Source organism: Ovis aries, chromosome 11, assembly GCF_016772045.2.
Source record: "Ovis aries strain OAR_USU_Benz2616 breed Rambouillet chromosome 11, ARS-UI_Ramb_v3.0, whole genome shotgun sequence".
In the NCBI taxonomy this organism is placed as follows: domain Eukaryota; kingdom Metazoa; phylum Chordata; class Mammalia; order Artiodactyla; family Bovidae; genus Ovis; species Ovis aries.
In genome coordinates, this window is record NC_056064.1 from 37,227,300 (window position 1) to 37,368,807 (window position 141,508).

Sequence of the window (141,508 nt, forward strand, 5' to 3'; positions counted from 1 at the left end):
CTCCCAGGGAAGTTTCTACTCTTCAGTCTGAACTGTAAGGCTTTGTGAAGTGAAAGAAACAAAGTGCCCGGGTGCAGGGGCTCTTCCCTCTCAGCACGGTTGGCTTTGGCCCAGGGGAGCTTGCAGACACTCTTGCAGGAGAGAGGGGCCTAATAGACAGCTGTCTGGACAGTTTCTGGACCCTCCTTCCAAGCCATGCCTTGAGATGGTGAAATTTTTGACTTCAAACAATTCACAAACCAGCCACAAAAGCCATTTCAGCAAGGAAGAGACGTGAGATAGGTGTTTGTAGCTTAATGTATGATTTCATCTCCAGATGATGTCCAGAAACCAAGGACCCTCTGAGCAAAACCCTTATTCCTGGAGAGTGAAAATACTATTGAACTCATTCTGGGTCCCTTCTCTTTCCTCCCTTCTCTGGATTAGGTTTCCAGCCTTGACCAGTTTTCTAGCCGGTCTTTTCCCCCCATCTCAACTGCCTCCAAATAAGGAAAATATCACCTTATTTTCCCTTCCTGGATGGCATCACCGACTTGATGGACATGAGTTTGCACAAGCTCTGGGAGTTGGTGATGGACAGGGAGGCCTGACATGCTGCTGCCCATGGGGTTGCAAAGAGTTGCACATGACTGAGTGACTGAACTGACTGACTAAACTGAGGTTGACTTTGCCCTCAGTGACTTGGTAGATTCGTCTCTGCCCTGGAAACCATTGCCACTGCAAACATTACCACTTCCTTGTTCTTCCCAGTCTCCTGCAGGAACACCTGCTCACAGCTCCCTGCCTCAACCACCCTGTCCTTGCTGAACTCTTGGGACATTATTCCCAGGCTCTCCTCACCCTGCCTTCTCCCTTCAGAGTGGGACAGAGGTAGGGCTGTCCACGTTGGTCAAGAGAGGAAAGACAAAGTTCAACTTGGGATAAATACTGCAGCTCCTGGAATCACACACCTGCATCAGTTAGGCTACCAGATGGGAAGATGGGAGGTAGAATCTGCACTTAGGGACCTTCTCTCTCCTTGCTGAGAGAGCAGCAAGACCCAATTATAAATAATTGGGAGGCCTACCCAGCCTCACGAGTTGCTGTCCCAGGGCTTACATCTCTGCCTTGTCGTACTGCCTGATTGAACCTCATCTGCTGGCCTCTTCAGGTCTAAGGTCGTTTCTCTTACCGACCCAGGTTCTTCCTCTCCTTCCACATCCATGTGATTGTATGACGAGCCTCTGCAGGGATCATTCCACCCTTTGTCCTGTCTTGCCTGCATCACACACTCAACTTCATCCCTAGGTGGCTCAGCAGTTTCTTTCTTATACACTTTGTCCCATCCTAGACCATCTCCTGCCTACTGTGTGCATGTCATGCCACTGTGATATATGCCAGGGCCAGCTGCATAGATCACAGAGTTGTCATTTGTATTCTTAACCATTATCTTCATTCAGCGTCCATAACTGCCCAAATCCAGCAAGCATGGGTAGGGGTGAGGGCAGGCGGCAAAAGAATCACTGGGTTGGTGTTGCCAAACTCCCTCCCCGGATCTTCCTTAGCACTCTCAAATTCCAGTGGTCCAGTCTCCTAGGCATAGATGGGGAAAGGGAAAAGGTGAAGTGAGAAGGCTTCATCATGTGGTTTGGGTCTCTTATAGCCATTCTAGATCTCTTCACCTCATCCCTAACCTTGTAATTAAGCAATTTATTTAAATGGGAGGCATCTTCTAGAAAATTTGGAGAAGGAAATGGCAACCCACTCCAATATTCTTGCCTGGAGAAGCCCATGGATGGAGGAGCCGGGTAGGCTACAGTCCACGGGGTTGCAAAGAGTCGGACACGGCTGAGCGACTTCACTTCCACTTTACTTCACTTTCTAGAAAATTACCATATTCAGAGACCTAATTGCCATTCTTCAGTGTGCTTTGGTGGAAGCTGAACATCAGTTGTCTGGTTAGTTGTCTTTTCCAGTTTTTCCTTTGAGTCCATACTAGGGGTCAATGACACCTGCTGCCTGGGGATGATACAGGGCATGAAAGATCCAGCAAATGTTCCAAGTGTTTCCCACTGCTGGGTACTTTTTGCTGCAAAGGCAATGCCACTCTCTGATTGCATGTGCTCAGGGAATCCAAAGACATGACCCAGTCCATCTGAGAGTTCTTGGATAGTATGATAGCACTCATCTCCTGTGCTACTCCCAAGAACATATTCATGGACCCCAAAGGTAACCACACTCTAACTGTATGTGGAAACTGTGAACATATGATACCTGGGAAGAGGAATTAAGAGTTGCAGGTGGAATTAAGGTTGCTTAGTTTGAGATGATGTGGGTTTGATCCTTGGTTCGGGAAGATACCCTACAGAAACAAATGGCAACCCATTCCAGTACTCTTGCCTGGAAATTCCATGGACACAGAAGACTGGCAGGCTACAGTCCATGGGGTTGCAAAGAGTCAGATACAATTGAGCACACATGGACACGGTTTGAAATGAGATTATCCTGGACTTTCCAGGTGGCCCTAATGTAATTGCAAAGATTCCTATAAGTGAAAGAGGGAGCCTGGAGCATCAGCATCAGAACCATGTGTGTGAGAAAGACTGGATCGGCCACTGCTGGCTTTGAAGATGGAAGAGGCTAGGAGTCAAGAGTGGGAGCAGCCTCTAGAAACTAGAGAAGGCAGAGAAAAGGGTTCTCCTTCAGAGCCTCCAGGAAGGAACACAGTCCTGCCAATAACTTGATGTCAGCCCAGCAAGACATACTTTGAATTTTCAAACTACAAATCTAAGATAGTAACTGTCTGTTGACTTAAGCCTCTAAATATGTGGCAATTTATTACAGCAGCAATAGAGAAAGAACACTTGTCTCCTGTAGCCAGTGCCCTGCAGTGCCCTCAAGAGACAGTAGGGGCCAACACAGTCTACTTGCTAGGCCCAGGCTGGTCTGGTAGCCCTAACTGTACACTCTAAAGTTCCCTTTGCTACTTCACTATGAAGCTGGCAGTCTGGGCACATTTTCCAGGCTTCCTTAGCCTCCTAGGCTGGAATCATTAAGCCTAGTTTTAGGGCTCAGTTCTGAAGATCAGCCCTGGGATTTCTTTGGAAGGAATGATGCTAAAGCTGAAACTCCAGTACTTTGGCCACCTCATGTGAAGAGTTGACTCACTGGAAAAGACTCTGATGCTGGGAGGGATTGGGGGCAGGAGGAGAAGGGGACAACAGAGGATGAGATGGCTGGATGGCCATGTGAGTCTGAGTGAACTCCGGGAGTTGGTGGACAGGGAGGCCTGGCATGCTGCAATTCATGGGGTTGCAAAGAGATGGACACGACTGAGCGACTGAACTCAACTCAACTCTGAACTGTTGGAGAAGGAGATGGCAACCCACTCCAGTATTCTTGCCTGGAGAATCCCATGGACGGAGGAGCCTGGTGGGCTACAGTCCATGGGGTCACAAAGAGTCAGACACAACTGAGTGACTTCACTTTCACTTTCTGAACTGTATATGGATGACCACGCCCTGTGTGACACTGTATCCATGGAGTTGTAGTCTTCACTTGGGCAGTGTAGATCAGCTTATTGATTCCACTGATGTTTATCTTTGGAGGGTCTCTACACGGGTTGTGAACAGGAGGTGTGGGTCTTGTACAATTTGCTGCCATAGTGTTAATCCCCACAGAGCCTGAGACTTGATGATCCGGTCGCCTCCGGCCAGGCACTAGACCACACCGTCAGTCCCATGCATTAATAAACAGACCTCAAGGTCCATTTGGGGGAGTGTTTTCAGGACAAGCACCACAGCCTGCACTCTAACCACTGAGCACAGTTCCTCTGCCCATGCAGTCTGAAACCATCTTCTAGGGATGGACAACAAAACAGCATACACTGGGTGGCTTAAACAACAGAAATTTATTTTCCCACAGTTCTAGAGGCTAAAGTCCAAGATCAAGTGTCAGTGAGTTTGGTTTCTTCTGAGGCCTCTGTCCTTGGCGTGCAGATGGCCTCCTTCCCATTGTGTCCTCATATGGCCTGTGTTGCACTTTCCTGGTGTTCCTGTGTGTCCAAATTTCCTCTTCTATTTTTTTTTAAATTTTTAATTTTTGAAGTTTTTATTTTATATTGAACTATAGTTGATTTACAATGCTGTGGTAGTTTCTCATGTACAACAAAGCGATTAAGTTATATATACGTATATATAACTCGTTGTATATATATATATTCTTTTTCTCATTTAAGTTATTGCAGACTATGGAGCAGAGTTCCTCGTGTTATACAGCAGGTCCTTGTTGGTTATCTACAATTTTCTCTTCTTATAAGGATACTAGGCAGACTGGATAAGGACCTACTCTAACAGCCTCACTTTAACTTAACCACGTCTTTAAAGCCCCTCTCTCCAAACACAATCTAATTCTGAGGTACTGGGGCTTAGGGGTTTCTGTTTTGTTTCGGCTGCACTGGATGGTTTGCAGGATCTTAGTGCTCTGACCAGGGATTGAACCTGGCCTTCAGCAATGAAAGCACAGAATCCTAACCACTGAACTGCCAGGGAATTCTGGGGGTTAGGGTTTTGATAGATGAATTTTAAGGGGACACAGTTCAGACCATAACAGTTTCCAAGAACGTTGGTTAGGTTACTGGTCCCAATTCACGCTGAGGTTAATATTTCCTCCCTGTGCACTCAAAACTGAACCATCTTACCTAAGGCAGTGTGCTGCCTTAGCCCTTACTGTCAGAATAACGTCTCCAGGTAATGGTACTGGACCCTGCTGGAGAGAGGTCAGCCTCTTCAGGTCTCGGTCCGCCCACCAGAGACAAGTTATGGGAGAGATTAGGTTGCCTAGCAGCAGCCCAGTGACACATTCTAATCTAAGTCACATGAAGGCAAATCGTCTCTGATCACCTGGATGCAGAGAGATGCTGGAGCCAGGGTTAGTGAGGTCTCCAGTGTATGAAGCTGCTCCAGTCTGCATAACAGGGCACTGGGCCACATTCAGTTTGTAGGGATCCACAGGAAGATATCAGTTACTAATGACTTTTTCACTAGCCACACAGGGTTATTATAAGGTGATAACACTTTTTAAACATCTCTGCCTCCATTAGCTTCTTGGTCTAGTGACATCCTGTCCTTCCCTGCCCCTCATCCCCCGGCCCCCAGCATCCTGTGTTGGTTCAGTCCTAAGAGTAGGCTGGGAAGCCTGCTGGAAACAAGACTGTGGACGTGTCCCACTACCACTTTTCCAGCCGTGGCACTTCCCCATTGGGAACCTCCTTTGTGGTCAGCAGCAGTATCAGTGACAGCCACTCAAGTGTGTATTATCCCAAAGGGCCCATTCGAGTTACAGTAGTCCACTGTCTAAGCTGAGAGTCTGTCCCAAATTCAATGGCAGTAGTTTTCCAGCCATGTCCCTGGGTATTTCCTGGCATCATAGACTTGTACTTCTGGGCCCAAAAGGATTGAAAAGATCTGGTGACCTTGGTTGCCATCAAGTCCCCAGCATACCTTGACCAGCACCAACAGCCCTCCTTAGGGAAGAGAGGAACTTGGCTTGTGCCCTAGTCTCATTTGTTCTTGAAGGGGTGACGTCTGGTCAGACAGGTGGTGTGAAGGCGTCAGACCAGCACCAGTGTGCACAGCGCAGGCCTCCGCAGGGTCTCTCAGCCCTCCTGGCCCTCCTGTTTGTCCACAGTAAACAGCACAGCTGGCCTGGCATCTTCACCTGCCACAGCCCAGATCTTTACATTTGTGGCCTTCTACTGGCCTGAGAGTGGGGATTTCCCTCACGGGCAAGTCCTCAATCTCCTGTCTGGGAACTCCCTGGTGTGAATGCTATGCCCACACTGTCCTACCGTCTGAATCTTCAACCCGTTTATCTCCTCTTTAGTCTGAAGGGCATTTACTTTGCCCTGTGTCAGGCATCTATTCTGCGGAGTTGGTTGCCCAGTTGTTAAAAGAGTTTTCTGGACTTAATTGTCTCTGATAATTGGTGCCAACTGAACAATCCAGTCAGACCCTGAGTGACTATCTCATCACCTGGGTTCTCATGGTTTCCATATAAATACAGTTACCTTAAGGAAATGTATAGGTTCCCCTTCTGTCACCACGGATGCTCATTAGACAAGGTAAGCTCGGGAGAGGGAGGCCACTGTTTCACTGTGGAGGTAAAGACCCACTGAGTGCACTAAACCATTCCATGTTCGTCCAAGGTCTTCCTCCGTGTTCACGTCATCAGCCAGGCAGGCTTCCACATCAGTCATCAGGCAACCACACGTTTTCTGCTTTTTCTCATTCCAACACAACTGGTATAGCTTCTTCCTTCACTACAGCTAAAGCACCAATCCCTCTAGTTTCACTGGGGGCTAGAGATTGAATGTTTGTGTCCCCCAAATCCATATATTGAAACCTAATTCCCAAGTGATGTATTTGGAGGAGGAATCTTTAGGCAGTGATTAGGTCATGGAGTGAAGTCCTCATAAATGCGATTAGTATCATTATAAAAGAAATCCTTTCATCTGACGGGAGGACACAGTGGAAGACATCCATCTATGAACCAGAAAGCAGGTCCTCACCAGACACAAAATCTCTAGGCAACTTGATCTTGGACTTCCCAGCCACAGAAAATTTCTATGGTTTACAAGGCATGCACTCTATGGTACTGAACTGTTATAGTAGCCCCAGCTAAGACACTGGGCTTTTGTCCAAACCTCATGTTCCTCCTCTTCCACTCTTTGTAAGAGCAGACCACAGGACCGTTCTGCAAAACTGACTGCACATGGCCACCAGGGAGTATTTTATATCAGGGTACCCCTATAGGTGGGAGGAAGCACTTTTGCTTTCCCAGGGAGCGGATGGGTGAACAGCAACTATACTATATTTTTCTTAGTGTTATAGGATCCTCTAACCATGGGCAACAGTCAAGTGCCACTTTTCTCCTGTCATCAAATGCTTCAGTAACCAGGGTGCCACCATCTGAGAATCCTGATCCACAGCTGCCTTCTTCCAAAAGGGCACTGTGGTCTTATCAACCTCCAGGGGAAGAAGGATTAAAAAATTCCAGGCAGCCAGCCTGTCACTGGCTACAATGACAAGATGGGCCCAAGCCCCATGTGGTATGGCTTCTATAGTGAGTTGCATCGTGTCCCCACAAAAGATATGCCCACCCCAAACCTTAGAATGTGATCTTAACTGAAATAAGGATCTTTGAAGAGGATCACAAGATCATCCTAGATGAGGGGGTCCCTAAATCCAGGGAGGATTATCTTTATTAGACACAAGGACAGAGACGCAGAGAAGACCATGTTGGCAGAGATTGGAGGGATCTGTCTTCAAGCCAAGGAGGGCCAATGATTGCTACTAACCACCAGAAGCTAGAAGAGAGACATGAGATACATGTTCCTAAGGGCCTCTGGAAGAAATAGACCTGGTGACAGCCTGATCTGACTTCTTGTTCTAAGGCATCAGTTCTGGGGTAACTTGTTACAGGAAACTAATATGGCCTCATTTACAGCAAGATGAATAGGCCAGGACTTCTCTGGCGTACCAGTGGTTAAGAATTCACCTGCAAAAGCACAGGACACAAGTTGGATCCCTGGTCCAGGAGGATCCCACAGGCTGTAGGGAAACTAAGCCCGTGCGCCACAACTACCGAGACCACGTTCTAGAAACCAGGAGCCGCAACTGCTGAAGCCCGCACGCCCTCAGTCAGTTCCCTCAGTCATGTCTGACTTTGCGACCCCATGGACTACAGCACGCCAGGCCTCCCTGTCCATCACCAACTCACAGAGCTTGCTCAAACTCAGGTCCATCAAGTCGGTGATGCCATCCAACCATCTCATCCTCTGTCGTCCCCTTCTCCTCCTGCCTTCAATCTTTCCCAGCATCAGGGTCTTTTACAATGAGTCCGTTCTTCATATCAGGTGGCCAAAGTATTGGAGCTTCAGCTTCAGCATCAGTCCTTCCAATGAATATTCAGGACTGATTTCCTTTAGGATGGACTGGTTGGCTCTCCTTGCAGTCCCAGGGACTCTCAAGAGCCTTCTCCAACACCACAGTTCAAAAGCATCAATTCTTTGATGCTCAGCTTTCTTTATGGTCCACCTCTCACATCCATACATGACTACTGGAAAAACTATAGTTTTGACTAGAGGACTTTTGTTGGCAAAATGATGTCTCTGTTTTTTAATATGCTCTCTAGGTTGGTTATAGCTTTTCTTCCAAGGAGCAAGCGTCTTTTAATTTAATGGCTGCAGTCACTATCTGCAGTGATTTTGGAGCCCAAGAAAAGAGTCTGTCACTGTTTCCATTGTTTCCCCACCTATTTGCGACGAAGTAATGGGACCAGATGCCATGATCTTTGTTTTTTGAATGTTGAGTTTTAACCCAGCTTTTTCCCTCTCCTCTTTCTCTTTCATCAAGAGGCTCTTTAGTTCCTCTTCACTTTCTGCCGTAACGGTGGTGTCATCTGCATATCTGAGGTTATTGATATTTCTCCCAGCTCATGATTGATATTTATTCCAGCTCATGATTCATCCAGTCCAGTGTTTCACATGATGTACTCTGCATATAAGTTAAATAAGCAATGTGACAGGATACAGCCTTGACGAACTCCCTTCCCAATTTGGAACCAAATTGTTGTTCCATGTTGCATTGTTCCATGTCCATTTCTAACTGTTGCTTCTTGACCTGCATACAGATTTCTCACGAGACAGATAAGGTAGTCTGGTACTCCCATCTCTTGAAGAATTTTCCACAGCTCGTTGTGATCCACCCACATAGTCAGTGAAACAGAAGTAGATGCTTTTCTGGAATTGTCTTACTTTTTCTATGATCCAGTGGACGTTGGCAATTTGATCTCTGGTTCTTTTGCCTTTTCTAAATCCAGCTTGAGAGTCTCGGGGCGGCGGCAGCGGCGGGAGCTGTGGGATCGGTAGGAGGGCTGCTGGGCACGCTCACTGGGCTTCCTCCGCCTACAGGTCGGGAAAGGGCGTTTCAGCTGCTGCTGGAGAGCGTGTTTCCAAGGAAGGCGAGGAAACCCGTCCGGAACCGAAAATGCCGAAACCGATCAATGTCCGAGTGACCACCATGGATGCGGAGCTGGAGTTCGCCATCCAGCCAAACACCACAGGAAAGCAGCTTTTTGATCAGGTGGTTAAGACCATCGGCCTTAGGGAAGTGTGGTACTTTGGCCTCCAGTATGTGGATAACAAAGGATTTCCTACGTGGTTGAAACTTGATAAAAAGGTGTCTGCCCAGGAGGTCAGGAAGGAGAGCTCGCTGCAGTTCAAGTTCCGGGCCAAGTTCTACCCCGAGGACGTGGCTGAGGAGCTCATCCAGGACATCACGCAGAAGCTCTTCTTCCTGCAAGTGAAGGAGGGCATCCTCAGCGACGAGATCTACTGCCCGCCTGAGACCGCCGTGCTCCTGGGCTCCTACACTGTGCAGGCCAAGTTCGGCGACTACAACAAGGAGCTGCACAAGGCCGGGTACCTCGGCTCCGAGCGGCTCATCCCCCAGAGAGTCATGGACCAGCACAAGCTCACCAGGGACCAGTGGGAGGACCGCATCCAGGTGTGGCACGCCGAGCACCGCGGGATGCTCAAAGACAGCGCCATGCTGGAATACCTGAAGATCGCCCAGGACCTGGAAATGTACGGGATCAACTATTTTGAGATAAAAAATAAGGAACAGACCTTTGGCTCGGCGTTGATGCCCTTGGACTAAATATCTATGAGAAAGACGATAAGTTGACCCCGAAGATCGGCTTCCCCTGGAGCGAGATCAGGAACATCTCTTTCAATGACAAGAAGTTTGTCATCAAGCCCATCGACAAGAAGGCTCCCGACTTCGTGTTCTATGCCCCCCCGCCTGCGGATCAACAAGCGGATCCTGCAGCTCTGCATGGGGAACCATGAGCTGTACATGCGCGGCCGGAAGCCTGACACCATTGAGGTGCAGCAGATGAAGGCCCAGGCCCGGGAGGAGAAGCACCAGAAGCAGCTGGAGCGGCAGCAGTTGGAAACCGAGAAAAAGAGGGGAGAAACCGTGGAGAGAGAAAAAGAGCAGATGATGCGTGAGAAGGAGGAGCTGATGCTCAGGCAGGCTTCAGGACTACGAGGAAAAAACCAGGAAGGCTGAGAAAGAGCTCTCTGACCAGATCCAGAGAGCGCTGAAGCTGGAGGAGGAGAGGAAGCGGGCCCAGGAGGAGGCGGGGCGCCTGGAGGCTGACCGCCTGGCCGCGCTGCGCGCCAAGGAGGAGCTGGAGAGGCAGGCAGCGGACCAGATCAAGAGCCAGGAGCAGCTGGCCACGGAGCTCGCCGAGTATACTGCCAAGATCGCCTTCCTGGGGGAGGCGCGGCGGCGCAAGGAGAACCAGGTGGAGGAGTGGCAGCTCCGGGCCAAGGAAGCCCAGGATGACCTGGTGAAGACCCGGGAGGAGCTGCACCTGGTGATGACCGCGCCGCCGCCACCGCCGGTGTACGAGCCGGTGAACTACCACGTGCATGAGGGCCGGCAGGAGGAGGGCACGGAGCTGAGTGCCGAGCTGTCCAGCGAGGGCATCCTGGACGACCGCAACGAGAAGCGCATCACCGAGGCCGAGAAGAACGAGCGGGTGCAGCGGCAGCTGATGACTCTGACCAATGAGCTGCCCAGGCCAGAGACAAGAACGAGCGTACCCACAACGACATCATCCACAACGAGAACATGAGGCAAGGCCGGGACAAGAACAAGACGCTGCGACAGATCCGGCAAGGCAACACCAAGCAGCGCATCGATGAGTTCGAGGCCATGTGAGCGGCCGATCCTCGGCTCTGCGCAGCGGCCGGCCCACACCGCCCTGCGCCGCCCCCAGCCCTCCGGCCGCCACTCTCTCCCTGCTCCGGGTGCTTCACCAAGAGAGCAGTTGCTTCAGTGGGAATGTTCTGGGGCTGGGACTGGCAGCAGTTTCCCTGGTTTATTTTTCCCAATTGTATCATAGTGCCAAACAGGCCTGATTTCTTTTTATTTTTATTGAATCACTTCCGTTTTTGTTTTGTTTTTTGCTTGGAGCAGGACGAAATCAATTAAGGAAAGATGCCTGTAAAGTTTGAAATAACTAACTCCTCCATGCTGGCATGTGTGATACGAGATTCAGTATAATTAAAACCACATCGTGGCTTATATTCTGTGCCATACTTTTTTTCTATCTGAAATTAGCCGAAATTGATTTTCCTCTTGATTTCTATGAAGGATCCACCTCTGTATATTTGTTTTTTGAAGTGTGAGAAGTTTGACGCACTCCCTTACGCTCGCGCACCATTTCCTTCCTCCAGGCCTTCAGTTCAGTTGACGAAATCCTGTGATCATTCGATCCCTCAGGATAAACAATGCTGGATACTGTACTCTGGATAATTCTTTTTTTTTTTTTGCTTAACAGATAGAGGGCTACATTGTTGGACTCACACACCTAAATAATGATCAGCTCTAGAGCATAGTATTTATATGTAAGCGATAACATGGGTTTGTAACATTAGTTTAAAAAAGGGAAAGTTTCATTCTGTATATTTTGTTACCTTTTACAGAATAATAAAAGATTACATATTAAAAACCAAAAAAATAAAAAATAAATCCAGCTTGAAAATCTGGAACTTCTCGGTTCATGTACTATTGAAACCTAGTTTGAAGAATTTTGAGCACTACTTTGCTAACGTGTGTTCAGTTCAGTTCAGTCGCTCAGTCATGTCTGACTCTTTGTGACCCCATGAATTGCAGCATGCCAGGCCTCCCTGTCCATCACCATCTCCCGGAGTTCACTCAGACTCACGTCCATCGAGTCCGTGATGCCATCCAGCCATCTCATCCTGGGTCGTCCCCTTCTCCTCCTGCCCCCAATCTCTCAGCATCAGAGTCTCTTCCAATGAGTCAACTCTTCGCATGAGGTGGCCAAAGTACTGGAGTTTCAGCTTTAGCATCATTCCTTCCAAAGAAATCCCAGCGCTGATCTCCTTCAGAATGGACTGGTTGGATCTCCTTGCAGTCCAAGGGACCCTCAAGAGTCTTCTCCAACACCACAGTTCAAACACATCAATTCTTCGGCGCTCAGCCTTCTTCATAGTCCAACTCTCACATCCACACATGACTACTGGAAAAACCATAGCCTTTACTAGATGGACCTTAGTTGGCAAAGTAATGTCTCTGCTTTTGAATATGCTATCTAGGTTGGTCATAACTTTCCTTCCAAGGAGTAAGCATCTTTTAATTTCATGGCTGCAGTCACCATCTGCAGTGATTTTGGAGCCCAAAAAAATAAAGTCTGACACTGTTTCCACTGTTTCCCATCTATTTCCCATGAAGTGATGGGACCAGATGCCATGATCTTCGTTTTCTGAATGTTGAGCTTTAAGCCAACTTTTTCGTGTGAGATGAGTGCAATTGTGTGCTAGTTTGAACATTCTTTGGCAATGCCTTTCTTTGGGATTTGAATGAAAACTGACCTTTTCCAGTCCTTTGCCCATTGCTGAGTGCTCCAAATTTGCTGACATATTAAGTGCAGTACTTTAACAGCAAAGGGTTTGAAATACCTCAGCTGGAATTCCATCATCTCTACTAGCTTTGTTCGTAGTGATGCTTCCTCAGGCCCACTTGACTTCACACTCCAGGAGGTCTGGCTCTAGGTGAGTGATCACACCATTAGAGCTTCATAATAAGAAGCTTATACACTGTGACTAGAGAAAACCCTGCATGCAGCAATGAAGACCCAGAGCAACTGCCCCTACCCCTGTGAACAGGCCAACTCTGACCAACTTTTAACAAGAGTTACGTTTAGAATTAGGAACATAGAGTTTTCTTGTTAAAAAAAAAAAGTTTTTTCTTGACTATCAGAGAAAATCATTGTTTCAAGACACATGACTTGGTAAGCATGAGGCTTACCAAGAGGCTTACCTCTCAATGAGGCTCACAGGTTGTGGTTGCCACCACTGGCAGGAATCCAAGGCCACTCAGGAGGAGACATTTAACTTGCCAAACAAGACATCAGTATTGAGTGAAAATTTTGGACACCAGAGGAATTTTCTAATACTTCATGCAGTCACAATTCAAACAGGTGACACATTTCCATACCAGCTACACATTTATACAATGAATGGGTTGGACCCTTCATCTGCAAAGTTACTTTTTTTTTTTCCCCTCTCTTCACTTTTTTGCCCAAACTCTAGTAGATGTTTTTCTCAAGGAAACAAAAGTGAAAAAATTATTCCTGAAACAAAAGTGAAGCAGTAGCTGAAAGCTGAGTGAGCAACTTGCACCAATAAGCAGCTCTGCACTTACTTAAGTAAGTGCCATTTAAGTGGCCATTAATTCAGCCTCAAACTTACTTTTAACACCCGAAAGCACCAATCTTACCTCTAGCTGCTTGACCTCCAACATTTATCAAGTGGCAATAGCTATCAGACCCCTGGAAGCCCTGTCCCATGAAGCATGCAGCCCCTGAATAGAAGGACCTCTACCCTCTTGCCCACCACTGAATTACCAGATCTTGGGACACATATATTATTCTCTATCCTGTCCACACATACTCCAGCCTTTTTTTTAACTGGAAGATAATTGCTTTACAATGTTATGTTGGTTTCTGCCATACAACGTCAGTCAGCCCTAAGTATACATATTGCCCCTCCCTCTTGAACCTCCCTCCAACCCCACTCCAGCCTTCTTTCAAGGGCACTTTATGAGCCCCATGCTGGGCACCAAATCTGTCACACTCGTGTACCCATGACAAAGCAGGGCCAAGGCCAAGGTCTGACTGATTTGACCAGCAAAGATAGAAAGAAATTTATAGTTTATTGCTTACATGGATGGTGAAAAGAAGAAAAAGGTTTTCCAGTAAAACTTTCATCTTGTCTTATATTCACCAATGAAGACTTCTCTTGCAGAGGTGCCAGTCAGCCTTATGAAAGATAGTTTCTAGAATTAAATGTCTATGTGACTCTAGTAACATAACCTCTCTAAACTTCAATTACTTCATTTATAAGATAAGGAATAACATTCACTTTGGGACTGCCGTCAGGGTTAAATAAATAATACCTCATATAGACTTTAATGCCTTAACAAGCACAATATTTATCATAACAAATATTAGCCCCCATTAGGAAATATCCACAGGGTTCCATTCTCATGTTAAACCACCCTAATTATTCCTTTTGGGGGGAGGGGATGGGGGTGGGTGGGCTGTTCTACATGTGGCTTGTAGAATCTTTGTTCCACAACCAAGGATTGAACCTGGGTCTGGGCAATGAAAGCACCAAGTCCTAGCCACTCGACTGCCAAGGAATTCCCTAAAGCCTTTTCTTTTTTCCTTTCCTACCTTAATTATTCCTGAAACAAGTCAGGGAACAAATAAGTACTACTCTCCTTGGGCTTCCCTCATAGCTCAATTGGTAAAGAATCCGCCTGCAATGCAGGAGACCCCGGTTCGAATCCTGGTTCAGGAAGATCCCCTGGAGAAAGGATAGGCTACCCACTCCAGTATCCTGGCCTAGAGAATTCCAAGGACTATACAGTCCATGGGGTCATAAAGAGTTAGACATAACTGAGTGACTTTCAGTCACTTTCACTGCTATATAAAGCTTCCCCTAAGGCTTGAGAATCATGCCCCAACATCTACCCAATTATTTGGGAAGGCATCGTAACAGCAACACTAAAACTAACCCAATGACTTCATCCCATCCCATCCAGAGTCACTGCGCAGAGGACGAGAGTAGGTGTGGCGTCAGTATACTTAGTAATTATTCCCCACTGTCCCCTGTGGAAGTCAAGGTTTCACTGATCTGCTCAGTATCTGGGGCTGCTTAGAAAAGTGGGAGGGACAGTTCTTAGTGTGTTCATTCTACTCCACACTTCTGTCCACTCAAAACATAACCTGGGTGTGTGCTTAGTCGCTCAGTAATGTCCAACTCTGCAACCCCGTGGACTGTTGTGCACCGAGGTCCTCCATCTATGGTATTCTCCAGGCAGGAATACTGGAATGAGTAGCCATTCCCTTCTGCAAGGGATCTTTCCAACCCTGGGATGGAACCCGTCTCCTGCACCGCAGGCAGATTCTTTACCTTCTGTGCCACCAGGGAAGCCCAAGATAACCTGGAATGACATGACACTTTAAATGGGGAGTTGTTTCTCTTTTAAGGAAAAGGCTGGACCAAGAATCAGGAGAGCCAAGTCAGGGTCCAGGTTGTTTCACACAAGGCTGTCCCTCCACCCATCTAGTCTTCAGAAAGGAAAAACAGAGAGGGCAAGGTCACAGTAGATGGTGACCGAGCTCCCTTCCACCAACCCTCCCCGCGCAAGGCCATTGGCATCGTTTTTCTTACGGTAGGTATCAGGAAGAATAGCTGCAACTCCTCTGCAGCCATTACCCAACATTTTTAATAGTGAAGGCCTTATACCAATATGCCAAGGGAATTAAGAGCAAGGCACCATTTAAAAGCCACTCTTGTTTTACTATTCTGTAAATTTTAGAAAAATGCCTACTTCGAACCTGAGTGGCTCTGGTCCCTGGAAAGCAAGACTCCACCCCCAGAGGTCTGACCATCTCAGCAACCAGATCCCCCAAACCCTCCCTGAGACACAGACTCTCTCACAGCTTTCAATATAAGTTTCCTTTTATTTTGAAATTGAAACAGCGGAATCAAGTGATTTGTAGCAGAAACAACTTTCATGGGAAAGAAAACTGGAGTGCTCATCCAGCAAAAGAACAAACTCCAAAAAGTCTGAGCCAGCCGCCCCATCTTCCCAGACCAAACACAGGGCAGATTAAAGGGTGGGAGAAAGGGTACAATCAAAATTTGGTGGTGACGGCTGGCCGATCCCCAGCGAAGTACAATTTTCAAAGTGGCCGCAGTTACAGAACAGGGTCACACAATCACAGGCACAAGTCCCCCCTCCAGTCCCCACCAGGTTTTGCATTCATAATAATTTTCCACTTTCCTGAGTGATGTCTCAGGACTGAACATGATTCACTTTGCCTCAGGAGAAGGGACTCTCTTATTCTGGTTCCTGGGATTAGAATCAACATGTTGGAGGAAGGGGAGGATTCAAGTGGTGGTAGAGAATGCTTATTCCTCCTAACTCATTATCTGCTGAAATTCATTCTGAACACCTTTACACTGCAGGTGGTTACGGAGACCTGACACAAAAGGGTTACAAGCGCCCCCCGCCCCCCGCCCCCGCCCTCCACAGGTTGAAATGGTGAGTCCAGACTTCAGCACCGCAGCAACACACACAAAGCCTAGCCTTTGCTCCGTGGGGCTGAGTGAAGTCAGCTGGCTGAGAAGCAACAGGGAGAGTACAGACAGGAACTCACTGACAGGAATGAGGTGCGGGGTGGGAAAAGCCAGGGGGGCAGACTGCGAAAGCTGTACCTGTTAGAATAGCACAGTATCTTAGACCAGGTGCAGAAAATTGCCAAAGAGTGAAACTTATTTGTGGGGGAAAAAAAAGAGAAAAGTTTAGGGAATTAAAACAATCCAGCGGTCACTGGAAAATGTCTCCCTCTTAAGAACTTTTTTTTGGCTTTTTTTTTTTTTTTTTAATTTTTTGGAAAGTATTTTTAAGGTAATATTTTTTTTTTTCCTTTGGAAAAAGAAATCTTTTTCCCCCCCTAATCTAAGCAAGTGGAGTTGCCACTACCTAATTTCTCTCTATTGTCTTGCTAAGAGGTAGATAAAACAAAAGTGAAATGGGGCTTCTATGAGGAGGTCCATTAGAGGGTGGGGAGGGGCTGGGATCGCCCAGTGGAACTCCCCGACTACAAAGGCTCCTGACGACCAGAGGACAGGCCCTCGGCCTCTCAGGATAAGGGATCCTGCTCCACCTCCAGAGCCCACCGTCCCTGTGAACACTGGGAAGGGGTAGAGGTGGAGAATCTCAGAGAAACCCTGTTGAAGACGTCTTAACTTCGGCTTCCCCAGGCTTCCTGGCTGTGGGGCCGAGTGGCAGGTTCCAGGCCAGGCCCCACATCTCACCTCCTGGCAGCCTCCTCTGGTAGAAGACAGGAGGCTGCCCCCCTCTGGTAGAAGACAGGAGGCCCGTCCTCTCCCCCTCTGGTCCAACAAGATATGGCAGGTGAGGGCAGGGCAGGCTGCAGGGAAGAGGTGAAGCAAGGGTCCCCAGGCCGAGGAAGGCAGAAAGGGGGGGGCCTCATGACCAGTCCTCTCAACCCAACCAATGAGTACCTAGCAGGCATGCCTACTCCTCAAGAACAAACCTTCTGTGGCACAAGCCTCAGCTCACTCCTCCTGGCTGGGATCCACCCCCTCATTCTCCAGTCCCAGCCCTCGGTTCTAATCTCACTGTGAGGATTGAGGTAGTTAATCCATTTATACTCGTAGCATCCATCATCTGTGGTTACTCAAAACACATGCCCCGAGGAGCTTCCTGCTATTTCATTTAAGAAAAAAATTCTTTTGTCTCGTCCATCCAGATTCAACCAGACAAGGCACCAGTAATGGTGCCATCCGACTGTGCCCCCAAGGAGGTGCACAGGGCTGAGGGTCAGGGCTGGGGCTCCGGCCCTCACCCTCTGAATCCACCTTCAGTCATGAGGCCTCCTCCCTGTCCTGTACCCCAATAGAGAAGCCTTATGTATCCAAAAGAAAGAAACTGCAGTTTTCAGCTGGTGTTGCCCTAAGTCTGAATACAAGAGAAAAGCCCTGCCTCTAAATCACCAAGAGTTTGGAAGGGAAATGGCTTTATGTCCCCTGGCACCGAGGATCCCTCTTCCATCTTCCTGCAGTTACAGGGGCAGGCTGTGCTGTTTTCCTCCTACCGGTTTTCAACAAATAGGCGAAAGTTGGCATGTTTTGAACATCAAAGCCTCTAGGACCTCCGCATCAACACTTCAGGGGGGAGGGGGACCCCCACCCTTGAGTGAGAGGAAGGAGGGAAGGGGGACTAGAGGCAGAAGCTCGGGCGGTCCCCGGGGGCTCTGTGAGGTAGTTACACAGCACCGCTGTTCCCAGTGCGGCAGAGAGTATGTCTGGGGTGGGAGGAGGGGAAGGCACCCTGGAGAGTTAACTGAGGCCCCTCCTCGCTGCCAGTCTGCCGGGCCTGAAGAGAACTCGCGGTGCTGTCTCTGCAGTGGGGGCGGGGGACGGAGCGCAGCCTCCCAGGGAGCAGCCCCACAGCCCCTCCTTCCCCAAAGTGCAACCGGAGCCACTGGACCCCTTCTCAGCTCCCCGTGCCCTGGCACGTGCCGCCCCCACATCCCCCGGGAGCCTCAGAAGGGAAGGGCCGGGTCTCTTAGCCCTTACAGTTCCCGGGACCGCTCCCCCTCTCAGACAGCCCAGGTACGGGTTCAAAGGATGGTTATTGCTTTGATTCAGAGATGGCGTCTCTCACAGCCTGTCTTTGGCACAGGGGAAAACGGACACACAGAACCAACTGGAGGCTTCCCCTCCAGTGTCCTCTGGATTTTATATGGGGTCTCTTCTGCCAATCGTGAGGCATAACTTAACAGAACAGCCCCCACCGGTCCCAGAAGTGGAGAGCTCAGGGTAAAGGAAAAAAAGACTGAGAAAGGACAGAGAGGAGCGCAGGAAAGAGCAGAAGGTGATGAAACTCCCTGTCCCTAACAACGGCTTTCTCCTCCCCAGGCCCCTCCGAGGAGCCAAGTCCACGACCCAAACCGAAAAAGGCAACCAGGCCCTCAAGGGCCATTGGGTGTCACTGTCAGACGCAGCTTCAAAGTCAGGGAATCAAACCATTTTGGTTTTTTCACATGTTCCACAGAATTAAAAAATACATCCTAAAAGTGATGGTCTTTTCTTAAAAATATATATGTAGCTCACACACATATCAGAGCACAGAAGTTGTTTTTTTAAAAGTCACTGTTTTCAGATCATCCAAATCTCTCAAGTGCATTTCACATTAACTTGTTATCTCACCAAGGATGGGGAAATGGAGGTGATGTGCAGGGGGCGGAGTTGCCCCAAGACCTTGCCCAGAGGTCAAAGGTGGAACCACCAAGACAAGCCCTTTATCCTGCTAGACTTTAACCACCAAACCATATTCCTTTGCTTTCCGGTAGTGTAACTTGCACAATTTTCCTTCTGGGCAAATATCAGCCATGCCGAATCCAGGTTTGACAGTCCCTTGCCACACTCCTGGTCTCTTCTGGGAGCTGAACCAGCCAGAGGGAAAGGATGTGGGCTGCAGGTGTGATGGGAGCAGGATCCCAAGGAAACTGAACACTGCAACAATCACATTTCAGGTACTGTGGGGGGTTTTATTCTGATGGCAGTTTGAACCAGATATCAAAGCATGCTTGCTGCTGGAAATTCACCTTAAATCACTAAATGGCCGATGTCTGAAGTTATCTGCTTCATTTTGGAATAAAGCATATAGAGCCAGAAACACAAGTTGGGAGACCCTTTTCTGTGGTTTGGACAGATGGGAAGCTTAAATAAACTGGCCTGGTATCATCTCTAGAGGCTTTCCTGCTTCCTCCTCTTTGGGGCAGACAGTTCTGGGAGTCTACAGAGGATCGTCATGGGAAGAAAGTGACAAGACACCAACGAGGCAGGAACCCGTCCCCAGTTACATTCCCAAATCCCTTGCCCCTCCTTGCCACCCACCACCCTAAATCAAGGATTTGTAAGTGTGGGTCCACTGTTAGAATCAATCATATCAATCGAAAGAAGATGAGGAGACAGAAGGGCCAGTTATCTGTTTGTCCCTTGGTCTACTGATAAAGACCAAAAATGGCAAGATGGGACTGAAATGAAATAACAGTCACAATAAATGGAAAAGCACTGCAACGACAAACCAGATGGACCTCTCTGAGGCTGAGAGGGTGGCTTTGTCTCATCCACCAATGGAATCTTGGCTCCCATATTTTCAGAGAAGTATACATTTTTTTAAGGGTATGTTTTTTAGTTATTATTTCTCTCCTCGATAAAACGGAGGCAATACTTTAAAATATCTCAACAGCACCACTGGTGGGAAAAAACAACCGGGGTGCCCTTTAACCAAAGCGGGGAGGGGAGACCACAGGCCAGCTGTTGGAGGCTGTTGCTTCGCCCTTGGGGCCACAGCTCTGCTGGGCCTGTCAATCTCATCAGGCAAGATTTTCCTGGGAGAGGTGGGTGGCTTAGAGATCAGAGCCTGGCCCTGGGCTCTCTCACACTTGGGCCTTCCCTCCGGGCCCGGCCTCCCTCCAAGGGGCAGCGCCGGCTGCCTTTCCCACAGGGCCTGTTCTCCATAGAGACTTCCTAAAGAGTTGCACTGGCTCATGTTGTAAGAAATTATGAAACATAACTTTCTCATTTTTTTCTTTTCATTAAAAAAATAAAATATTCAAGACTATCAGCTTCTCTTTTGCTTTGCTTTTCTTTTTTATATAAAATATCAGCAAGCCGCAAAGAAAAAAAAGATTTAAAAAAAAAAAGAGAGGTGGGGGGGAACAAAAAGGAAAGTAATTGCTGAGGTAACTTCATACCTTGAGGTAGTTTACTTTGCGCACAGCATTACCTGACTGACTCCGCCCACATGTCACGGTTGTCTGGTTGTTACTGTTGTTGCAATGTTGCAAGGAGGGGAGTCCCGAGCATGGGCTCTTCCACACGCAGAGGCCTTCCTCCCTTCCCAGCACACTGGATAGCATTGTCCAAGGCAGCTAAAGTGCACCACCTGGCTAATATGCACTGACGATCAGCACATGAGGAGGGGAGGCCAAACCTCATTTAACTGATGCCTGCTGTCTTCCACGAGGGCTGAACTTAAAATGGGACCTTACTGAGCCTGGAAAAAATTAATAAATTAAGCTTGTTTACCCTTTTGTGCATAATGCTGCTGGTATTTTGAATTTTGTTTCTTTTAGGCACACATAACATCACGCCAATGACTCGTGGAGGCAGAAACCATCAGTTAAACATGCCTCTAGGATAAACACAGAAGCAAATACTCTCCGATTTACTAAATATTCATAACAGATGCCAAATGATGGACTTCAGCTTTTTCAGGAGCTCAGGGTCGGGTTGCACATCCCACCACCACCAAGGGAACAGTGCCGTGGTGGGGGAGTGCCCCGCAACCCCCGCTTCTGGGAACCAGCCCTTATGAGAGCACACGGGCCGGGGTGAGGGCACAGTGGCAGCCTTTGGGGCCACTCAAGTCCTCCATGGAACTGAGACTTTATCAAGGGGAGTGAGGGTCCCCTTCCCAGTGCTCGTATCCAATCATTAAAATAGACTTTAAAAAAATATAAAATCTGCCTGAGAATGGCAGGAATCAGGGACAGTACAGCGGTCAGCCCCTGTCCCGCTGAGCAGTCAGTACCACCCATGCGCTCCTGGACATGACGTGGGACTTTCATGGTTAGAGGGACATGAACAGGGCAGGAATCTTGGTGGGGAAGCCCCGACCGTGCGGGCAATTTGAACTGCACCAGTTTCTCAAGGTGGTGATCTGGAATCCATCAGCCACAAGGGCACTCCTTTTAAACGTGGATTACTATATATTTTAATCATCTGTCTCTCCCATTCTTTATTACTCGCTGTTCCTATAGGTTGGTTAGGAAGGGATTGGAATTAATCTACAGATGCCGATGTGTCTTCTCCCTTCAAGTCAATAATATACACAAAGCAATGCATTGGTTCCCACTTTTGCCAGTAGCAGAAAGATGAGCTAACCAGTGTGAATACAGGAAGAGGTTATGTCAGGGCACGAGAATGGAGGTATTTTAATCAATAAACCAAGGAGGAGAAGGCTGGAAGGGCTTTAGGGTCAAGAAGTAAATCATCCTTTGAGATTGACTAAAACACCCCTCTGCATGCTTTAAAAACCTGAAGGAAATTTTATTTCTCTTCCCACTGGGGTCTGACCAACCCTCTCGATGGGACCTGGAGAACTGAAAACAATCCACGTTTAAAAGCACCCTGAGCTAGAATTTCCAAGGTGACACCCTCAGGGGTGGGCAGTGTTGGGCCAATTGGTTGGGTGTTTGGGGCTGAGAGATCAGGGTTCCTCACTGGAACAACTTTCTCAAGCACGTGGGCAAACCTGATCTACATCCCGGCCCAAGTGTCCCTGATTCCCGCTCATTCTCAGGCCTGCGGGGGAGATCATGCTCTCGATTTCGGCCTGTTGTCCTTCAGCCGACACGATGGGGGTCGACGTGAAGGCGCTGGTCACTTCCTCCGGGCCTGGGCCTGGTTACTCTGTCCCTTTTGGTGCAGCTGTTTGACCTGGGCCAAGATGTCTCGTATCTTCCGCTGAGCCATCTGCAGAGAGAACACGTTTGAGAGTGAGGATCTTCAAAGGTGGGGAGAGACAGCCCTACTGGGGAGACAGGCCACCAGGGTCTGGATCCCGGCAACAAATAGATCACATGGGACTTAGAAGAAAGGTAAGAGAAGGCTGAGGGTTAGAGTGACAGAAAGTTTCTTTGCCTCTGAGTAGACCCTGAGCACCCACTGGATTCATACAGGGGAATGGAGGAGAAAAGCAGTATAAAGTCATTCATCAGAATTTAAAACACAACCAAGCTGACCCACATTTCTGAACTCAAGGGGGAACTCCCTAAGTTTCCAGGGGTATGTGTTGTCAGAAGGTCAAAAATCAGGAGGCCTTGTCACCAGTCACAACTCCACTATGCACATAAATATCCCCGGAAAGGGGATGAAATGGAATAACCAAAAGGTAGTGAAGTAAGCTCCACCGTGAAAGTGGAGAAGACAAAGGACCAGTATCTTTAACTCTTTCCTTCTTAAAAATATCTTCCCTATGAACAAAAGTTTGGTGAGCGAAACCAACTGTCAACTGTGATTCACTTGACAGAAAAATATCAGAATGTCCGCTTTCCATAAGCTGAGTGACTGATTTTCTTGGTTAAAGAGAAAAGTTGGTCTACGTTGGAGAACGAACGTGCAGTCGATATTTTTATATGTTAATGCCTCCTGTCAGCACTGTGCGTAACGGTTTACAAAGTTTTCATTTAGTTCTCATCCTAACCAACAAAAAATACCCCCCTTCAGTATTTAATACATCCTGGCTCCTCTGCATCCCTGAATACATCATTTCCTCTCTTAACCTCATGCTCCTCATTTGTACCATGAGGTTGTTATGAGGATGACGTGAGTTAACAGAGACCACGTAGAATGGTGCTCGGGGTAGCAGGAGCACCCACAAATCTTAAGATAGTTTTAGTGGCTATTCAGCTCAGTTCAGTCGCTCAGTCATGTCCGAATCTTTGCGACCCCAAGAGTCGCAGCACACCAGGCCTCCCTGTCCATCACCATCTCCCAGAGTTCACTCACACTCACGTCCATTGAGTCCATGATGCCATCCAGCCATCTCATCCTCTGTCGTCCCCTTCTCCTCCTGCCCCCAATCCCTCCCAGCATCAGGGTCTTTCCAATGAGTCAACTCTTTGCATCAGGTGGCCAAAGTACTGGAGCTTCAGCTTTAGCATCATTCCTTCCAATAAACACCCAGGACTGATCTCTTTTAGGATGGACTGGTTGGAACTCCTTGCAATTCAAGGGACTCTCTAGAGTCTTCTCCAACACCACAGTTCAAAAGCATCAATTCTTTGGCACTCAGCTTTCTTCACAGTCCAACTCTCACATCCATACATGACCACTGGAAAAACCACAGCCCTGACTAGACGGACCTTTGTTGGCAAAGTAATATCTCTGCTTTTCAATATACTATCTAGGTTGGTCATAATTTTCCTTCCAAGGAGTAAGCGTCTTATAATTTCATGGCTGCAATCACCATCTGCAGTGATTCTGGAGCCCAAAAAAATAAAGTCTGACACTGTTTCCACTGTTTCCTCATCTACTTCCCATGAAGTGATGGGACCAGATGCCATAATCTTCGTTTTCTGAATGTTGAGCTTTAAGCCAACTTTTTCACTTTCCTCTTTCACTTTCATCAAAAGGCTTTTTAGCTCCTCTTCACTTTCTGCAATAAGGGTGGTGTCATCTGCATATCTGAGGTTATTGATATTTCTCCCAGCAATCTTAATTCCAGCTTGTGCTTCTTCCAGCCCAGCATTTCTCATGATGTACTCTGCATATAAGTTAAATAAGCAGGGTGACAAGACAGCCTTGACGTACTCCTTTTCCTATTTGGAACCAGTCTGTTGTTCCATGTCTAGTTCTAACTGTTGCTTCCTGACCTGAATATAGGTTTCTATTAATGGCTCCCAAAGGACTGTCAGAGAAAGTTACCACACCACGCTGGGGTCTGGGTTCCTGTTTGGCCCTTGATTTCATGAGCAGCCTCAGGTGGGCCACAAACCTGTTAACAAGCTTATCCTCTGGGAATGAAAGGGGTGGTATCCAATAGCCTTCACAGCCTTCTAGCTCCAACAATCGGGGGTCTTAGGAAAACCCCACTAGTTTCAGTCATCCTGTAATGTGAATCTGATACCTGCCCTCCTTTCTAGACTCTGGGGTCACAACGCTGGGCACTGCTGCCGGGCTCACTGGAAGCAGCACAGAAACGGATGGTGGGTGCCAGGACGAGACCAGGAAGCTGGAAGGACTGGAAGCAAGGATGGAGCAGTGGTTCTGGGAAAGGTGAAGGAAATGCCCTGGAAAAGGGCAACCCATGGTGTCACCCCACAAACCAGACTGGGCAGCGCTAAGACCCATCTCTCTTCTCCAGTGCAAAAGAGAAGGACCACGTGGTTAGACGACAGCAAAGACTATCAACATATAACATACGACATGTAACATTAATAGTTACTGTACATAACATACCTACGAAAACAGTCAAATCACTGTTCCTACAGTCTTAAGAGGGAATAAGACATCTACACATCACACCCTACACCTGGAAGAGAAGAGTGACCCAGGCCAGAGGCAGGCAGAGTCCCGCTCCTCTGATCCCCAGGTTCCTGCCACCCTCCTGTGACGGGGGAGTGCCACATGTACCTGGCTGGCATAGAAATGCCCAATGATCTTGACGATGACCTGGTCGTTCTCATCAGGGGTCTGGTCTCTTGGCACCACCACCTCAGCTGCTGTCAAATTTTGCAGCTCGTTCACCTGGGGGCAGGGGTGAGGGCAGAGGACAGGTCAGAGAGGCGCTTGAGTGCTGACAGTGTCAAACGTGGATGGCAGTGGAGGAAGGGGCAAGAAGTTTAGTCACTAGCTGGTAGAAACTGGAGGATTCAGGAGCTGAGCTTGGAGAGCAGAATCAAGTAAAGGGGCAAAGTGCAAGAACTAAGGCTGAGCAGACCTGGAAGAGCCCCTGGAGAAGGGGATGGCCGCCCACGCCAGCATGCTTGCCTGGAGAATCTCACGGACAGAGGAGCCCGGCAGGCTACAGTCCATGTTGCAAAGAGTCAGACACAACCAAGTGACTCACACTCAGAGGTCACTCAGCCTGGGGAAGTGGGGGCCAGGGCAGAGCTGTCAGGCTCAGGGACTAACATCCAGAGCTTCCGACCTGACCCTCATGGCTCACCGTCTTGCCACCTTTGCCAATGACCCGGCCGGCTGCTGACGCTGGCACCCGGATATGGGTCTCCAGCTTTACTTCTTCCTTGGGACCAAAGAAGTTCTCCTCCTTGAGTTTTCCATAAATTCTTCCCTGAGCCTGAGAAAAGGAGGTCACTGTTATGTTGGCAATACAGGTATACATGACAGACGGAAGCGCCCCACGCCCCACTCCCTCGTGAGGGGCAGATCACCGCCTCGGACAGGCAGCGCGAAGGGTCCACAGCACTGACCTGTCAACACTCCTGCTCACTTCTAACACTGGGAGGCCTGGGCAAAGTAACTGAATATGAATACGTAACTCCCCAGACGAATACAGTACCTAAACCACAAACCAGACCTGAGGGGTCTGGGAGGCTTGCGTGGACTCGGACAAGCAGTGAATGGCAAGTCAAGCCCTGAGTGGCAAGTGGAGGAGTCACTCAGTGGCAGGCTGCTGGTCACTGTACACAGCCTAGGGCTGTCCCCATTCTCCATCCCTCCCTAGATCAGAGCAAGTGACTTTCTTAGCTCTTTGGCTGGCTGTCAGAAGTCCGAGAACCTAGGAACGCAGCAAGGACATAAAGGAGAGAAGAGCCTTCCTTAGTCACTACAGCAGAGGGCAAGGAGAGGGCCTTTTTTCCTGTGTGCCTATCCACTCTCAGGAAGCAGAGAGGGAAGGCAAAAGAATGCAAGTTGGATGTCAGTCTGAAAGCAGCTGTGCAGCCCCGAATTTACAGGGAAGCTTAAAATCTGATGCAGATTTGCACTCCCACGCAAACTTGGTTCCCCTGGGTGGGTCCTACTCGAAAAAACAATAAAGATCAGAACCTTGAATTGGGCTTCTGGGGGTCCAGTGATGATGACCATACGAACTTTGGAGTCTGGAGTTTCAGGAGGAGCAATCTACAAAGCAAACAGTGGTCACAGATAAGCACTCTATCGCCCTCTCCTCCAGAACCCTACCAACACCCTGCTTCGACTTCCCACTTCTGATGGCCTAGAGAGTGAAGAACAAACACCCCAGACCCAAGGCTATTGGCCCTGTGTCAAAACTCTTACGAGGGCACAAGCGCATTTGTTTCTTGACGTTTTCTAAGTAGGACCTCCCTGCTCACCGCCCAGAGGGGTTCAGTTGAGTCCTGCCAAGAAGGACCACTGGTGGTGGGGGCAGTAGAAGGGAACGGACTGATCTCCTAGAGAATCTCTGGGAGCCCTTATTCACCAGAGAACATAGACTCCATCTGACCAAAACCTTGCAGACCACTAAAACCAATGGCTTTAGACTTGTGAAATTTAACAAAGTATTCGTTCACTGTGACAGGTTCTCCCTGACCAGGGAAGGTGGAAACAGCTAAAATTTACCAAGCAACCACTGTGCACCAAGCACTGAGCTGGGGGCTTTGGCTGCATCATCTCAGATTATTCTCATCACTACTATACTGACGGGGAAATGAAGGCTCAGGTACTACAGCTCAAAAACTGGGATTGAACCCAGTCAGTCTTGCCTGAACTGAAGCTCTCCTGTGCTACGATACCACTTCCTCCCTTAGTCTGAAAGTGAAGTCGAAAGCAAAAGGAACTGGGAGCCCACAGGAGAGAGCCCTAACGCTAGGCAGATGGGGTGTCTGAGAACCAAAGGAGAGGGAGATGGGAGCAGAGAGCCGCCACCCCCACCCCGGGAACCAGAAGAGAACAGAGCTGGTCACCTTGATGGAGGCGCTGGCGAAGCGGGAGAGCTGTTTAATGTGCTGCCCCTTCTTGCCGATGATGGCGCCCACCGCCTGGGCAGGAATGAACACCTGCACCATCTCCTGCTCTGGAGCCTGCTGCCAAGACAGGACATGTCATTAGTGCAGCTCGCATCAAGGGGCACAGCCCGGAAGCCCCTCCATGGCCCTGCCCTGCACTGTCAAGAAGGGGTGCAGCACCCAGACACCAGCCTGGGCGACCTGCTCTGCAGCTCTCCCAAGGCCCCACAGGGACAAACAAAAGAAGCTGGACCAGAAGAAGACGAAGAGTGCTCCCAGCATCCAAGGCTGCTGTCTACAGGGCTGATGCTCCGGACAGCTAGCGCTAGTGGCTGGGAGCCCTTCCCGTTCCCTGTAAATTACCAAGTATCAGGCTCCCACAAGGAGCTGGGCCCTAAGTGATCTCACGGACAGCCCAGGGTCCCCTGCACCTACCATAAAGGAGCTGTAAGGTGCAGCTCCAGTGACGCTGCTGGGAGGTGGTGGGACTGCACTGGAGGAGGCTGGAAAAAGACCCACAGCTGCCAAGTTCAGTCCAGGGATGAGATGTGACTGCAGCTGGGGAAAAGAAGGCGAAGAGAAAGAGGTTGGCTCATTCGGATGGGGCCTGGTAGCTCTTGTACATGGTGCTGGCTGAACAGGAGGGTGAATAGGCCAAAACAGGAGAACGGCATGCTTTTGCCCCAAACCTGCCTGCCCCTCTGGTATTCACAACACTCACATGCACACGAGCGTTCCCACCTCGGAGGGGAAGGGACACTGTGTTAGACCCTCGGACGCTCTTCTGCTCCAGCAGCCCCTCCCCTCTGACGGAGGCAGACCTCGGACTCACAGCCCGTGACCAGGTCGGGGAGACGGGTCTCTGACTTCTGCTGCTGCCGCTGAGTCGCTTCAGTCGTGTCCGACTCTGTGCGACCCCCGAGACAGCAGCCCACCAGGCTCCCCCATCCCTGGGATTCTCTAGGCAAGAACACTGGAGTGGGCTGCCACTTCCTTCTCCACTCTGACTTCTAGGACTCACATTTTTGGTCATGTGACCCACATCCTCACTCACCCTTAAAAACCAGATGAAAACTAGGAACCCTCTCCCCCACTAAAGTGCACATAAACACGAAGCTTACAGGGGAACCACAGACCTCCAAGCCCAAGACTGGATCCCCACTTGCACCCAGGAATCAAATGAAGAACCCCTATTAATTCAGTGTTAAAAGGACTGATCAATCTTGAGGTCCAAAAGCAAAGTCAATGTTCCCAGGACTGCAGCATGTGAACGCCCACCCATTTAGAGACCCACTTCTGTTGTGGCTCCGGCTCAAGAGGCCTCCGACACTCACGCTCATGGCAGCCACGTCATTCTCATAGGCTTCCCGCACTTTCTTCATGATCTCCTGCTCGGCCCTGCAGCAGTTCTCGATGGCGCCCTTCACAGTGATGGTCCTCTCGGGGTTATAGAGGGTGAGATCCTGCAGCCTGGGGCAGGGAGCAGAGCAGCGTCAAGCTTCCAACTGACAGGCCCGGACCAGGAAAAGAGCCTGGCTGAGGACAGCTCAGCCACGCCGTTTCCACAGGCTGTTTAGTTTGGGGCAAATATGAATAGCTGTCTCTGGCTTTTAGCTCATCCCCAGAGCAAGGTTTCCCTACAGGGAGGTGAGGACATTGGGCACAGACTGTAAGCAAGGAGGGGGCTCCTGGCTGGAAATTCCCCAGTGGGGCCAACAATCCATGTTCTGAGCCCTTCTGAAGCAGAGCAGGTAATCTGCCCACAGGTAAGTCTCTCGATACAGTCAAGAGACACAGTGTTCACAGAGGGGCTAATGGATTCCTCCTGAGAAGCAGGCCACCACACGGAGCACCTGCTCAAGCCTCAGGAAAGGATCTGGGTCCGTCCTCTCCCTGTGGCCTGGCAGTGCGCCGGGAGACCCCCCGTCCTGGCCCCTGGCTGCAGGCTCTCTCCCCCAGATGCAGAGCAAGAGAGACAGCATGCGGCAGCCGAGGACTGAAGAGGCAGCACCCTAACCACAGCGGTGATGGAAGGCCTCCAGCCCTTACAGAAAAATGCTCTTCATTGCTGCTTTAACTATTCTTCGATAAGCAAAAACTGTATCCGACTTAGTGGGCAGGTGTTAAGGATGGATAATGAAATATGCCACCGTGGGGGCCCAGGCATCCCACTCGCAGAGGGAAAGGAAAGTGCCTTACGAGGAAATGGTGATTTTTGTCTCCGTGTCCTGCTCCACCTTCTTCAGGTTGCGCCCTTCCTTGCCAATGAGTCGCCCCACAAAGTTATTATGGGCCAGGATCTTCAGGGGAACCTCGTCAGCCCTTGGGAAGAGGTGAGGGACAAAAGCTCCTTAGATGGTAGGCCGCTGCAGATGAGGGTTTCCGAGACAAACACCAGAACCAAATCGTGTTTTCAAACAGAACCATGAAGATCAGTGGAAGAGAAATGGGAAGTAGGAACAGATGGCAGAGGCACACGGTCACTATGGCTGATGGGTATGTTCCTTGTCTTAACTGCGGCGATGGTTTTTGTAAATATACTAGTATTAAAAACTCATCCAAGTGTAGACTCTCAAATGGGCGTACTATACAATTTAGCTCAGCTGGTAAAGAACGCACCTGCAATGCAGGAGACCCCAGTTTGATTCCTAGGTCAGGAAGATCCGCTGGAGAAGGGAAAGGCTACGCACTCCAGTATTCTGGCCTAGAGAATTCCACGGACTGTACAGTCCATGGGGTCACAAACAGTTGGGCATGACTGAGCAACTTTCGCTTTCACAGAATTCTATGTACCTTTGGGTTAGTGGCTCAGTTGGTAAAGAATCCACCTGCAATGCAGGAGGATCTGGCTTCAATCCCAGGGTCGGGAAGAGTCCTTAGAGAAAGGAATGGCAACCCACTCCAGTATTCTTGCCTGGAATCCCAAGAACAGAGGAGCCTGGCGGGCTACAGTCCATGGGACTGCCAAGAGTCGGACACAACTGTGCAACTTTCTTTCACAGAGTTCTATGCAGCTAATAAAGAACAAGGTGAGCCTACGTACTGATGCACAGCAATGGAAAAAACAGACTGTACAACAGTCTGTTCACGATGATCCTATTTGTGCTAAACATGCACACGCATATACATACATGTGCTCACGCCTACGAAGGCACAGCACTGCTAGGATACACAGGCCCTTATTTACAAGGAGGAGGATTCGTTCTTCAGCTTTTACCCTGCTGTACAATTTCTGTGTCCCCTATTTGTCTGTGTTCAAAGTTGAGGAGGCGGCAGTGCCCAAAGACGCTAACGCCTTACGTTTTGGTGTCCTTGGCCTCTTTGTGCATAATCTCCAGGATCATCTTACAAGCAGAAGAGCAGCCCTCAGGGGTGGAGTGGACACTGATGGCCTTCTCGGCAGCACCTGCGTTCTCCTTCCTGTGTACGTCGATCCTAACAAGCACATGGATGGTTAGCTGTCCCTGGTGAAGCTCCTCAAAACAAACTACAGGCCTGCTCTTCTTGGAACAAGGCCAAGTGTGGAACTGAGACAGGCAAGGAAAGGGCAGCCTGTTGCTATGGATTCTGTCTCAGTCAGGAGGCGGCAGCCGAGAACGATGGCATCTTTCATGGGAATCCAGGGCTGGGGATCAACAGCCCTCAGCTCTGAAGCTGCATCCCCCTTGAAACAACTATAAAGGGAAGGTACACTGTGTCAAATTAAAAGCAAATAATAAAGGGGTGCATTATGAATCAGAACACAAAATGACCTGTTCTGTTCCCCAGATCGGCTATAAAGCTTAAAGGAGAGCGGTGGCTATGTGCAATGGGAGACAGCTCAGAACCACGCCCTCTCACTGAGGTCCCTGACTGGCCTGTCCTGCTGCCACCGATAATCAGTCTTGAGGTCACAGAGCACTAAGGAGGGGCTTTCTCCCAAGACTAGTTTTGCTCCATGAGAAGCTCTACCAAGAAACCCTTCTTACAACTACAGTGTGTGGCCCAGCCACTGCCACCAAATGGCACATCCCAGGCTTATTCTATCTCCCAACATTTCCTAAGAGGTAAAGTCGAGTTGAAACCCCTCCATGCGTTTCCAGGAGGGGCCTCGCCTCCTGGCCCCACCTCTACTTCCCCTGCGGCCAAGACTCACTTGGACTGGGTCTGTTTTGTGATGTTGCGGATGGTGGCACCCTCCTTGCCAATGATGGCACCCACATATTGGGTGGGCACCAGGAGCCGCAGGGGGATGTCCACTTGCTGCTGTTTGGCTGGGGCCCCAGCTGCCACAGGGGAGCCCTGGCGGGGCTGACCCCGAGAGCCAAAGCCTCCTCGGCGCCCGTTCTCAGGACCCTGTGTGATCTGCTCATCAGGAATGTAAGAGACCTTCAAGGCATGGTTCTCTAGCTGGTGGCCGTTCAGCTTCAAGATGGCTCTGAGGACAGACAGAAAATCTACTGGTCACTCCAATCCATGCCAATCACACCAAATGCTCTCCAGGTATAAAGCACTCAGCTGGGTTACAACATGGAACATTCCAGAAGGAAGGGAGATGACCACCTGCCCACACTCCCACCTCTACCTTAGAGACACCTCCAGTCTAAATAAGACATCAAATAAGGTAGCATAGCAAAAATAAGCTATTTCCATTGAATTTGGGGATTGGCTTGTTAATTTCAAGTTTCCAAGTAAACTCCATGGAAACAGAAGAAGTGGAAACAGAGTGGCTTGCAGAAGTTTGAATCTATCTGGAATGTCTGCAAACCAAGACTAGTGAACACTGAAGGGAGAGGGCATGTGCCATCCATTCCCTGGGCTGACGCTGGTTAGAAATGTTAACAAAGCAACAATATGCAGTAAGACGCAAGCAAGTGTGGACTTAAAGCCAAGTTAAGGCCCATAGATTGGCCACAGGGACCTCCAGAAAATTCTCAGCCCAGCGGACACCTGAAAGAAAACTGAAGGTCTGAGAAAGTGGTACAGTTTTAAACTAGGTTGGAGGAAACAAATGGGGAGAGGCAACATGTTGAAGGAACGAGAAAGCCATCAAAAGCAAAATGTGGCAAAAGGCCTATAAATGAAGTCTATCAGTACCAATGGGGTGGGGCAGGGTGACTCAACCAAATGGCTAGAGAGCCAGAAATTGTGGATGTAATGAGACTCAAGGTGATTCCGGAGATATTATTAATAAAATGTCTGCTTCTGCCACATCACAAATCTTTTAGGTCTCAGTTCCTCCTCATCACCACTAGATGGCACCATCAACACAGCAAAGGACCCTATGGTTCCGCAACCAGAGACCTATCAAAAGCCAGCATCTTCTAAAAAGGATTTCCCACTTTCTCTGGGGAAGTCTTTGGGTCTCTCCGTTCAAAGTCTATCCTATCAATCCCAGGAAGGTTTCTGAACCTTTGAGATTCCTGCACCAAAAGACAAGAGTCTGGCATTGGTTGCAACAAAATGAGAGGTTAGGCGGGGACTGGTGCCCACACACACCCTATCCTCGTCAAAGCAGGGGCACCTGGCTCCCAACAACCACAAAGACCCTCCCGATCCCACTTTAGGGTCCACTCACTGCCTGGTCTGTTCCCGGTTGGAATAGGTGACATTGACTACTGCCGTCTCACTCTCCGTGTTCACTGGGGGAGCAAAAACAGAGATCAGGGTTAGAGCAGTGAGTCCTGGGGATGGCACCAATGACGTTCTTAAAAGGCTCATCTTTGAGGGCCATGCACTCAAGAAGGAAATACTTCAGTGACAAAGCAGAGCATTTCCCCTACAAGCCCCTTTCATCACGACTCCTGGAAAATTCAAATTAACTTATCATTTTCCTTTAACTTTAATATGCCTTCCTTAGATTTCCCTGCCAGCCCTCAAGAGAGCAGGCATACACACGGATGTGCAGTCAACAGTGCATATCAGCAGTTATGCAGCAGAGAGCACACACATACACATATACCCCGATCTGGAAATAAATTTATTCTTAGAAAGAAATTTATACTAGTTAAAAATCACACACTGAAATCAGACAAAAAAAAGGTCTGTAAGGACACCCCTGAAGAGATCTGAGAAAACACCTAAATCCATTTTAGAGTACCCTCAAGTATTCATTGATCAGATCTAAGTGTATCATCACCTAGCTGAATAAGTTGACAAGAGTGGCTGCCATGGAGTCCAGGGGGCAGGATTTGGGAATGGACTTGGGTTGGATGTTAAGAGTTCCGTGTGATCTGGCCACATACTCTTGCCCCATTTTGAATTAATAAAATTAACCTCTGCTTTATGCATCACTGTCTTGTGATTTCGGGTCCCCTAGACCTGCTCAAGAAAGCAGGGCTCTTTCTTAGGCTCAAAATTCACTGCAGATGGTGACTGCAGCCATGAAATTCAAAGATGTTTGCCCCTTGGGAAAAAAGCTATGACCAACCTAGATAGCGTATTAAAAAGCAGAGACCTTACTTTGCTAACAAAGGTCCGTCTAGTCAGAGCTATGGTTTTTCCAGGAGTCATGTATGGATGTGAGAGGTGGACCATAAAGAAAGCTAAGCACCGAAGAATTGATGCTTTTGAACTGTGGTGTTGGAGAAGACTCTTGAGAATCCCTTGGACTTCAAGGAGATCCAACCAGTCCATCCTAAAGGAAATCAGTTCTAAATATTCACTGGAAGGACTGATGCTGAAGCTGAAGCTCCAATACTTGGCCCACCTGATATACAGAACTGACTCACTGGAAAAGACCCTGATACTGGGAAAGACTGAAGGCAGGAGGAGAAGGGGACGATAGAGGATGAGATGGTTGGATGGCATTACTGATTCAATGGACATGAGTTTGAGCAAGCTCTGGGAGTTGGTGATGGACAGGGAAGCCTGGCATGCTTCAGGCCACAGGGTCACAAAGAGTCGGACTCAACTGAGCAACTGAACTGAACTGAGACTGCCCAGCCCTGGAGTGGGGGACTTGAATAACAACAACAACAAAATCCACCCCTCCCCCTACAATACCAAAGCCACTTATTACCACAAAACTGCAGTGCAGACCACTCTCAGCCTCTCTGGCCTGTCAGTAGAGATCTCCCATCTCAATGGAGAGGAAGATTCTGCAAGAATCTTCTACCAGATAAGTGGAAATACAGGAGTGAATCAAACAAACAAAACCTCTGCTCTCGTGGAGCTTAAACATACTAGTAAGAAGAGAAAGCAAAAAATATAATAAGCAAAGATGGTGAAAAGATGGTATGATAATGGACTATTACTCAACCATAAAAAAAGTATTAAATCTTGCCATTTTCAGAGATGTGGATGGACCAAGAGCATATTACGCTTAGTGAAATGTCAAAGACAGACAAATACTGTGTGATATCACCCATGAGAAATCTAAAAAATACAGATGAATATACGTGCAAAACAGAAACACAGATACAGAAGAGAAACTAGTGATTACTAAAAAGGAGGGGGGCATCAAGGGTATGGGGGTATGGACTGACAGATACAAACTACTATGTATAAAGTAAAATGATAGGAACTCTCTGGCAATCCTGAGGCTGGGACCCAGCGCTTTCACTGCCAAGGTTGGATCTCTGGTCAGGGAACTAAGATCCCACAAGCCAATAAATAAATAAGTAAACGAAACAGTCAAAGGACAAAAATATATTGCACAGCACAGGGAGTTATAGACATTATCTTGTAATGACATTCAATGGAGTAGAATCTTAAAAAATGCTGAATCACTATGGTGTGTAATTGAAACTAATATATTATAATCAACAATACTTCAATTAAAAAAAATAATAAATTCATGTTCTCCCTGAAAAAAAGTAGAAGGGGTTGAGTGCTATGGAGAAATACAAACCAGGGAAAAGGAAGTGGTGGTTAGGGGTATAATTTCACATAGGGTGGACAGAAAGGGCATTGCTTAGTAAGCTGCATTTGAGCAGATGAAGAGTTTATTGTTACAAAAGCAAACACTTCCCATTCTGTTTTTTCCAGGGAGCAGGCATCGCCCCCAGATTAGGTGTGTTATGGTTCTCTGGTGAGCCTTTGAACTAGCAGTGACCCCTGCCGGGCACCCCTCGTGAAGCTCTCCAACGTGCTCCCAAGCCACTGCTGTCTGTCCAGGAGTAACTGAGTCATCAGTCTAACATGTAAGCAGGCCTGGACAATGGATATCAAGGACTGAGCAATGGCTATCAGTGCTTCCAGTTATGCCCTGGTGCTTACAGTAAAAGCAAGCTCCAGGGTCAGAGCAGAAGAGAACCTGTTCCACTGATTCAGCACCTCAGATCTTTGTGCAGGCGAGTATGTGATTTACAGCTTGGCCCTTTAGAATTTGGAGATGAATATTTTGTCTTGTCTAGGTTTCTTAAAGATCTGCAAACTCAAACCATTTTGTCTGCCTAACGACCAAGCTCTACTTTATGTCCAGGCCAAATCACTTCAAATTTTCATTCATTCACTCATTCGCTTTTGGCTGAGCTGGGTCTTCACTGCTGCACATGGGCTTTTTTCTAGTTGCATCGAGCAGGGACTACTCTCCATTACAGTAGGCGGGCTTCTCATTGCTCTGGCTCCTCTTGCTGCAGAGCGTGGGCCAGAGGCGCAAGGGCTTCAGCAGCTGCAGCTCAAGGGCTCTAGACAGCCAGCTTCAGGAGTTGTGGCACCCGGAGCTTTGTTGTACCATGCCCCATGGCATGTGGAATCTTCCCTCTTCCCAGACCAGATGAAACCCACATTCCCTGCATTGGCAGGTAGACTTCTAACCACTGGACCACCAGGGAAGTCCTCCAAATTTTATTTTAGCTCATATCCTCTGAAAATAATATATAATCCTAAGCAATTTGAGAAGAACTTAAGTTTTTGGAGAAACTTCAAAAATCATAGCAAACGTTTTATGATCTAGAATTCCCTTCTATTATTTCTCCTTCTGCAAGGAGATCCAACCAGTCTATCCTAAAGGTAATCAGTCCTGGGTGTTCATTGGAAGGACTGATATTGAAGCTGAAACTCCAATATTTTGGCCACCTGCTGCAAAGAGCTGACTCATTTGAAAAGACCTTGATGTTGGGAAAAATTGAAGGCAGGAGGAGGAGGGGATGACAGAGGATGAGATGGTTGGATGGCATCACCAACTCAATGGACATGAGTCTGGATAAACTCCAGGAGTTGGTGATGGACAGGGAAGCCTGGCGTACTGCAGTTCATGAGGTTGCAAAGAGTCGGACATGACTGAGTGACTGAACTGAACTGTGGGCCTACTGTTTTTTCTTGGCTGCGCCAGGTCTTAGCTGTGGTATGTGGGATCTAGTTCCCTGACTAGGGATCAAACCCAAGCCCCCTGCATTGGGAGATGGAGTCTTAGCCACTAGACCAGCAGGGAAGTTCCCATGGGCCCAGACTTGAGAAACATTTTGCCTGCCCATCAATATGTGCAAAAGTTTTCTGCTTTTTTTTTTTTAATTAACCAAAGACATGTAGCTGACAATCAGTTTCTATCCCCTCCGCCCACCCCCACCCAAAAAAGACAACCTGTTGATTATTTCAGACAAAAACCAAGAGTCACGAAGCTTTTAAAATAAAAGGGCTACAGATTTACTTTGCGCACAGCTTGCATTCTTAACCTATTTCTAAAATCTTGGGAACCTGTTTCTACCTTGGCTGGCTCATGCAGACTCCATGCTGGGAATGAGTGGTTTTGTTGATTCTCTTATTAATCAGAGGAGAAGCCAGTTCCAGAGAAGTAGCAGAGCCAGCGCTGGGACACTCCACTCTACCTCCCTCCACGGTACCCTCTGGCTGTCTTTGTTTGGTGTTCCAGAGAGATGTGGCACCAGAAAAGGAAGCAGAGCAGATTTCCGCCCATCCGCCCCCCACAACTCCTCCAACAGCCATCTACCCCTACCCCACTACCGCCGCCTCTATCCACTCTTACCTTGCTCGCAGTTCTCCACTGTACCATACTGAGCCAGCAAGCTGTCCAGTACCTGAGAGCAGGGGAAGGGAGTACGGCTAACCTGAGTACCCCAGGAACTCACCAAGTCATCACTGCGCACACCCCTCACCCCAAGGCACTGGGAAAGCCTTTGGTGGGGACTGAACATGTTACCTGCTTGGTTTGCCCTTTCTCAGGTACTAATGCTGGTGGTAATCCATCAGAATTTCTTCACAGAATGTACTTGAGCTCAAAAAGGAACTTAAGGTCCTTTGGGGAAGCAGACCTGCAGCACCTGGGTCTCCAGCCGGTCCTCTGTCATCTCTAAGCTTGGGGTTCAGGAATACCCCTCCCACCTCCCTGATGCCTCTCACCAGAGGGAATGCCCAAGAACTCATGCTGGAAGTCTTAGGCTGAGGATGCAATCCAACTGTCCACCCCGCCACCCCCTCCCTCAGAACCTCTGGCCTAGAACCAAGCCCCCAGGACACCTCCCAGTCATCTCTGCCACCTCAGGCTAACCAAGACTTCCCTCCCAGTCTCCACGACCCCACTAACAGTTTCCCCTAATCACTTACTTCCCATCGAAGCTGGGGTGGAATATTTCGGATCTGTATTTTTCGACTCCTGAAATCAGAGAGAAAACATCAGTGACAGCTCTGGATACTTTAGGGGCCTGTGACCTTGTAGGTTTTAGTCCTCGTTCCAGTCTATCTTCCTACCTTCTATTCAACACCAAAGCCTTAAGAGTCTAAGAATGATAACCTTTGGGAATGGAAACCTGGCCTCTTTAGAGAGCGAAATACAGTTCGCCCACAGCTAGGAAAGCCAAAACCAGGTGCCCTAAGCGCTAGGATAACTAATTCCCCCCAGTCATACCTGCTTTGTTCATCTCTCTTAGGTTCCTCACTAGTTATATCTTACTCAGTAACCATCCGTTACCACCCACCGGGTTTCAGCCTCTAGGAATACAGAGCTAGCTATGTGAATTATTGTATGAATCATTCACCTGATACCTTTTTAAATCGGGGTCTACTCCATGCTGGATCACTTTGTTCTACATTGCTGGGGACACAACTGATAAACAAAACAAAGTGCCTGGCCTCAAGCTGCTCACAGTTTATTAGGGGAAACATATATGCAAACAAATTGCAGCAGGATAGTTGGCAGTAGCTAAGCTCTTTCTTTGATACAGATTTAAACTTACGCTTCACTTAGCACTGATCTTTAAAAGGTTATTTAACTTGAGGCTCAGTTTTCTCCTTTGTAAAACAGGGATAATACCTATTCACAGGGAGGTATAAAGTGATGTTAGATAATATTATCAAGAGCTTAGCAAAGGGTTTCGAGTAAGCATCGTACTTAAAATGTAATAATAGACACACGTGTGGATACTAAAGTGGAGTGATTAACACACACAATCCAGCATCATGACCACCCCCTTCCCTCCTCCCAGTTTATTATAGTTCCTCCTTCCCATCTTTCAAACCCCTCTTAAAAATGTAATTTTCCCTGAGGAAGGCTTTCAGGTTCGAGGTTGATTCCCAGGGCAATTAATTGCTCACCACCCAAATCAATGCCCTAATCCCTGGGCTTAAAACATTTCAATTGACTTGATCTGCATTGGTCAACTGTCACTTGTCTTTGTGTATCCTTGATTACAAAACTCTCAGTTTCGGGACATGGTCCAATGAAATTCCAGTGGCACGAGGGAAAAATGAGAGCAGGAAGCAAGAAAGTCCAGTTCCAGCCCTTCAACTGCCCCCGACTGGCTGTCCTGACTAAGCCACTCAAGCTTTAGGCCCCGTGTTCCTGGCTGACATGCAACAGGGCCAAGTCAGCTCTTGCCAAGTTAGGGGAAAATCATGCTCAAAACACATGAGAGTGAGACTTCCTTGGTGGTCCAGACTCCATGCTTCCAATGCAAGGGGCATGGGTTCCATCCCTGGTAGGGGAACTAAGATCCCATATGCCACGTGGCGTGGACAAGAAAATATATAAAACAAAACCCTACACACACATGAGGGCAAGGGAAGGGATGCTAAACTCTTAACTGTAAATGTTTTGATCTTGGCTCTCTGCCCTCGGCCAGCTCACTCATTTCACCCGTGACCAAGCCTTTCTTTAGATGTAGAACGGAAACAGAAGGGTCTTTAAGACCCCTTCTAGCTCTGCAGTTTTGGGGGTAGAGAGTCTTTATCAATGAAATACACTAACGAAATCTCTTCTGGGGTTGAAACAACTTAAGAGAAATGTGGCATAATGGTTCTTTACTTTGGTTTGGTTCGTGAACCTGATCTAAGGAGGATAGATCATAGCAGGACAAAAGAACAAGCATCAGAAACAAGCCCCATTCCAGGGCCTCATGTCCCACACCCCGCCAGCTTCCCGGGATCCAATTCAATGGCCAAGAGTGAGCTTCATGGTATCTGCATCACATGCTATATGGGATTTCCCATAAACAACTCATTTTGTGATGAAATGGGCAAAGAAAACACAGGAGCTCTCGCAGGAGGAAAGTCAAACTCTTGGCGAACTAAAGAGGTGATTTAGAAGACTGAGAACACTGATCTACCTTAATGCTAGTGACAGGGGTCACCAAGGTGAGTGAGGACCTCTCTCAGGCAAATGCTTCTGAGGACCACAAGGGGATGGGCAGCTGACAGCCTGGAGTTCAAACCAGTAAGGGCTTAAAGCAACCCCCTGCGGAAGTTTAGTTTGAAGAGCACTCTTTCAGGACGGTCCCTTACTACAATCTCAGGTCAAGGGTCAAAAATACCCTCTTCAAAAAATATATATATCCTCTTCTTACTTCAAACTCCCTCTTTTAGGGGCTTTCTTTTAGGGTAGGGAAGAGTTGGGAACGGATGGGGAGGTGAAATCAAATCTCAGTTTGGGATGTTAATCCATATCCTGAAAGCAATGGCAGTCTGGAATGTCTGGAATGTTCCAAGAGAAGGAGGGGGGAGGAGGGCAGGGACACCCAACCAATGAAAGAAAAGACCTCCTGCAGCCCTCCCCCACCCCCAAAAGGCACGGCTCACCCACCTCTCCAGGGCACACACACCCAATCCTGGGAACCCACACAAGGCCACTACAGGCCTCCAAACCTGGCCAGCAAGGCAAACCCTGACAAAAACACAGAGACCACGAGCTTTTGTCTTTTAAGCCCTTGGCCTGGTTTGTATTAAGTATTGCTATTGCTAAGTCGCTTCAGTCGTGTCTGACTCTGTGTGACCCCATAGACGGCAGCCCACCAGGCTCTACAGTCCCTGGGATTCTCCAGGCAAGAACACTGGAGTGGGTTGCCATTTCCTTCTCCAATGCATGAAAGTGAAAAGTGAAAGTGAAGTTGCTCAGTCATGTCCGACTTAGCGACCCCATGGACTGAAGCCTTCCAGGCTCCTCCATCCATGGGATTTTCCAGGCAAGAGTACTGGAGTGGGGTGCCATTGCCTTCTCCATGTATTAAGTATGGTGCTACCTAATTTCTTTCAGGCCCAAGGCACATGGGGCCATGTTGAGAACTGGACCCAGTACTCAAGTCCCTTCCAGGAACCCACGGCTAACTCATTCACCCTACAGGCATTTCCGGTTGCCCAGTACAAGCTGGGCCAGGGCAGGGTGCTGAGGGCTTGGAGGGTCAGGATGGAAGTTAAGAATCCCTGACTTCTTTACTCGGTACCTTAGTTTCCTCCTGTGGAAAACTGATAGGGCTTTTGTGAGGACTTAGAACAGGCAGGAGGCCTGCTAAGTCATGGTCCCAGTCCCAATTCCAGTCAGTCCCCAGGACACTGGCACGGGAAGAGGCTACACGTCTGACAAGGAGTGGCTACCTGTGATTGTAAAATGGTTAGGCTTCTGCACTGATGGGGAAATAGCGGGAAATACCACAGCCCACACCTCCACCTCCTGTGACAACCAAAGGGTCCCAATCCAGCACTCGACTGATAGACAGGCTTCCACTAGATTAGAGTGGAGCCTCTGCACTACAGGCACACAGGGCACTGCACACTGAGCAGGACCCTACATGCCAATACCTACTGTTCGGAAAAGCAAGAGAACTCCCAGAGGTTCAGGAGCCACCACCCATCCTGGAGCTGATAAACTCGCGAAGGGAAAGAGTAAAGCCTCCAGCCCCTGGCAATGAAGGCAATGGTTGCACAAGTCAAATTATTGCCCTGGATGCCAACACCCTGAGGCTTCTGACCCCCTCTGCCTGCCCTAACCAGCAGGCCCTGGGGCAGCTCCCCAGACACAGAGCAATCATAGGGGACGCTCCCTTCTGATGTGGTTGGGGGCAAGCAGGAGACACGAGGGCCACAGGGACCAAGTGACTTCCTTCAAGCCCAGGGGAGATTTCAGGAGAGACCAGAGGGAGAGAGCATCTGAGCAACAGCTAAGGAGATAAGTAGGAAAACAAGAGATTCAGGAAGAACAGGAGCTGGACCCTGAAAGTATGACTGGAAGCTCCCCGGGGCAGGGACCTCTGATCCTTTTTACTTTTTGAGAGACATGTCATTGACCTTGAATGGGAAGGAAAACAGTTCATTAAGGAAGACACTAACATGTCAGGAGTGCTTACCAGACGCCAGGTGCAGATTCTACACCTCCAAGAAGCCTCCCACTATCCATGCCCATGGTAACTGCAGCTCCACTTTACAGACTGAGGCCCTGAGATTGAGGGCTTGATTATCTGCCAAGTCAGATACCCAGAGTCAGAGTCAGTACTGAAACACAGAGGCTGTCTGGTTCCAGGCTCTTCCAGGCTTGTCCCCTTGTGCTGCCTTTTCGATGACAGAAAGGAAACAAAAGTCTTTGCCAAAATACAGGAAAGGTTTGGCTTGAGGACAAATTTAAAACACTCATAGAGTTCAACCATCAGAGTGAAGAGCAGACGTGCTGAGTGGGTACTGCTCTCCAGGAAGTCAAAACACCCCACCTATAACTTCTCAAGACATATATCTCCATAGTTAGTTGAAAAGGGATTCATGGGTTTTGAACATTGACTAGGTATTTGATAATATTAGAACAGGCTTTGGTAACCGTATGTTTGTTTTCGATATCTGTGAGTCTATTTGTTTTGTATATAGGTTCATTCGTACCATTTTTTTTAAAATTAATATTCTTAAAAAAAAAGTCAGGGGATTCCCTGGCAGTCCAGTGGTTAGAGGGTTTCCAGGTGGCAAAGTGGTAAAGATTCCATCTGCCAATGCAGGAGATGCAAGAGACACGGGTTCGATCCCTGGGTTGGGAAGATCCCCTGGAGTAGGAAATAGCAACCCACTCCAGTATTCTTGCCTGGAAAATCCCATGGACAGGGGAGCCTGGCGGCTACAGCCTATGGGGTGGCAGAGTCAGATACCCCTGAGAGACTGAGCGCACGGGCACTCACAGCGGCAGTTAGGACTCTGAGCAGCTCTCACCATCAGAGGTTAAGAGCTCAATCCCTGGCAGGGGAGCTAAGATTCCATAAGCCTCAAGGCATGGCCAAAAAGATAAAATGCTGATTTTTAGAAATACATACTGAAACAGTTACAGATAAAATGTCATGTCTAGGTTTAAAGTAACCAGGGGTAAAATTAATACAGATCAAATATGATTTGGTAATTTTTGGTGATGGGTACATGGGGGAATTATTTAATTATCCTTTCTACTTTTCAAAAATTTTTTTTCCATAACAAAAACATTTTTTTAAAAGATAATTCTAGCTCACCCAATTTTAATGTCATCACAGATTCAAAATTAATGAGTCTAAGCCAATGAAGTTTTTTCTTATTTTATTTTTATTATTTTTGTTAGCAAGAATCCAGGCCCTGGTGAGGAGCCTCATGGGGGCAGGGAGGATGGGTCTGAGGTCCAGTGGGGAGACAAGCAGATACACAGGCCCCCTTTCAGAAGGGGGCCTCCCCAGACGACAGAACACACACCTGGACAGAACACACCCTGGGAGGTCTTTAGGTCTTCGGAAGGACAGCTAAAAACTGCCTGCCCTAGAAGTGTTCTTTTTCTAACCCCTGCAGACAAACCACCTCCCTCCTCCTTCCACCCCCATGTCCAGAGGGTAGGATGCGACCTTCAATTATGCTAGCGACCTCATCTTGCTCTAGTGGGAAGACTCCCTTTACATCAAGGTGGAGCAAGCCAGGTGTGGAGAGAGGCAACAGCAGGTTTTGGAAAACTGTTCAGGCTTGGGGCCCCAACCCCCAGAGCCCCCTATCAGAATCAAATTAAGGCTTTCATCTCTCCAGAGAACTAGGATTAAGTCAGATTCTCCAGATTAGACCCTCATCTCCACCTCTCCCCCAGGTCACGGTTCTGACTAGCAGGCTGCATGCTCTTGAGCAAGTCAGGCCTCCAACTCTACAGACCTGAGTTTCTCACATCACAGAAACAAAGGATTAGGATTAGCCCATTTTACTGGATCTTGTATTCCCAGATAGAGATCAACCCTATCCACCTATAATGATACACTTTCTTTTTTTTTTTTTAATGTCTTTGGCTGTGCCAAATATTTATTTAGTTGTGGCATGCAGGATCTTCACTGTGGCATCTTTGCTGTGGAATTCGGGATCTTAGTTCCCTGATCAGGGATCAAACCCAGGCCACTCTGCATTGGGAGCATGCAGTTCTAACCACTGGACCACTAATTTTAAAAGTTCCTACACCTTTTTAATTAGAGTGACTTTCTGTGTCTTAATGGTCTACAGAAGTGGTTGTGAACCAATTTTTCCCCTGGAGATTCTCATTAGGAAATATGATAAAAGGTAAGAACACTCTTCACCAGAAAGATGCAAACATTCTGCACACAATTTAAAGATCTCATGGGTTAATGAAAGCTTTGGAATCCATCCATAGCCCAAAGTTAAGATACTCACTCACACATCCACACTAACTTCATCCCCAGTGATACCCAAATTCACTCCAGCCTCCAGGCATCTCCTCGAAAATGTGGGAAGAAACAGCCCACGGCAATCAGAAAACTAAGCTTGCCTGGTGATGGGGTTGGGGTTATTACTTGGCCATTTTAAAAGAGTGAGCAACTAATTAAGATTTTTCAAACTTGCAATGACACCATGTTCTTTTCATTCTAATCAGCAGTCAAGGTCATTACCACTTTCTTAAGGTTTCTGGTGTCCAGCTGCTGGAGTCATTCATTCCAGACTTTCTTGGCACCTGCTAGGCACTGAACCTTCGTTATCCACACTGCAGTAGCCATTAGTCTAGTCACGTGTGGCTACTGAGCACTTCAAATCAGCGACTGAATTTTTTCTTTAAAGGTTTCACATAATTTAACTTTTTCGTCTCTAAATTTTATGAACTCTAAATACAGATCAAATGCGTCCAATGAAAATTTATCATATGAATTGGAACAGGCTCTAACAGTAAAATAAAATACACATTGGGTTCCTAAGACTTCATGCTCATCATGATCAGTTATTCAGTTATGTCCGATTCTTTCTGAACCTGCAACCCAGCAGGCTGCTCCGTCCATGGGATTTCCCAGGCAAAGAATACTGGAGTGGATTGCCACTTCCTTCTCCAGGGAATCTTCCTGACCCAGGGACCAAACCTGGGTCTGCTGCATTATAGGCGGATTCTTTACTGCCAAGCCACCAGGGAAGGTAGTATCCCACAGATTGCATGCTGACAATAATCTCTGAATAAATTTAAAAAATAATTTGAGTTAACCTTCTACATTACTTTCACTTTTTTTGAACTTCCCTGGTGGTCCAGTGGTTAAGAATCCACCTGCCAATGCAGGGGACATGACTTCGATCCCTGTCCAGGAAGATTCCTCATGCCTCAGAGCAACTAAGCCCGGGAACCACAACTAGTGAGGCCATGTTACGCACAAGAGAAGAAACCAAAATAAGAAAGCCCTCGAAAAGCAACGAAGACCCGGCACAGCCAAAAATAAATTTAATTTTTTTCCACTTTTTCCTCAATGTGGCTATTAGAAAATTTACACTTAGATGTGTGCCTTGCCTCACATTTCTATTGGACTGTGCGAGGCACTGTGCCGCAGTACAGAGCATGGAGTGATGAGGAAGCTAGGCAAGCCTCCTGCTTTCAGTTTACAGGACACCCTAGCTTGGTTAGGGACGGGAGAAGGGAACAGAAAAGGTTAACTGCATTGAGGAGGTGGGCTGGGCACAGTAACCCTTCAGAAGTGGGTGATACTGTCGACTCCTCAACAAGAGAGTCCCATGCAGCTGACACCAGAGAAGAGGCACCGACCCCCCCCCCCAAAGCTGGCTCCCATCCCAGTTGCTTTGCCCAACTGAAAAATCACACATAAAAGATGTCCTAATGTGCCAACCTCTGCCCTTCCCATAAGATCACCATTGACCTAGTCCTTCCTCCCCACCCTGCCTCCTTATCCCTGTAGAGTGGAGAGGTGGAGAAAAAAATAATTGTGGAGGAAAGCTTCTGAAGGGGGCGGACCTGGCACGCTCCAAGCATGGCAGTAGCTGAGAAAGGGGGCGGGGCTGGGGAGGGGAGGAGAAGCTGGCACAATGCCCAGGGCTCTGTGCCAGGCTGATCCAGAGGTAGGGCAGCCAGACAGGCAGGCAGCCGGGTGGGTTGACGGGCAGGGTAGGGGCTGGAAAGGAAAACACAGACCTGCTGGAAGATGCAGGACCAGGCAGAGCAGATGCCACCACCAAGGGGTCAAAGTATTGGGCAAACAGGACAGCAGGGACACCGCTGGAATGTATCTCTGGTCCCTCAAACATGGTCTTTTAAAGGTATGCAGCACACACACCGTCCGTGTGCTCCTGAACTAATGCTGAGGACAGGAAGCAAATTCCGGGGAGAAACTCTGGGACAAATCATAGCCCCTCTTTGGAAGGCTCTTGTACTGTGTTTAAAGTGCTCCTGGCCCGCCTGGAATCAGGGAAGAAGACGGGGATTCATTAGGCTTCTCAGATGACCAAGGACACACACACATCATTAACCCAGCAATTGCAAGTTCCAGTTGAAGAAAATCAGATTCCAACACCGAGGAAATCAGATGTAGACACTGAGGTCTAACAGAGTCCAAAATAGTCCGTCTCATTTTATAGGAGAAACCGAGGCACAGGAAAAGGAAAGAGACTTGGAAACTGAGGTAGGACTAGAACTCAGCTCTCCTCCCAGGCTGGTTTCTGCTCATCTCACCAAACTTCGGTTCTTTCTCTCTGACAAGAAGTGTTAACACAGCAGAAGCTTGTATAGCCCCAATGTCAGCAGCAGGAAAAATGCCCATATTCTGTATGGCTAAGTGCGTGCCAACTGGCTTTTATTGCATGCGGCTCCAATTTGGGCACAGGATTTAACTTGCAGAAGAGCTAACTACACTATAATACGGCTGGATGATTGTCAGATTTGTTAGCAGGGAAAAAGTATAGTCACCAAATATTGTCTTGCAAAATTTCATCTTGGTTTGGGATAGGCAGGAGTGCAGAGGTTGACAGGCAGTTGGGAAGGCGCTACCTGGTGTTGGAGAGCAAGCAAAGGAGGAATAAATCTTTTGCTCAATTTACTCATCTCGGAAATACATGGTTTGACTAGAGAGCCCACTTTTTTTTTTCCTTGCCCATCTGGGCAGCGCCAGAGGAAGCCAAAACAGAAGCTAAGGCAGCGTAGCTCTTTCGAGACAAATTCCAAGTCAGCCTGGGCCAATTGCCACTCCCTGCCTCCACAGTGCTCTCTCTGCCTAGAATCCATGCGCTTTCACCTGAGGGCTGCCTAGAGCCCGAGATGGCCTCCTGAGCTCAACAGATGAAGTGCGAGGTGTGAAGGAGCCATGCGTTAAACTGGATGCATGGAGACAAACAGGAGAGGTGCCCACTGTGAACAGCACAACCCTGCTGGTGGAGGGAGCAACGCTGTGGGTAAGAAATGAACCATTGGGGACACCGCTCACCTTCATTCTCTGGCCGGTAATGGGAAGCGTTCCCAGGATCTTCCCTCAGAGCAGGGGAGGCTAATACACTCTGACGGAAAGGTAGAGGGGGCTAGAAAGACCTCACAGAGAGACGGATTTAGCTTTCATCCCCTCAGTGGAGATATCAGCATCTCTTGAAGAAGCTTTAGAGCCAAAAGGTCTGGCCTCAGGGGCCAGAGACCTGGCTGAGGATGGAGCGGACACTCAGGGGAAAGCACTACCAAGGTGTGCCTCAGAAATGAAGCAAGGGGGCGGCAGGGTGGGGGGGTCCCTCCCCTCATGAGGGACCAGCAAGCTCTGAAGCACAGCTCCAGGCTAAGATTTTGAGGCAGAGAAGCAAAGAAATGAAAACTAGATCAGTCTTAACAGAAATCTTCTTCTCTTCTTCTGCAACTCAAAATTTGCACTGAGAAAGACCTTGGTGTCACTTGGGCGCTTCTTGGAATTGCTGGTTTTCCTGTGAAAGGATGGGGATGTATGCCAGTAGACGTTGAAAAATACAATTCACCCTGTTGGTGGGAAGGCGCTCTGGTTGTGTTCCTCCAACAGGAGGTTAACAATCTCAAGGAATTCTCTCCTCCAGCTGCCAACGCAGACCTGTTGGTGGTGGAAAACTTCAGGAACTGATGTTTCTTTCTTTCTAGTGGGTAGTGCATCAAAACAATTCTCCCCTGCCACGGACGTGCAGCCCTGAGTTCTGCCCCGGCTTGGGCGGGAGCGACATGCCCTCTCTGTTAAAGGCCTTTCTCCCCAGCCCCAGATTCTGCCAGGACGTCCCATCAGCGTCATGCGAGATGGTTCTCACCATCCTGGGCCAGGAGCAGGAGCAAGGGCTCGAAGAGCCCAAGGGACCCAGGGCGGCGAGGACAACGGGGAGCAGGCGCGGCAAGGCAAAGGAGAAAGAGGTGCCTGGGAAGGGCGGCAGCAGCTGAGGGTGGGGGAGGGCTGGCAGCAGCTGGGGGGGAGGAGGGGAGTCCTCATGAACGGGCAATTGAGAAGGGCCGAGCAGCTGAGCGGCCGGGCTGGCGTCGCCGGGCCTGTGCCCCACGTGGGCCGGCCCCTTCCCCCAGCCCCTCTCACCTCAGCCGGCAGAAGCCGAGCGCTCAGCCCCCCAACCCGGCTGCTGGGTGGGCCGAGTTGGCAGAGCACAAGGAGGGGGACCGAGGGTGTGCCCGGGGCCCGCGGGGGCCCGGCGGTCTAGAACGTTCTGCCGCCAGAACCCCCTCGGCTTCCCGACTCGCCACAGCCGGTCCCACCCGGCCCAGGGGGCCCCGGGCTACCCGCGCAGGGCCCGGAGGGGGAGGGGACGGCCGCCGGGGGCTGCCGGGTGGGGGTGGGGACCAGGACTTTGCCCTTTGTCTCTCTCTCCAGAGCCACCGGCCGAAACCCGACCCCATCAGCGAGCCAGGCAGCCAGCGAGGGGCAGGCTCCCCCTCTGGGGTCCTTTAGTAAATCCAGACCCGACCTCCCTGTGGTCAGGGCTGTGACTGAGGTGGTCCTGTGGGGGAGGGGGCTTCCCGCCTGCAAACAGGCCTGCAAGCATTTAAGTGGGAACCGGTTGGGGGTAGGGGGCTGGAAGTGGGGCCGCAGAAGCAGGAGGGGAGAAAATGGCCCGGGAGGCGGCATTCCTTAGAGACCTCGGCTGGGCTGTGGGAGGAGGCAGGACCGGGCCCGGAGGCCTCCCACTGAGAAGGCAGGAACCGAGGCCTGGGAGTGGGGTGGGCTGGGGGCGCGGAACCAAGAGGCCTTCCGGGCCTCGTGAAAAAAGACCCTCCTCCCTGGGCGTTCTGGGAGCCACTATAGAAAATTTATAATCAAAGAGTCACACCTCCACGCAGAGTAGGGCATTTGTCTGGGGGTGCAAATGACATTCTTTTGTCCGCCCTCTTGGGGTGTCATCAGTTAGTCTTATTAATAAACTCACGTTTACACAGTACTTCAGCAAAGAGGCGGACACAACAGCCTCTTTGGGTTTACAACCCACACTCTCCTATGAGCCTAGAACACAAGAGGTTGATTTGAGCCTCTAAACCACAGAATATTGAGAATATTTTAACTTTCATTCTGCAGCTCAAAAACAGGCTCAGGGGTTAAGTGCCTAGTCCCAAGTTGACACTAGCCCGCCAAGTGTCACCACACCATGAAGCCTGCTCCTGCTCACCAGGAAAGGTAACTGAGTTCTCGCTCCTCAAAAACATGTATGAGCTATGAATTATGATTCTGTAGGCTTGTAACAAAGGTTAACTCTTTGTCCTTTCCTGCTAGGAGGAGGCAGGGTGGGAGGGGAAGCCACTTGGGCCCTGCCCTTCCCCCCAGCCTCCCATTTTCCCCAGGTTTGAACCTAAACAAAAGGAAAAGGGAAAGAAAAAAAAAAAAAAAAATCAACCTAAAGCTCCAGCCCTGGCACATCCAAGAATGCCAAAGGATGGAAGCTCTTAGAACTCAAAATACATACATACCCAGTTTATTTTCCGGGTTTAGGAGATGGGGAGGTTTCAGATGGCAGGAGGCCCAAGAAGATACTGACCCCAGATCCCAAAGTGTACCCACATCTGGCCAAAGGGCAAGCTGAGATGGACATCTGAATCCTAAACCACTCAAGTCCTTCTCCAATTCATTCAACTCCCTTTCCGTAGGTTTTTCATTAAGAGAATTCCCATTTCCTATCACAGCTGCCCAGACACAGGGAGAACACTCTTAGTTTTCTTCAGTCAAGATTGCCTGAAAATTCCAATGATGAGAAGAAAATACAATGCAAGGCAGGTATAAAACATCTAGAGTCAGGAGACTCAGAACACAGGAAAAATTAATGCCAAGCATGTTTTTATTTGCTAACCTTATGCCCTCCCCCAAAAAAACATTCAACTTCTCTTAAAGGATCACCTGCTCCCACCTTCTAAGAGAGCTCAGCCTTGAAGGTACAAAGGTCTGAGTTTGAATCTCAGCACTCCTTATTCAAGGTACAATCTTGGCTAAGCTACCATAACCACTTAGAGGTTCAGCTTCTTCTGTGGAATGAAGACTAATGCCTGCAGGGTTCTTAGAAGTCAAAACAGGAACAATGCCTACATCTGAGTAGGTACTCAATAAATGCTTAGCATTGCAAAAGGCACTCATCTTTTGACCTACAGCACAAAAAAGATGCTCAATAGGGGAAATAACAGTGACTATTCAGTGTCTACCTGGAGGGGGGCTCTGCTCTCCCCACTAGGATACCACCACTCTCTTCCAGAAGAGTTATCACCCCACAAACATCTCGCTGCCTGCCCCCAGTTTTCTCCCGAATCCACTCCTATTTTTTCTGCCCATCCTTCGAAACACAGCTCACACTCACTCAAAGCCTACCTCCTGCTAGTTCCTGAGGTTGTGTGCCTTGCATTGCAGCCTCTTGGTTTCTGTGGTCCCACAGCTTTTCTTGGATCTAAAGTGAAAATGCTGAGGGGCAGGAATGTTATCTTGCACCTTTTTTGTGCAGCTCCTTCTCCCTATGTCTCCATTCCCTGCCCTGAAAAAGACCAAATAATGCTAGATAAAAAAACCAATGAATAATCAAATGTTTAATTCAGGAGAAGGGTCAGGCAAAGACTCCCATTTTATATAAAATGGGGAGGCAACCACCATGTAAGAAAATCAAAACCGATGATGCAAATACGGCTGGAGGGAGGTAGGAATGGGGTGTTACTGTTTATGGGGTACAGTTTCAATCTTGCGAGATGAAAGGATTTCTAGAGATAAGTGGAGAGGATAGCTGCACCCCAATGTGAATATTCTTAGTACACCTGAACTGTATACTTAAAAATGGTCAATTTTATGCTCTATATATTTTACTTCATAAAATTATTAATTATTGCTTACTAATCTTAATATAAAATTTAATTTTTAATTTAAAGTTAATTTTTTTACTATGCCACAGCTTACACCAAAAAAAAAAAAAGGATAGAGGAGGAAACCTAAAATCTCCAGGAGAAAAATGATCTGATAAAAGTGTACTTCCTTGCATCTCCACACTAAAGACTAAGGTCTGTCTTTGTATTACATCTTGTCCTTTGTATTTGGTACCTGGCAGAGGGGATGTCAATAGCAGACTCTGAACAGATAAAAATAAGTGCATGCATGCATACATGCATGAATAGAGGTACCAAGCTTTGGCGCAATATGCAAAATATCAGATGTCTAATTAAATATTTTCTTACATGATTTAGTTGTAAATATGTATTTTTAAAATTATGCCCCACTTCATCCCCTAAAATGGCTGATGACTGAATGGCAAGACCCCCACACACTCAGACTAAAGTGGCTGACTGTGTGGTGTTTTAGAGGAGAAGAGAGGTACTTGGGCCTAGACAGGCACTATTCTTCTAGTTAGAAGTTCAGGGAATTCCCTAGGGGTCCAGTGGCTAAGACTCTACACTTTCAATGTACAGGGCAGGTGTTCCATCCCTGGTTAAGGAACTAAGATCCCACACACCATGGGGCACAGCCAAAAAAAAGAAGTTTAAAGGAACTACCCAAGATGGTCGGGGCAAGGGTGGGAAAGTGAAATAAAGATGATCTGAGAGATCTGCGAGGTTGTGAGGTTTGTGAAATCATTTTATTCCCCCTCCTGCCTCCCACAGCTTATTATTCTGGACTTATATCATTCCAACCTATTCTAAAAAGTCAGCAGAAGCAGCTTTGAACCAAATGGTAATAAACATTGGGAGGAAACCCCTCTATATAAAATGAAACTTCAGCCAGCTAGATTTTCCCTTCTTCCACATTAAATAAAAAGTTGCTGGAGTGGACATGAAAAGATTATTCTTCTGAACCCTGCTGTCTCCCCAGCCAACATCTTATTTACATCCAGTCCTCGCTCAGAACAAACTGGCTGCAGCCACCAACAGCCACGTCTGTGAAGGATCGTCTTTGCCCTTTAATTTAGGGTTCCGTCTCCAAATCCTGCCAAGGCAACTGCTCTCTATTACAGTTGGACTTCTCCTCCCAAGCAACTTAGAGACCTGGAGGAGGAAGTGGCATAAATGTCTAATTCTGAATAGATAGCCCCAACAAGTTTACTCCACCCAACAGCCCCCACTTGAGTTCCTGTCTCCCCTCATTTTCTCCTCCTCAAGAGTACCTAATGGAAAGTTGACAAGCCCCAAGCAATCCCAAATGCCACTCCAGAAAAGAGGCAACACACATCATTCCACATAAACTAATTGTAAAATCCTTTATAGTAACTGATTAAAGTCACAAGCCTGTTAAATGGTCAAAAACCACATCCGGATTGAAAGCCCTACCCCTCCCCACCCCACTAAGAGAAGATTCAATCCTCACTCTCTGGACTGAGATGTGGAGAGGGAGTCTAAGTCTGTGGGTAGGTATGCTTGTACCTTTTGAGCAGAAAGGGCTGAAGAAAAGAAGTGGACATGAAGGTGGGTCCAGAGTACACCTCTGGAGAGTATTTCCAGACCAGGGAAACAGACTGAGACCACCACGGCCTTGCCATCTAAGAGGGCACAGGGAGGGGAGCCAGGGATGCAGTCACTACCTCTGAATCCAAGGGACCCCCAACTCCTGAATGCCTACTTTGTTAGCCTAAGTAAGAGCAGAACTTCAAGTCAAACATGCTCATCTCCTACCAGGTAGGGGAAGCTGCTTATTTCTTCCTTCCTCAGCCCTTCTAGAGGACTTAAGAGTCCCCTTCACCCGGAATTCTCACAGCACCTACCTCATCTGCAGAATTAGGGGAGTTCTCTTCTCATCAGTTTCCCTACCCTACAAGCACCTTTGACAGTAGCACCAGAGTAAAATTTCAGTGAGAAACCTGGTCCAGGCTGAGGGAATCACAATGGAAAATATGCTCTATTCTCCTAAAAGGATGGTTAAGAGACAATGGTAGGGTCCATATCTAGGGATTCTTGGCAGTTGCCCTGATGAGCTTCATCTCTATCTCCCAAAAGGTGGCCTTTCCTTTTAGCACACAGGTTATCAAAAGCATCCTACACACAAATCCCCTTCAATATGCCTATCCATCATTGTTCCACACAAAATGCACACCATATTCACAGAAGTGGACTTGAACACCCTACCTACTGCCTTCGGAAAATAGCCCAATGGTTACACCCAGTCCAAAGACAGGAGGCACAAGTCCATATTGAAAACAAAGGATAGGAATAGCTAATGTGTGGTAGCACCAGTTTACAGTTAAGGTAATGGTGGCTCAAGGAGATTAATTAACTTTTCCAGTTTCCCACTCATTGCTGGACTCCAAAACTCTCCGGAGATCTCTGGCGACACCTGGAAAGGTGTCCACACTTCTGTAAGACTGAGTGAGGGACCTAGGGAAGGACGTGAGACTCTGACCTAATAATAGTGCTTCCTCTCTCCTTGAGCCTCAAGAATTCTGAAAATGATTCCTGTCCTCCCTGCTCCTGTTGCCAAAGAACTCAGACTCCATAAACAACCTTTACACAAAACAATCTTTTAAAAATTTCTAAATTCTCTCATTTCTCGACTCCATAAACAACCTTTACACAAAACAATCTTTTAAAAATTTCTAAATTCTCATTTCTCCTCTTAAAGATTCTAACTATATCCAATTAACTAAATTAAACCATCCAATCAAACTTCACTCAGACTTAACATTTTCCATTCCAAGTGGCCAAAACATCTGGATGAAAAACTAATTTTTTAACTGAACTAACTCAAAATGAGTAAAAATGAAGCCTTCCTTAACCCACTTTTCCTAAGGAAATGTTCAAAGGATTGACTAACATCCACAAAACAGATATGCTGTAGAGGCAAAGAGAAAATGAAAAGAGATCCTTCACTTCTTCTGTCTCCTCTCTAACAGGGATCTTCTCCACAACCTCCCCCACTAAACTATGAACAAAGTTCCCACCCATCCTGACCGATCACTTATATATGCCTTTAGCCCCCAAAATGCCACTTGTCTAATAAATCAGACTTGTCCTTAGGGGTTTTGAAAATATCTGGACAGGTTAGTAAAAAAATCCTTTTTTTACTCTTCCAGTTATTTGCTCTGTATTTCACACAAAAGCAGTTTACTGGTGGCTCGCCATGCTCTCTGCTCTCTGCCACACGACCAGAACATCAGATCCTGGAAGCCTGGACTTCTGCACTAACACTGCGTTTCTGGTGGTGTTTGTTCTGTATACAGTTACATTTCAGCGTTTCGCAATCAAGTTTTCTCCAACTATATTAAAATGATGAGGTCCAGACCTACTCTTCTCCTGTGATTTACCCATAATCAACACACATCTTATTTCAGCAGTCTGCATTTAGGGTGAAAGGTTGTTCAAGCCTCTTCTTCCTTCACTCCATGCCACTTTATTGCAAACCTACTGGCTGCAAAGGAGAAGCAGGTCTTACAAAGCTGACTCTGCTTGTTCAATACTAGGATGACCCCTTGGACCTGCTAAAAAGTACAGAGCCCCCTGTAAACAAACTCCAGGTTCTTCTACTGGAACGCAGTTAACAAACCAAGGACTGGACATCTCCCTGTTTGTGCTGCCATCACAGGCGCTCTCCTGGACGACTGTCTTCCAGCCAAATCAAATCAATTTCCAAAAAAGCATACATTTTGATTCCACGTTTTTTCAAGGACAGACCTTTTCTTATTTCCTTTGACAGACATTTTAAAAGGTATGGACTAGACACAGGTGGAAATGGTATGCAAATCTGACGTTAAGGTGGAGTCAAACACTTGGTGGATCTCTGCAGCCTCACCAGTGGCCAACTGAAAGACCTACTGTCAATCATTTACAACTAAATAAAACCCATGGTAGATCCTCTGGTTACTATTACTCCCTTTGTTATTGTTTCAATCAGCCTTTGGGAGGTGGGGACACACAGTCCATCTACTAAAGATTAAATATTATCCCACTCTGTTAACTCTTCAAGGTTCTATGCCCCATGGCTAAGGGCCTCAGGTCTATGGGACAGGGCAGCAACTAGAGGCACTTCCATTTTCTCTCCACCTCTCTCATCCTCTTTTCCCCGGACCCGCTCTTTTCCTGTCTCCTCTGCCTCTTCACTCCACATTCACCCACCAGCCTTTAGTTTTTGCCTTAGAATGGAAAGGTCTTGAGACAGCGCGGGTGCTAGAAGGTCTGCACCATGGGGCCTGGGACCTCTCCCCGTGTGGAAGGCCGGGTAAGCCGCGGCGAGGTTTGGGATCTGGGGGCTCCCAGAACCAAGATGAGGCTGTGGGCCGATGCGTCGCAGCCAGGGGTCTCGGGGACCCTGGGAAAGGAAGCCCTCCTCGGAGACCCAGGCCTGCGGCTGTTCCCGGGCAGGGGCTGGCTCAGAGGCAGGCGGGGGCCCCTGCGCGGAGCGGGCAGAGATTGCGAGGCCGGGGCTGGGCTGGGGCTGCGGCGGGCGGGGAAGGGTTAGGGCAGCGGGGCCGGCGCGGGCTCTCCAGGAAGCGCCTCCAGCGCCGCCTCGACTTTCTCTGCTTTTTGAAAAAGCGAAGGGAAGGCAGGCAACTCCGAAAGCAAAAATCGCCTTGCCCTGGGCTGAATCTAACACCGTCTTCCAAACCTGGTGTCTGAGAGCCCCTCTCCCGTCGGTCGCTGTGCGCCTCTGGCCGCTCCTCTTTAAAAGAGAAGCGGGCAATCCACCCCAACCCCCATCTCTCTTTCTTTTTTTTCCCCGTCTGGAATTTCCAACCCAGGACTAACTCGTCTGATTTTTCCAGTCTCCCCTGCTGCTTTTTTCCTCCCCTTTTCTCTCCCAAACACTCCCATCCCAAAATCTAAGCTGCACTTTCTGGAAGGCATTAGCCACATTTTAAGAATCTTTTAAGAGGATGGGGAGCGAACAAGACAGAATTTAAATTCTAACAGTTGGCGAAATGTCTGTTCTTCAAACGCCTTTGGTTCATACATTTATTCTAATGACAACATGACCAACACCAACACCAGCCCCCCCACACACACAAATCAACACACGTATAAATAATCTATATCTCTTCATCACAAAAACCCTTAAACGTCTACAAATAGCACTTAGGTCTCTTTCTTTTCACTTTAAACCAGATCTGAAAAAAAAAAATTTAGTGTTTAAAAATTTTATACTCACAAGCCTATCTCAATGGTGCCTTTGTCAACTGTTGTTACACATTATAGAATAAATAAGCTAAAAAAAACGAGGCTTAAAAGTACTCAAACACATAAAGTAAGATTCAAATGACATATATTAAGGTAATTTTAAAAGATTAGTTGCTCTGAAGCTTTGAATCAAGATTCTTCCAATGATTAACGTCATGTATTTCACCTCTAAAACATAATTACAAGAAAGAACGTTTTGCTCTTGTTCCAGCAAAGTCTATGCCATTACAATTTTACATTTGGACCAGTTAACTATACTTTGAATAAATTAGTGATGGGAATTACAATTCTTCCACCTCTTTACGCAAAAGTTCTCCATCTGGGAAATCACTGGAGTAAAATTTCATCTACTTTGGGTTAGAAAGCCAAGGGTTCTGGAAACCTACAGCTCTTCCAAAGGACAGTCTTATACCACCGTCTTTAGCAAAGTCATCTTCAAATACTGAGCACTAAATGCTAAGTTAAAGATTTCTCTAGCAGTGAAAAAAATAAATTTGCAAACATTTACTTTCTAGGTGACAATTAAAATGGAAAGAGTGAATTGATTTCCACCTTTTCTCCAAACAGTGCAGAAAAATTAAGAATCAACTGATTTTTTTCCAACTTATTTAAAACTCAAAAAAACTGCTATTAGTTAAGAAAACCTTTTTACTAAAAGTGTAAAACTATTTCTACTTTCAACTTACTTGTTGAAGACCTGGTCAAATGTACCTTTCAGCTATAACCACTATGGCAAAAGTGCCTGCAAATACTCCCACTCTAGTACTTTTCCTCCTTTGAAGTTTTTTTTTTTTTAAGACATTCCCTTGCTTCTCTTATAATTCATTTCAGCCCATAAGAACAATTTTCCTTAAAGGCAAACCCATTCCTGAAGGCAAAATTTTTGTCTGTTTTGAATACACTCAGTGATCCAGTTATTTCTTCAGCGTCTCCATAAATCACTTAAAAATATTTGTTGCCATTCACAAGCCATCCCTTTACAGAGATTTTTAAAGCAACCAACTTTTAAAAATTAAACCGTACAATCAGAATAAAGTTTGAATACATACTCTTCTAAGTTCTCACACTTCATTTGGCTGGAAGACCATTTTTTGTGTGTTTTTTGATAGTCAGAAATACAAGGCAAAGTGTTCAATTAGCCCACCTCATTTTAAATCAGAAAAAACAACACTAACCTGCCTAAGAAAATCAAAGTCTTCATCTTGAACACATTTCACCTAGAGTAATGGAGTACATCTTTTTTTTCCCTTAACAACACCTTTTATTTTGATGACACCAGTTGACAGGAGGTATGCTATCTTTAGGCCACATTCCTCTAGAAAAAGTCACACACAGTGGTCAATTAAACAAAAATTTAATTCCCTTTTAAGGAATTTTCTTCCAAAATACCCAAGTCTCATTAGGATGATACCCTTTTACCTTCACTACTCAAGTGTCTCAAATTTAAAAATTAAATAAATACAAATGCTTTCCACAATTTTGCTTTGCCTCCTTTGTCTTAACACTTGGCAGTAAATTTATATAGATTCTCAACAATAAGCTGAAACTCTTGACTAAAATTCCAACACTGACTAAGAGGGTATTTGGAAAGGTGATCTCAAGAGAAATTTAATGCCATTCATCTAAAAAATTCAATTTAATGTTTTCAGTGTTAATGTATATTATTCATTCTGAGTTCTTAAAAAGGAACAAACTATTTATCAAATAGATACAAGGTTAAAACAAAATATATTAATACTTCAAAATCAGTTACTCAGAGGGAACTGCTAAAAAATATTGTATCTTTTGCTTGCTAACCCCCATCCTCTAAAAACAAAAACAAACAAACAAAAAAAACCCCCAGGAACTAGGTTGGAAGGTTTTTATGAATTTCTTGGAAATCTTTAAAGCCATAGTTCATTTGGAACTGAGTACATCAACAAGAGTTCTCCTCTATTTTTAAACAGTGAAAACCACACACACACACACACACACACACACACACACACACACCCCACATATATATATATGCACCATTGTTCATTTTGCTTAAAATACATCAGTCATAGTTAATTAACTAGTTCCTGTCCTATACATCCACAAAACTAAGAAAGCCAGGAACAAACCAACTGAAGAAATACTTTTCAGACAGACTGAAAACACATACCACAACATGCTTCCTCAAAGAACACAAAATGATAGAGCAAACCGACTTCAGGAAAACAAACCTTTTTTTAAATCCTAAAACTTCAAAAATTGATTCATTCTAGAAAAATGAAGTGCCTTACCACCACTCAGAGGAACAAAACACAACTGACTCAATGTTTGTACTCAAAAATTGTTTCAGGAAGGGGGGAGAACACACAAAAGTTTGAATATGGGTGTGGAAAGGAAGATTTTGTACCCAGTCCTCACAAACCCCACCCTTTTCCAACTCAAAGAAGCTCTCAGTAATACATTTTGGAGGGAACAAGAAGCAGCCTGAAAATGGCTTTAAAGCAAGCAGATGGCTTAGGAGAAAAGATCCATAAGATACAGAGCACCATGAAAATTAAAATATAAATGTTTTGGGTTCCATTTCATCACATTTTGCTGTTTTTCTTGCTTTTCACTTCATTCCCTTTAAAATTTAAACCATCCTTTAAAGCAAAAGGAAAAATTCCACATTATTCAGAATTCCAGTTATTCTGGTTATTTCCCATCAACAAGTTTCAAACACTCAGCTTTCAGTTCAAAAATCCACTATCTTCTCAGTAAATCTACTGATGTCAGTGTACATACTTCTCTTATTCCCATCTCCAGGAAATGCTTCCAAATAATAATACTTTTTTTTCTTTCTTCTGCTTTTATTGCCTCTTTATTCCTTAACCATAATTGCCTTTCCAATAACAGAGTATTTCAAGCACTGGAGGTTAAATCACAAGCTCTATAAACATAGTTACAAGTCATATTGATCATCTATAGATACAACAGTTCCATGTTACTTAAATATCTCAACCTAAAGCACTGAACAGATTTTTCTCACATTAAACTTTGTAGATCCTCTTAACTGCCTTCAAAAAAGCACAGTCACCCACACTTCCACCCTCCCACCCAGAAAAAGCCAGGGACTATCCTGAAATGCAGCAAGTTTCCAGTTGAAATGAGGTGGGGGGGAGGATCATAGATTTTCTGGGGACTGCAACAGGAGAGAAAATTCTGCACTGTCAACACGTTTAAAGTGAGGTTTGCAGAAAGACTGCCCTTATACTTCCCAGCCAGAGTTCAATGAAAGATATGAACCATGAATCAGTTTTGGGGATAACATGATAGAGGTACTCCCTTTGCTAAAGAGAGAACAGGAAGGTATTGAACAGTCTCTTTCTTACACACATACACACACACACACACACACACACACACACACACACCCATTCATCCAGGGAGTTCTAGACCCTCCAAAGAGCCCCAGCTCACAGCCTGAACACAAAGCTCTCACCCCAGATGGTCCCCTTGTAACAATGGACTGAAGGAGTGGGGGTGGGGGGCTCGGAAAGGATAGTACAGCCAAAGCGTATTTGCAAAATCCAGTTGGAAGGGGTGGGCTAGGTCTGAGGGGAGGGACTAGAGGTAGGGGTCTGTGAAAAAAAATTATGCCTTTGCCTGTTCCAGAAATATAAATAAAGCGCAAGCATAGAATTCTTTAGGGGGCAGGAACTCATTCCACTTCCCCTAGGAAGTCAAAGGGGACCCCTCTCGCAATTCACTTAAGAATTATGGTGAGAGAAGGGTGGAAAAAACAGGCCTGCTAAAAAGTTGCTGAATGTCCATGAGTCTAAACTCTTAAAAAGATTTTTAGCTTCCCTACAAAAATAGCCCCACACACCTGAACAAACTCCAAAAGGTTTCTCCCCTATTGATCTTTTCTCCCTTTACTTCTCCAAGTAACATCTCCTAGTCCACCCCAGCCCCAGCTTTTTTTTTTTACAAGCTGTAAACCACCCATTACAAGATCTTAGCCAATCTTCCCTCCCTGCCCCCAACATCCGGAGTTGGGGGTAGGAAGGCCAGTAAAGGATTTCTTCCCCTGGAAACACGATGGACCCCTAAACACAGCCTCTCAGCATCCCCAGGCTGACCCCTCCCCAGAGAAAAGCTCATTCCTACCTTTGTTTTTTGGGAACGGAGTGTTCAATCTCTAGGCGTTTTCCTTGCAGCTCCACTTTCCCTACAGATTAAATTGAAAAAGACAATATGAGGGCTTGGACAGGGGGTAGGGGGGTGGGAAAAGGAAGGAGAAAGACACTAGGGTGATTCAGGGGTTACTGGGATTTGAGATCTTCCTAGGAATCCAGGTAGTGGGTTCCGCAGCCGGATGTGAGAAGGTCGCTGGAGGAATGGTGGACTCTATAAATTCATTATCGTGTTTTCTGAATTTGTGTTTTGTTCTCTCACGGAAGCTAGCTGAGTAGTGGACGGCTCTGGGAGCCGGATTTGGGAGATGCGAGGGCGTCCGTGTGGGCCGGCTACCTTTCCAGCTCCCAGATGTGGGGAGAGGGGGCCGAGAAAGGGCTCCCCGTTTCTCCTAAAGTGTGTGGCGGGGGGTGGGGGGGTGGGGTGCAGAATGAAACTTTATTTTCCTGCCTAGCCAGGGAGAAGGGCTTCGGGTGGCGGGGCGGTCACCTGTCGGGACCGGCCCGGAGGCGAGGCCCGGGGAAGCGGAGCGGGGGCCCCGCGGGAGGGTCCCCGGCGGCCGCGGCGCGCGCCTCTCGGCCCAGCCTGGGTCTCGGGAAGCAGCATGGCGACCCGCCGCCGCCGCCGCCGCCGCGCCACCCCGCTCACGCCCCACTTTCAAATCAAAATGGCTCAAGCCCCGGGCCCTGGGCGGGAGGCGGGACCCCGCTGCTCTCAGGTCGAGCCCGAAAGCTGCAGTCCCCACGGAAACCCTGGAGATCGGGAACCAAGCGAGGACCCTTCCCCGCCCGGAAAGGCCTAGGGCGGAGAAAAGGGAGGGAGTGCTGGGGGGGGGCGTCCAGCTTTGGACATCGAGGGCCTGACTTAGAACGAAGCCCACGCGGTGGTCGTCTTGGTGGCGAGTTCCCCCCCTCCTGCCAGCGGGGGCTCCCGTCCCGTCGTTGGGGGGGTACGGGGATCACCTCACTAAAACCTCCAGCTCTTCATCTAGGGCTGGGAGGGACCGGCGAGGGGTCAAAGGGGGAACCGAGAGGGCGTCGGAGGAGGTGGGTGGAAGTCGGTACCCAGGCCAAGCCCCGCAGGCCGGGAGCAGAGAGGAGTTGGCGGGCAGGGGAAGAGGAGGAGCAGGTCCCCGTTGTTCAGGCGGTGCTTTCTCCGGGGAGGGGGTGGACTCTTACCCGAGAAAGTTTCGATGGCCTTCATCGCCCAGTGCTCGTCGGGGCAGTCCACGAAGGCATAGCCGGATTTGACCAAGAACTGGCCGCTGTAGGAGATCTTGTGCTCCGCAAACACTTTCTCCAAGTCCGCGGGGGTCACGCTCTCGTTGAGATTGCCGATGTACAGCTTGTTCATGGTGGCGGTCTCGGGCAGGACGCGGTCCCGGGCAAGGCCGAGCAGACGGGCGCGGGCGGCGAGCCTCCTAGGCCGAGGCGGGAGGCGGCGGCAGCAGACACAAACTTTCTTTGCACCCCACCCCTCAAGTTGTCCGGAGCCGGGGCGGGGAGAGCGGCCGGAGGGCGCGCAGAGGTCGCGGGAGAGTTCGGGGAGGCCCGGGAGAAGTGCCCGCGGCGCGCTGGGAGGCGGACGACGCGGCGCGGCTCCTTCCCTTCTGTCCGAAACCCCTCCGAGCGGGCTGGTGTGTCACGTTTCTCCGCGGCCGCCCTGGCGCCGCCTCTAAATAAAATCGACTTGAAAAAAAAATGGAGCGGAAAAAAAAAAAAAGGCAAAGCCACGTGGTGAAAGCCCCCACCCACCCTGCAGGGGAAGACCCCCGACGCCTCAGGGCCCTTGGGCCCTCCAATCCAGCCCAGCCTAGCAAACTCCCACCCTGGGGGGTGGGGGGTGGGCTCTCAACTCACCCCCCGGGTAAGCTGGGTAGGAGGGGGCTGCTTTCGTGTAGCTCTACTTGCCCCCTCCCCCTTGCAAGAATCTGGCCCCTAGGGAGGCGCCCCGCCCCCCCCCACACACCCATCCCCCTACCCGGGCCCTAGCTGGGGGAGGGTGGTCCAGCCCCAAATCTCCCTCCTCTTACGAGGTTGGGTAAAATGTGCGGTTATTTTTTATTCAAGTGGTCGGGGCTGGGGGGGAGTTTGCCCACCCTACCCCAGCTAACTGCTAGCGACTGACAGGAGGGGGACGGCCGAGAGAGACAAAGAGAATGAGGACTCTGGGGTCTTCAGGAGGGGGTCGCGCGAGCCGGTGATTTCAAAAGAAAGGCGCTTTTCCTCTAGATCTTTAAGTGTGTGTGTGGGGGGGGGGGGTCTCGGCCTCCCCTACCCCAGCTCTAGGAGACTGCCTCGCCTCAGGGAGTCTGGGACTGAGGGGCCCCGAAAGCGCGGGACTGGGAAGCTGGAAAACACGGGGGATCGCGGCTGGAAACCAGGGATCCGCAGAAAATCGTGTTTCGGGATTCTCTCGGGAGAAAGGATGGCTCACACCCGGGGTTCGGCTGTTGAACTCTTAACGTCTCGGGGTCCTGGGGGAAAGCGCGGCTCCGGCCCAAGATGACCCCGAGAGAGGGAGGGGTGGAGAGAAGGAAGAGGAGTGGTCGCACGAGCGGACCCGGGCTAACCGAAGGGGGAGGTCTCAGGGAGGGAGTGACAGGGTGGGGATCCGAAGGATCTCCTTCTAGCTCCCAGACGCGGGGGCAGACAGGTGGAGTCCCCTCCGCCCGTCCCTCTCGCGACAGCGACGGCAGCTTTCCCAGCTCCGGGTTCGGGTCTCGGAACTTTTTTGGGGTGCGGGATTTGGATCCTGGCTGGAAGGCGGGAGAAGGGCCGAGGGCTGGGGGGGCTGAGCGCTAAGCCCCGCCCACGTCCCCAGGTCAGGCCCGCGGGGGGAGGGGGTAATTTCCGCTCCGCGCTCGGGGAAGCGAGGGGCGGGAGCTCAGCTTGGAGGAGGGGGCGGCGGCGCCTCCCCCGCCCGCCTGGGGAGGGGGAAGCGGATCCGCCCTGGTCCCTTTCCTCGCCTTTGACCAACTCGTTCCGGATCCTCTGGCCCCGGGAGCCCGAGGGAAGGACCCGACTGGGCGAGGGGCGACACGTGGGCGGTCGCACCCCGTCTCGGCGGTGGGGGAGGGGGCGGTTGGCCGCGCGTCTCGGAGTCCCGGGTGCGCGGCGCAGAGCCGGGCGTGCGGTCCACGCGCAGCCGTGATCCCAGGCCGATGGGCGAGCGAGGCCAACGAGTTTCCAGCGGCGGGGGCTGGGACGGCGCCAGCGGGTGGTGGAGAGCGCGGCCCTGGGACCCCGGAGCCCCTTTACCCAGCAAACCAGGGCAAGAGGGGGGTGGACCCCCAGTAATGCCGGGGTCTCCCCGAACTGGGCGGAAGCTGGGGGTTTGCTCCTGGTTCTGCGAGAGGGAGAAATAATTTTGTCGGGGCACGCGTGCTGCGAGGGCAGGTGAGGAAGGGGGTCACTCTCCCTTTCCCGGTCCCCGACCCCATTGTCTCAGTCGCCGGCGGCCCGGGCCGACTCCGCAACACGTGTTAGCTGCACCGATATGAATGCCTTGGATTTTTTTTTCCTTGTTATTATTTGGTGTTTGCAGAGTCAGTGAGCCGGCTCCGACTTCGGCGCACCGCCCTTCTGGCAGACGATTTCCCACCGTTCAGAAGTCGGGAGTTAAAGGACCGCACGCTGCACCTTTGTCCCCCACCCCGTTTTCCCCGCGCACTGAAAAGAAATGGGGTGGGGGAGGGCTTCCAACTCGGTTTCTCCATCTCCACCACCTTCCAAACCCACCCTCCAAATCCGCGTTTTGTTCTTGCCAGCCACGTGTTTCTCGAATTTTTACTTGCGATTTTTTTTTCTTTCCATGGATCTACAGAAATCTGAATACTATAAGCCATCAGTTGCTGAGTAGACAAAAAGTGTTTTCTATCCAAGAAGGTGGGCGATATCTGTATTCCACCCCCCAATTCCTCCGACCCTATCTGTTTCAGACTCTTAATACTTGGTTCTTGACATAAACAATTTTAAACAAACCAACGAGTTTCCACTGCCTGCCACATAGTAGGTATTCAATAAATAATTTCTCTTAAGTGAAAAGCAAGCTAATACAAGCTGTAGAGCGAAGAAAATTAAGAGGCTAGGGGGAAAAAATTATCTTGGCCAGAATGTGTGGGTCTGTTGCCCGGGGACTCTTCTTGGTGCTGTGTGTTTACTTTTGAAAGGGCTAAAAGATGGTCTCAGAAAGGCTGTTGTGTTCCTTGGCCTTTCCCTAAATAGGAACCCAGCTTCCTGAAACCTTTTCTGTTACATTGGGGAACAAGGAAGAGGGTACTCGGCGGGGCGTTCCAGGTCCCAGCAACCTTAAGTGCTGTTTCCCTCATTTAATTTAAATCTTCAGGAATTAATAGAAGCACCTCTCAGGTTTTCTCCCTGGGGAACATATCCACTACTCTATCTCTTTATTCCTAAAACAAAGGCAAGTTACACCCCACAAAAATCTCCATTCAGCTCCCTAAACGCCTGTAAAATGCAGCCCACATTTTCCTATCCTAAATTCAAAGGGAAACAAATTTAAGTTAATGATTGAATATTATTCAATTTGTTTTTAGCTTGATTTTTTCTATTTAAAAGTATAATAGAAGTGTAAAGGTTAGCTGCAATTACTCAGTTTTTCATGTTTTAAAATGACAAAGGAAAAAGTGTAAATGTATTAAAAAATTTACCAAATGCTGATAAACTGATTAGTGCTTTTTAAAAATCAGCTGTTTTACTGAATTCTAACCCTCCCCCACCCCCCACCCCCCAGAGCTTCTGTGTGTAGTCAGAGGCTGCAAGAACACAAGGGAAAGGAGACAGCTGGGTGAGATGCAGACCTTTTTAGCCCCCCAAATCAGTTTTGCCTCAGTGACCTGGCTATTTTAGGCTGAGGTTGGGGGGACTGAATGATGTTGATTGGTGCTTCATCTTTTCCTCTGAGTGAGTCTAGCTCTAAAATTAACCTGAGAGAGGGATTATTTCTTGTCAAGACTCACTCCCAGGTTAGGAATAGGGGTGGGAAGACTTGGGATGCCATAATTTGTCATCATTCTTTTCCTTGGCTTTTTTAAAAATTAAAGACAACTAGTAAACATTGTATTTGTTACATTTTTTTTTTCCTACATCACTTCTATGGGAAAATTTAATCTTCAGTGCAGAGTTAAATTTACTTTGTGAGAGTTTAAAAGTACAGCTGCAGGGTAAATTGTCTTGAGAATAATGATTTTTAAAAGTATTACCATAATTTTTGTTCTCCTCCTCTTCCTCCTTTATTTTTGCTGAAGAAGTGTTTGGTCTAGTTACATAATTCAGTTTTCTGAATTCAGAAACACTGAAACTTGACTCCCATTTTAAAGATGGGGGTTCTGATCCATTTTTCTTTAGTGCAAACATACAAATACTTGCAGACAGAAAAAAAATTTAAGAGGATAATACAGCTTAAAATTTTTTAATATAAAGTGAAAAAAATCATTTCCATAAATTAATTTTAATATGTCTTTTCAGTTTTTTATAGTTTTATATTTTTTATTTTGTCATCTTATTTGTATATCTTGATTTTTTACTCACTCCTGTACCATAAGTATTTTCCCATACTGCTTCCAAGCTTTGATAATGACCTTTTTTAGCCAAAATGTTATATTCAGCCCAATAGATGTGTTAATCATGAATCATTATTGTTAGGTGTATAAGTTACATCAAATCTTTTACTTTTGTTAGTAGTGCTGACTAGGTATTTGAGGGCATATAACTTTTTCCTCTTTTAAATTAGCTCCTTTGGATAAATCCCCAGAATGTATATTGCATTTTAAATCTAAAAGTTATCAATGGCTTCCTATTTCAAAAACTTCACATGCTTTACAAAAAAAGAAGACACAAATTGGAAAGCACTTAAAAGGAAAATACATTAAAATAGAATTTTTACAATTTTTGTTTTCTAATGAATCATGATCAATATTGAAATAAACTTATGGTTTCTATGAAATACAGAAAAAGGAGACTACACATTTCCTGACATATGGCCACTTTGACTTCAAAGTTTTTGAAAGAATTTGTCTTTTGTTTGCTTGGTTTTTGTTTATTTTGTTGTTTGCTTGTTTTTTATTGTTATTGTCTTGAGATATTTTATTTCTTCCTGCAACTTGAAGTTTTAGTGTGGTTCTTTTAAATGCCTACAAACTTTGAAAAAGTGTAAATTTGTCCCAATATTAAAGCACATTCAGCATTTTCTCCTGTCAATAAGGATAATTATATGATTAAGATAACTCATAAAATGTAAGAGAATTATAAACAGAAAAGGAAATTCCCTCCTTCAAATTATTATTGAAGTGTTCAGTATTCAAAGCCTTAAAAAGAAATGTGTTTATTCCAGAGATAGAAGAGATTCATGGAGGGAAAAAACTTTAAGAACAGTCATTTGTTTTTCTATGGGTCACACAATGTGTATGACAAAAACTGCTTAACTTTTGGTTTTGGCTCAGGTTTACAATGTAGAAACTTTTAGATAAGGGAGAGAATAATTTATTTAATTAACTTTTAAAAAATAAATGCTTCCAAATTCAATTTGTTAGTCAATTAAACTTCACCACAGTAACCCCTATTCACACACGTAAGAGAAATGGTGATAACATTCCTCAGATTACACAAGTTTTTTTTACAGCAAAATCATTTGGTTAAAAGATAATAACTTTATTTAGTCCTTATTTTGCACAAAATGTAAAATAGATAGTTGGTATGTTTGGGGCAAAATTGTACAACTGAATAAAAGACAAGGAAATAAATGTTATTTCTTGAAGTAAATGTTACTTTCCCAAATAAATTATAACAAGCAACAAAAGTGAGGGAATGCATACATGGATATTATTAAGTGGGAATAGTAATAAGACAATTTTTTACTTGAAAGCTACATGTCTTCTAAGTAAATGATTTTAAGTTACAACATTAAATTGCATGGAGTTAATTTGATTTTATCTGGATAACCTCTATGCTTTTCAAGACTAAAAGAATTTTTCTATCTGGAACTCAAAATATTTTTGTTTCCTTCATTAAAAGTTTACTTCTGATAATAAAATTAATTTACCTTACTCCTGTTTCTAGTTGGACCCTTTTTTTCAGAAGGTGTCTTGAATGTTTAAATGTTTCTGAGTGCTTAAAAGGGATACTTTAAAAAATATATGTAAGATGAAAAAATTAATACATAGACTATTTCACTGATAGTTAATCAGCAAAATACTCATTAAAAACACTTCAGTCTGTCTTTGTAAAACAAACTTTTTCTTTCTAAAAGAAAAAGGACCCAGCCTAACAGTACATTGGTTTTTTTATGGTTTTTTTTTTTTAATGGTTGTTTAACTAAACTGAGACACAATTCTAAAAGTTATTTCAGTTTTCATGGGTTAACAGTCTAGAGTTTTGGTCCATCCACTTCTCCCATAAATACTAAAAAATTTTTAAGAATTAGTATTAGCACAACTTCCAGTTTTAAACATAACCTGAAAGTATTTGATGAGCGTGTGTGTGATAAATGATTGAATACCTTTTATGAATTTCTTTTCATTTCTAAAACGTGCTTACAAAGTGTGTAGGAAACAAATACTAGAGTTGTTTCTAAATTGCTTTGAAATGAGGTTCAGGATCTCTATCTTCCTCTTCCTCCCCGCCCCTCCCCCCACCCCTCCTCTTTTTCTTCCCCCTCCTCGCCTTTTGTTCCTCCATTTTTCCTCCTACTCCCGACACTGCCAATTCCTTTCCTCCTCCCCCTTTACCTTTACCCTCTTTTCAGTTTTTCTTTTTCCTTTGTTACTTCTCTTCCCCCTTTTATTATTCTCTGGGTCTTTTGCCCCTCAACCCACTCCTTTCCTCTTTTTAATCAGTACACCTATTCAAACTTTCTTTGCTTTTCTTCATTCCTTCCCGCTTCCTCTGCCACTATCATTGACGTGTCATTTAAACTGTTATTTCCGGTGAAGTGGAAGGACACAGAGATGCTTGAATTATTTTATACACCAAAATGGGAAACTTGTTAAATTTTTGAGAGCTCCAGGGTTTTTCAGACCCCAGAGCTCCTTCACCCCTGTACTCCCAGTGTGTTTTGTCTGGACATTCCCTAGACACTTTTCCTTATTTGTATCATTTTCCTGTGTCTTGTGTTGCTTATAATTAATTTGGTTATTAGCATTTTATGCATCAAATCCTTGAGAGCAAAGACTGTTACCCAGGGAGTGGGACACAGTGCTAACAGGTGTATATATATATATATACACACACAGATATATGTATATATAAAATAAGTGTCTTTTGATGCTACCTGAGAAGATGAACTCAATGTAATCAGATAAAATGCTGTATTCAGTTTATAAGTGCATTTTCTTTCCTTCCTTCCTCCCTATTTCCCTCCTTCCTCCCTTTTTTCCTTTTTTTCATCTCCCCTACCTTCCCCTCCTCCTTTCTTTTTTAAATACAATACTCAACCATCATCAGTTGAAATACAAGTAAATGCAGCCATCCAAAAAACTGATTGGCCTGCATCAAGAATAGCAACCAAATGGCATCTCTGGGCTTTTCACTCCCTAGTCTTGTGCCATGACAGTGCCCAATGCCCAATGTGGAGCATCCTCCTTCCAGTCTGGTCAAAAGAATAGTCTTGAAATTATTCTCAACTCAGAGTTTCAGGCAGTCACTGGCAACCAACAGAGCTGGCCAATCTCTTTGCTATCTTGATCTCCCTCGATGCCACACAGCCAGCATGACAATCCCAATCTACATACACCTCCTGCCAAGATCCCTCTTTGGGTCTTTCCTCTGGAATGTAGGCAGCTCCCCATTAACCATCATCCAAAGCAAAAATGTCATTCCAGGATAGCCCTCCATCTTGATAATTCTCAGAATGTCTGGTATAGTCACCCAATGATAGCAGATGTTTATTAAATATTCTAGCTGTCAGTACAGGCTTCCCAGGTGGTACACTTATAAAGAATCTGCCTGCCAATGCGGGAGAACCCAAGAGATGCAGGTTCAATCCCTGGTTCCGGAAAGATCTCCTAGAGTAGGAAATTTCAACCCACTCTAGTATTCCTGCCTGAAAAATTCCATGGACAGAGGAGCCTGGCAGACTACAGTCCATGGGGTAGCAAAGAGTCAGACAGGACTGAGCACGGATACACAGGTATCAATACAGCTATAAACACTCAAGGAGAAGGCAAACAAATTTTAATAGCAGGTTAGATTAAAAAAATAAAGCCAGTTATAAAAATAGCAAAATGCTTTATTTGGTTTTTAATTTATACTACTCAATACTAGCAAGAATATAGGGAAATAGAACATTCCATGTAACTGTGGAGGAGAAGTTTAAAGCAACAAACACTTTTAAAAATTCATACCATTTGACTAAGAAATTGCACTTTGAGTAACATCTCTACCAAAAGTCCAGTATATAAAGCGTTTTATTCAGCCTTAAAAAGAAATGAATTTCTTATAACTGCTACAATATAGATGAACCTTAAACACATCACACCAAGTAAAATAAGCCAGATACAATAGGACAAATATATGACTCCACTTACCTGAGATACCTAGAATGAATTCAGAAGCAGAAAGTACCAAGATTTGGGAGAAAGAGGTGGGGTGGGTAGTTACTGTTTTGAGGGTGCAGAATTTCAACTTAAGAGGACAGGAACGTTCTTGAAATTGCAATAATTGCACAACACTATAAATGCACTTAATACCACTGAATCTTACACTTAAAATGGTTAAAATGATAAATTTTATGTTATATATATTTTACCATGATTAAAAAAGGCAAAAAAGGTAGATTCCCCAGTGGTCCAGTGGACTGGTGGTCCGGTCCAGTTAGGATACTGCTTTCGCTGCAGGGTGCGTGGGTTCAATCTCTGGTTGGGAAACTAAGATCTCACATGCTGTGCAGTGCGCCACTTCCCCCAAAAAAGTTTTTTTAAAGGCAAAAAACTTAATGAAAATTTCAAAAAGAAAAAAAAAAACCCTAATGAACAAAGATGTGTTATGTATGTATCTGTCAAGAAAAAACAGTTGGCAATATATTATAAATGCTTTAAAACACAGAACTCCTCAAGTAACTTTGTTAGTAAAATATTATGTAGTCATTAAAAATTATGTTCACACAAGGCCAGTGGGACTTGTGTTTGGAAGAACTGGAAGGGTGCTGGAAACAGCAACTCTGCTCTTAAAGAAATGTGTGCCAAGTCTCACATACTCTGAATCACGTTCTTGATTGGGGTGGTGATTTCCTGCGTCTATACATGTGTCAAAGCTTATCAAATTGTATACTTGACCTATATCTTATCTTTCCTACCATCCTTCGCAATAAACTGTCAAGAGTTCCAGATCAAGCCTGAACATACAATGTAGAGGGAGAACTGTGATAGAGGGAGAATTTTGAGTTTAAAATTAAAGTTATAAATAGACTATATTTTTAAATAAGAATTTGTGAAATTATTAAATTTGATCAGTTTTTCATTAAGTGATACGAAAATGAGATTCCATAGATCATCCCTGATGACTGTGATTAGAGAGGCATAAACCTACTTCACGGTACTTTCTGTTTAGACAGCTCAAGAAACTGGCCACAGGAGTATGTTGTTTCCTTAATTAAGTACAGAAGAGGTAATATCATTACAAAGTGTAACCTAAGTAATATTAGTTTTACTGCCAAAACAGATACTTTAGCATTTGTCATAGAGTTAAATTTGGGAAGATTGTTTGGAGTCAGTATTTTGTATAAAATTCCTTGAATACATAAGTCCTACAATTTTGAATTTTCTCCTTTATCTTATCTGAGTATACAAATTCTTAACTCAGTTACTAACATAAATCTTATTAAAATAAAATTGCATTTGTGTTAAAACAACAAAAAGTTATGTTTAGAGTTTACAAAAACTTAGGGGAAGTTTACCAAAAAATGTATGTCGCAAAACAGTATTTGTGCTTATGTAGTCTATATGATTGAAAATAAAAATTACATGTGCATAAAGGACTAGAAATTACCTTATAGAAACTCTTGTGCATGGAGACCCAGAGACATGTACAAGAATAGTTACATTAGCATTGTTTATAATAACAAAACCTAGAAACCCTACAAATGTTCATTGATAGAATGGGTAAGTAAAACCAGGTATAGTTATGCAACGGAATACTAGTGAGCAATGACAATGAATGAATTTCAGTAATGTGTCATCATGGATGAATTTCATAATTTGATTTTAAAAAGAAAAACCAGAGATTGAGTAATATACCCAATGGAATTGAGTAATATTCCATTGATGTAAGTTCAAAAGATATGCAAAACTAAACAGTATGTAGGGAGACTCATAGGATACTTCAAAGATTGGGAATGGATGTCCTAGTTCTTAATCTGAGTCGTGGCTTCATAAGTATTTGTTTTATGATTGTCGAAACTCTATGTGTATAGTTTGCATTATTTTTGTTAAGTATAATTATTTCATAATAAAAATTAATGGAAATGATAAAGCTTGGAAAACTATAGTTGATATACAGCATTGTATACATTTGTGTACATTAACTGTCGTGTATAACATACAGAAGTGTTATATTAATGATTTTGTTCTTTATATTCCTACTACTTATTTATCTGATAACTTGGAGTTGGTAACTTTTGATCACCTTCTTCCAGTTCTCCCTCCCCTCACCGCCCCCGTCTCTAGTAACCACAAATCTCATCTCTGTTTCTGTTTGTTTGAAGTAATGACCTACAACGCTATGTTAGCTCCTGATGCAGAACACAGTGATTTGATATTTCTATGCATTTCAGTATTATCACCACTAACAATAACTTTGGTTTTAAGACTGTTAGTGAATTTCTTTCTGTTTCCCCTCCCTGTTTCTCTCTCTCTCTCCCCTACTGTCCATTTCTCTCTCTTTACTCTGCTATATTTTTCTGGGTTTCCCAACTGTCTATTACCTTTTTGTAACAAGCTCTTTTAAAAAGGTAAAGTGGATATTGAAATTAATCATCCCAAAATATCTTTACAAGCCAAATCATGGATGTGGCTTGACTTTAGCTAAAGGTCTGATTAATTATACATGTATTCATAATAAACTGAGATGGTCTGTGCTGAAACTTAGGACCAGCTGGTGAATAATAGGAAGCAAGCACCCAGATTCACACCTGCCCAGTCTATCCTAGATCTTGCAGATGCATTTCATTTGCATCACTGGAAACCCATAGGGTGAAGCTTATTTCTTTCTCATTAGTTTGGGAGTGTCTTGCTGAGGGATCATGTCCTTCAATACATTGGAAACCTCGTGGCAGGATCCATGTTGTTTCCTTTCTCTGAGTGGCTTCATTATTTTTACCACCTAAGATCTCCTTTATTATTTCCCTATAAGCCCAATATTCTGAAAACCATTGCCTATCAAAAAATTCCATTGATCAAGTGAGAAATTCCCTGTAGTTTAGCAGCAAAGAATCTGCCTGCAATGCAGGAGGCACAAGAGACATGGGTTCAATCCCTGGGTTGGAAAGATCCCCAGGAGAAGGAAATGGCAACCCACTCATTTTCTTTCCTGGAAAAGTCCATGGACAGAGAAGTCTGGCGGGGCTATAGTCCATGGGGTCGCAAAGAGTCAGACACGACTGAACATGCTTACATATATAAGCCCAACATTTTTCAAAATGTTGCCTTATCAAAAAATTCCATCGATCAAGTGATAACAAATGAGTGGCTAAGCCTTGATGCTGGGAAAGATTGAGGGCATGAAGAGAAGGGGGCAACAGAGGATGAGATGGTTGGATGGCATCATCAACTCAATGGACAAGCTGTAGCAAACTCCAGAAGATAGTGAAGGACAGGGAAGCCTGGCATGCTGCAGTCCACAAGGTTGTAAAGAGCTATACACAACTGAGAGACTAAACAAAGCAGAGCTTCTACACAAGCGGCAAGAGGTTACACTATTTCCACCAAAAGCAGAGGGACTTGGCATTGAAATTTACCCACACAGCTGTGCCTAGAATAATTTGTGTGTGATGTCTGGTGTGCATGCACACTTAGTCGCTCAGTCATGTCTTTGCAACCTTTTGAACTGTAGCCTGCAAGGCTCCTCTGTCTTTGGGATTTTTCCCGACCCTGGGTTTGAACCCATGTCTCCTGGGTCTCCTGCATTGCAGGCAGATTCTTTACCCACTGAATCATGCTGAAAATAGCTCATGGATAACACTGTACCCATTCCACCTTCCTTCCTTCTTAGAGTCCTGGATTTGAGGACTCTAGAGTCTGAGAAACATTAGTCAGGACCAGCTTTCTTAATTCCAGTACTTTGCTTGGGAGGAGAGCAGAAGAGGAAAGAAGAGATGCAGAAAGAACAATGGAAAATGTGGTAAACACCCTGAGGTGGTTGTATCATTGTTTCTATTCTATAGGTCAACTATGCCACAGATAGACCAAGAGTCTAACCCAAGTATGCTTAGACATAAGTCCTTGAGCTTGCTATTATATCAGTGGAGCACTTAAAAATCCCAATGTAGCCCACATATACATCACAATTTATTTCACACAAATGTGTAAAGACAACTCAATGGGGAAAGGATAATTTTTTCAACAAATGGTGCTGGAACAATTAAATATCCATATGCAAAAAATAAATATCTTTTCATACCCCATCCTATATACAAAAGTTAACTCAATCATATACCTAAATCTAATCATTTGAGTCATATAATTAACTGAAAAACCAAAAACTATAAGACTTTTAAGAGAAAAATCTTTGTGACCTTGGGTTAGACAAAGCTTTGATATGGCACTAAAAGCAAAATTCACAAGAAAGCCTAATTGATAAAGTGGACATCATCAAAATTTTAAAAAACTGTTTATCAAAAGATATTGTTAAGAGAATGAAAAGACAAGTCACAGTGGTGATTATCCTATAGAAACACTGTGTTGTATACCTGGAACTAATATAGTGTTGTAGGTCAATTATACTTTGAACAAACAAACAGAAAAAGGTCAGATTTGTAGTACTAGAGATGATGGGTGAGGAGAGGGTGAATTGGAGCGGAGGGTGAAGGCAGTCAAAAGTTACAAACTTCTAGTTATAAGATAAATATGCACTAGGAATATGATGTACAACATGAATACTATACTCAACGATGCTGTGTGCGATATATGAAAGTTGTTAGGAGAGTAAATCCTAAGAGTCTCATCATAATAAAAGTTTTTTTCTTCTTTTAAAATTTTCATAGTTGTCTGCTAAACACCCTGGTAATTATTTCACAATGTAGGTATAAGTCCAGTCATCATGCTGATTGGATATATAGTGCTGTATGTCAATGATACCTCTAAACTGGAAGAGAAAAATAAAAAATAAAAATGCAAAATGAAAAGAGACACATCATAGACTGGGAGAAAAGTTTTGTAAATCATATAACTGACAAAGGACTCGCATCCAAAGAACTCTCAAAATTCAGTAACAAGAAAACAAACAACCACCCCTCTTCCCAAATAGTCAAAAGATTTGAGTAGACATTTCACCAAAGTAGATATACAGATAGCAAATAAACCCATAAAAAAGCTACTTAACATTATTAGCCATTAGAGAAATGCAAATTAAAATCACAATGAGTTACTATAATATATCTATTAAAATGACTAAAATTTAAAAGTGACCAAATTCAGTTTTGGCAAAATGGTGGAGGAACTTTCATACAGCTTGTAGAAATGTAAAATGTTACAATCACTTCAAAAACATCTTGGCAGTTTCTTAAAAAGCCAAATATACCCCAGTCCTAGGTATTGTTCTCTTATATGTCCATACAAGTAAAAATATATGTCCATACAAAGACTTGTCCACAAGTATTCACAATAGTTTTATTTGTAATAGCCAAAAGCTGGAAATAATCTAAATGTCCACCAACAGATGAATGGATAAACAAACTAATATATCCATACCGATGGAAGAATATTACATAGCAATAAAAAAGAATGGACATTGTGCCACAATGTGATTGAATCTCAAGTACGCTAAATGAAAGAAGCCAGACAAAAAGAATACATACTGTGTGATTCCATGCATATGAAATTCAAGAAAATACCAACAAATCTACAGTGACAGAAAGCAGATTGGTGATGGGAGGGGTAAAACATAAGAGGGGCTCAAGGAAACTTTTGGAAACAGCAGTTATGTTCAGTTATGTTCTCTGCTTTAAGTGGAGTGATGATTTCATGGGAGGAGACACATGTCAAAACATTGCATTGTACACTTTAAATATGTGCAGTTAAGTATGTGTCAGTTATACCTCAACAATGCCATTTTCAAAAATCCCAATACTGAGGAAGGAGTGGTGAATTGGAAAAATAACCATTTTCCATTATCATAGCAGAGATAAGGTCATACAAGAATCATCAAAAGTTGTTAAGTCTGAGGGTGGGGGAATTCTGATGAAGAAGTGGTTATATGCATTGTCCTAAAGTGTTTCCATGTACATTGCTTATTAGTTATAAGGAGAACTGTACAGTGGAAAAATCCAACTTCAGGTAATCAAAATTATCGTCAGTCATGGGAAGGCAGACAGCTTGTTCCTCCAGGTGCAATACCTTGGAAAAAAGACACATTTTCATTTTCCAATGTTCTGGTCAGGATGTATAACCCAAATCTAATCTAGAAGAAACATCAGACAAAACCAAATGGGGAAACACTCTATAACACAACTGGCTTATACTCTTAAAAATGTCAGTATCATTAGAGAAAGAAAGACTGAGAAACTGATTAAAGGAGAATAAAGAGACATAACAATGAAATGCAGAACACAATCCTGGACTGGATCTATGAACGGAGGAGAAATACCTGAAAGGACATCAGCAGGATAATTGAAAAAAATTCTAATACAGACTCTATGTTTACATCAACGTTAAATGTCTCACATTTCAAAATTGTGCTTAGTGTGGTTAGATAAGTGAATATCCTTGTTTGTAGGAAATATGCTTGAAAATATGAACTGGTAAAGGAGCACGATGTACATCATCTACTCTCAATTGAAAAGATAGATAATAGAGTGATGGAAGAAAAGCGGCAAAATGTTGAACGCTGGTGAATCTGTGCATATATTGGAGTTCTCCATATTATTTTTACAACTTCCCTGTAAGTTTTAACATATTTCAAAACAGAAGGTTTTAAAAACCTCCAGACAAATGACACACAGAGTCTCCGGGAATGATACTGAGGCACTAGGATTTTTAAAATCTTGGGAAAGTTCAGGTTGCCATATTTGTCAAGTAACAGGACGCTCAGTTAAATCTGAATTTCAGATAAACAACCATGTTAAAACACTTTTTATTACAAATACATCCCATGCAGAATTTGCTGCCTACCCAAGCAATTACCCTCTTGGAATGCAATTCATTCTGCTATCTGTCCTCTGCTGGTCTTCGATATCAAAAACCATCTCTGTTTCCACTCTTGCAGAGAGATCAGGACTGGGAGATATTAAGTGGAGAGATAGAGATAGGGAGATATTAAATGGCCAGAATTTGTGATGATGAAAAGAAACAATGAATCTAGCATTTTCTATAACAGTGGAAATGGTGGTTAACATTTTTTTAGTACTGATTATGCATACGATATTGTTGTTGTTCAGTCACCAGGTTATATCCAACTTCTTCATGGACTGCAGCACGTCAGGCTTCCCTGTCCTCACCATCTCCCAGAGTTTGCCCAAGTTCATGTCCATTGAATCGGTGATGCCATCCAACCATTTCATCTTCTGTCGCCCTCTTGCCCTCAATCTTTCCCAGCATCAGGGTCTTTTCCAATGTGTCAGCTCTTCGAATCAGATGGCCAAAGTATTGGAGCTTCAGCTTCAGCATCAGTCCTTCCAAAGAGTATTCAGGGTTGATTCCTTTAAGTTTGACTGGTTTGATCCTCTCGCTTTCCAAGGGACTCTCAACAGTCTTCTCCAGCACCACAGTTTGAAAGCATCAATTCTTCGATGCTCTGTCTTCTTTATAGTCCAGTTCTCACATCTGTACATGACTACTGGAAAGACCATAGCCTTGACTATATAGACCTTTGTCAGCAAAGTGATGTCTTTGATTTTTAACACACTGTCTAGGTTTGTCACAGCTTTCCTGCCAAGAAGCAATCATTTTCTGATTTCATGGATGCAGTCACCATCCTCAGTTACAAGCAGGAGATGGCAAGTGTAAACATCAACATCTTAGGAATCAGCGAACTAAAATGGACGGGAATGGGTGAATTTAATTCAGATGACCACTATAATTACTACTGTGGGCAGGAATCACATAAAAGAAGTGGAGTAGCCCTCATAATTAATAAAAGAGGACAAAATGCAGTACTTGGCTGCAACCTTAAAAACAACAGAATGATCCTGGTTCATTTCCAAGACAAAACATTCAATATCACAGTAATTCAAGTCTATGCCCCAACCACCAGTGCCAAAGAAGCTGATCAGTTCTATGAAGACCTAGAAGAGCTCCAAAAACTAACACCAAGAAAGATGTCCTATTCTTGGTCCCCACAATCACGGTGGATGGTGGCTGCAACAATGAAATTAAAAGACACTTGCTCCTTGGGAAAAAAAAAAAAAACAATGACAAAACTAGACAGCATATTAAAAAGCAGAGACATTACTTTGCCTACAACAATCCGTATAGTCAAAGCTATGGTTTTTCCAGAAGTCATGTACGGATGTGAGAGTTGGACAATAAAAAAGGCTGATCACCGAAGAATTAATGCCTTTGAACTGTGGTGCTGGAGAAGACTCTGGAGAGTCCCTTGGATACCAAGGAGATCAAACCAGTCAATCCTAAAGGAAATCAACCCTGAATATTAATTGGTAGGACTGATGCTGAAGTGGAAGCTCCAATACTTTGGCCACCTGATGTGAAGAGACGATTTATTGGAAAAGACTCTGATGCTGGGAAAGATTGAAGGCAGGAGGAGAAGGGGATGACACAGGATGAGATGGTTAGATGGCATTACCAACTCAATGGAGATGAGTTTGAGTAAACTCCAGGAGATGGTGAGGACAAGGAGGCCTGGAGTGTTGCAGTCCATGGGGTCACAAAGAGTTGGACATGACTAAGTGACTGAATAGCAAATTCATCATAGGGGACTGGAATGCAAAAGTAGGAAGTCAAGAAATACCTGGAGTAACAGGCAAGTTTGGCCTTGGAGTACAAAATGAAGCAGGGCAAAGGCTAACAGAATTCTGCTGCCAAGAGAACACACTGGTGATAGCAAACACCCTTTTTCAAAATATAAGAGATGACTTTACACATGGACATCACCAAATGGTCAATACCCAAATCAGATTGATTGCATTCTTTGTAGCTGAAAATGGAGAAGCCGTACACAGTCAGCAAAAACAAGACCTATAGCTGACTGTGCCTCAGATCATCAGCTCCTCATAGCAAAATTCAGGCTTAAACTAAAGAAAGTGGGGAGACCACTAGGCCAATCAAGCACAACTTAAATAATATCCTCTATGAATATGCATTGGAGGTGACCAATAGATTCAAGGGATTTGATTGAGTAAACAGCACCTGAAGAACTGTGGACAGAGGTCCGTAATATTGTATAGGAGGCAACGAATAAAACCATCCCAAAGAAAAAGAAATGCAAGAAGGCCACGTGGCTGTCTGAAGAGGCTTTACAAATAGCTGTGGAAAGAAGAGAAGTGAAAAGCAAGGGAGAAAGGGAAAGGTACACCCAACTAAATGCTGAGTTCCAGAGACTAGTAAGGAGAGACAAGAAGGCCTGCTTCAGTATGGATAAGACAGCCAGTCTCTAAGGCGGCCTCCAATGACCCTGCCTCCTGGTAGCCACAGACGTGGAGTCCCTCCCACATTGTGCTAAGGCTGGTCCCTGTGACGATAGCATGCAGATGACCTGATAGTATGTGGTATGTCGCTTCCGGGTTTAGGTTTTAAGACACTTACTTGGGCTTTCATCTTAGGCGCATGCCCTGCCTCTGGGGGGACGAAGCCACGCAGTGAGCAGCCTTGTGAAGACATCCACATGGTGAGGAACTAAAGCCTTCAGCCTACAGTCATGGAGTGAACTTGGAAGGTGACCTTCGGCCCCAGATGAGTCTTCTGAGACTACAGCTCAGCTGACATGAGAGACCCTGAGCCATAACTACCCAGCTAAGCCTCTCCCATATCAGTGATCCTCAGAAATTGTGAGAAACGAATGTTCGTTGCTTTAAACTGCTAAAATCTGGAGTAATTTAATAAACCGCATAAGATACCTAATGTATCAAGATATAGTGTAACATAATGCATTTTCTAAGTATAATACTTTCCAAACCAATGCTGTGAAGCAGGAACTATTACATTCCTCATTTTGCCGGAAGGTAAACCAAAGCACAAGGAGGACACATTACTCCAAATCACCCTTATAGGTGGACCTCTCTCCAAAGCCCTTAGCCCTCCTTGGCAATTTCAGCATCTTCTATGTTTTGGGTGCTGGACTGAACCAACCTGGACTTATTATTTCATCTTATTTAAGTTTCATGATAGAGTGAGATAAATAAAGTCATTCCAGAGAAAACCACCAGCCAACACTGGCAGGAAGCCCTCAAAATGAACAAAACACGCATTTCACACTTCCCATAAGCTAGGCAGAGCAGATTTTGTTTTCTGGTCCCCAGTTTAGAAACAATGAAGCTAAGGCTGTGTGTGGGTAAAGCCTTCGCGGAAACAAAGCCAAACATCCCCTGGAGTGGTGAGAGGGTGGAGCTGGAGCTTGAATCCTACTCCTGTCTCTCCATCCTACCAGGCTACTCCCTAATCCAATGGGGGGCACTCGCTAGGGACCCTGAAAATCACTTCATCCTTCATGATCCCCATGCAAGGAAAAGGAAGGGAAAGCCCTCACTTCCTACCCCCTCTTTTTCTTTCACTGGGATATGCTCCTACCCAGGAGAGTGAGAGGCTCAGGAAGGCTGTTCTCTCTGGGAGGGCCAGCTCTTTGGCCTTTTATTACCTAAATCCCAATTCTTTCAGTCCCTGGAACTGAGAACCTGTGGCCACCCCCCTTCCAATTCTAATTCCTCACTGCTCTTCTCCTGTAACTACTAAGGACTGAGCCCTTTTCTCAACAAACCAAAGCAGACAAAAACAAAACAAGAACCCCCCCAAAAAACAAACAAAAAATCCCAAACCTTTGAAAACAGCAAGAAGGACTGGAATTAGAGTGAAGAAAGTGAGAGTGTTAGTCACTCAGTCGTGTCTGACTCTTTGCAACCCCATGGACTATAGCTCACCACGCTCCTCTGTCCATGGAATTCTCCAGGCAAGAACACTGGAGTGGATTGCCATTCCCTTCTCCAGGGGATCTTCCCAACCCAGGGATCAAACCTGAGCCTCCTGCATTGCAGACAGATTCTTTACTATCTGAGCCACCAGAAGGGACTTCCAAACCAATCCCCTAGAGCAGATGGTCAAGAGAGGCTATATAGGTAGTATATATTTTCTTTAAGATCTTTCTGAAAAGTATCTTGATCTGAATGGCAGTGGAGGCTAAGTGGGAAAAAATGTCTGGGACTACGCCTGTGTTTCTGATGTGACTCAAGGGGAAAGCTCTAGGTAATCCTTCCAGCAATCACGATAGACCAGATGACTCAGCAGAGTTTGTCAGGGTTCCCAGTCACCTCTTGTCTCCTCTTCAGGAGGAAAATAAAATCTGCCACCTGGTGTAAGGAAGCTCCAAGAGGGATGGCTGCTTCCTGAGTCAGCCGGTAAGCTTAAAGACCTAGTGAATTTCTAGAACATAATCCACGGCAGGGAGGCTGCAGCCAGCCCTCTGAGTCACCTTGGCTTGGCTTCGGAGCCAGGCCTGGAACATCTGTGGTGTCCCTGGGGGCCTCACGGGGGGCAGGGGTGAGTCACCTCCATGAGCTGGAAGAGCCAGGAAGCCCCCAAAGCTTTTTTGCTGCTCCAGCCCCCAGCGCCTCAATCAAGATGCCAGGAGGATCGGGGAAGCAGGATGCTGGGCTCTCTTGCAACAGAACTGCCATCACCCTCCCCTCCCCACTCTGATTCCTGGACTCCCTGATTCCTGAGATACCCCCAGATCCACAGACCTTCTCCACCTGTCTGGGCCATCATCCTTTGTGTCTGGGCTCCCCACCAGTGGGGCGTGTCTTCCTGCCTCTCCATTCCATGTGTCCTCTCTGATCCCTCACATCCTAGAAATTCTCCACAGTAGAATTCTCCGCTCCCCCCTGAGCCTCTCCACCCCACCCCCACTCCTGTACTCCACTGCTCTGGATTCTGCACACCAGGGCACTGCCCATCATGGCATTGACAGGCTGAATGGGTTGCCAGTTGGGTTTACCAAACTGTTGTTTCAATGTTTGTTTTATTTATTTGACTGCACTGGATCTCTGTTTCAGCATGGGGGATCTCTGCACACTCTTAGTTGTGGCATGTGGGATCCAGTTCCCCAACAGGGATTGAACTTGAGCCTCCTGCATTGGGAGTGTGGAGTCTTAGCCACTGGAGGGAAGTCCCTATTGAACTATTTCGATTAAGTGCAGCAGGCCCTTCTGATCCCCAGAAACTTCCCAAAGTCGTCTTTCCCATTCTCTGGGCTCCCACTATACCAGGCAGGGAGAGGGGCCTGTGGGCTCCCCTTGGAGTCTGGCATCTTCTCTGATCTTCTTCCCCAGGACTCAGGCTACATTTCTCCCTAATCTGTCCACTGCTGGGCATGAGAGCCCCAAATCAAAGAGGAAAAGGGAGGAGGGCTTCATAAAGGTCAGTGCTAAGAGGGGGTAAGGTCGGAACCAAAAGCACAGCTGGTCTTCCAAGCAATCTTGCACCTCCACTCCAAACGAGTCCCCAGGGTACCCGGCAGGGGCTCAGGACTGCTGGGACCCATTCCAGAACCTTCCTTGACTTCAGTGGGGCATGAGACGTAAGGGTCCCAGGGAATGACGTCCACCCTTTTTGGATAAGCTGTGCCTCCAGCAGAGGCCCAGGTTTGGACATCAACCCTTCTGAGCCTATTTACTGTGTTACTCACCAGGAAGCAGGATCACAAGCAGCCCCCACACCCTCTTTGGAGGCCAAATCTGAACTGATGTCTAATCTCTGCCCATTGATAGCTAGGAGATGGAATTTGCAGAGCTTGCCCAGAGAGAAGTTTTCTAAGATGGTAGAAAATGGGTAGTGGGTAGGCGAGGTTTCTAGGAAGCAGAGGTGAGTGGCTGTCCTAGTCAGTTACCTCTCATCCCACACAAGCACTTAATTTCATGCTGGACCTGTTCCCAGGCTGGGGAGTTGACCTGGAAAGGAAAGTGGCCTTTACTCGGCCCTGCAGCTAGCAGGGCTGTTTAGGGTTCAAAGTACCCACAGCGAGTGGAGAAGGGACAGCCTGGGCAGGAGGCCTTGGGGGTCGGTCAAACATGCAGGCTGTGCCCTGTCCCTTCTGGACCAAGAGCCCATGTGGACAGAGCCATGCACTGCGCTTGCAGAGAGAAAAGGGCGCCTCTCAACAAGTCTCCAGTCCAAGGATCAGACACCACCCTGAGCCTGAGGAAGCCTCCATGCGATGGGGCACACAGCCTGGCTCCCAGTGCTGAGCTTAGAGCCCAGGGTCTGATGGAGGAGAGCAGGGCCTCAGGGGCCTCCCATAGCAAAGACAGGGGCATATACTTCTCTCTTACAGGAGAGCAGAGCGTTTGAGGAGAGACTTGGAGCTCATAAAACTCTCCAGTTAGAATTGAGTTGTAGCTGGCCTGCCTTGCTCTGCGTCCCCCTGGTGTCCATGACCCTCTTTTCCCAACTCTGCCTGCCCCTCAGCAGGAAGGTAGTTCGAGTGGAAGTTCTCAGTTCACAGCTCTCACCAGGAAACCCCCATCCTTCATGTTCCCTTAACCTTCTGCCCATCACTCTCTGCCCTTTCCCCAGCCAGCTGGACCCTCTCCTAGACATCTAGATGGAGACATTGCCACACTGACTAAGCCTTAGGCCACTGTGGCCCCACGCCCTCCAACCCAGGAGTAGCCTGTTACTGGTGGGAGTGACCCCACTCCAGTTAGTGCCACCCTACCTGCACCTGCCCTCACCAGGGGCATCCTTTCTAAGCGAGGGCACCTATAATTAAGAGGGCCCTTCTGGGGCCCAGAAGGGGAAAGGGAGAAGAAAAGGGGCACTTAAGGTACCCTGCCCACAGGTCAAGCCCAGACAACAGCTGGAGATCCCCAAATGTTAATCACCAATTAGCACAGTCCAGGTGGAAAGGACAGCTTTATTACATGTAAAATGGACTTAATGTGGCGGGTGCTGTGGGCTTAATTTCTTGAGATAAGATGCTTTTAGGCTAATCAGCAGATCAGTGATGTCTGGATATAAAGGAGCCAGGGCAAACTTTCCTGAGACAGGCTCTGAAGGGCCAGGAGGGAGGAGGAGAAGACCCCTGCCCTGTCCTTCTGGGCAAGCTGGAAAGGAAGCCTGGTAAGAGAGCAGCTGGGAAGGGGTGGCCATGGACGAGATGCTGGAGGGGGGTGGGTCTCGGCACCCCTGAGGTGCTCGGCACCCTAGCACTTCTCTTCTATACAAGTAATAAGAAGGTGGCTCTGAGGGTTCCTTTAACACCCAGGTGAGAAGGCAGGAAGGCAGGGTCTTGCAGCCTACACATCTCTAGAGCTAGCTTTGGTGCTCAGAGCTTGTTCTTGCTTGGTGTTCAAAGCACCAAAGCATTTAAGGAAAGTTCTGCTGAAGATGCCCTGCGGAAATGGGACTCACCCTTACCAGAAGCATCAGACATCCCTGAGTAGGGACAGTGAAGTCTGAGAGGTGGAGGGGGCTTCTATTTGCAATTTTCACTTTGGACAAGAGGGCTGCAATGATTTAGGTGACAGCCAACTTGAGATCTGGAAGGCTGGCTGGAGACTCTGGAGGTGAGAATCTTGCCAGTTCACATGCCCATGATGTCTAGCCATGGGGGCCAGGAAGGGAGCCATCCAGACATACAAGCCTTCGCTGCTTTCTCCTGCCACGATTGCCCCCTGCTGCCCTCCTTCCTCCCTGCTTAGACTCCTCCTAAAACCCCCCAAACAGGTTCACTCTTGGCCAGGTTCCACGTGCCTTCTAATGTCCCTTCTAGCTCTAATGCCAGCACCCCTCACCATCCCCATGGTGTTTCTCCAGGGTCTTAGAAAAGCTCTAACTTCCAAGGCCTGGCCCCCAGCTTCCAGATTCCCCACAGGCTCCAGGGCTCCTAAGTGCACCACCATACTGGCTGCCCCCTCAGCACAGGGCTTCCCTCTCACCCTTGTCCTTTTCTCTCTTATCTCAGGAAAGAACCCTTGGAAGATGTTGGCCATGAAGACCTTCTCCCTGCTGGTGGTGTCCCTGCTCCTGGCAGTGGTGCTGGGGGAGAAAGAAGAGGACCACTCCAAGCTAGGGTGAGAAGGAGGGGTCAGGTGGCTGGGGGGATGATTGGGTTCTGATTTTCAAGAGACAAGTAAGAAAGGGAGGAATCCCAGGCCAAGAAGAAAGAACGAGGCTAGAACCAGGGAGTATTTTTTACCAGCTACTGTTGCAGCTGAAGAGATTGTAGTTAAATCTCTGGAAGGACTTCTCAGCAGTGAAGTGGCTGAAGTAGGTGATAGTATCTCCCTGATGAAAGTCTTAACTGCTCATTTATTTGTACATTTGATCAGATTTTATAGGAAGCTTCCTGTGTGCTCGGCACAAGGGATACACATGAAGAGTGGCCCACAAATGCCACCTGTCCTCATGGAGAGTATAGATCCACGGGGAAGACAAAGACCCATCTAAGCAAACTTCAAACTGTCATGAGTGCTGTGAGGAGAGGCAGAGAAGGTTATGAGTGAATATAATAGGGGGAAATATAGTGAAGGGCAGGGAAGCCTGGTGTGCTGCAGTCCATGGGGTTGCAAACAGTCAGACACGACTTAGCCACTGAACACACACACAACCATAGAAGGGGAATCTGTTTGTGTGTTGGGGAGACCAAGAGAGACGTGTCTGAGTAGAGTTAGGCCTTCTCAGATGCAAGGACAAACCGTATGGCCCTATCAACTTGGCCACGTAAGTTTGAGGCACAGACACGTACAAGGAGAGACAACATCGTGTAGAAGTTAAAGACCGTAGACCTGGACCCAGACTAGCTGAGGGTCAGCCCTGGTCATGCTTGCGCTGTATGCTAAATTAATCTCTCTGCATCGTGGTTGCCTCACTCACCAAAGACATGTACCTCCTACACAATGAATTTATGTATTAAAGGACTTGTACAGGACCTGACTCATAGTAAGTCCTGTTTTATAAGAGCTCACTCTTATTAGGAAAAGTGAAAGTGAAGTCACCCAGTCATGTCCGACTTTTTGTAACCCCATGGACTGTAGCCTACCAGGCTCCTCTGTCCATGGAATTCTCCAGGCAAGAGTAGCTGAGTGGGTTGCCATTTCCTTCCCCAGGGAATCTTCCTGACCCAGGGATCGAACTCAGGTCTCCTGCATTGCAGGCAGGCGCTTTACCATCTGAGCCACCAGGAAAACCCATTATTAGGAAACTGAGAACCAAATAACTGAATTGGGTGGCACCAGGACAAAAGGAGCGAAGGAGGGAACTGTGATTCAGTCCTTGGGAACAAGGGGAACCTCTGATCTTTGCCCAGAAGCCAGAGCCTTACGTATTGAGGATGCAGGAAGTGGGCTCTTGAGTTGAGGATAAAGTCCCAGGGGTGTGATGCATGGACAAAAGGGTGACTCCATAAAAACTGACTCCCAAGAAATGGGCTGCTTCCTTTTCAAATGGTGGTGACCATCATTTATCATTGCTCTCTCTGCTCCTTCTGTGGCACCTCGGTTTCCCTCTCTCTTTCCTCCCTGCTCCTCAGGTTCCACTCTAAGGCCAGTGGCTCCCAGCCTCGAGCAGCCAGGTATGCTGAGGGCACCTTCATCAGTGACTACAGTATCGCCATGGACAAGATCCGCCAACAAGACTTTGTGAACTGGCTACTGGCGCAGAAGGGGAAGAAGAGCGAGTGAGTCACGTGCAGCCCCACCCCCTGCTCCCTGTGCCCCGCGTGATGCACAAGCCCAGTGTAGCCTTCTCTTTGGTGCTGATCGGGAGCTGAATTGCATGGCAGTCCTGCCTGGGCTCCTGGCTCAGGCAGCAGTCCAGTCTGAGGGCAGGATGTGGGCAATTTTCCAATCCTTTGCTTCTAAGGGGAAGGGTCAGGGAAAGTGTACTGGGCTCAGAGAGGATCCCTAGGGGGCTGGGGATGAAGGCAGAGGAGCTGAACTGCTGCCAATGACTCTTCAGTGGTGGCAGCTTCAGACTTTGGAAATAAGACGAGTTGATCTCAGTCTTCTCTTTGCAAAGTCTCTTTCCCTGACTTTGCTGTTTGACCTGCGTGGTAGCTTTTGAAAAGCTTTTCACTGGGAGCTGAAGACAAGCAGTTGGGAGGCTGACTGAAGAAAGAGGTACCCTTTGCTCCCTGGGCTGAGGTGCCAAATGGCTGGAGCTTCTTTAGACTGGAGAATATCTGGAATCGCCCCTGGCCCCACCTATTCCCTAACCTTTATTTTACCAGCTGGATACACAACATCACCCAGAGGGAGGCTGGGGCCTTAGAGCTGGCCCATCAGTCTAACAGGAAGGAGGAGGCAAAGGAGGAGCAGGGGTGAGTCTGCCCGCAGGGGAAGGGGTGGGGGTGGGGCCCCCGACTCACTGCCCCCTCATTGTTCCCTTTCCCAGACTCCGAAGCAGGGCTAGACCCCAGACAAGCATCCTCTTCTACCCAGAATTCAAAGAGGGGTCCTGGAGATCCTGGAGATCAGCCCAAGCCTAAGGGAATAGCCTAGGAGGAATGGGGGTGGAGGTCCTGGGAGGGGATTTGGGGTTAGAATTTCTAAGATTGATGACTTAATGTGCAGAGTCACCAAGTCCAGGAGAGGCTCCTGGAGGGACTTCAGAAACTGGCTTCTCCCCTTTTGTCTGCTAAACTTCAGGAAGGCTTTTATGGAACAAGGAACCTCCCAAGGCCAGTCCCCTGAAATCAGTTACCCTGTCTCTGTAGGAAGCTGAGGAATTGACACAGATCATTCTAAAGAGTGAACATTCCCAAAGTAATCTCGGTGGGGGGGGGGGGGGGTTGGAATACACTCTGGGAAACTTGTAGAGGTGGGTGGGAGGGATGTCTCCCACCAGAACTGTTGTCTTTGCCTGTATGGAAGAGCCTATATTCATTCCCTGGCGGACAGATCTGGGCGGAGCTTTGAAAGCTGAGACAACTGAGAGGCAGCTGTGTTGACTTGTACCCCCCACCCCCGCCCCACCTTGTCCCACCACGCCGGAGTCCCAGCCCCTGTGTTTACTCTCTCTGGGTGGGGCCTGGGCTTAAGGGGCCTGCCAGAGGCTTTCTCCTTTGTAGTTCCCTACCCAAGAACCCCAGTGATGAAGATTTGCTAAAGCGTTTACTGATTCGAGAGCTGCTGGCCTGGATGGTGGATCAGATGGAGCTCTGCACGCTCAGGTGGGAGTCTGGCAGCTTTGGGCATCTTGCATATTAGTTGTGAGCTCTCACTATGGAGTCAGACGTGGGTTCAGATCTTCACCCCAACACAGGCTGACAAATTACTTACACTCTCCGAAACTTGAGACTTCCCAGGTGGCTCAGATGGTAAAGTGTCTGCTTGCAATGCAGGAGACCCAGGTTCGATCCCTGGGCTGGGAAGATCCCCTGGAGAAGGAAATGACAACCCGCTCCAGTACTCTTGCCTGGAAAATCCCATGGACAGAGGAGCCTGGAAGCTACAGTCCATGGGGTCACAAAGAGGCATTTTTGTGAAAGTCAGGGTTATTTAAACCACTTCATAGGATTTGGTGGGGTTTGAATAAGATAATGCTAGGAAAAGGGTGACAGAACATCTGCAGAGTGTTAAGAGTTTGGTAATGTTGACAGATCGTGGTACCACTTTCACTTCTTCCTCAGTTTCCTCCAGGTGAGATGCTGCTCTCACCTGCCCTACCCACCCAAGACCATAGCATCCTCAGCTTTCCCTCAGTACCCGTGTGCCACGGCAGCTTCTCAGTGGTGAAACCTCTAGAGTTGGAGGAACGTTGCCCTTCTCTGTAGTTCCAGCTGGTCTCAGTAATCCTCGAATCCTCCTCCTCAGCTAGGAAGTCTTTCAGTTTATTAATATCATGTCTTAGAAGCAAGGGATGGCTCAAAACCATGGAGAGATCCAGCCACTCGAACAGTGAGACAGGACATTCATTTAAGATGCAGACACCAAGATGCAGAAACCAAAACAAATTCAGACTTCGGTGATGGGAAGTTGAGGGATTGAGGGAACAAATCTGGAATGGCTTCCTGTAAGAGGGTTAGAAGGACCCTATGTGGCCAGAACAATGGAGAAAAGAGTATGAGAAAATCTCCTTGGTAAAGTGGGTAACAGTCTGTGCACTTTTTGGAATAATTACCTTTAGAAAGGTAATTTGGAGGTAGGAGGAGTTGAACTATGGCTGGGTGCCAGAATACACTTACTTTGCTGACTCTAAGCCGAGATATTCCCCTCCTCTCTCCACTCTGCACAGGTTTCAGTGACTCTGACCAAACCCAAGCTCAGAACTGGACTCTGCCCTTCATTTACTCAGCTCCTGCTTCATCTCCACTCCAAGATACTCCAAAGGAACCAAACTAAGTTTAAGCTGAAATAAATGTTTGTGCTCATTGTCAAAACTGACGTGTCTACTGTTGACTAACTGGATGTTTGTCTGTGTGTGCACTACTCAGTGAAAAGGAGGTATGGCTCTTACCCGTTAATTCATCGATTGTTTCATGAACACTTATTGGAAACCTAACACAGGCAGGGATTATGCTTAACACTGAGTATACAGCAGTGATGGAAACAGACACAATCATTGTCCCCAGGGGGTTTACAGTCTAGTGATGAAGACATACCTTAATCTTTATACAAACAGAGACTTCCCTGGTGGTCCAGTGGCTAAGACTCTGCACTCCCAAAGCAGGGGACCCAGGTTTGATCCCTAGTCAGGGAACTAGATCCCACAACTGAAGATTCTGCATGCAACAGAGAAGCCTCATAGACGGAGTAGGCAATCAGGAGGGCCTCTCTGAGAAAATGATGCTTAAGCTGAATGAGATTTTTTAAACATTTCTTTCTTTTTGGCTGGGCTGGGTCTTCCTTGCTGTGTGGGCTTTCCTCTAGTTGCTGTGACGGGAGACTACTCTGTGACTTACTGGCTTCTCACCGTGAGGACGTCTTTGGTTGCGGAGCACAGCCTCTAGGGTGCTCGGGCTTCAGTAGCTGTGCCACGTGGGCTCTAGAGCTCAGGCTCAACAGTTGTTGCACAAGTGCTCAGCTGCTTCGAAGCATGTGGGATCTTCCCAGACTAGGGATGGACCCCATGTTTCATGCATTGACAGGTGGATTCTTTACCACTGAACCACCAGGGAAACCCTAAGCTGAGTGAGATCTGAAGGACTAAATGGCCAAATGGTGAAGAGAGACAATAAATATTAGCCGGTAGTATTGTTCTATGGCAAAATGGGCAATGGGGTGGAGAGAAGAGCACAAGTGGAGACTGGGAAGGTAGGCAGAAGCAGGGCCTCAAAGGCCACATTAAAGCTTTGGGATTTTATCCTTAGTGTAAGGGCAGGTCCTTGAAGGAGTTTGAGCAGGGGGAAGTCAGACAAGATCTACTTGCATCTCCAATCATACTGATGATGGTAAGAATTATATTGAGATGAAGAGGAATGAACAAGAAATCTCTCTTGCAGGATTCCAGATTTCACACTAGGGAGATGGCAGGGAAGGTGAAGTAAAGTGGGAGAACTCAGTTTGTCCAAAAGTCAATACCTCTTTCTTTCTGTGTTTCAAGACTTTTCCACCTTGGTGTGCTGCCTTCTCTCACTGCCCTGCATCCACAGAAGGCAAGGCTGTCTCTCCTCCCCACTTAATTTAGGTTGTCTTTACTAATGTCCCCCTATCCCCTTGATCTAGTCACGTCTTAGCAGACTAGAGTCAAACACACCTAGATTCAAATCACTCTAGGTCTGTGACTTGGCAAGTTAGTTCCTCCCTCTCTCTGGTGCTCAGTTTCTTGTCTGTAAAAAGGTTAAAAAGTACTCACTTCATAGAGTTGAAGAATTTTAAGATAATGCTTGGTACAAAGTAACTTTTGTTATTATTATTCACACATGAAGCATCAATTTACAAACATGGGGGTATTAGGACTTCTCTGGTGGCCCAGGGATTAAGACTGCGCTTCTGGCTCCTGGTTCAAGATAGTCGAGCAGAAGGACGCGCACTCATCCCTATCAAAAAAGCAACAAAATTGAAACTAGTTGTTGAACAACCATGGACAGGAGGACTCTGGACCCACCGAAAAAGATACCCCACGTCCAAAGACAAAGAAGAAGCCACAATGAGATGGTAGCAGGGTCACAATCACGATAAAATCAAATCCCATACACGCCAAGTGGGTGACCCACAAACTGGAGAACAATGATATCAGAGAAATTCTCCCACTGTTGTGCAGGTTCTGAGCCCCACGTAAGGCTTCTCAGCTTACGGATCCAGCAAAGCGACTGGGAATTCCCAGGGAATCTGACTTTGAAGGACAGCCACATTTGATTACAGGACTTCTACAGGACTAGGGGAAACAGTGACTCAACTCTTGGAGGGCACAAACAATACCTGTGTGCATCAAGACCAAAGGGAAAGGAACAGGGACCCCACAGGAGACTGAAGCAGAGCTATTTGCTAGTGTTGGAGGGCCTCCTGTGGAGGCATGGGTTGGCAGTGATTCACCCCAGGGATGGGGCCCTGGCAGCAGCAGTCCTGAGGCCCATGGCTTAAGCGCTCCTGGAGTTCACCATTAACCCTGCCATAGAGCCCAGAGACTCCAGGGCCGCGTAGCCTCAAGCCAAACAACCTACAGGGAGGGATCAACTTCACCCATCAAGAGATAATTGGATTAAAGCTTTACTGAGCAAGGCCCTACCCACCAGAACTAGACACAGTTTTCCCCACATAGTCCCTCTCATCAGGAAACTTACACAAGCCTCATTCACCAAAGGGCAGACAGAAGAAGTGAGAAGAACCACAGTCTCACAGCAGTTAGAATGAAAGTCACACCACAGTAAGTTAATCAGGATGAAAAAGCAGAGTTATGTCCCAGATGAAGGGACAAGATAAGACCCCAGAAAAACAACTAAATAAGTGGAGACAGGCAACCTTCCAGAAAAAGAATTCAGAATGATAGTGAGGATGATCCAGGATCTTGGAAACAGAATGGAGAAGATACAAGAAATTTTTATCAAAGACCTAGAAGAACGGTTCCCTGGTGGTTCAGACAGTAAAGAATCTGCCTGCAATGCAAGAGACTCAAATGTAATCCGCTAGGTTGGGAAGATCCTCTGGAGAACGGAATGGCTACCCACTCCAGTATTCTTGCCTGGAGAATTTCACAGACAGAGGAGCCTGGTGGGCTACAGTCCATGGGGTCTCATGGACTGTAGTCCATGGGGTGGGGTCACAAAGGGTAGGACATGACTGACTCACACTCAGAAGAACTAAAAAAACAAACAGAGATGAACAATATATTAGAAGGAATCAATAGCAGAATAAATGAAGCAGAACAGTTAAGTGATCTGAAGAAAAGGATGGTGGGAATCATTACTGCACAACAGAATATAGAAAAAAGAATGAAAAAAAAAAATGAAGACAGCCTAAGAGACCTCTGGGACAACATTAAAGGCACCGACATTTGCATTATAATGCAAACCCCTAGAGGGTTCCAAAAGGAAAAGAGAGAAAGGACCTGAGAAAATATTTGAAGAGGTAATAGCCGAAAGCTTTCCTAACATGGCAAAGGAAATAGTCAACCAAGTCCAGGCAGCACAGAGTCCCAGGCAGGATACACCCAAGGAGGAACACACTGAGACACACAGTAATCAAACTGACAAAAATTAAAGACAAAGATAAAACACTAAAAGCAACAAGGGAAAAACAACAAATAAAAAGAAACTCCTGTAAGTTATCGGCTGATTTCTCAACAGAAACACTACAAGCCAGAGGGAATAGCAAGATTATTTAAAGTGTTGAAAGGGAAGAACCTACAACCAAGAATACTCGACTCAGCAAGGAAAACTTTCCAGACAAGCAAAAGTTAAGAGAATTCTGCATCACCAAACCAGCTTTACAACAAATGATAAAGGAACTTCTCAAGGCGGGAAACACAAGAGAAGGAAAAGACCAACACAAAACAAACCCGAACAATGAACAAAACGATAATGTGCATGCTAAGTCACTTCAGCAACCCACCAGCCTCCTCTGTCCATGGGATTCTTCAAGCAAGAATACTGGAGTGGGTTGCCATGCCCTCCTCCAGGGGATCTTCCCAACCCAGGGATCAAACACACATCTCTTACATCTCCTGCATTGGTAGGCGGGTTCTTTATCCCTAGTGCCACCCAGAGAACCATGTTGCTGCCGCTGCTAAGCCGCTTCCATTGTGTCTGACTCCGTGTGACTCCATAGATGGCAGTCCATCAGGCACCCCCATCCCTGGGATTGTCCAGGCAAGAATACTGGAGTAGGTTGCCAGGTCTTTCCCAGAGGACCATCAGTTCAGTTCAGTTCAGTTCAGTCGCTCAGTTGTGTCCGACTCTTTGCGACCCCATGAATTGCAGGCTTCCCTGTCCATCACCAACTCCCAGAGTTCACTCAGAGTCGCATCCATCGAGTCAGTGATGCCATCCAGCCATCTCATCCTCTGTCGTCCCCTTCTCATCTTGCCCTCAATCCCTTCCAGCATCAAAGTCTTTTCCAGTGAATCAACTCTTCGCATGAGGTGGCCAAAGTACTGGAGTTTCAGCTTTAGCATCATTCCCTCCAAAGAAATCCCAGGGCTGATCTCCTTCAGAATGGACTGGTTGGATCTCCTTGCAATCCAAGGGACTCTCAAGAGTCTTCTCCAACACCACAGTTCAAAAGCATCAATTCTTCGGCGCTCAGCCTTCTTCACAGTCCAACTCTCACATCCATACATGACCACTGGAAAAACCATAGCCTTAACTAGACGGACCTTAGTCGGCAAAGTAATGTCTCTGCTTTTGAATATGCTATCTAGGCTGGTCATAACTTTTCTTCCAAGGAGTAAGTGTCTTTTAATTTCATGGCTGCAGTCACCATCTGCATACCTGTGATTACCTTAAGTGTAAATGGATTGAATGTACCAGTAAAAAGACATACACTGGCTGGGTGGATGAAAACATGTTACACGTATGCACTTCCACTTACAACACCACTTTACTTAACCCCCCAAATTGTATCTAACTATTTTATATTGTTAGGTTAATCATGTTTCCATTATGGCTTGCAACTGTAATTATCTTTTATTTTTTGCCTGACTATTGATTGTGAAAGTTGATAAGCATCTTTTATTATTGCAATTATGTAACTATTATTCACTTAATAGCATTGTATCATGACTGGCCAACAGAAAATGGTAGAATTCTAAATCACTAAAACTACTATTTAATAGAAAAACCTGCAATCACTTTTTTAAATTCAGATGCATATCAGAATTAACGAAGAATTTTTTAACAAACACAAATGCCCAGGTATTGCTTTTTTTCCTCCGAAGATCCAGATGTGTTTCTAATGAGCAGCTGTGTTTAAAAACAATTAGACTATATGAAGATTTTTACTTTTATCTAGTTTGTTTCACTTTTTCTATTTCACCTTCAGTGTTCCCATTTAATTTAGCTTATGTTTTCCAATTTCTCCATCTTTTTTTTTAATGTTCTTTCTCAAGCCTTTATCAAGCATACTAGAAAAGTTTTTGTATTCATCAGTCAGTCAGTTCAATTCAGTCACTCAGTCGTGTCCTACTCTTCGCAACCCCAAGTACTCCAGCAACCAGGTTTTCCTGTCCAACACCAACTCCCAGAGTTTACTCAAAACTCCTGTCTATCGCATCGGTGATGCCATCCAACCATCTCATCCCTGGTCGTCCCCTTCTCCTCCTGCCTTCAATCCCTCCCAGCATCAGAGTCTTTTCAAACAATGAGTCAACTCTTTGCGTGAGGTGGCCAAAGTACTGGAGTTTCAGCTTCAGCATCAGTCCTTCCAATGAACACCAGGACTGATCTCATTTAGGATGGACTGGTTGGATCTCCTTGCAGTCCAAGGGACTCTCAAGAGTCCTCTCCAACACCACAGTTCAAAAGCATCAATTCTTCGGCACTCAGCTTTCTTCACAGTCCAACTCTCACATCCATACATGACCACTGGAAAAACCATAGCCTTGACTAGACAGACCTTTGTTGGCAAAGTAATATCTCTGCTTTTCAATATACTATCTAGGTTGGTTATAACTTTCCTTCCAAGGAGTAAGTGTCTTTTAATTTCGTGGCTGCAATCACCATCTGCAGTGATTTTGGAGCCCAAAAACACAAAGTCTGACACTGTTTCCACTGTTTCCCCGTCTATTTGCCATGAAGTGATGGGACCAGATGCCATGATCTTAGTTTGCTGAATGTTGAGTTTTAAGCCAACTTTTTCACTCCTCTTTCACTTTCATCAAGAGGCTTTTTAGCTCCTCTTCACTATCTGCCATAAGGAGGGTGTCATCTGCATATCTGAGGTTATTGATATTCCTCCTGGCCATCTTGACTCCAGCTTGTGCTTCTTCCAGCCCAGCGTTTCTCATGATGTACTCTGCATATAAGTTAAATAAGCAGGGTGACAATAGATAGCCTTGATGTACTGCTTTTCCTATTTGGAACCAGTCTGTTGTTCCATGTCCAGTTCTAACTGTCACTTTCTGACCTGCATACAGGTTTCTCAAGAGGCAGGTTAGGTGGTCTTGTATTCCCATCTCTTTCAGAATTTTCCACAGTTGACTGTGATCCACACAGTCAAAGGCTTTGTCATAGTCAATAAAGCAGAACTAGATGTTTTTCTGGAACTCTCTTTCTTTTTCCATGATCCAGTGGATGCTGGCAATTTGATTTCTGGTTCCTCTGCCTTTTCTAAAACCAGCTTGAATATCTGGAAGTTCACAGTTCACGTATTGCTGAAGCCTGGCTTGGAGAATTTGAAGCATCACTTTACTAGCATGTGAGATGAGTGAGTGAGAAGGAAATGGCAACCCACTCCAGTGTTCTTGCCTGGAGAATCCCAGGATTGGGGGAGCCTGGCGGGAGGCCATCTATGGGGTCGCACAGAGTCAGACACGACTGAAGCGACTTAGCAGCAGAGATGAGTGCAATTGTGCGGTAGTTTTGAGCATTCTTTGACATTGCCTTCCTTTGGCATTGGAATGAAAACTGACCTTTTCCAGTCCTGTGGCCACTGCTGAGTTTCCAAATTTGCTGACATATTGAGTGCAGCACTTTCACAGCATCATCTTTCAGGATTTGAAATAGCTCAACTGGAATTCCATCACCTCCACTAGCTTTGTTCATAGTGATGCTTTCTAAGGCCCACTTGACTTCACATTCCAGGATGTCTGGCTCTAGGTGAGTGATCACACCATCGTGATTATCTGGGTTGTGAAGCTCTTTTTCATACAGTGCTTCTGTGTATTCTTGCCACCTCTTCTTTATATCTTCTACTTCTGTTAGGTCCATACCATGTCTGTCCTTTATCGAGCCCATCTTTGCATGAAATGTTCCCTTGATGTCTCTAATTTTCTTGAAGAGATCTTTAGTCTTTCCCATTCTGTTGTTTTCCTCTATTTCTTTGCATTGATCTCTGAGGAAGGCTTTCTTATCTCTCCTTGCTATTCTTTGGAACTCTGCATTCAGATGCTTATATCTTTCCTTTTCTCTTCCCTTCTTTTCACAGCTATTTGTAAGGCCTCCTCAGACAGCCATTTTGCTTTTTTGCATTTCTTTTCCATGGGGATGGTCTTGATCCCTGTCTCCTGTACAACGTCACGAACCTCCATCCATGGTTCATCAGGTACTCTGTCTATCAGATCTAGTCCCTTAAATCATAAGGGATTTGATTTAGGTCATACCTGAATGATCTAGTGGTTTTCCCCCTTTCTTCAATATAAGTCTGAATTTGGCAATAAGGAGTTCATGATCCGAGCCACAGTCAGCTCCCGGTCTTGTTTCTGCTGACTGTATAGAGCTTCTCCATCGGTCCAAGGGACTCTCAAAAGTCTTCTCCAATACCGCAGTTCAAAAGCATCAGTTCTTTGGTGCTCAGCTTTCTTTATAGTCCGACTCTCACATTCATACATGACTACTTGAAAAAGCATAGCTTTGACTAGGTGGATCTTTTTTGGTAAAGTAATGTCTCTGCTTTTTAATATGTTATGTTGGTTGGTCGTAGCTTTTCTTCCAAGAAGCAAGTGTCTTTTAATTTCATGGCTGCAGTCACCATCTGCAGTGATTTTTTGGAGGCCCTCCCCCCACCAAAAAAGCGTCTGTCACTGTTTCCATTGTTTCCCCATCTATTTGCCATGAAGTGATGGGACCAGATGCCATGATCTTAGTTTTCTGAATGTTGAGTTTTAAGCCAACTTTTTCACTCTCCCTTTCACTTTCATCAAGAGGCTTTTTAGCTCCTCTTCACTTTCTGCCATAAGGGGGGTGTCATCTGCATATCTGAGGTTATTGATATTTCTCCCGGCCATCCTGACTCCAGCTTGTGCTTCATCCAGCCCAGCATTTCTCATGATGTATTCTGCATGTAAGTTAAATAAGCAGGATGACAATACACTACCTTGACGTACTCCTTTCCCGATTTTGAACCAGTCTGTTGTTTCATGTATAGTTCTGTTGCTTCTTGACCTGCATATAGTGAAGAATTTTCCGCAGTTTGTTGTGATCCACAGTCAAAGGCTTTGGTGTAGTTAGTAAAACAGAAGTAGATATTCTACTGGAATTCTTTTGCTTCTTTGATGATCCAGTGTATGTTGGCAATTTGATCTTTGGTTCCTCTGCCTTTTCTAAATCCAATTTGAACATCTGGAAGTTCAAGGTTCATGTACTGTTGAAGCCTGGCTCGGAGACTTTTGAGCATTACTTTGCTAGCATGTGAGATGTGTGCAATTGTGTGCTAGTTTGAACATTCTTTTGCATTCCCTTTCTTTGGGATTAAGATGAAAACTGACATTTTCCAGTCCTGTGGCCACCTCTGAGTTTTCCAGATTTGCTTGCATATTGAGTGCAACACTTTCACAGCATCATCTTTTAGGATTTGAAATAGCTTAACTGGAATTCCATCACCTCCACTAGCTTTGTTCTTAGTGATTCAAATGGGCTTCCTAAGGCCCACTTGACTTCACATTCCAGAATGTCTGGCTCTAGGTGAGTGATCACACCATCATGGTTATCTGGGTCATCTTTTTTATATAGTTCTTCGGTGTATTCATATGTACACATACATAATATACATTTTGGAAAACTTACACTGTTTGACTAGCTAAACAATTTATGACATTTTGATTCTACTTGTTGGACTTAATATGAATAGAATGCTAGATTTCTAATTTATATTCACTAGAAACTTTGATATAGTTTCATGTATTTTGGTATCTAGTATTATTACCGATTAAAGTCTAGAAAGTTTATTATCTTACTGATTTAAAAAAAATTTTGAATGAGGCTTGAAACTTTGAATCCAATGCTGAGAATATAAAGAAATACTATGTTGCAAAAAAAAAAGAAAAAGAAAATGGGAATTTTGACCATCAAGTTTTTGCACTTGGTCTTATGTCCCTGGATATTTTCCAATGTTTCTTAGTTTATCGTCTATGGGAACTTGAATAGAATTTGTATCCTACTCTTGTGTGAAAACTGTATAAATCTTAATTATGTTGAACTGGTTCATAATGCTTTTCAGGTCTACAATATCCTTCTACTTCTCTGTATATTCATTTTATTAATTCTTGAGAGTTTGATATTAAAATGCCAACTAAAAATCTTAATTTATCTACTTAAAAATTAATTTCAATATGTAGTGGATCTATATGTAAACTTGTTCTGTATTTTCCAAACCTCCTGTATGTGTTATCATATTTTCATAATTAAAAAAAGAAAACAAAAAATACTGCGCATCCACTGCAGAGGTAAATGGTTTTATCCCCACACAGCAAAGTTCTTCATGCTGCATGTAGGGGCAAAAAAAAAACCAACAAAAAACAAAGTATTAGCTTAATTTCAGGGACTGGCAAACTGGATTGGCTGAATGGCTGGGTTGGTAAACCAAATAAGCTGAGTGAGGATTTTGTAAAACAAGGGGAAAGATTGGGACTGTGAAAATGGGAAAGAAATGTGACCCTAAAGGCATTCTGATGACCAAATAAAACTCCTTGGAGAACTGAATTTGCCTGAGGCCCGCCAGTTTGCAATCTCTTTCAGTTGTAACATTTTGGGTTTCCTTTCCTTTAAACTCCTTGAGTTCTAAAAGAATGCATCACACAATTTAGAGCATGCCTTTACTCAGAGGGGATATATTTTAGTGATTCTCCATGATAGAGCCGACTGCATTGAGGAGGAGTCTGGATCTTTATTTCTGCAATCTTGGGTGTCTCTGTGAGTCAATGAATCTGAAAGGGTTATTTTTAAAAGTTTTGTACAACTGTCTTACTATGGGCCAGGCATTTGTGCTCAGTGCTTTCTAAACATTTTTTTTCAACTTTTGGTGGGTTTTTTTTACTCTTGTTTTTGTTCATACTTGTAAATACCAGTTTTTAAAAATCATGGTAATCTCATTTAATTTAAAGCCTCATCACAATCCTTCAAGATAATGATAATGTAATAGCTGTTCACCACGCACTATACTGCCTCCATGAGGCAGAGAATTATAAGCCCATGCTCTAAGCCACTTTGCAGTAAGACCCATGACTCGCCAGTCACTTAAAGCAAGTGAGGGCATCTGGGTTGGTCAGCATTCAGTGGTGCACTGGACCAAAGTGCTTCTAAGAGCATTGTGAAATTGGCAGTAATTTTGTGAGCAGGTTGCAAAAGCACTGATAACTTGAAACAATAGCAAAGGGCATACTCAGAGTATTTACACTATGGAAATTGGCAAGTGCTATAAATCAGAGCACCTCTCTTCCAACCTAGAGAGGTGATTATTTACCAGCACATTATTGGTCAACAAACTTTCTCTTATAGAGGAGAATAAATGTGTCTGAAGAAGGAAATAAGCATGTCTGCTCCTGGGTGCCAATGAAGTTTATCAAGGGCCAATGTGTGTACTTCAAGATGTATGTGTGCATTTGAAGGTGCGGGCGTGCTAAGTCTCTTCAGTTGTGTATGACTCTTTGTGACGCTATGGACTGTAGCCCGTCAGGCTCATCTGCCCATGGGGATTCTCCAGGCAAGAATACTGGAGTGCATTGCCATGCCCTCCTCAGGGTATCTTCCCAACCCAGGGTTCACTTCAGTTCAGTCACTCAGTCGTGTCCGACTCTCCGCGACCCCATGAACCGCAGCACGCCAGGCCTCCCTGTCTATCACCAACTCCCGGAGTTCACCCAAACCCATGTCCATTGAGTCGATGATGCCATCCAACCATCTCATCCTCTGTAGTCCCCTTCTCCTCCTGCCCTCAATCTTTCCCAGCATCAGAGTCTTTTCCAATGAGTCAGCTCTTCGCATCAGGTGGCCAAAGTATTGGAGTTTCAGCTTCATCATCAGTCCTTCCAATGAACATTCAGGACTGATCTTTAGGATGGACTGGTTGGATCTCCTTGCAGTCCAAGGGACTCTCAAGAGTCTTCTCCAACACCACAGTTCTCTGAAGTAATGAGTATGAGTGAGGGGGTCAGTTTGTACATGTTAAGGAGTTACAGAGTGAAAATCAGGTCGGTGTGTCTAGATGGCGTCAGTGAGTATCTAAAGGACTGAATTTTTGTGTTAAGTAGTGGTATAGTAAGAATATGAAAATATGAGCTCAAAATCAATGGAGCTCAGCTCGTCTGTATGAGGTTAGTGTGCTTTTCATAGTCAGGGGTGGGTAGGTATAATGGAGGATTGAATGCGTATGAAAGGGTGTCAAATATATGTGTTGGAGGGGACAAATCTGTGTTTGTGAAAGTAAGTTTGTGTTTTAGGGGGCTTATGTTATCTATGTTCAGTATCTGAGGGTATGCATCAGAATGAGCCTAAAGGTAGGACTATGATAGCCAGAATAACTGTTCCAGCCTTAGTCCATGAATCTATAACATTACCTTCTGCTTCAAAAGAGAGTAAAACATAAAATAACAGTGCTGAATATTTTTAGCAAGATAGAGCATTATTTCTCTACTTAGAGGCAGGTAGCCTAGGGCTGGTGTGACAGCTTGTCCTATGAAATCCTCAGGGACCTAGGCTCTTTGGGCTCATGGCTCCACCATCCCTCAAGGCCCCAAATGCCAACTAAATATCCTGCCACCTATCTCTGCTCCCATCCTCTTTTATTTGCTGAAGCTGTGCCATGTGGCATGCACAATCTTAGTTCCCTGATCTGTGCCCCCTGAATTGGGAGCACAGGGTCTTAACCACCGGACCTCCAGGGAAGTCCCCGCTCCCATCCTCTTTTTCTTTCGCTGCTCTGGGTCTTCACTGTGGCACCATGCGCTTCTTTCGTAGCAGTGCAGAGGCTTAGTGGCTCTGCGGCATCTAGGATCTTAGTTCCTGACCAGGGATGGACCTGCATCCTCCTCTTTGCAAGGTGGATTCCTAACCACTGGACCACCAAGGAAGTCCCTCACGTCTTCGTCTTCTTTTTATCCTTTTACTTGAAAACACTCTGGTAACATTAGTCACATTCATGGTTTTGCCTTGACCTGTAGCCCAGCCCATATCTTTCTGCAGAACTTCAAACCAGTACATCTGAATGACAGCTGGCCATCTCTCCTGTGATGTCACACAAACCTCAATTTCAGCATTTTCAAAACCACTGTTATTTCCTCAACTTCATCTTGTAATCTGTTCTCTCTGAATGGCACCACCCTGTTGCCTAAGCCAGGAAGTTGAACATCCTGCTAAGTCTTCCCACCCACTCTGCCCCCATCTCAGGCTTCCTTGGTAGCTCAGCTGGTAAAGAATTTGCCTGCAATGTGGGGGACCCCGGTTTGATTCCTGGGTTGTGAAGATCTGCTGGAGAAGGGATAGGCTACCCACTCTAGTATTCCTGGGCTTCCCTCGTGGCTCAGCTCATAAAGAATCTGCCTGCAATGCAGGAGACCTGGATTCTATCCCTGGTTTGGGAAGATATCCTGGAGAAGGGAACAGCTAGCTACCCATTCCAGTATTCTGGCCTGGAGAATTCCACAGACTGTATAGTCCATGGGGGTCACAAAGAATCAGACACAACTGAGCGACTTTCACTCACTGCCCCCGTCTCATCAGTTTTATCATCCCACCTTAATACGTCCTGAATTTGTCCCCTTCTCTCTATCCTTACTGCCACCATCTTAATTGCCCCCTTACCATTTCTTTGGACTGCTACAACTGACTCAAAAATTAAGTCTAGGTTGCCACTAATTTTCCTGTAACAAAAATTTATTACTACTCTCTGACTTAAGAAACCTCCATTGGCTCCTCCAAACCTCTACTGGCTCCTCCTTTGGAAGACTCAATAATGTTATGGAAATCACCTACTTTAAAAAAAAAAAGGAAAAGTGAAAGTGTTAGTTGCTTAGTCCTGTCTCCCTCTGCAACCTCAAGAACTGTAGCCCACCAGGCTCTTCTGTCTATGAGATTTTCCAGGCAAGCACACTGGAGTGGGTAGCAATTCCTCAGAGGATCTTCCTGACCCAGGGATCAAACTCAGGTCTCTTGCACTGCAGACAGATTCTTTACCATCTGAGCCACAAGGAGAGCCCTTGGAAATCACATATGGAGCTTTCTAAACACACAGAAAACTGATTCTATCACAGACCTGATGAATAACAAACACAGCTGATATTCATGTGGCAGACATTGTACTGAATGCTTTGTTATATATTTTCTGGCTTATTTCTCATAACTTCATGAGTAGGTATTACTCTTTCACAACTGTGGATGGAACACAAGTGATTAAGGTATTTGCCTGAAGTTCCCTGGTGGCTCAGCGATAAAGAATCCGCCTGCCAATGCAAGAGACACGAGTTCCATCTCTGGGTGGGGAAGATTCTCCTGGAGAACAAAATGGCAACTCACTCCAGGAAATCTCTTGGACAGAGGAGGCTGGCCGGCTATGGTCCATGGGGTCTTTTTTTTTTTTTTCCCCCCATGGGGGTCTTAAGAGTAGCACACGACTTGTGGCTCAGACGGTAAAGTGTCCACCTGCGGTACGGGAGACCCGGGTTCAATCCCTGGGTTGGGAAGATCCCCTGGAGAAGGAAATGGCAACCCACTCCAGTATTCTTGCCTGGAAAATTCCATAGACTGAGGAGCCTGGTAGGCTACAGTCCATGGGGTCGCAGAGTCGGACACGACTGAGCGACTTCACTTAAGAGACTAAACAACTGGATCATATGTAGTGGAAGCTACGAGCTAGGTAAACTAATTTCAGAGTCCAAGTTCTTAACTATAAGGCCTTCCCCAGTCAGAAGCTCTGAGTGATTCCAAAAGGTAAACCCTATTAGCACAGAATCGATTGCTGTATGCCTAATACGGAATCCTTGGTGTCCAGCTCAGCGTACGGCACTCGGCAGACAGCCAAGGAGCAGTGGCGGACCTCCACTTGGAAGCTGGGGTGGCAGTTGAGGACGGCCACAGGAAGTTAAGAGGATCCCAGAGTACACGTGGGTGCGAACACCCGGGCGCAGCTTTGCAGCTCCTTCTCGGCGCAAGAGGCGGGGCCGCCGGGCCCCTGGCGGTGGGCGATTCCAGCTCCGCAGCCGGAAGTCGGGACGTAACTTCCGTCGCGCGAAGATGACGTACGACACGCGCTTCCGCGTCGGGGGGCCGGTGGTGGATCCCGGGACGTGGAGACCCGGGGTCCCGTCAGCGGGGCGGCCCGCGGGCCACGGCGGGGATGCACCGTCGTGGGGTGGGAGCTGGCGCCATCGCCAAGAAGAAGCTTGCCGAGGTGAGGGGAAGAAGGCGGGCCCACAGCCACCTCTGACTCGCGAGAGACAATCTCTCCGAGCAGAGCTCTATACCCTCAAATAGCCTCCCGAAAGAATTTGACGCGGGCTTCTCGGATCCCGGGGAGCTGAGTTTCTCCAGCTTCCGGTGGATTGGAATGTCACCATCCCCTGACCCATCAGTCCTTTCCCCCACGCCCCTCAATTTGATTACAAGGGAGTCGTCTGTTCCCTCCTCTCCCTAAGAAAAACCATTTGCGAGACCTTCCTCTTTTCATACTTCTGAGGAGGCGATACAAGTGGTAGCCCCCAGCATCCATTCGCTCAACTCATCCTTGTCTCTTTGCCTGACAGGCCAAGTACAAGGAGCGAGGGACTGTCTTGGCTGAGGACCAGCTGGCCCAGGTGAGTAGGTTGGAGGGCTCCAGGTAGCAAAAGAGATCCCACGAGGCTGGGCAGGACCCCTTTGATATAAACCAAATTGTTTGGATCAACCAAAAATAGGGTATTTGGCAAATCCTGATTTCTGTGCTGCTCAGATCATTAAGGTGACTTGCTAATAACAACAATAGCTGACATCTTTGAATGATTACCTACTTTCAGCATTCCAGGCATATGTACATTTCCTTTAGGTACGCTGTCTTGTTCATTCCTCTTGACAGTTCTATTAAGAAAGAACTCTGTTCTTTGCAGTTTAGAATTGAGGGCGCTTAGGTGTTAAGTGCTTTATCCAAGGTTACATAGATAGTAAGTGGTAGAAAACTTAAGCCATGTCAGTGGTTGAAGATTTCCTACTGTGTGAATGCTTCAAATTTTATTATTAGGCACGTCTTTGATTTGGGTCTTTTGAGTTTTTACTTTAAATGCCAAAGAATAACATGGAAATATTGCCTAACCTCTGGCACCCACCACCATCACATCTAGGTGCATACCAGAAGTGTGTGACAGTGACGAGGGTGTGGTTCCTGCAGTTTCCTTCTCTAGTATTTCCTTTTCTGTACATGCCCTCTAGTGTACTCATTTATTTTTCCTGGTGAAGAAAAGGAGGCAGTGAGGCAGGGAATTGGGGCCCTGGGACTGAGGAAAGAAGGTAGACACAGGCTGTGCTCTTCAAAAGGTCCCTGTCATAGAGGGAGATAACATGCAGGAATCAACTGGAAATGGTGACTATAATAACATACAAATTTTTAATAGGAGAAAATGAGGACATGCTAGGCCAGGAGTGGTTATTCTTGGTGGGTTGAAGATAGGCTTTGTTAATTAGGGAAAGAGAAGGAGTAATGCAAATAGGAAATCAGAATAGCCCCTGAAGCTAAAAAGAATGTAGGTTTAGAATGTAATGTGGTAGACTGTAGACTCAAAACCCTTCCTCAGAGATTCTTTATCCAGGGTTATCCTCAAGGAAGTCCTTGACCCAAAGATTCAACAACACACCTGACTCATGCCAGGCTTGCTTACTCTCCTATCTAGCTTTTCTGTCAGTTGCTGAAGATTTCCCACTGTGTGAATGCTGCAAAATTGATTATTAGGTGCATCTTCAATTAATTTCATTAGCTTTTTAAAAATAATTTTATTTTATATTGGCATATAGTTAATTTACAATGTTCTGTTAGTTTCAAATGTATAGCATGTTGAGTCAGTTACACAATATCTATTCTTTTTCAGATTCTTTTCCCATATAAGTCATTACAGAATATTGAGTGGAGTTCCTTATGCTATACAGTAGGTCCTTGTTTGTAGGTCCTTCAGATTAATAACATTCCCCACCCCACCACCCCCAACCCTGGGAAAAAGAAAAGCACTTACAACATGTTATATAATGAGTTGTTAAGAGAGTAAATCGTAAGAGTTCTCATCACAAGGAAAAACTTTTTTTTTTTCTATTTCTTTAATTTTGTATCTGTATGAGATGATAGATGTTCACTAAACTTAACTGTGATCATTTCATGATGTATGTGAGTCAGATAATTATGTCGTATAATGCTGTATATACAGTGCTGTAAGTCAGTTTTATCTCTGTAAATCTGGAAGAAAGTGAATGAATGAGTAAATATGAAGATTTTTAAACAAGAAAGAATGGGAAAGAAAGAATTGTTAGATGAATACTGACTTCAGAACAGAAACACGTGGGGGGAAATGTGTATGTTAGAACTGAAGCAACATTACAGCATCTTGTTTCTGTTATAGCAGAACTGTGAAGGAGAGGCAGGAAAGAAAAGGAAGGGAACAGTTAACGGTATTATGGTAGTCCTGAAGACAGTAGGGCATTTCAGCCTTTGCTGTGCCACTGGCCCAGGGACCTACTCTTGGCATTTAGTCATCACTTGGTTGGCTTGCCCCCAACCTTCCCTTTGTTCCTCCTGCAGATGTCAAAGCAGTTGGACATGTTCAAGACCAACCTGGAAGAATTTGCCAGCAAACACAAGCAGGAGATCCGGAAGAATCCTGAGTTCCGGGTGCAGTTTCAAGACATGTGTGCCACTATTGGAGTGGATCCTCTGGCCTGTAAGGAATCCGTAGGGGTAGTGTTTGGTTGCTAAGGGACAGAGCTCACCTAGTTGTCGTCACTATTGCTGGAACATCTGTAAAGGCTTACAGGGAGATCCAGAGGATGTTATCTGTAGGGAGTGCCCAGCAGGATAATTGAATGTCCAGTTTGATGGGAACGATGGAGAGGTTGGAGTGCAGGCTGAGTAGACAGTGTGCATGATCTTCCCTGGAATGACATGCTCTAAAATTTTTTTATGACTGTTTTTTCCCTTTATTAAAAAAAATATTTAGTTTTGATAAAAGTGGTATGTGTTTCAGTCAGTCAACAAAAAAAAGAATATGAGAAAGTAGAAGTCTTTTGACCCTGCCCGTTATTGCAGAGATAAAGTATGGTTAAGGTATATTTACTTTCTAGACATAGAAGGTGAATCATATTCACGTCATCATATTTATAAACTATTTTTTTTTTAAGATCTGTGGGATTATGCTGTAATTATTGCTTTATAACCTGCATTTTTTACTCAATAAAATATCTCCAGTGGACTTTTGAATGCCAGGTCTGCTTATATTCTTAGCTTTGTCTAGACCATATGTCCCATTATATTTCACTCTGAGCCAGAGATAGCAGCCAAATAGCACTGCTTTTTAGATTGCCCACCTTTAAAACTTTTTGGACCTGTTGTTTAGTAGGAATAACCAAGAGTCAGATTGTGTTGAGCATCCTGAGTCCAGAGGGGTTAACACTGGGCAGAGAAGACTGCCCATAGAGTAGATGTTTTAATCTAGCTTTGAAAGAAAAAGTTGTTAACTAATGAATAACCTAGCTTTTGTTTTTCTGTCTTTTAGCTGGAAAAGGATTTTGGTCTGAGATGCTAGGCGTGGGGGACTTCTATTACGAGCTGGGTGTCCAGATTATTGAAGTGTGCCTGGCCCTGAAGCACCGGAATGGAGGTGAGGGTGGCTGAATAGAGTCCTGTGGACTGGGCTTTGGGCTTCTCTGAGAAAAAAAAATAAGTCTTGAAAAATGATCTTTCCAGTCTGGCAGTCTGCAGGCCAATAAGGTCTTGAGAAGCTGTATGGTCCTGAGAAGCACGTTAGTGCTTCATGCAGTTGAATTCATGGCTGGTCTCCATGGCCAGCGGTAAACATGAATGATTCTATTCTCCAAAGGTCTTTGGTCAGGAAAGCTTAGCTCCTAGTTGTTACAGAACATATAGGGAGGTAGAAAATAGGCCTTTTCCCCTGATAGATGATATGTTTGGGTTATGATTTTCTCATTAATAATGGTAGGCCTGCTCTGCTTCTCCAAGGTGTGATGCCAACTGAGTCTCTGAGCTCCCTAAAATGTGACCTTCAAAATGGTCATCCAGTGGTGTCATCTTAATAAGCATATTGAATGGTCTTAAAGCTTAAAACCAGTTAGAAATCATAGGCTGTGTAGACACAGCCCTGGTGTCAAGAGAACATTTATAGTTTTTCAGATATGATGCTGACTTTTTTAAGTCATAAAGGTAATCCTTCAACTGCTTTCTGTTCCCCCTCTCCAATAGGTCTGATAACTTTGGAGGAACTGCATCAACAGGTGTTAAAAGGAAGGGGCAAATTCGCCCAGGATGTCAGCCAGTAGGTTTTGTCTTCCAACCTCTTGGAGTATAGAAAGGTTTTTAAAAATCAGGTGGAAATCTTTTCTCCTTACTGTTTGTAGATCTAGGCTAGTTTAGAAATCTTTTTTATTCCTCTTTATGATCAGAAGAAACATTTTCATTTTAGAAAACTGAAAAAAGATATAAAAAAAACCCAAACCACCCATTGTTTCTCAGCTGAGAGATTATAACTATTAAACATTTGACAGATTTCCTTCTAAGCATGCATAAATATGTGAATGTGTGTGTATACACATACATGTTTTTTAAAATATACTTGAGGTGTTGTATACTCTTGACGTTATTTGTGGTCAAGGAGATTAGAGCAGGCACTGAGAAAGGCTGGGGAAAAGAGTTGAGCTCAGAAGATGAGGTCTAAATGGTCCTGGTTCACCAGCCTTTATGCACGACTCCAATCTGAGAAAAGGTGAAAAAAGCTCATCGGCATGTAGACTGCATATGTGGTCTGCACATTTTCAGATGTGGGTTTTCTTCTCTAATTTCAGTCAATTGTCAACTAAGGAATCAGAAAATCTAACACTGCTGGGTCTGAATTTCCAAATGGCAGTAATCAGCTGGGTTGCCCCCTTTCAAATGGATAAGCATTCTGTATTTTGCTATGGTTCAGACTACTCCCTATTAAGTTCAGCTCGCTTATTCACATTTCCTGATGGGCTCCTGGAAGCATGTTTTTTACCTCTGGTGTTGGAACGGCTTGCTGAATGGAAAGCCTGACTCCTCTACCATCTCCCTTGAACGTCCAGGCACCACTTGGTGCACTTTAACCCTGCCTTTTTACCAATGTAGTTAAATGTGCAGACCTGTGAGTCTTCCATCAGGGTATCCTGCCTAGGGCAGAGATGAAACTGCATTGTTGCTAGGTCTGGTCTGCCAGGGATCTTTATGCAGCTCTTCCTCACCTCAGAGACGACCTGATCAGGGCCATCAAGAAACTAAAGGCACTCGGCACTGGCTTCAGCATCATCCCTGTGGGTGGCACTTACCTCATCCAGTCTGTTCCTGCTGAGCTCAATATGGATCACACGGTGGTGCTGCAGCTGGCGGAGGTACCGGTGTGCCTTCTGAGAGAGTGTGTGTGTGCATGCGTGTGCATGAGTCTAGGAAGGTATTTTCTCATCTCCCCACCATCACTCATGCTTTTGCTGAAACTGTCTAACGGATGCACTACTCAGACCTGTGCTTATTTAGCAGATGTTTATTGAGCAGCTACAGTGCAAAGCACTGGGCCAGGCTGTAGGGGCAAATAAAGATGGGCACCACATAGTTCCTGCTCTCAAAGAGCTTACATTCTAGTGGAGTAGTAGACATGCACACAACTAACTGAATATCCTCGGTGAACAGATTTTTTTGATGTCTTTGTAAAACTACTTTATGGATTCTTTGAAAAAAATTTTTAATCTTGTTTACCATCCTCCTGTTCCTTAATAGTGCCTCAAGCTATACCATCTTCCTTCAGATCCTTATCATGTGTTTAGGGAAGACACGTTCAGTTTTCAGTGCTGTAATGTAGACGAGAACTGAACAAGGGAGGGCTTTTCTGGGTTGGGGAATGGTTCGGGTGAGGCTGGACAAGGGCTGAATTCTTAATTATTTTAGATTATGATCAGTTTTGATGATCATCATTCCTTCCTATCAGTTAATCATTCTGAATCTTTGCCATACTCTCAAGTTTTCTGAAAAAAGTCTACATTAATATTTAGTACCAGGGATTCTACTTAAGACTGAGCACCTCAGTCTGCCTACCTGTCATCCTGAAAATCACTTCTTATTCTCTGCTGGGACCTCTAAACATTCTTTTCTGTGCTCCCTTAGGCTCTACCCAAGGGCAGGTCCCCCTCCTGTCTGGATAAATTACTTGTCCCTGGGCAGATGCTGGATTCTAAGGGAAAGCACACACTTAACTCACTCCCCATTCCTTCCTTTAGAAAAATGGCTATGTGACTGTCAGTGATATCAAGGCCAATCTTAAATGGGAGACGGAGCGAGCGCGGCAAGTGTTGGTACGTGACTCTTGGAATGGCTGAGAAAAGATGGGCCCCAGATGGGAGGAGGTGGGTAGACAGGTACCACTCAGGCAAGGGCTGCAGCTTCTTTCTGCTAACTTCTCGCCTTGAAGGCTGTTGCTACCACACAGAAGTCATCCCAGTGTTTCTCTGCAGATGGCACAGAGAGGTAGAACTCACAAAGGAAGGGGCTTCGAACCCTGGCACACAGGTGCAACCAGCCTGCCTCTGCCACTGGGGAGTCACCAACACCTTCTCTCATGACCTGTAGAGCCTCGTCAGATGGTTAATGTGGTTTGACTGAAATTAACAGTTGATACAGAGTGAAGGGAATTGTTAACTAATGATATTACATTTCTATAATTAGTGCATTTATATATAGTTATATATACAAGTTTCTTGGTACTAATGCAAGACTAGTGTGAAGAGAGAGTAGCATGAACATGTAGGAGCCCTGGCTTTCAGTATCCTTACCCGGGCAGTTAAACTAAAGACTTAACTTCATCTGTGAAGTGGGGATGACATAAGCATTTGTTTAATAATATTGGGTTAAACCAACCCATCTGGAGCATACTTCCAGTTACAGGAACTATGGGTCCATTCTAATACAGACTTTCCATTAACTTCTCCAAAAGGGTTTCCCTGTCTTGTAGCTGTCTGTTACCCAGTAAGTTAACTGAAAGTCAGTGATCTCCATTTGTTTTAGGGAATGGAGTTAGTGATTTACTGAAGGCCATGTAGCAAATGTTTCTGTGGCCCTACCTTCCTTCCACAACATCCCCCCTTGTCATGATCCTCTTTCCCAGCAGCACAGATTAAGCAACGTGGTAGTATTTCTCACACAGCGGGCAAAGATCTAGGTTAAACACATCATTCCAGTTCGGCTGTGTGGATGTGTGAAGGCACTCTTGTAGATTTAGCTTGAAAACCCTACTGAAGCCAAGATAGGTTTGAAGATTATATACCCTACTTTGTGGAAACTCCCCTTTCTCAACTTTTTCCTTTTTCCACCAGGAACACCTGCTGAAGGAAGGGCTGGCTTGGCTGGACCTGCAGGCCCCAGGGGAGGCCCACTACTGGCTGCCAGCTCTTTTCACTGACCTCTACTCCCAGGAGATTACAGCGGAGGAGGCCAGAGAAGCGCTCCCTTGACTGGGAATGAAGTGGGCACCGCAACAGGCAGGGAGAAGAGGGAGGAGCTGGTGGTGAATAAAACCTGGACAACTTTGTTTTAAAAAAGAACCAAAAAACCCCCCCAAAAAATTCCAAGTTTTTTTCTTCCCCCAATATTCTTCATTCATTGCTTTATTATTATTTTTTAAAGTGCCTTCACATTGCATTTTTATTGGAGAAAACCTTGTTTATCCACTAAGGATAACGAGTAACAGAAAACCGCGAGCACGTATAAAACGACTTGCAAAGGTCATCTACCACAAGGTCATGGTCGAGCCGGGCCTAGAATGAAGGCTGCCTTGTCCCCTGGCTAGGACAGTCTAGTCCCTGTAGCCCTGAGACATAAATTCTAGTGTCTGTTAACTCCAGCCCCTTCCTCATAAGATGTTCCTTATCTCAAATGAGCAGACCCTAATAGGCCAATAAATATTCAGTCTCTTCCAGCTTCCTCTGTAGAGGTTCCAGCTTATGGCTGCAGACTCAGCTGTGAGTGTGAAGGAAATACAGGTCAATGGTGGTTAGAGGAAAGAAAATGGAATTTGAGGGGAATCAACCAGTAGAGGATACAGTATTTCTCAAATTCCTTACTGACTTTCCCTCCTATAGTGATCACCAGGTCCCTCTAGCTTTATGGGTGGGAATCATTTATTGAACACCCATGAGACACCCAGTTTTCTATACCTTTTATATAGTCCTCACAATGGTAAATGTCAAATGGGTGCCCTAACCTTTCAGGTGAGGAATCTTAATTAACAGGGCCCACCCACCACCTTTGGAGAAGGAAATGGCAATCCACTCCATCACTCTTGCCTGGAAAATCCCATGGACAGAGGAGCCTAATAGGCTACAGCCCATGGGGTCGCGAAGAGTTGGACACGACTGAGCGACTTCACTTTCACCCACCACCTTAAGCAGAGCTCAAGTTAGAGCCTAGGCCAACTAACCCCAGAGCCCACACTTGCCTTTATCTAGCTTTGCATGGCACAGGTTAATAGATTTTGTATTTAATTTCTTCCTATACAGATGGTCAACCAAGAGAAGCCTCTGTACCAGAAAGCAAGAGCCTTCTATAGCAAATAGATGTGATGAGCTGGGTGGCCAGAGTTAAGCTCTGTCTTCATGGTCTTTAATTTTAAATTCCCCAGGGCTGATTTGCTATCAGAAAACTGAAAACCCAATGGTTTGGGATATCCATATTGACACACCTTTCCCCTACCAAGGGGATCTATAGTTGGAGCCTGTCTAGCTCTGCCTGTCCTTTAGGACATGTTCACTTCCTGAATAGGTATTTCTTTGGAAGCAACTAAGACCAAGGTGGCATTCCTTTCCTTGACTGCCAAAGTTACAGCCTCAGAAAAGACCATATTTCTGATGGATGGAAACTTCTTGTCACTAGCAGTCCTGTTTCCACACATCTTTTAACCCAAGTTTCTGGCTTCCAATGAGCACTATCTTTATCCGACAGTTTCAGGCCTAGGTGAAAAGTTTGGTTGTCAAAACGATCATTCTTCCTTTTACACAAACCCTCCCACACCCACAGGCGCTTCCTCCTTCTGCCAAAACAAACTTTATTGCACCAAAAAGGAAAAAAAAATTCATTTATGTACAGATATAAAGACATCTGACTCCTGTGCATATATTTCCTCAACTCAAGATTTAGGGCGTAAAAGTCAGGCTGGTATGCCAGACATGCTCTGCCCATGGCAGGGCCAAGGAGGATTGTCACTTGAAAGTGGGAACACTTAAATGGATGACAGACAACACTGGACCAACAGACCAAGGGCATTCTTCTCAGCCCTGTACTAGCTCTGGGAACGGAAGAGGGAAAATTGGAAGCAGGGTCCCTTTCTGAGTCTCCTTGTGAAAAGACCCAGCCTTTAGGTACAACGCTAAACCTCCATCCGCCAAGCCCACGTACTGTCCAGTTTTTCTTCTTGCCCTCCCAAGGACATTCTCCTTTGTGCCCACCCTGCCACCCCTGGGAGGTCCCATGATCCACAAGGCAGAAGCCTCCCTCGCAGTGGGCGGAGCAGGTATGAATTACTAGTATCCTCCCCTTTACATGTGGCTGGATACTGACTGAGGCCCTGTGTCATGCGGCTCACTATTAGCCCACTGGGAGCCCTAACAGTAAGAATCTGGAAAGTACAGAACACATCAAAGCAGGGAAGGATGGGTTCCCTTGATGCCCAGTATCACAGGGCACCTAAAGCACATTTTTCTGAGCCAACCAGCTAAAGGATCACCGCAGCTAAATACAGATAAGAGAAGCAACACAGCCAGGGAAACACCTGTCAGTCAGTGACAGAGCAGCTGGAGGTGAGGGGGGGTGGAGAAGGGGAGGAGTCTTCAGAGTCCCAGCCCCCATCCCCTCTGCCATTGGCTACCCTTGTTCCCCACAACTCCCTGGGCTTTGAAGGGAGGAGGTGGGACTACAGGCTGAAGTGAAAATACACAAGGACAGCCAAACAAAATACAACAGGACTAGCATCAGCCTCCTCTCTGTATCCCACCCCCAGGAGAAAGACCCTCATCGTGACTAGTATTTATGAAAAATCTGTTAGACTATTTTATGTAGTGGCTCTAATCCCATCCACACAGCAGCTGCTTGTGTGGGGGACTTTTCTAATCAGTGATTGTGGGAACAAATGGCATTTTCAGCTTCTTATGGTGCCTGTGCAGGCTTTACCACGACCTTGGTTCAGTCCCAGTCACATTTACCTTCTGTCTTAAATCTAAAATGGGTGAGGGAATGGGGGACAGAGGAGAAAGGTGCTCAGGTGCTAGGTAAAGCTTACTCATCAGCAGCCTAGACTCCACCACTGTTCCTTCTCTTTGGTCTGTCTAGAACAGTGACTATAAATTAGGAAAAACTTTTACGCTGGCCCATGGGAAATAATGGGGGTAGAGGCAGGGAGGGAAAGGGCACTGGGGAGCCCTGCTTCAAGACTGCAGACAGACAGACAGACAACCACCCAGACTGCTGAAGTGTCACAGACAGCCCCCCACCCCAAGCTCCCTTCCAGATATCCCCATAAATCTTTTGGGAACACTCCCTCTAGGAATTGCAATTTCCGTCTCCCACCTGTCCCTAAGGAGCTGGCCCTGTGGAGAGGTGTGTTGGTTTTTTTTTTTTTTTTTTTTGCCAGAGGCCCTCGCCCTAGGTGCTTCTGCATAGGTACCTTGGCCCCTGATTTAGGATGAACACAGTCCCAGATGCTCGAGAGCCAAGGAGGTCAGATCAGAAACAGCCTTCCCTCTCCCACACCCTGGGATCCGAGCTTGCTTGGTTCTTGCCATCTTGCAGGATGACGTCACATTTGGAGGGAGATACACAGTGCCTCTCCATCCCTGGGGTGGGGGGAAGGGACTTTGCTGGGACTCTCGAGTTGGGGGAGGGGAGAGGGGAGCAGGGTCTAAACCCTCAGGCTCCCGTGCAGGTCTGTCTCTGTCCCAGATGAGCTGCTATCAGAGTCCATTTCGGCGTTCTCATTATGGAGCCTCTCCAGCACTTTCTGACGAATCAGTCCCAGGCGCATCAAGAGGGACTGGTAGTCAAAGTGGCCCCGTTTCTCTCCAAAAGGGTCCTGTGGGGGGGAAAGGAGACAATCGGGAAGGAAGATTCAAGTCTGGGTGGCTCACCCTAGAGAGACAGCTTTAGGCCCACATGAAGTACACGCTCAACTTCTGAGCATGGGGACAAGAGGAAGGCATAGCACAGAGATTCCCAACAGCAGACATCATCCTTGTTAAAGGATACTGTGGCGCGTTCAACAACCAGACAGGTCTGGCTTGGGCTAACACTGAAATGTGTTTGCATTCCCCAAAAGCAAGCCAGCATGCAAAAAGGGGACACACTAACAGGAGGAGAGAGAAGAGAAATTCAAGACGAGGACTGTAATCATTAAGTATGGCGATGTTTTCAATTAACCTCATACAAACTATGAGAGGTTCTCTGTGGCTTAGATGGTAAAGTCCGCCTGTAACGCAGAAGACCTGGGTTTGATCTCTGGGTCGGATGATCCCCTGGAGAAGGAAACTGCAACCTACTCCAGTATTACTGTTTGGGAAATCCCATGGACAGAAAAGCCTGGTGTGCTACAGTCCATGGGGGTCACAGAGTCAGACATGACTGAGTGACTAACACCTCACTTTCATTCAAACTATACAAGGGAAAAACTGTCCTTCATTCCCTATACTCAAAAGGAAAATTTACTTTTCTAAGATCACAGGCAGGTAGAGAACTCAGGAATTCTGACTTCTGGATAAGCACCTGCCCTCCTCCCCAAGGATTAGTCACTACATTCCTGTCCAGATTTTTGGGCATCACTCCAGTCCTTGTCCAGAGAAGGCAATGGCACCCTACTCCAGTACTCTTGCCTGGAAAATCCCATGGACGGAGGAGCCTGGTAGGCTGCAGTCCGTGGGGTCGCTAAGAGTCGGACACGACTGAGCAACTTCACTTTCACTTTCACGTATTGGAGAAGGAAACGGCAACCCACTTCAGTGTTCTTGCCTGCAGAATCCCAGGGACAGCGGAGCCTGGTGGGCTGCTGTCTATGAGGTCGCACAGAGTTGGACACGACTAAAGCGACTTAGCAGCAGCAGCAGCCAGTCCTTGTCATTCGAGATCAAAGATCACCAAACATCATGTGGAAAGGGGATAACTGTCCTTAAAGTCTCAAAAATAACTATGGGTGGGGTGGAGAATATAAAAAAGGAATTAAAAATGCTAAATAGGGATTATGGCAGCAGTGTAGCTGGGCCAAGGTTTACACAAGTGGAGACCTCTTTCCTTGGCAATTACAAAAAAGTGCATGCTCCTGCCTCTCCCATAATGCCTGCCTCTCCCACATAAACTCCGGTCACACTTCTGCACACACATTACCCTCACGATCAGGGCCAGTGGATGGAAAGCACAGTCTCGAGACTACAGCTTGCACTTTTCACATGTGAGGGTTATGGTCCCCAGAGGCTGAACTTCACACTTACTCTGGAGCTGTCAATTTCTCAAATCTTCCTCCATCACTGGCTCCATTTCCACCCACTCTCCTCTTCCCCAGATACTGTTTTTCCTGCCCTTCCCTCATCAGAAATTGTTTTTCCTTCACAGACTATTAGAAATACTGCTAGATACCAGCAAAGAGAATTCTTGATGGGAAACAAGCTATAGCACGCAGCATCCTCAATGTACTATTAGAGAAGTTTCAGGAACAAGTCAACCTTGAACTTGCCCTGTCTTCTGAGTTTAAATGGGGCAGGTAGGGAGGAAGTCCTTGAAGGAAGTATAGGGAAACTACCATCTCTGAGGAGCACCTGAGGAAATAGGACATTTACTCCCATGGCTGGTGGTGGTGGGTGTGTGGCAACACAGACCAAAAAGAACTGGAAAAAACCTGATGACGCCTTAGTCGTTTAGCCAAGTCACCATTTTTCTAGAGCAAGTAAAGGATCCGAAAACACAGGACTGGTCCTTCAGGACACGAGGGTTCTCAACCTGTTGCTTATATTTGAGTCTACTTACAACTTAGTTTAATAAGAACCTCTTCATTTAAACAAGCCTGGATTCTGCATTCTTACTGGAAGCAGAAGCACATTTCTGGCAGAGAATGAACAACTGGTTACCATCCTTGTAACAGGAATCTTTCAACAGTAACAACTGCACACTCAATGTTTCCCTAAGCATTCTTTCTCTTGGCACCCCTCTGAACTAGGGATGAAATCCCAATAATTGACTCTATAATCCCTAAATTCGGAGAAGGCTGATATTCTTAGTTTGAAAAGACTGCTGACCAAGATTGGAAGGGGTTACAGGATAGAAAGTAGAATGACTCATGAGCACCTACTTTAGGCCAGGAACCTAGAACTAACTCCAGATGGCTTCACTCTCTTTGGGTCTCAGTGACTCAAATGCATCAGGTTCCTTTTGGTTCTGAATGCTATGACAGATGCGGACGTCACCCTTGTCGGGGGGTTTAAATGGTCTGTTATAAGGTCTCTGGAGCTAGCAGCAGGGGCTCTGTTGTTACCTGCATAGTCTGGCCTTGAAGGTGCAGGCGATCTTTGCAGGCCACCTCATAGAAGTCATAATACTCTAGGAAGGACTTCTCCATCACCCCTCTGGAAAGCAGAGAAGTTTAAGTTAGGCACAAGAGGGGAAGGCACCACCACTTCACCATCTAACTTTAATGCCAAATTAAGCAGCTAGAGTTCCCATGACCAGATTTGGTTTCCTGTGAAAATCTTTGAATGGAAAAGAGAGATTATTTTCCACTGACTGCTCATGGTTTATTTTCCTTAGATTTTAAGGATTTTAAAATGGGAGTGACTTTCAATACTGATCACCTGAACCCCAACTTCAACTCATGACTTGCCCGATCGTTTTCCAGAGGCCATCCCTAATCCCAAACCTTATTCAAAATTCTGCTAGGTACACCTGAAACATTGTACATGAACCCTATATCAACTTAAAAAAAAGAAAAGTAGCCCCTTCAAATCTTAGAAAAGTTTGTTTCATTAACTGTTTATTCATCTAGTTTTAACACCTAGAAGTCGACATAAGAAATGGGTTTATTATGGAGTGCTCTACACCTCATTTGGCTCTGTAACAGTCACATGTCTTTAATATGTCCAGGTCCTTATCAAACAAGGGCTCCCTGAGGGCATGGACTACATCTTTCCAGTCAGGCCTGGCACTCTCCCAAAACTGAGAGGCTCCTTGAACTTCCTCTTAAGATAACCCTTTGGTCACTTGCTCTTTAAAGGCATGAACCACATCTTTCCTTTTTACCTCCCTCTGGTGCCCAACACTGGACTTTGCCCCAAAGATATGAACAAGCTAAATCTCCAAAAGGAATATCAAGTATCAAGTGGGCTCTCTTTACACATACCTTAAGGGTTCAGGGCAGGGACACTTTCCTTCCATCATATCACAGACTGCCACTCTGATGGTCTCATGCCGAATACATTCATTGTAATTTTTGCTGTCTCCTGGATGTCTCTCCTATAATGTGACAGATAGCACAGTATCCAAGTATAAAAATCAGGTAAAAAGAAAACCCAATGGGAAGAGACTTTAGATTAGTATATGGTATATGAACCAAGCAAATTAACTATGAGGATACCTTTCCCACTATATGGCAGACATGAAGAGCAACTAAGTACTTGAGACCACTCACCTCTCCCCGTGCATACCAACACCCATCCTCTGCTATGGATCATTTGACTATAAGCAGCAAACCAGATGCATCAAACTTCCCTACGCTTGAAACGAACAGCTTTGCAGAGAGGATTAAGTGGGAAATAACCATATGTAAGAATAATGGTGGGACAAAAAGTTATAAATGATGCTAGGAGTCTCAACCTGAAAAACCTATAGACAGCAGGATGCTTCCTGGTTAACTCCTTTACATGCCTGTTGGTGCCACCATCACTGAATCAACTGTTATCTATCAGACGTAGAACTCGAAATTTTCAAAAGAAAAACTCCAAACTTGGTTGAGAGAGCTGACAGAAAATGCGAGAGCATGGTGTCCCAACCTTTACCTTTAACTCTTCCCTTGTTGCCCCCTCCTACCACCATCAATCAATGAGAGCCTTGGCCCTGATCTAAACATAAAAGGAACAGGAAAGATAAACGTGCTTGCAGCCTACCATCTCAGTTCCCAATGTGCATCAGAGCAAAATCACAAGGGCAATGCGGGATACTGTGAACTTTTTGAGGGAAACAAGAGTATTCAACACTTGTGCAAACTCCATGCTGTTACCACGAGGTAGCAGTTCAGTTTTAATACTGACCTGTATTACATTCCTGTTGATGACATACTGTTTTGTGAAGCTGGATTTTCAGTCTCTACTTTGATAAATATCAAGTACCATAAGAAGACAGGAAAGACAGAAATGAGGGTGGTGGCTCTGATCTGTTTCCATGAGTTTAAAAGTTGTGCGGCACTCAACAGGTGCACACATCCTATTATTAAGTCACTGCAGTCACCTGAGAAGGAAGTAAGTGATTTGGACCTAACTACTTAACAAATGGAAGAGTCTGGCGTTTCTGCCTGGGAAACTGAAAAACCACCAAGACAAGAGGGTTCGGTGAACCAAGAATGTTTGGTAGACTTAAGAATAAAAGTCACATGTCTTGAAAGTGACATGGGCTTCCTAATGGCGCTAGTGGTAAAGAACCTGCCTGCCAATGCAGGAGAAATAAGAGATGCAGGTTTGATCCCTGGGTTGGGAAGATCCCCTGGAGGAGGGCACAGCAACCCACTCCAGTCTTGCCTAGAGAATCCCATGAACAGAGGAGCCTGGCAGGCTACAGTCCATAGGGCTGCAAAGAGTTGGACACAACTGAAGCGACTTAGTACACAAGACAATATGTAAAAATAAGCTCCCTGGTTAGCCAATGAGGTCTATTTCCATTTCCACTACTCCTGAAATTGCATTCACTGTATGTTTGAAAGGATGGCTTAGGGAATAATTTCTGTTCATTCTTAATGGGTATTTCCCTTTGTTTAGGCCTGCAAGGAATCACCAACGTTAACATTATCTCAAATAGTTTCAAAATGAACTAAGCTGTTTTAATCACCTAAACTGAATTATTATCCTTTGAGATATCAGTGGAATTCTCTTCCTGTGCTCACGAGTAACCCTGGAAGGGTCTCTGGAACAATGTAAAACTTTGGGCTCCTGGGACTACATCCTGATCTGGTGTCCTTGTGAAAGTTAACTAACTTCTCTGAGTCACAATTACCTCAGCTGAAAGTGGGGATAACATTTATTTTGCGGAGACAGTATGAAGATTAAATGAGAAGTTGCATATAAATGTTTGGCAGCGGCATACGGTATCCCCTTGGAAAACATGAGTTTCCTCCACTTTCCTTTGGCAGCACTGACTAAAATACTCTTGCTCTAGCCAACAACTGCTCCTTTGGCTCTGTAGGTAACAGTACTTCAGGACTCCAGAAGAAAGTCTGGCTCAGCAGCAGTCACTTGGGAGCACCTTAAAGGGATACTGGAGAATGAAGGCATACAGAGGAACACACTCGCTGCAACCTTCCAAATAAGACGCGGAAATCAATTTCCAAATGACTCCACTGACTTCCACATGGTAGATTAATCCAAGTCAATGGAAATAACTTGATGATGTTATTGTAATTTAGTAAGAAAAAAAATTCATTAAGACACACACATGCCAGTTCCAACAGGGACAAGTGTAATATACTGGACTGAGCCAGGTCAAAAATGAAACAAAAACCCTCAAGCAGATCTTTCAGATCTCTTAAAACTCGATATTCAATATTTTACACTGCAGAGCTGGGCCCACGTGGCCTTACCTGCTCAAAGCCAGGTTCGTTGTGATAGGGGTTCTCGGTCATCAGGGACTGGATGGAGATGAGCACAGAAGAGATGCTCTGGGCTGGGCTCCAGGCAGGGCCGGTCCACGTACTGCAAAACACAGCAGAGGGGAGGGAAGCACGTGAGGCAGAGAGAGACGGGGAAAGGCCACACAGAAAGACCAGTGTACAAGTACCCTGGGGCCTGGCAGCACCATCGTAAGTGACTCACTTTCTCTTTCACTATGAATACTCTGGAATTTCCCAGCCTCCATCTCCTCTCATTCACCAGAAATCAGTCAACTGACTAATCCTCTTATCAAGTGGCACAAAAGAGGGTAAAGCAAGCATGGTAACTTTGAAGGGATTTTCTTAGGGCTAGGAGAGAAACAGCAGACAGGGGAGGTTCCCTTCATCAAAATGAAAGAAATAAGGTAAGAAAACAACTCCAACGACAGTCTAAATGTTAACCTCTATGGATCTCAAAGGGCTTGCTTATTTATTTATGGGTGGTGATGGAGTCAGAGAGGAGGGAAGTTGAGCACAGAGGCAGAGAAGGGAGTGAAGCCATCTGGTTAGATACAGGCCACGTGGTGGGACTGATGATTGGGGATCCAGTCTCTATCAAGCCCCCAAAGACGGCCAAATTCTCTGAAGACTACATAACTCTGACAAAGGACAGAAAGGAAACAAAGGGCATTCCGAGAACGTGGAGGATTTGAAAGTAAATAACATCTTCAACAACAGAGAAACACCAAAATTACTGCTCTTTCATAAACCTGATGGAATGCTGGGAGAAGCAGGGAAGCTTGGACATAAAGACATTTATGTTTTAGTTCAATTAATAGAAGAGATGGCACCTGAGCTGGAAGCTGAACACAACCTAAAACAGTATTGGCTTGTTCAAGTTAACTGGCCACTTCCTTCTCCCTGCTCGTCTTGAGAAAAGGCCAGTAAGTGATGAGGAATAACAACTTCCTCAGAGCTCACTCTTCAGTGCCTCTCAACTTCTCTTCTCAGCTCTGCTCCCCCAGGAACCCCAGACATCACACTCTTAGAAGCTTCTAGTATGTGGGAATTAAAGTCAACAGGGTAAACTTTCAATGTCTTTTGTAAGTCAGCCCAATATTTTTTATAGTTAAGGAGGAAAGGGATGACGGTGATAAAGTGAATGGACAACTAAGTATGCATAGGAATATTCTCCTCTGACTCTCGATGGCAATTTCCCATTTCAGAGTAGCTTCTTTTCCTTTCCACCCAGTACTTATGTCACTTGTACTCCACACCATCTTACTTCCCCTGTTTCTACCGTGAGCTGATGTTTGCTCAAAATAGTTTTATACTGGCCTAATGAAGGAAAACTTAATACAAAAACACGTTCAAGAACGGCTTCCATACAAAGCAACAACTAAATCTCCTTACCACTATGGGACACACATATCACCATCTTCCCAGCACAGACAATTCTCTAACCTAATGAGATAAGAGGACTTCTTTAAAGACAATCTCCTTTAAAGGACTTTCTCACTGCCACAATCATGCAACATATTCCTACATTTGAGAGAAATGGGGATGAGGAGAAGTTTGTTTCAGCTGCCGTTTCCCTACACAAACCTAAAAAGTACTGGACTGGACAGGAAGAAAGAGAACAGTACCACCAGTCTGGGCAACTTTCTTAACTTCAGTTTTTACTTGTTCTCCGACTCAGGGAAATTCAGATCACACTAAAAAGACCAATCCAGAATATGCTAGAAGATATTTTCTTTCTGAATTAACCCCCAAAGGTGGTTAAAAGGGAATGGATGAGAACTACATGAAGCAAAACCTTGGCATCACCTAGAAACAAAAATGAACTTGAAATTTGTTTCATATCTGATATGATTTCCAATCTAACATTTTTCATTCAGTTGTTAAAATATTTAATCATCACCACCACCACTTCCTCCAAAGCCACTCACGATAAACTCAGAAATAAGACATTCACACCCTTGAATGGCACAGGATCTGCAGCCTTTCTCAACCTGCTCAGCAAAGAATTAAGCCCTGATGCCCTAAGGTAGTGGTTCTCCAACAGTCTGCACCAGAATCACCTGGAGAGCCTGTAAGACACATTGCTGGCCCTACCCTCAGAGCTTTTGATATAGTAAGTCTCGGGTGGGGCCCAGATTCTGTATGGCTATAAATTCCCAGGTGTTACTGCTGCTCCGGGTGAACCACTTCACTAAGGCATCCAGTGTACATCATAAATTCTGTTTTTTGCATCTAGAATGATACTAATCAAGTACCATCCAGGGTAGAATTGAGGAAACAGTCATTCCAATTATTTTCCATGTTCTGTGATTCAGATGAGAAACCCTGGTTGATAAAGGCTGGCCTTGAGTAGTATTTGCTGACAACCAACTTGGCCACTTAGGAGTCTCCTCTTACCCTAGAATACTCAAGCAGACTTTCCCATTGCGGTAGAAGTTGGGGTTAAACCTCACTGTGTTATTGCCCGTTGTCATCAGTTTGACCCGAGGTGGGTGGATGGGATAGTCGGGCGGACACCGAAACACGAACAGGAAGAAACCCCCTTCATAAGGAGTGTCAAATGGGCCTGTGATCAATGCATGAATCTGCAAAATAAAACCCCATCTCAAAATTGTGAGGTGATGTCCCATCCCAAACCCTCCTGACTTCCACTTGCTACCCACACCAGAAGCAGGACCTTCATCTGAATCCATATTCCATATCCTCACCATGCAGAATCAATGGCCTGTGCTCACTCACAGTAATATTTTTGGAATTTTAAGAACCCCCACTACAGTGGAGTGGCATCTTACTCAGGGGTTACATTCTAAAGTTAGAGCCCAGGGTGAACATTCGATCTAGCCAAAAATCACCCTTGAGTGTCCCTTAAGGTATGTTTTCCGTTTGGACTTTGCTGATCAGCATTTTATGTAACAAATGAATAGAACACCAACGTACAAAATATAACACACACCTGTAAAATATTATCCTAGCAATGTTTAATTTTAAGAAATCAATACTTTTTTTTAAACTGAGTACGAATATTTGGATTTGCCTAGGTCAAACATGTGTACGATGCAACTCCACCCTCCAGTTATGTAGCACAAAGGGGAGGTAGATGAACAGAAAAGAGGAAAGGGGTCGGAGGCCACAACCACAGTGCCAATCACAGGGCAGAGCTGAGGTTTGTGCTGGGGGCCTCTGGTATTTGTTTCCTCTGCAAAGGATCAAACCTACTGTAGAGGATGTGGCTCAGGCAGCATCCAGCTGTGTGAAAGATACAAAGAAAAATGGGGAAACTCAGGGTCCACTCGGAGCCACAGACTATCCCCAGAACTTTCCCCAACACCGTAGGTTAAATAATAAAAATCAGCACTTAGAACTAAATTCTCTTCCTCCAGCTGTGATTATCAAACAAGATTTCTCTTCTCCAAGGGAGGAAAACCTTAACTGACTCAGTTATATTTCTTCATCTGCAAAGGCTCCTAGGCACTTAAGTCTGCTCAGAATTTAAACAGCAAGAGGAAAAAGAACCTGCAATCCAATGCCTCCATTTATAGTCCCCACCTTGTCCTGGTGGCATCCTTTGTTATCTTTTAGCCTTCAGTTCTTTGGAATAGCAAGCTCAAATGGTATCAACATGACATCAACTCTGGGATGCCAGGGACTAGTGTATAACACTGATACTTAACTAAGGACAAGATGTCCCAGGAAAAAATTTCCAACCACATAAAAAGGAAAATCTCAATTTAAAGGGAAACCTATTTAAAACAAAAGAGACACACAAAAAATACCAAATCTGAATTTTTACTGTAAGAAATATGATATGAGGAATTTTCATTTAAACAACACAAGATTCAGGTAATCCAATTTCTTCCTAATATCAGTTTAAGTGAAAATTCATCTCTAAGGTAGAGTAATCAGTGACAGGAAGTCTAGGTATCTATGCCAGAGGAATTTAAGCTTTCTCTGTGTTTGTGTGTGGACAAGACAGGAATGGTCTTTGGGGTGGAAGGGATATTCAAAGATCAGTAAGGACAGGAGCCTAAGCAAGGCCCTGCAACTACAAACACTGCTCACTCAAGCTTCCCCATCCCCAACCATCTTTTCATCTGATTTAGAGCACCACACTTAAAGGTCAAGAATGGCAGGATAGGGGAAGAGTTGGGTAGTACAATAGGATGTCCATATAATTTATTATCCAAACTGGAGCATTTTTGAGGGAAAGAGAGCCCTATTAATAGTTAGGCTTGGACAACAGGCATAAACTGGGATTTTCCAAGCCAACTAGAACCTTTGGCACCCCCAAAACAAATAACCTGTTCAAGGCTCTGCTCCACCTCACTGTGTCACCTTGGGCAAGCCACTTACTCTCTTGCAATTTTGATTTATTTACTTATATAATCAAAGATGTGAACTGGATAATATCTTTTAGGCTCTTCCAACTTTATGACCCCAATTTCCCCAAACCCCACCAAGGTACATACCTTTGTCATGTCAACAGTATCAGGTACAACGAACATTCCTGGAGGAGGCTCCTTATAAATGGACATGATATCCCTGTATAACACCAAGAGGAAGTGGAAGGGAGTGAGGGAGAGGAGAAAAAAGGGAATCCCTTGAGCAGGATAGTTGTCACCTCAGTGAGGCCAGGGTTTGAAAAGGTGGTGCTTGGTATCACAAATGTCTGCACTGTCTTGTTGGCTGAGAAATCTCAGCTGAGGGAGTACTTGTCAGGCAAGCAGAGAGCAAATTATTATCAAAGGGGCATTGTTTCCTCAGGGGAAGGGTAGTGGCGGGGGGGGGGGGGGGGGGGAATCAGAGATCCCAATGGCATTAGATGTCACCCTGGAAAAGCCACATCCCATTTACTCTCACTTCCTCCCACATGGCACTTCATTCACTCCCCACCTCCGAGATTCCCAGGTACTACTCCTGAATGCTAAATGAAGACTTTTCAGTTACTAGGAAGGCTTAATTCCATTAAAAATCCAATTCTATAAACCACACAGTAGATCGTTGTTGGCATGTGGATTATATGAAGCAAGTGAACTAACAGGGAGCAATAACAGCCTTCTTGACCAGGAGACTAATAGGGTACAAATGTCCTCAGGCTGGGGAAGGGATCCTCTGAAATTGCTGAGAATTGCACATGTGGAAGAGGTCATGTAACCATTACTATATAAGATGAGAAAACTTCTAGGTCATAGCTCATGAACTAGAACGGATCAGTTGTGAGCAAGGGTCTACAGAAGAATGTTCTAGTTGGAAAGTTTAGGGACTTGCTCTTGAAATGAGTTTGAGCAAGCTCCTGGAGTTGGTGATGGACAGGGAAGCCTGGTGTGCTGCAGTTCATGGGGTCGCAAAGAGTTAGGACACGAGTGAGTGACTGGACTGAACTGAACTGAGGGTACATAGGGGACATTAAAAAGTGCAAATAAGCAACAGAGTAAAGGAAGTATTGGCAGAACTGAGAGGTATGTTAGGACTGGAAGGCTGAAAATGGCCAAAGGACTACAAGAGTTGAGGAGTGCTGAATTTAACTTAGCAGTGGCAACCTCGATGGAGTCGGCAAACTGTGTCAGGCACTGAGCCAGGTACTTTACACACAGTATGCTGTTTAATTTTCAGAACAATCAGTAGGTAGAAACATCTGAAGGAACTTGGAGTGTGGGGAATGTGATTACCCAGATGAGGATGACTGTGATGGGGGCATGGGGAGAGAATCTGGTTGTCAGCAAACAGGTTTCAGGACTGACAGTAGCTAAAAAGCATTCCCTTTTCCTCTGTGATAGGTACTATACGCTAAGCAATTTCGCAAAAACACTATCTATTAAATGATATGATCTAAGACCGGTCACCCAAGAAATAAGCACAGAAGGGACCTGGACCTTTGTTCCTATATTTGAACTGGGTATATTGGCTTCAGAAAGTAAATCACATGACTCAGGGGAAAGACTACAGAAAACAAAGTCTTGAGTGGGATATTACAAGCAAAAGTGAGACTAGGGGTGGGGGCTGAGTGTGAAGGAAGCTTGAGTTCCTGGAACAGGTGTGAGAACAGACAGTTTTGCGATTCTAGAAAAGTGGTTCAAGGGAAGGCTGCTGGCATATGGCGGAAGAGACCTAGACTTGGGGAAGGGTCTCTGAGGAGGGGGTTTGAGGAGGCCGGGAATAAAAAGCCAGACTGGTCTGGAGTCTCAGCCCGGGCAAAGCAAGCTGTGTATTACAAACGGGGCTCGGGAGGAGACGACGCAGGGGACCGCTGGGTGGGGCCTCCCGGCAGCATCTAGCAAAGCTGGGGTGGGGAAGAGGGGACTGAGGCGGTGCAGAGGGCGGGAGGGGGTGTTACTGAAGCGCGAAAGGGTCGGGTTTCGGGCGGGAGGTCGGGTGGTGTGGGGGAGGGTGTCCGGACTGGAGACCAAGGGCTCAAGAGAGGTTACTGAGGGGCGGGGTCGGACCTGGACAGCCTAGGAGGGGCTTGGTGCTTGTGGGGCGGGGGGAAAGAGGACTTGGATCCCGAAGCTCCAGGTAAGCAAGACGTGGGCCTTGGAGTTGGGCCACCGCGAGGGCAGCGCGGAGGCAGCGGGGGTTGGGGAGGTGGTAGTGGGAAAAGGTAGGGGGGGCGGGGAAGGTCGAGTCCCGGAGCTCGGGGCTGGGGGAGGAAAAACCCCGGCTCACCGCTTGATCCGGAGTAGACACTGCGGCGCGGTTCGCTCGCCGTCCCAGTCGGAGCTGAGTGTGGGGTCCCAGTGGCTAAGGAGCGCGGCCCCGTGGGCAGCGGCCGAGGGCGGGAGCCCCGGCAGCGGAGCCAGGCCGCTCCCCGGCCCCCCGGCCCCGCCCGCTGCCGCCGCCGCCGCCCACACATCCGGCAGGAAAGGCGGCCCGAACCCGCCGCCGCTGCCGCTAACACCGACAACACCGGTAACGCCGCTTGCCCCAGGGCCCGCCGCCCCGGCGCCTGCTGTCGCCGTCGCCGCCTCTTCAGTCGGACTCTCCGCCATCGCTCCTTCGCTTCCGGGACTGCTAGGCAGCACGTCCGCCGACCAGAGCGGCCGCTGCTCCCTCCCGTGCCTGCACCACCGAGAGCCGGGCCAGAGTGTCCCCACCCTCCGCTTCCCCGGGCCGGGCGGCGCTGGCTCCGCCCGCCCCCTCCCAGAGCAGCGAGAAGCGCTCTGCAAGAGCGTCCACCCACAGTCCTCCAGAGAGGGTGGGGGTCGGAGCTCACCGGGCAAGAGTGTGTACTGGGCCTGCGCGGATCCCGCGTTTTGGGAGAGAGGGTCCTGAGGCTGGTTGGAACTCTTAGGTGTGGTTGGGTGCCCAACTCCAAGGAATATTTTGTTTTCAAGCGTTGAAAGGGAAAGAGAGGAGGACCATTGACCACATTTAGGAACGCGACCCTCAGACCTGCGCAAGGGGGAGGACTGAGGCTCCAGCTTCTTTGTGGGGAGGCCCTGAATAGAGGAGTTGACTCGCTTAGGGCCCTTCCTGTCCGAAACTGTGATTTATTTTTCCTGCACCCTCACTCACGGAGGGCAGGCTGCCATTGCCCCCTGCCTGCAACACAAGCAAGAGGAAGGAAGGAAGGAATCAGAAATTGCTAGTGGGAAAACTACCTCGTTTTAGATTTTATTCGATGTATATTTATGAAGGGCCTGCTAAATGCCAGGCACTTTTGCTAGGCGTTGCCATAGGGATATTGAAACAGACCTAGAGAAGCTTGATTAAAAAAAAAAAAAATCAAGCCTCCTGACTCCACGCTCAGCATTTCTTCCCACAAATCTTTGAATATGCAGGACTCAAGGGGATGTGAGTTTAAATCCTGGAAAGATTTCTCAGGGCTTTATTGAGATATGTAAGCTGAAAAAACACTACGGGCTAAGGAACACAAGCTATCAAGGAAAAAAAGTCTTCCCTTTTCTTCCTAGCAAGAGTACAGGATCATAATCTAGCACTCCCAGTGGGGCCTGGGGCAGCACTGAGTAACCATACTGATATTTCTGCAGGAAAGCATATGAATATTCATACTAGTTGGGTAATTTATGAATATTCATACTAAAACAAATAGCTTTACTTTATATTCTTGCCGCCAAATTTGTTCGTAAAAAGGAAGTCCTGTCTTCACTGTTTTGTGAATTTTCCGACAAGGGACTGTGGAGCTGAATGATAATAGCCAGCATTTATTGGGAATTAAAATATTGTGTTAACATTTATTGAGTAAAGAAAAAAAGAAAAAAAAACATTTATTGAGTGCCTAATAGTGGAAACAGTGTCAGACTTTATTTTGGGGGGCTCCAAAATCACTGCAGATGGTGATTGCAGCCATGAAATTAAAAGACGCTTACTCCGTGGAAGAAAAGTTAGGACCAACCTAGATAGCATATTCAAAAGCAGAGATATTACTTTGCCAACAAAGGTCCGTCTAGTCAAGGCTATGGTTTTTCCTGTGGTCATGTATGGATGTAAGAGTTGGACTGTGAAGAAAGCTGAGTGCTGAAGAATTGATGCTTTTGAACTGTGGCGTTGGAGGAGACTTGAGAGTCCCTTGGACTGCAAGGAAATCCAACCAGTCCATTCTAAAGGAGATCGGCTCTGGGTGTTCATTGGAAGGACTGATGCTGAAGCTGAAACTCCAGTACTTTGGCCACCTCATGCGAAGAGTTGACTCATTGGAAGAGACTCTGATGCTGGGAGGGATTGGGGGCAGGAGGAGAAGGGGACGACAGAGGATGAGATGGCTGGATGGCATCACCGACTCAATGGACGTGAGTGTGAGTGAACTCTGGGAGATGGTGATGGACAGGGAGGCCTGGCGTGCTGCAATTCATGGGGTCGCAAAGAGTCGGACATGACTGAGCAACTGAACTGAACTGAACTGAATATGTGCCAAGGGCTCTATATATTTTGTCTTGTTTATTCCTTTCAACAAACTTGTGAAGTGAGTATTGTTATTAGTCCCTTCTGATAGGTGGCATATTGTTACAGCTTGGAACTCTCTGACACTATCATATTATACCTTGTACTAATTATGGTACATAAAAGTACAACTAATTTGATACCTATTGCTTCCTACTCTCCACCCCTGTATCTTGGGACTTTAGATCATGTATTATCTATGAATCTAGCAGGGACCCTGTCATAAACTTAGGTACTTAACATGAAGCAAAATGAATTGATATGCTATACAGATTTCATGTTTTGTTGGTATAGTGTTTTACCTCTCTATATTAAAAATGCCCAAATATCTGTGAAAGGATTCTCAAGAAACTGGTAACAGTGGTTGCCTCTTGATGGTTTGGTTGCAACATACATACATAGGTACACACACATATTCACACACTTGTACCTTTTATATGTGCTGTGCATCTATTGCCTATTCAAAGTATACATTTCATTTGTTTTTCAAGGATTCCAGAATTTTTCTTGGTTATTAGTTACTTAGTAAGATGATCAAAAGTCAACTCACAGGGTAAAACCTCACACAAAGAAAAACACTACATAGCTTCTCCAGGGCTACAGACTGCAGAGACCCATGGGTGAGATTCTCTTCCCTCCCACCCTCAGGGAGTCCCTCAGTGAGTCTCTTCCTTATTACTGGGACATTGTTTTCAAGTATAAGGTCCATCAGCAATGGGACAATCAGAAAACACAGCCTTAGAGAATGAGGTTCAACCTTTGATCTGCAGCACTCTGCAAATATCCTCTCTGAGCCAATTTCTGCATCCATAGAATGGTGATAAATTATTACCTTTCAGGGTTTTTCTGAAGATTAAGTGTGGCACTTTTAGATGTGTTTTGCAAAGTGGTAAGCATTGTAAAGCGTCTGCCTCCAATGAGGGAGACCTGGGTTTGATCCCTGGGTCGGGAAGATCCCCTGGAGAAGGAAATGGCAACCCACTCCAGTATTCTTGCCTGGAGAATCCCATGGACGGAGGAGCCTGGTAGGCTACAGTCCATGGGGTCGCAAAGAGTCGGACACGACTGAGAGACTTCACCTTCAAGCATTGTCTAAATAGTTGGCACTTCACTTGCCCATGTACCTTTTCTGAGCCTGTGCTCATAATTTTCTTTACCTGGAATACTCTTTCCGTTCATTAGGGAAAATCCTAGTTATTTAAACTCTCTATGCGTCTATTCCTCATCCTAATATTCCTAATATTAATATTCCTAATATTGATAAAGTAATAGCAGTTATAAAGAAGAGATAATGTGATAGTGAATGTACACAATACCTGGCCAGAGTAAGTGTTCAGTAATTATTAATTCTTATTGTTCTTACTCATTGTCAAGGCTGGCTGTAATATTACTTTCTCTGCCAAGCGTTAACACCTCCAGGCATATTATTAATATTATTACTAATTAGCCATTTAAAATGATTCCATCCTCTGAAGTAACTCAGATTTTTGTTATAGCTGCTGCTGCTGCTAAGTCGCTTCAGTCATGTCGGACTCTGTGTGACCCCATAGACGGCAGCCCACCAGGCTCCCCCGTCCCTGGGATTCTCCAGGCAAGAACACTGGAGTGGGTTGCCATTTCCTTCTCCAATGTGTGAAAGTGAAAAGTGAAAGTGAAGTCGCTCAGTCGTGTCCGACTCTTAGCGATCCCATGGACTGCAGCCTACAAGGCTCCTCCACCCATGGGATTTTCCAGGTGAGAGTACTGGAGCGGGGTGCCATTGCCTTGTCTTTTGTTATAGCACATCCTGCTTTTTATTTTAGTGGTTTTGTTACTCATCTGTCCATACATTCTCTGGGATATAAGCATGGAGTAACCTTCATCTTCAGGACTTGACAGTCTGTGTGATTATTGAAGAAATGATGAACAGAATGGAAATTAAGACATGGTAGCCAGTTGCCCTTCCCCTTACCATGGATCTTTAAGATTTCACTTCCTTTTCCTCAGAAATGCCTGTTTTCTTTCCAAAGGGCTGGCCAGCCTTGTACAAAGAATCAACTCGAGGCCTGAAGGGCTGCAACTGCTTAAAGGACCAGCTCACTAACTCCCAAGGGAACTCCAGATGGCCTATAAACTGGGAAGAAGGACCAGGGAGAGGCTAGCAGGACTTTGTGAACTGGCATTTCTTGGTCACGTGCTACTTTTTTCAAGGCAATACCTGGCGCTTTTCCCTGGCAGCTTGACCAGAGGGCAAGAGTGGTTTTTGGAGCCAGTCCCATGGCCTCTGGGGATAGATGACACAACCAAGCAGTCTCCCTGGGAGAACTGGGAGATGGGAACTTGGATCCAAGCCTCTTTCCTCCCCAGCACACTGGACTGCACTGAGCCATCTCTTAGTGCAGCAGTTTGGTAGCACCTTACTCATGGCAACCTGGCAAGCACACTTCCCCAGGACAGAGGCCAGCAAGTACCCTGGAGTTCAGGTCACCGCTGTGCCTCGACCCTCTCTATATCGATACATCGTGAAGGTGGTCCTTCCCCAAGATCCTGTGTCCCACTGCTGTCGGGAGTGCCTCTCCTCCCCAGTGCCTAGCCTTTTGTCTTGGGGTGCCGGGAACAGATGAAGAACTCCCACCCAGGTTGTAAATTGGGGATAAATGGAAAAATCAGAACTTGGACTGGGTATCTGGAGACTTCTGATTATAAGTAATAATAGCTAAATTAAAAAAATTTAAGAATATATGTATTGTTATTACATATATCAATACATCTTTATATTACATATATTAATGCTATACATGTATATTAAAAATCTGTACATGTATATATTACATGTATTATCATTTGCATATGTGAGTGAATGATAGTTGCTCGGTCATGTCCAACTCTTTGTGACCCCATGGACTATAGCCTGCCAGGGTTACTATTTCCTTCTGCAAAAGGTCGTATTTTTGACATCTTAATAAAGGTCTTTGTAAGATTCCTTCTAGAGGCCAGTGTTAGTCACTCAGTCCTGCTCGACTCTTTTTGACCCCATGGTCTGTCCATGGAATTCCCCAGGCAAGTGGGATTGCCTGGGTTGCCATTCCCTTCTCCAGGGAATCTTCCCAACCCTGGGATTGAACCCAGGTCTCCTGCATTGCAGGCAGATTCTCTGCCATCTGAGCTACCAGGGAAACCCAATATTTCCCTGTATTATCTTACTTTGTTGTCACAACCACCGTGAATTGATCTCATCCCCATTTTAGAGCTGAGAAAATCAAGGCTCAGGAGAGAAAATTAACTTCATAGGAAATGGCAGGGCTGAGATTTGCACTCCCTTGTAACTCACAAGTCCATGCTCTTTGCCACCATGCTTAAGGCCGTGGTTACTCAATGTCGTTATTCCTCTGAGAGTATAATGAAACAAAGGACCCTCTCCCAAGAACAATGTACCCTTGTCTCCACTCAAATATTTTGCAGTAAGCAAAATGATCCCACCCATGAGCCATAGACCTTAAAGAACCTCAATGGTCATGGACTATTTGCCTGACTCAGGCTAGGAACACATTCTCTCTTGACTCTGAGGTTCCATGGGCTCACGAACCACATTCCCAATCCTGCTGTTTTTTGGATCTGAAACCCCAGCAGTTTCAAAGCTGATTGGAACCCATGATGCCACTTGGGAAAATAAAGGTTTGCGGAACTTCACAGGAAGGAAAAGGCAACCATCTTCCCTAAGGGCTGCTCCTGGCCCAAGGGTGCCAGCCTGACATCCCAAAAGGTTACCATATTCCATTTGCACAATAGCATTACCAGTTGATCAGTTGCTCTCTTGATGATACCTGAGCTACCACTTCAACCTCAGTCTGGTTCCTTCTCTTTGGCCCTGAAATTCCTGGGCTCTGCTTTAGGTTCTATCACTGGGTTGCTGTGGACAATCTTGAGTTACATAAGGGGGAGAGGCTATGAGGACAAGCAGCAGATTATGGTAGACCAATAGTTCTCAACTGAGAGTGATTTTGTCCCCTAACTAGAAGACATTTGTCAATATCTGACATTTCACAGTTGGCTGTCATAATCGGGGAAGGGATGGTTGTCACTGGCATCTAGTGGGTAGAGACTAAGGATGTTGCTAAACATCTTCATACAATGAATTATCTGACCTCCAATGTGCCAGGTGAGCAAACCTCTGGGAGAAGACCATGATTATTGAATGTGAGGTGGTCTAGGATTGAAACCGTTGGCCTGCTATATGACCTTGAGCATGTCACTGACCTTAGATGACTCAGCACAGTGATTAGGATACAGGTTCTGGAGTTTGAATGACCAGCTGAATGACCTTCATAGGATTCCTTACCTCTGTGCCTCCCTCATTTTCCTTACCAATAGAGCAACTTATTTCCTAGGGATGTTAAGGTTATTAATTGAAAATACTTATCATCATGCCTGTCATGCTATGTCCAACCTAGAAAGCATATTGAAAAGCAGACATTACTTTGCCAACAAAGGTCCATCTAGTCAAAGCTATGGTTTTTCCAGTAGTCATGTATGGATGTGAGAGGTGGACTATAAAGAAAGTGCCAAAGAATTGATGCTTTTGAACTGTGGTGTTGGAAAAGACTCTTAAGAGTCCCCCGGACTGCAAGGAGATCAAACCAGTCAATCTCAAAGGAAATCAGTCCTGAATACTCATTGGAAGGACTGATGCTGAAGATGATGCTCGAATACTTTGGCCACCTGATGTGAAGAACTGACTCCTTGGAAAAGACCCTGCTGCTGGGAAGGACTGAAGACAGAAGGGGACGACAGTGGATGAAATGGTTGGATGACATCACCAACTCGATGGATGAGTTTGAGCAAGCTCTGGGAGTTGGTGGACAGGGAAGCCTGGCGTGCTTCAGTCCATGGGGTTGCAGGGTCAAGACACAAGTGAGCGACTGAACTGATGCCTGTCATGAAGCTTCCCTGATGGCTCAGATGGTAAAGAATCTGCCTGCGATGCAAGAGACCCAAATTTGATCCCTGGGTGGGGAAGATCCCCTGGAGAAGGAAATGGCGACTCACTCTAGTATTCTTGCCTGGAGAATTCCATGGGCAGAGGAACCTGGTGGGGCTACAGTCCATGGAGTCATAAAGTTGGACATGACTGAGCAACACACACACACATATGCCTGTCATGCAAGTGCCCAAATGTTAGCTGGTTTTATTACAACCAACACTTGCCTCCTTGCTTTCCCTCTTCTTCAGCACATGGCTTGTCTACCCACAGAGCTGATAATTTGTGGCATTGTTCAGTATTGTTTCCACTCTGTTGATTTTCAGCGTTCCCCCAAACTCCTAGGAGAATGCTTAACACCTAAATACCTGCATGACTGTATTTAAATTGCATGTAAATTGAATTCATTCTTATTGACTCACATTTTTTTCTGTGTTTTAACCTTTGCTAGCTGCCCTTCAGCTGGAAGGTGTTAATTACTGTTTCTAGTTCACAGTTTTACAGTATATTTAAGTACCGCTTTCAAAAAGTGAGTCTCTTTTTGAGGCAGGTCATGTCTACCAGCACCCTTGAGTTCATTCTGTGGATATATCAGCTTAGCTTTCTTTTACCTGGGTCATAAGTCCACTTTGGCCAAGTGTGGGACACTGGCTGAGCAGAGACTGAGACCACAGGAAGATACTGTGAGGAGCTCTGAAAGCAGTTTGCTCACCCACGCACTCAGTTCAGTCGCTCAGTCATGTCCAACTCTGCGACCCCATGGACTGCAACAAGCCAGGCTTCCCTGTCCATCACCAACTCCCGGAGCCTGCTCACCCCGCACTGGCTTCTTTTCATCTCTAGCAGAGCTAAGATTTTAAATTCTCCAGGAACACAGACCATGTCCCTTATCAGCTTTATTCAAGAACATTTAGGCACTCTAAGTGTTCTAATTGAGAATGGCAATGAAACTTACAGTGGAGCCAAATGCTGGCAGATGGAGGCCCACCTCTAACGTGCTATTCAATGTCTTTAGGACAGTTTCCCTGTCTGTGCCACCTTAATTGTGTGGCCAAAATGAAAACAGATGGGACAACACAGCAGATAAAGGCTTAGGCTGGCCTGAGGGGGGAATCCCTAATTCTGCCACTTACCAGCTCTGAGATGAGGAACAAGTTATTTTGTTTCCCTACGCCTCAGTTCCCTCATTTGCAAAACAGGTATAATCACTGCACTTATAATTCATAGGGTTGCTGGGGTAAGAAATGCAAAACACTCTATAAAGAGCTTGGTGCAAATTAAGCCCCTCAAAAATGTTACATGTTATTACACTAAATTTGAAAAAAGCACCAATCATCATTAGACAAATCCATGTTCTCTCCTTTGGGAGATGTTATTACAGTCATGGCAGTGCTACTTCTCAGCCCTGAGGAGTTTTAATCTCCAGTGGCTGCCCTAATCCTACTTCCTTGTCTCACCTTGCTATTAATATATGAAGGCCCTCCCCAAGGGCAAAGGACTGAGGCACTGGCATATGAGTTTAGAGAAACATTGTGTTTAATGGTAAAGGTTAGCACACTCCAGCACCGGGCATGGCCTGGAGTCGAAGCAGCAGGGGTGGGGAGGTGACTTCCACGGAGCCTCACATGGCGAAGAGGATGAGGAAGGCGACCATCAAACAGAAGAGCCCCATAGCCTCAGACAGGGCAAAGCCCAGAATGGCATAGGAGAAGAGCTGCTGCTTCAGAGACGGGTTCCTGTGAAGGCACAGAGACAGGGAAAGAAAAGGGTGAGGGCATGGATCATGGGTGGTGGTGGAAGACTCAAGTAGTTTAGGTGAATGGCGGGTGCTAAATGGGAGAGGGCCCAGCTTGCATATATCCTGGGGACTGGACAGGCAAGCAGAGTATCAACATGGTAAGTTTTAAGGGAGCCAAGTTGGAAACATTTAAATTCTGCGAAAATAGGATGTAGATGAAATCAACACAAAGCTAGAAGGATCTTTTGCTGAAGGTGGAATTTACAGTAGGAGATGCTCTAGACCACCCTGGACCTTACCTGGCATAGCCAATGATCAAGCTGCCAAACACTGTTCCAATACCAGCCCCTGAACCTGCCACACCAACTGTGGCAGCCCCAGCGCCAATAAACTTGGCCGCTGTGTCAATGTCCCGGGAGACAACACTGGTCTGGAATTCCCGCCGAGCCACCTGCAGTGGGCCACTGCTGTAGGAAGGCTAGAAGGAGGGGGAGAGAGAGGGAAAGTAGGGAAGGAGAGAGGAGATAGTGAGGCTCAAGGACAGGTGGCTGACCCCGCCCCTTACTCCACCCACCTGAGCTCAGAAATTGTTGGAAGGCTGCTTAGCAAGTACAGAATGCTCAGACTGCAGGGTGTGATTAGAATTAGTCTTACGGTCCATTTCCAGACAGGGCTAGGGAAATTTCATGAAAACACAATTTCAGTTTTCCAAGTCTCACATATAATACTCACTTTGTGGGTACTTAAAACTATTAAAGCACCCCAGATTTTCTGACTGTCTTCCCACTTTGCCTTAGAGGCAACTGCACACACTTAAAGGAACCTAGTCTGGGAACATTCTTAAGAGGGCCCATTCTCCTTTACCTGTACAGATGGGATCTCTGGCCTACTCAGGAAGGAGGCAGACACAGGCCTAATCAGACCCCTGGTACAAGAACGGATCTATAAAATCAGAAACACACATTCCTCCAAATCAGGCAAGAAGACAAAAGAGAAAACCCCTCTAACCGCTGAGCTTCTGTCAAAAAAGATTACAAATATTATAAATAAAACAAGTCCAAGGTATTTCAAGGTCAATCAATGCATTATTGTTTCTATCAGACATGGCTGTACCAGAGACCCTGGTGCAGTCAGCAGTGGCAATCTTTCCATTTAAAACTGAGTAACAAAGTTCACTTCTATGGGCACAGTATCCCAGAATGCAAAAAAAACCCAAAAAACCACCAACATCAGATCAAGCACAGGAAGGGTTTGCATCCAGACCACCAAAGGAATCAGAAGGGGGAAAATCTTATTTTGCTAAAAATGTAGTCACTGTTACACACCCTGAATGGAGTGGGCCAGTAAGCCCGGTAAGGCTCCTGAAACAGTCACCTAAGCAGAGACTCCTGTAACAAAGCTTTCTTGAGCTATTTTAAGAAATATAATGTGGCAGTTCTCAAACTTGGTTGAACATTATAATCACCTCAGTTCTAAAAAAAATACAGATGCATGGATTTCATCCCCATAGGGTGCAGCCTGGGCATCAAGATTTTTTAAAGCTCCCCATATGATTCCAACGTGCAGCCAAGGTTGAGAATCACTGTTTCAGAGGGCAGTCTTGCTGTGGCCAAGCTAGACTAGGGGTACACGTCAGATCCAGATTCTGACCACATTCCAAAGCCAAGATAGCTTGGTTTACATGCACAAATAATCAGGGTTTAACTGCATCCATCTTACTGCCTCGCTAAAGGAGCAACATCATCAGGATGCAAGCTCCTCTCGGTTCATTCATTAAACACGATGGCTCGCACACCTGGTGCTACAGAGCACCCAGGAGCCGCAGCTTACCAGAGCAGGAGAAATGAGTAGTGCCCCGGTGGTCTGCATTTTTTTTTCAGTCTGCAGAGGGAAAAAAAAAAAAAAATCCATTGACAGCCCAGTTGTTTGCTTACAGTTGCGACCTTCGGTCGTCCCCTTCACCCCGCCCGTCCTCCCTGGACCACGCTCTTCCTCGAACCATGCCCCAGCCGAGAAGAACATTAGAGGTCAGAGGGACAGCGCAAACTCCCGTTCCACCACTTTCAGCGCGACAGGTCTGTAAAGAAAGGTCATGGAGATTGGAAGTAAAAGAAGGCCCGAGGCCAGCAGGGAAATGATGCTCAAAGAGGATGATCTCCGGGATAGACTGGGGAGGCAGGAATTAGACAGATGCCGTTCAGGGTCCTGCCCATTTCAAACAGCAGTCCACCGCCCGCCTCAGCTGGGACAGTTATCGCTCATTACCGTTGGTAATTAAGATTAATTGTTAAGGTTACAGATACCCATCGCTTTCCCCGGCCCTACGGACAAATGCCCCTCCATACAACCCAGCCACATCCTTGCCGATTGCTGGCTTTCGGCTTCAAGTCACCTGTACTCCCACTGCCCCGGCTGCCCCTGCTCAGACCACAGCGCTCGCCCGGCTCAAGGTGACTGACTCACGTCCCGGCTTTAGCTCTAGGACTCGGCACACTGCTCCCGGACCCACGTGTCCCGGGGTTCCCCAACTCTCATTGGCCGCAATCCCCCCGAGTCTCCATTGGTTAACATCCTCTAGTCCTCCTTTCTTATTGGTCTTGCGGAACTTCTTTCTCTCTCTCCACAGGAGCTTCGTGGCAGTTCCCGCCTCCATGTGGGCAAAGGCGGGGTTTTCCTTTGAGATCTGGCTTCCGATTGGCCGATTTCTGAAGTGCTCGACCATAGAGTCTGCTGGACCAAGAGGTTCCATAACCTTCCCCACAAAATGGCGGCCAAGGTGGAAAGCTGAAGAAAAAGGCATGGGAGAGAGACCGGACGGCTTACGCAGACAGACACATGACCTTGGACCTTAGCCTTCATTCGAGCACTCGGGCCCTGAGGCGCGTTGTCTTTTGGGATTTGTAGTCGCTTCAGAGGCCCCAAAGGTGGTTGAGATCCCGCGAGACTCCCAGGCTGGGCGAGCCAACGCCTTTGCAGCAATTCCCGCCCTCAAGATTTGTGGGCGGCTTGCTTCCGCAACGAAGCATAAATGCCGGCTGCCTACTCGCTCATGGGCTGGCGCAGGTTTGTGGACCACTGCCAGCGTTGAGCAGTCATGGACTAGCAACTAGTTGTTTGTTTAAAGTATTTTCGTATTGTAACAACAACATTACAAGGATAAAACACTTAACATGCTGACGGGAAAACGATGGGAACAGGCAGAAAGAAATATAAATTGAAGGAAAAGTATCTTCAGTTAAACTATACAAAGAAATAGAAGTTTAAATGCAACTTTTCTCACTAATCAAAAGTGCAGAGTTCTTTTTACTAATGTGAGCCAGGTACTTGTGTACTTGCTGGTGAAAATATGAATTAGAACATTTCTTGAAAGCTGTTTGGCTATATTTGTTGACAGACTTTGAATGGTCCATCTTAGACCTAGAAATTCTCGAGGAATTGAGAGCCTTTAAACTCTCCATCCCTTTACCCAGGAATATTACTCAGAAATCTATCTTGAAGGACAAAATCAGAAATGCAAAGATTCTCTTCAAAGGATGAAGAATTTATTGAAATTGGAAACAAGTAAATGGTTAAATAAATTGCCATATTTTCACTTGATGAAATAAGCAGATATCTTAAATTATGTTTCTTTCTTTTCCTTTCAGTTTAATAAAAATTTATTTAGAATTCCTGGGATGGGGGACTTCCCTGGCCATCTAGTGACTAAGATTCTTTGCTCCCAATGTGGGGGGGGCTCAGGTTCCATCCCTGGTCCAGGATCCAGATCCTGCATCCTGTAAAAAGATCAAAGATCCTGTGTGCCACAACTGAGACCTGGAACAGCCAAACAAACAAACAAAAAATCCTAGGATAGTGGTTGTGGGCACCCATCCTCAAGAGGAGTGAGCACTAGGAAATCACGGAGAAATCACACAGTCCCAACATCCCTGGCCCACGTAAGGAGGAAAAGTTGTTTCCCTGAAAATGAGTCAGCCCTCATTCATCCAAGAAGGACTGGGAGGACAGATGCTAGGGGAGCCATCAAATGTTGCCAGGGGGAAGGAGGGGGGTGTGCTGGACCCCAAACTGTCTCCTCAAAAATCGGAGGCAAAACAGATCCACTTCTCTGGGGGCCAAGTTCTAGGTAACCAGCCTCATTTCTTACCCTTGATGTCACTTCCCTGGGTGAAATTTCCATGGTGTAAGTTCAGCACAAGGTTGTCAGCAGTGAGTTAAGTATGATAGTGTGAGGGCAGAAAAACAAACAGTTACATGCATTCAGAGTTAAGAGCTGCTGCTGCTGCTGCTAAGTCGCTTCAGTCGTGTCTGACTCTTTACGACCCCATAGACGGCAGCCCACCCGGCTGCCCCGTCCCTGGGATTCTCCAGGCAAGAACACTGGAGTGGGTTGCCATTTCCTTCTCCAATACATGAAAGTGAAAAGTGAAAGTGAAGTTGCTCAGTCGTGTCTGACTCTTAGCGACCTCACGGACTGCAACCTACCAGGCTCCTCCATCCATGGGGTTTTCCAGGCAAGAGTACTGGAGTGGGTTGCCAAAACTAGGAGTGTTCAGGCCTGCTCTCTGTTCTCTTTATTTTTTTTGTTCTCAGGAAAGGGAAAGAAAGAAATTCATTCCTCTTTTTTTTTCCACTGCAACACTCTACTTTCCCAGCCTTCCTCTGGGCTCTCAGATCCAGGGTTGCATTAAGATAGCTCCTCACCAGCTCTACTTTGGGTCCTCTGTGAACCCTCCCTGTGGGCAGCTGCCAGGAAGAAGAAGGCAGCATCAGAAATTGAGGCAAAAAAATAAAAATAAAAAAATAAAAGAAATTGAGGCAAGTCCAGTAAAATCATGTTTCTGGTTTTACATTTTATATTGAGAAAATCTATATGATGTAAGACAAATTTTAAGGATGTACATGCAGAGTTGTATAGCATTGTGAAGAAAAACAAGAAAAAGATTAAAAAGAAAAGAAAACAATATTAATAGTTGTTTCTGGATGGTGTAATAAAGTTGATTTATAGTTTTATGAGTTCAGTTCAGTCATTCAGTCATGTCTGACTCTCTGCGACCCCATGGACTGCAGCATGCCAAGCCTCCCTGTCTATCACCAGCTCCCGGAGATTACCCAGACTCATGTCCATTGAGTCAGTGATGCCATTCAACCATTTCATCCTGTCATCCCCTTCTCCTCTCACCGTCAATCTTTCCCAGCATCAAGGTCTTTTCAAATGAATCAGTTCTTCACATCAGGTGGCCAAAGTATTGGAGTTTCAGCTTCACCATCAGTCCTTCCAATGAACACTCAGGACTGATCTCCTTTAGGATAGGTTGGATCTCCTTGCAGTCCAAAGTGCTCTCAAAATTCTCCAACACCACAGTTCAAAAGCATCAGTTCTTCGGCGCTCAGCTTTCTTTATAGTCCACCTCTCACATCCATACATGACTACTGGAAAAACCATAGCCTTGACTAGATGGACCTTTGTTGGCAAAGTAATGTCTCCGCTTTTTAATATGCTGTCTAGGTTGGTCATAACTTTCCTTCCAAAGAGCAAGTGTCTTTTAATTTCATGGCTGCAGTCACCATCTGCAGTGATTTTGGAACCCAGGTAAATAAAGTCTGTCACTGATTCCACTGTTTCCCCATCTATTTGCCATGAAGTGATGGGACCAGATGTCATGATCTTAGTTTTCTGATTGTTGAGTTTTAAGCCAACTTTTTCACTCTCCTCTTTCACTTTCATCAAGATGTTCTTTAGTCCTTCTTCACTTTCTGCCATAAGGATAGTGTCATCTGCATATCTGAGATTATTGATATTTCTCTCAGAAATCTTGATTCCAGCTTGTGCTTCATCCAGCCCAGCATTTCTCATGATGTACTCTGCATATAAGCTAAATAAGCAGGGTGACAATACACAGCCTTGACGTACTC

The 141,508-nt window shown here is 46.0% G+C and overlaps 5 protein-coding genes, 1 long non-coding RNA gene, 1 other non-coding gene and 1 pseudogene across 13 annotated transcripts; 5 read left to right on the plus strand and 3 right to left on the minus strand.

The window, feature by feature from the left end:
• Positions 1-8,895: 8,895 nt before the first annotated feature.
• On the plus strand, positions 8,896-11,135 carry LOC106990106 (ezrin-like; annotated as a pseudogene).
• A 231-nt stretch (positions 11,136-11,366) lies between these two features.
• Positions 11,367-61,939, minus strand: IGF2BP1 (insulin like growth factor 2 mRNA binding protein 1). Of its 4 annotated transcripts, none has more exons than XM_015098729.4 (15): positions 61,465-61,939; positions 60,260-60,320; positions 37,669-37,717; positions 37,091-37,142; positions 32,741-32,804; positions 31,319-31,600; positions 30,484-30,618; positions 29,383-29,505; positions 28,518-28,653; positions 27,619-27,741; positions 27,142-27,258; positions 26,264-26,338; positions 25,422-25,553; positions 24,887-25,000; positions 11,367-22,225 (listed from the first exon to the last, which is right to left on the minus strand). In XM_015098729.4, the coding sequence occupies exons 1-15, from the start codon at positions 61,637-61,639 to the stop codon at positions 22,133-22,135; spliced, it is 1,731 nt and encodes a 576-aa protein (XP_014954215.1). In that variant the 5' UTR covers positions 61,640-61,939; the 3' UTR covers positions 11,367-22,132. The 4 variants fall into 4 exon arrangements, with proteins under 4 accessions (XP_014954215.1, XP_014954214.1, XP_060250839.1 ...); XM_015098728.4 differs by having other exon boundaries at positions 27,142-27,261; XM_060394856.1 differs by having other exon boundaries at positions 11,367-25,000.
• A 21,719-nt stretch (positions 61,940-83,658) lies between these two features.
• Positions 83,659-88,998, plus strand: GIP (gastric inhibitory polypeptide). Its single transcript, XM_027975461.2, has 6 exons — positions 83,659-83,738; positions 84,583-84,691; positions 86,149-86,295; positions 86,848-86,937; positions 87,688-87,789; positions 88,854-88,998. Exons 2-6 carry the CDS (start codon positions 84,600-84,602, stop codon positions 88,861-88,863), a joined length of 441 nt encoding a protein of 146 aa, XP_027831262.1. The 5' UTR covers positions 83,659-83,738; positions 84,583-84,599; the 3' UTR covers positions 88,864-88,998.
• TRNAC-GCA (transfer RNA cysteine (anticodon GCA)) lies at positions 87,919-87,990 on the plus strand. The gene has a single exon. It is a non-coding gene; the product is annotated as a tRNA-Cys (tRNA).
• Positions 88,999-103,164: 14,166 nt separating the features above from the next.
• SNF8 (SNF8 subunit of ESCRT-II) lies at positions 103,165-110,754 on the plus strand. Its single transcript, XM_004012798.5, has 8 exons — positions 103,165-103,312; positions 103,665-103,715; positions 105,677-105,815; positions 106,647-106,751; positions 107,351-107,423; positions 108,369-108,510; positions 109,390-109,464; positions 110,482-110,754. Exons 1-8 carry the CDS (start codon positions 103,259-103,261, stop codon positions 110,617-110,619), a joined length of 777 nt encoding a protein of 258 aa, XP_004012847.1. The 5' UTR covers positions 103,165-103,258; the 3' UTR covers positions 110,620-110,754.
• Positions 108,645-127,085, minus strand: UBE2Z (ubiquitin conjugating enzyme E2 Z). Of its 2 annotated transcripts, XM_042255858.2 has the most exons (8): positions 126,666-127,085; positions 124,472-124,544; positions 122,403-122,590; positions 119,976-120,087; positions 117,531-117,643; positions 116,670-116,760; positions 116,165-116,239; positions 114,114-114,227 (listed from the first exon to the last, which is right to left on the minus strand). In XM_042255858.2, exons 1-7 carry the CDS (start codon positions 126,986-126,988, stop codon positions 116,192-116,194), a joined length of 948 nt encoding a protein of 315 aa, XP_042111792.1. In that variant the 5' UTR covers positions 126,989-127,085; the 3' UTR covers positions 114,114-114,227; positions 116,165-116,191. The 2 variants fall into 2 exon arrangements, with proteins under 2 accessions (XP_027830476.1, XP_042111792.1); XM_027974675.3 differs by lacking the exon at positions 116,165-116,239 and having other exon boundaries at positions 108,645-114,227.
• Positions 126,436-131,862, plus strand: LOC121820602 (uncharacterized). The gene is made up of 2 exons (XR_006061194.2): positions 126,436-126,515; positions 130,910-131,862. It is a non-coding gene; the product is annotated as an uncharacterized LOC121820602 (long non-coding RNA).
• A 3,509-nt stretch (positions 131,863-135,371) lies between these two features.
• Positions 135,372-138,047, minus strand: ATP5MC1 (ATP synthase membrane subunit c locus 1). 3 transcript variants are annotated; one of them, XM_012185112.4, is made up of 5 exons: positions 137,960-138,047; positions 137,426-137,476; positions 136,460-136,537; positions 135,895-136,073; positions 135,372-135,593 (listed from the first exon to the last, which is right to left on the minus strand). In XM_012185112.4, exons 2-5 carry the CDS (start codon positions 137,462-137,464, stop codon positions 135,479-135,481), a joined length of 411 nt encoding a protein of 136 aa, XP_012040502.1. In that variant the 5' UTR covers positions 137,465-137,476; positions 137,960-138,047; the 3' UTR covers positions 135,372-135,478.
• Between the last annotated feature and the right edge of the window lie 3,461 nt (positions 138,048-141,508).

What these genes read in the sequence shown, in the direction of transcription:
- IGF2BP1 (XM_060394855.1), bottom strand. Translation starts at nt 61,639, where the DNA reads ATGAACAAGCTGTACATCGGCAATCTCAACGAGAGCGTGACCCCCGCG. An exon ending in AACCGGGAACAGACCAGGCA is followed by an intron (nt 31,601 to 32,740) that starts GTGAGTGGACCC and finishes GTCTGTCCTCAG; the next exon opens with AGCCATCTTGAAGCTGAACG. An exon ending in TCGCCAGCGCCTCCATCAAG is followed by an intron (nt 26,339 to 27,141) that starts GTGACCAGCTCT and finishes TTTGCTTTGTAG; the next exon opens with ATTGCTCCTCCTGAAACTCC.
- GIP (XM_027975461.2), top strand. Translation starts at nt 84,600, where the DNA reads ATGTTGGCCATGAAGACCTTCTCCCTGCTGGTGGTGTCCCTGCTCCTG. An exon ending in GAGGACCACTCCAAGCTAGG is followed by an intron (nt 84,692 to 86,148) that starts GTGAGAAGGAGG and finishes CCTGCTCCTCAG; the next exon opens with GTTCCACTCTAAGGCCAGTG. An exon ending in CAGAAGGGGAAGAAGAGCGA is followed by an intron (nt 86,296 to 86,847) that starts GTGAGTCACGTG and finishes TTATTTTACCAG; the next exon opens with CTGGATACACAACATCACCC.
- SNF8 (XM_004012798.5), top strand. Translation starts at nt 103,259, where the DNA reads ATGCACCGTCGTGGGGTGGGAGCTGGCGCCATCGCCAAGAAGAAGCTT. An exon ending in CCAAGAAGAAGCTTGCCGAG is followed by an intron (nt 103,313 to 103,664) that starts GTGAGGGGAAGA and finishes TTTGCCTGACAG; the next exon opens with GCCAAGTACAAGGAGCGAGG. An exon ending in TGGTGCTGCAGCTGGCGGAG is followed by an intron (nt 108,511 to 109,389) that starts GTACCGGTGTGC and finishes TCCTTCCTTTAG; the next exon opens with AAAAATGGCTATGTGACTGT.
- UBE2Z (XM_027974675.3), bottom strand. Translation starts at nt 126,988, where the DNA reads ATGGCGGAGAGTCCGACTGAAGAGGCGGCGACGGCGACAGCAGGCGCC. An exon ending in GTCTGCTTGAGTATTCTAGG is followed by an intron (nt 120,088 to 122,402) that starts GTAAGAGGAGAC and finishes TGTGTTTTGCAG; the next exon opens with TACGTGGACCGGCCCTGCCT. An exon ending in ACGAACCTGGCTTTGAGCAG is followed by an intron (nt 117,644 to 119,975) that starts GTAAGGCCACGT and finishes GTCACATTATAG; the next exon opens with GAGAGACATCCAGGAGACAG.
- ATP5MC1 (XM_060394704.1), bottom strand. An exon ending in CAGAGATCCCATCTGTACAG is followed by an intron (nt 136,074 to 136,459) that starts GTAAAGGAGAAT and finishes CCCTCCTTCTAG; the next exon opens with CCTTCCTACAGCAGTGGCCC. An exon ending in TTGATCATTGGCTATGCCAG is followed by an intron (nt 135,594 to 135,894) that starts GTAAGGTCCAGG and finishes GTGCCTTCACAG; the next exon opens with GAACCCGTCTCTGAAGCAGC.